Source organism: Suillus paluster (assembly GCF_016628075.1).
Source record: "Suillus paluster strain FC165 chromosome Unknown EDB91scaffold_71, whole genome shotgun sequence".
Taxonomy (NCBI): domain Eukaryota; kingdom Fungi; phylum Basidiomycota; class Agaricomycetes; order Boletales; family Suillaceae; genus Suillus; species Suillus paluster.
In genome coordinates this window covers 1-132019 of record NW_024537631.1, presented here as the reverse complement: position 1 = coordinate 132019, position 132019 = coordinate 1, and the positions used below count along the sequence as shown (strand labels likewise).

Sequence of the window (132019 nt, the reverse complement as noted above, 5' to 3'; positions counted from 1 at the left end):
AGGGCAAGGTGGCTGTTTGACATGTACGATTCTCATGATTTGTCCTATTTATACTAAGTGTACATGATATCCATAGGTCTACAACGACCGCCTTCTTGGTCATGGCCATAGCTGCGTTCATGGACACTCTGTCAACCAGTCTATATGGGTCATCATCTGATTACAAACGCATACTCATACTATAAGGATTCAGACACTGGCAGAGGTTCGTCACTCGTCTACCATTGCCCTTATCCTTTTTGCGCATGCCACCATTCACACATTCACCCAACCTCACGCACCCCATGCTATATGGCACCTATGCCCTCATGAAACTTCACACCCACACCTGTTCACGCCATCACACTGTCGCCACGCAATCTGCACACACCTTCGAGCACCCTTGAACACCTGGCATTCAGCCCCAATCCATGCAGGCAAGTGCCAATGCGAAGGCAACTGAACATGAGGAGATTGAAGGATCGGGGAGTTAGGATGAGAGGAGGTCCATGGTTCGTCCCTCCTACATCTCCCTTTTGTTTGCATATTTCGTTCCTGCCTTGCATTTTGCGTTTACTTTTTCCTTTCAACCCTCCCCCTACACTTACACACTTCACACCCTAACACTTTCATTTTCGCATGCATACTACGTCCTTTTTACATCATCGTTTCATCACTTTGCGTGAGCCAAGAATCATCGCGCTAGTGATTCATTGACAGGGGACCCCTACCAGTTGAGAGTGTGCATTGGGATCACAATGGAATGCCCCAACACGGATCCAGATGCAGACAGGCAAAGGTGACGCAGACGGAGATGCAGAGTTGAGAGAAGCAGTTGATCTATGTGGCGAAAAGGTAAATGTTGATATTCCTCCCTTGTTAATGAGAACCTGATTGGACAACATTTCTCCAAGGCTACTGAGGTTCGGTGCTTCTACGGCTTCCAAATAATGATGGAGAACATTTACTCCAAGATGTGCTCACTTCTCATTGACACTTACATCAAGGATTGTCAGATCAGCTCAGATCTCCAATGAGCTCTGAATCATCAGCTGCGATAAGGGTATGCACACCAATTTTGCTTGCTTGCTCTTTAGCCATAACCTTAAGCATTACCTGTAATACCCTGAGACTATCAAGTGTATCACCTGATGCCTATGCTGTCATCATTGAGCAGGAATTCTTGACTGGGGAGGAAGAACTTTAAATTATTGTCCCTTAGACTTTTAAAATTAACTTACCCTTACCCCCGATTATTGTATGTCCTTGACAAGGTCCAGTTCGTGAACTGACATTCATTCTATTAGTTCTTCAATGACTCTCATTTAAATCAATTCAAATATTACAGTAATAATAACTGCAACAGTGAGCATGACGGTTACAGCATTATGTGATAAGCTGACATCGTATTTTCGGCCAAGTCCGTTGGTTCCAACATCCATCGCCGATTCAGAACCTTGATTCAAATGTTTAACCTTCACTGTAACTGTTACATCGAGTCCTCAGCAAGACTCTGAATTGATTCAACATTGCCTCTAGGATGAACCTGAATCATGGACTGATGGTAGCTATTATTCAACCTTGATTCAGATTCAGACTCCACGTAAATGTGATGCATTGACGGCCTCAATGCTTAATAGCCTGCCTAATATCACAGCACCACATCAAAATTTTGTCATCGCTTGTTACTTTCGAAACGGTGCGCTCAAATTATGTTGCGCCTTGTGACCTTTTTACTCATCTTTCATGATTTAGGGTCTTTGCATTGCTGGATATTGATATGGTCCAGGCGCCACACTGGTAAACTACCTCATGTCTGATTCGTATTGCTTTCTGATATATTACATGTTATCAAGTCCATTATGCACATAATTTGCCGCATGGACTATCTTCCCTTTGTGCTGATTCTGAATCAGACGCTGCTCGGTTGTCGACGCACAGCAAATTTCGACTACAAATTCTCCATCACCCATCGCACTTCATTGTGGCCACCAGTCTCCCAATTTACTGCGCAAATCCCTCCTATCATGCCCCAGCAGGCTCCTTGTCAAGTTAACATGCCTGATAGCTCTGACTCGTCCGAATATGAATCGGACTCTGGTCCGTCTGCAGGGGTCTCATCAATTAGCAATCAGCCATTGGTCTTGAATGGTTGAATGCCGCAACACGAGGACATGGAGGTATGTTTCATTCCTGCAACTATTATGATATGCTCTCCTAATTGTGTTCCTTGAAGATCATTCGGCGCTTACAACTCAAAAACCAAACACTCAAGAACAAAAATCGTACTTTAGGCGAGACAAATAAAACATTATCAGCCAATCAATGGCGATCATCTTCGAGTACCCAAATTCCAGATGAGCTGAAGGCTTTTGACGCTGAACTTGCAACTTTTTCCCGCAAGTACGGTATCATTGCAGAGATGTTCCCACCCACACACTGCATCCTCAAACTTCCTGTGCCAAATCCTCCACCTGCCATCCTATCTGGGAGTCACTATGCAACCAAGAGCGCAGAAGAACTCTGTCTCGTAACAGAGCTATACTCACTTCTCCCGGATCATCTCCATCGCTTTGTACCGACTACTCATTTCCAATCATTGGTACGTGGCCTTAAGTTCAATGTTGTGTGATCTTAGCAAATTGATTATTGGTATATAACACCACAGCTGGGACACCATCTTCAAGGCGGTCGCTCAAGCGAGATTGGCAAGTTGCGAGTGATGGCAGGGCATATTTTTGGTCTTGATTCTTCCTACTTCAACACCAGCTTTACAAAGCGAGATACAATTCTCGAAATCCAGAAGCTGCTTGGTCAATCATCTTCGAAGTTTCCACCTGTCCTTTTTACAAGGCAAGAAATGGACCCAACGATGTCAATGGTTTTTGGTAACTGGGAACCGCTCGCAAAGGTATTTTTGTTATGGCTGCCTGAAGAAACTGTGCTTGTACTAATGTGTATAACAGGCGATTAGAATTGTAATGTTTGGAAAAAATTCGCTGGACATTGTTGGGTGGCCACGTGCCAAATGTAACGCTCGAAAGTGGGGCATAACATTGTACACCCCTGGCCTTCTTGCCTGGGGTTGGGTTGTGGTAAGTCGTCCCTTGTTTACTATCATCAGTTCTCAGTGTCTAATGATTGTTTAGTTGATATTTATTCTGTCCCCGGACACTTTGTTCACTAAAGATGAAGTTGGTGCAAGGTCTCGACTACTGTATGCAGCCATGTTCACGGCCTACAAGCAACTATGGGTCACACTTTGGGAAGAACCTAACCCCTACTTCACCAACAATTGACACTCCGGCTGTCATTGCACCACCTGTCCCTCCCACTGTACCAGCTATCACCCCTGGCATGTCGCCTCAGGCCACTGAAACTATCATTAACCCAGTTCCCAGATCCGCTGTTCAACTTCTGGTCTCGCTCACAGGCAATACTGTCAATGTGCCTATAGTTGCTGTTACCATGGCCACCGACGAATTCCCGCCCATTGTGCCTGCCGCTGTTACTGCCGTCGTTGCTGCCGTCGTTACTGATGGACCAGATGTCACTGCAGTTTCTGACATACCTGGCAATGGGGAGACCCTGTCACAAGCTGTAGCCTCTGGGTCATCATCTGCTCGACGGGGCTGAGGCAAAAAGGCTGGGGTACTTGCACTGGTTTCATTGTCGGGTAATACAGCAGAGCAGCAATGTGGTCGGCCAGTGAGAACCCGCAAGAAGTAGTAGTAGTAGTAGTAGTAGTAGTAGAGTATTATATATATTAGATCAGAATATCATTTGTTGATATTTGAATGGTTACATTGTTACAATGAAATTTATTCAGTCTCAAGGATGTCCGAATTGACTTGAAACCTAAGCATGTTTATTCTAACATTATTGAAACAGGCCTTGAGATCTGGATCTCAAAGTATAATGAAATCAGTTTCGACGGTTGCTATTATTGCCCAACTTGGTTGAAATTTTGGTTGAAAGGCTCGATTGTGACCCAATTGGAACATAATTGGAACATAATTGGAACATGAGACTCTTTTATTGCAACACAGTTGAAACCTAGGCTTGTCATTGGGTCATTGCAACACGTTGCAAGGTCATGTAACCCAAATAGGAAATTTCCGACATAATTCCCACACTGGGGCTGGAAAATGCGAAAATATCATGTGTGGGTATAATGTGGACCAAAACACTCTAGAGCTTGATGCTTCATGGTCAAAGGGATTAGTAGGGTGGGCAGTGTCTCTGACTTGATGCTTCACTCTCACAAGTTTAGAGTCATTTTTGCATCAAGGCTTGTGTCTAATCTGACACTTTGAAGCTTCAATACTACAGGTACAGGTGTTTGGCACGTTATCGAACGTTCCCTCACGGCAACCTTTTTCAATTGGGATCATGCCCCGCAAAGAGGCAGAGGCAACCGCGTCAGCAAGGCGGAGAGATGTGGGACGAAAAGCGCTGTCAGACTCACGGGCGTTTGTTAAACCTATTCGGAGGAGCGAGAAGAATCCGCCACCATATGGTGCACAGGACCGCCAGGATGCACTTTGGGAAGGTGAGCAACCGCATTGTTATGCTTGCTGACTTACTCAACACAAGCAGGCGGGAATGAAGTGCTCCCTCCTGAATGGTGCCAGTTTCGGATACTGGATAATATAACGCGGTATCAAGACGATTCACTTGTAATGAGTTCATGGAACCGACCTTTACCAGGGGTACGACTAGGTGAAAGAACAATGTAGCACTATGAGCGAGGAACTCATGGTTGAGCATAGATTATCCCGGGTATCTTGTTGTTTCCGGATGCGAATGGCATATATCACCACTCGGTCGGTCCTACTTCGTCAATCACAACACTCGGACCACGTCGTGGAAGAAACCAACACCAGAACGTCCACCAGGGAGCTTGACGCCGGAGTGCATTATTGAGGGTCACTCCAAACTCATATGGAGTCTTGCTTGCTTGGGCGCCAATTGCAATATCATGAGCATTTCGGAAGATGGTTCCATTCGGCAGTGGACGAGAGACGGAGAGCCTGTAGGGAAGCCTTGGGGTGGTGACGGAGGAGGGGTAGGCTCAATGGCAAGATCTCCGGATGAAACGATGGTCGTATGCGGAAGCGCAGACGGCAGGCTACGGTTGTGGAACATCAAAGAGGGCAGCATGGTCCGCAACCCGTGGGAGGGGCATATTGCTCCAGTGATAGGCCTTGATTGGTCTCCCAATGCCCTGGAGATAGTAAGTGGATCGGAAGACGGCACCATACGACGCTGGAACCCAGATACTGGCCGAGAAATAGCACCACCAATAGAGACCAGTCACGGTCGGGTATATGCTGTCAAATACTCTCCACAAGGCGACAAATTCGCGAGCGGCGGCGAGGACAAGATGATCTGCGTGTGTTCAAAGGACGGCAAGCTGCTCATCGAGATCAAAGGACATGAATACACGGTAGAGTCGTTGTGTTGGTCCAAGGACGGCGCACACATCTTCTCCTCGTCAGCCGATTACACCATCCGAAAATGGCGGTTGATTGATGGGCAGGAGCTTGTTGTTTTTTCGAGGTCATACCAGCAGCGTCGTATCCATCAGTCTGACCCCGGATGAATGTCATCTTGTTAGCGCATCAATGGATTACTCAGTTCGCATCTGGGACCTGAAGACCAATCAGCCAGTTGGAGACCCACTCTTGCACGATGACGAACTCCGCACTCTTGTTATATCCCCTGATGGCAAACACATCGTCAGTGCTGGATTAGACGGAAAAATCTATGTATGGAACCTGGAGGCAGCGCTCAAACAGCAGGATCATGATAATGTGAGTGTGCTTTTATGTTGTCAGTCTATTTCTAAGTGGGCTTGCTTGTCATTCAGAGCCATTATCGCAATGCAAAACCCGACGCAAAGCTCAAGGCAAGTTAACTCTGCTTCTCTTTCACACGGCATCTCACTTTTTATCAGGGACGTGCAACCCGACCGAGAGATGTGCGCCAATCAATTGTTAACTAATTCTTCAAACGCTCATTCATCTCGTTAGAACTTTGACCCTCTTCTGGTCTCCAGACATCGGGCGAACACCAGAGGGTCGGGGAAATATGTCAGTATCACTTTTCGTTCCTGAGCTCTTGCAAGGTTGACCCTGATACAGGGCAATGACTTCTGGAGCATTGATAGGAACGACACACCTCATCGTGCAGCTCCGCCTCCCACGAGCCCATCATCCCCCACTCATTGGCGTAATCTATTCGGTTCACTGGGTTTCAGCACTTCATCTGCAAATGTACCCCGAGCAATACCGCTCCAGCCCAGGCGTTGGAATTTCAGATCTCCCATGAGAATGTCGAAGCAGCCTGTCGACTCGGTTGTTGCTCCTTGTCGCGAGGATGACGTAAGTCGCTCGTCACCACTAATATTCGCCTGTTTTCTTACTATTCAAATAAATTTGCAGAGATATGGCATTGCTCCCGAGACTGACGAAGAAGCGGCGGCAGCTATGCAACGCTTAAATGACAACAATGCTGACAGTTCAACGACACCCGGACAACCTACAGTGGACGCACAAGGGTCTCAAGGACGACTAACACAACAAGGCTCAACTGGTGGAGCGGGGGACATTGTCTATGAAGGAGTGAGCTGCTGTGGGTTTTTCTTTGGTCGTCGTCGTCCCGCCTCGCATCAGGCATGAGTTTACATCTGCTGAAACCCTGTCTGTCATCCAATGATAGTTGTCTCTTTTCCCTTTCGTGTCTTTACAGGGTGATCTCACACTGGCTCGTGCCATCCTATGTACATTGAACATGATATTCGTCTAGATGACCCTATGGAACAATACTATCATCTCATTTCCGCATTATCCCTAATCACTGTCGTGTCACTGACTACTCCATCCCGGTGGGGCCATTTAGATTATACTGCCGATTTCTCTAGTCTGGCTCGAATCCGCATCATGTCTCATGTTCATGACCAAACTTTCTTCACCCTGCTCAGACCCTTAGGTAAAATGTCAGCGACACCCATGTAGATGATTGACTTGGTATTATATTACGTATCCCGCACGCTACTCCTGGCACCAATGAGTACACGTAGCAGCTTTGACCCCAGTCAATTAGTAGCACCTTCCCATGATGCATCGCGGCGATCCTATGCGTCATCGGGCGGTGGAGATCACATCTCCATCCAGCCCATCCATACTAAGCGAGTTCCCTGATTCTGGACTGTGGAAAAGCAGATGACGCATATGCTGCGTTCGTAGTTAGTTCAATAGTTAGTAGGCGTCCATGTCATTCAATTAGTGCGCTTGAATTGTTAATCGTGTGCCTAGGACTGACGAGTCGGCGGTACATCTGAATTACATCAAAGAAAAGGAAGTTTACCAGCCTCTCGTTTGCAATTATGTTCAATATAGCTGTTGTGATCCTCTTCATTGCCACCTAATCAAACGCGGATCTGTTTTCGAGTGAGTAGTGACGTTCGAGGGAGACTGAACGAGAGACGCAGGATCTCGGAGATGTCCTCGGCGGGAGGTAAAATAGCAGTCGATATTCCACCCTGTAATATAGAGACCGGTCACAACTGGCCTCACTGAACGGCAAATAGCTCGAGTCGATGGCTGACACACTACTTCGGCGATGTAGGTACATGAACTGTGTATGTTTGACCTTTGGATCGGAGACATTCCCCCAACAATTGGCGACAGCTGAGCCTGGACTGACTATAAACTAAGGATTATGCGTAGGCTGTCATATCTTGAGTTTATAGTCAGTGCAGACTCCGACATCTTTCCCAGACTTGAAACTGGGTGTCTTGAGAGTGAAACTACTCACGATGTCCTACGACATTAAATCAGCGCATTCATGAAAGAATTACATCAGGTCTGAGCCTTCACCTGCAATTCCATTTATGCCTCCTCTTGAGGTGTACCCAGTTCCACGTGCTTCCCGCACCATCCTTCGCAACATCACAATTGTTCTTTATAACTTCCTTGTTTCTTTCAACCGTCCTTCAAGCTTGCAGGAGCTCGGCCGTGCAGTAGCGACAATCTGCGATATGAAGATGTTGAATGCGACGGAGACCCACAGAAGGATATGCTGTAGGGCATTTTGAACCAAGTAGAACTGATAGCTTGCAGGGTCAGGCTGGCGCGCAGTTGTAAGGTGAGGTCAGTGGGGAATGGAATGACGATGAGGAATATGTGAGTCACCACTGAAGTACTGACTATAGAACGAGAGTTTCAGATTCGTAGGCACCAAATGAGTTGTTTGGTCATCAACTAAACAACACATAGCGTGTATGATCATATGTGGCCTTGTGAAGCTTACATCAGCGTGCACGTCTGTGATCAATCTAATTGGTCTCACTTAGCCTCGCGGAAGCGCAGGCGGCGAGGATTAGCCAGCAAGAGGGTCCTTCGTGCGAGGGCAGCGAAGGACCCTATGAAAAATTGAACAACGTAAATAAGTACAAAGCAGCAACCGACGGGAAACTCGGAATATGAGAAAAAACGAGACTTGAATCTCAGACGTGCAGAATTTGTGCATGGAGAGTGCTATAAGGTGTTACTTTTGGGTGGGAGGGAGGGAAATTAATGGGGAAGTGATGTAGACGGAAAGTGACTGGAAGTAGATGTAGTTGGGTAGATAAGTAAAAAGGTAAAGCTTGAGTGTAAACGATGGGAAACACGTACATAGAACGGAGCAAGTTCTGAATAAAATTAAGGGATGGATGCTGAATGGATCACGTCCATCGTGTGCAGACCGACCATTGAAGATAAGACTGTGAAGAAGAGTAGGGTTTTTTCGGATATACACCCAAAAGGTCTCTGAGGACCAGCGGCCAATGGCTTGAATATGGGACTGCTGGAACTCCACTGGCTGCAAGTGAAGTAGCTCCCCCGGCTCTCATTGAATGCCCCGTGATAGTTGCAGGGAAGAACTGACACAACTTCCAAATAAACCAACTGCAAGTCGGTACCGAACCATCCGCTCAAAGCCATAGAGTTGAATGAAAAGGAAATGATGAGTCGTGCGACTTTAAGTATTCCTTGAAGACCTAATGAGGGTCCGGCAAGGAATCAGTGTGACTGAACAATGACAGTCGCACCCTCAAACTGTACATCCATTTTGTAGGATGGGAGAACGTAGGGATGATGATGGTCTTCTAATACAACTGAGGTGTGCTGTGTCAATTTTCTCCTATTTTGCAACTTTTTGTCATCAGGCCAGACCAACTCCCCAAGATGAAGGAGCACATAAAAGCCATCAAATAATTGAGCGAGGAATAATTTGTCGTCATGAGAGAAGGGATGAGGCAGGTCGCTATGAACCTGCTGTAAGTTCGCTCGCGTGAGAGGAAGTTTTCATTTAACTGGTACCCCATATCGACGTTTTGTGCCCTTCAGAGTTCGCGAAATTAGGCACGAGTGACGAATTGAGCAAACGGATGGATAGAACTCCTCGAGTTGACTACAAATTCCCAACAGATAGTTATCAACCAAGCATGGGCTGATATGGGCGGACATGTAGGAAACAAAGTAGGAGAGAGTATCAGGTGTAGGTTCAACCGAAAATTGAGGAAGGTCACAAAAAGTGATGTAAGAGTTAAGGGCCGAGGAGTATGTGCAATTGGTAGAGTGTTTGAGGGTCATTCTGAGATTGATCGAACGCTCATGATTGAGTCATTCAAGAGACCAGGCTTCCTTAATGGGTTGCCTGGCATTGTGGGAAAGTGCCATCATTTTTTCCCTGCCCCCAGCACATTCCGAGGGGGCTCAAAAGGGAAGATTCGAAGGTGAGAATTACACTTCAGGGCCTCCCGGAACCTGCTACATGAAAGATGATCTGCAATGATGTTATGTTCTCCCGAAATGTGAAAAATGCGAAAGTCAATTGAGGCTGCGATAACAACGTCAATTGAGATGAGGAGGAGCGAATTGAATCCCGGCGAAGCCTTCAATGAGTTGAACATTGCAACTGAATCCAGGCTGTCAGTAAAGACAGCCAATCTTCCTCCTGAAGGTAGGCGAGAGGCGGCATCTTGAATAGCCGAACAGATACAGAGCGCTTCAAAGAAGTATATTGAACAGGAGCTTGCGATGGGAGTGAGGACTGGAAGCCAAGATTCAAAGATGGATACCAGAATCCCATCCCAGTTCCTGAGGCGTCACAATATACTTTGACTACTTGATCTGTGATACATGAAAAATCCCATGAGATAGACTTGAGGAGATAGACTCCATCCGATTGTTGAAGGTGATCCGCTACCCAAAGCACCTCTTTAACCACGTCTCGGTTTAACCAAATGAGCCCCTGCGAGTTAACCTTTCCTTTCATCTTCTTGTAAAGGGCCGAAAGCCCTGGTCGCAGCAATGGACAGATGTTGAGGGCCCAGTTAAGCGACCCTGCAATCTGCTCACATTCCCGCAAGGTGTGTCGACTTTTGTGACAGGCGAATTCCCATAATTCTGAAATGAGGTGAGCTTTTGATTCCTCCCACAAAGTTATCCGCATTCAATTTGGATCAACGTTGAATCCAATGACTGGAAGGGGTGATCTGTAAATTTGTTTTCGCTCATCATGGGGAATTCCGAGCTCGTCCCATAGCGTGAGCAACCTGACCATGTCGCGAGGGAGCATCTTTTGATATTTGTGATAGAACACGAAATCTTCAGCTTCTGCATAGGAGAAGGAGTTGTCAACGTAAATATATGTGAGAATGAACTGCACGAAAACCGCGAGCCAAATGACTAAGGACATGAAGGCGTGAAATATTCGCTGGGATGCTCTCGTGCCAAAGATGTTTGCTCGGTCGACCCGTCTTTGCCCATTGAATGATACAATTTGTTTTATTTGCCACAATGGATGCATAGGCATATGACGATATGCCTCTGATACATCGGCCTTCCAAATTGTGAGAGGATGATCAGGATTAGTGCTCCGATAACATCAGAGAGTGTTTCCGAGGTCTTGAACATTGTCAAGAGTAACACCAGCAATGTCTTCCTTTGCGATCATGGAGTTAAGCGAGTATTCTCTAGCGCTGTGGTTCATAACTAAGCGAAACTTTCCTCCCTCCTTCGGTACAGCGTGGATGGGCATTGAATACATCCCCGGCAAGAGATTGTGACTGAAATCGCGCAAATATCTCCCAACTGCTTCCTCCTTCAAGATCTGATCACGAAGGAAGCAGAACTCTTCCTCCGTCTTCGGCTCTGGTGTGTGAACATCCAGAGTCGTTGGGTAAGTCCCATAATGTGTATCTGCCCAGGGCCAGAAGCCCTCACGTAATCCTGTACAAACCGACTGATAAAAAGGGACATTGGGATGACCTGAAGAGATAAGTAAAGATTCAAAGATATCGATATGAATCGGAGTTGAAACTTGAAAGAAATCAGAATGAGTAGCGATTGTATGCAAAGCTTGTTTGTTTTGAAACTCCTTTTGAGGAGGACAAGGAAGGGGTTGCGCAATTTCAGTCCAGACTGCAGCATGACTGAAAACGGGTGAGTTCTCTCCCCACACCATCCTCCGTCTAAATCGCTGCCCCTTAGCGATCCACTCATTGAGTTCCCTTTGCCAAAGGATACTCCACTCACCTGTGCGCTCCTTTGCAATTTCCTCTATCGCAGATGTGGTAGTAGAGACACTCTCGCCTCCTTTTCGCACTACCCCTGTTCCATTTATGACATGGTTCTCCAAACCTAGAACTTCCAGTGGGTCGTTTAGGCCCACCTTGAGATCTACTGCCTCGTTTGGATGTGCCTGAGCCTGACTTAGAAAGCTGGTTGATGGCAACCATTCCAAAGGATGAGAGATGACTAGCTCGGAGCCCCTCGAAGCACCCAAAACTGTTGAACCGCAAATACTTCTGTTGTTCGATGAGGAGCCAAATTGCTCGATCAAAGTCGAGAACTCATTTGTGGGCTGAGTAATGTATGGTCCCAAAGATGTCAGACATAAACTTGCAAAATTCTCTGAGTTCTCTCTCTCTCCAGGGCATGATGAAGACAAGGGCTTCGTTCCAGAGATCCGTGGCGATGCTCCAATCTCCAAAGGTTTTGACCCTTTGAGTAGCTGTAGGTTGGGATAGAGTGAGTTTGAACCTGCTTCCAAGCACTTGGGTTTGTTTGGAATCAATGGCGGTTGAGTAATGGCCCGAGAAGACTTTGTCCAGGTCAAGGGCTCGTCCTTCGAGGAGAAGGAGCCATCGGGAGGATGGTAAGCTTGGACACCCGGGAGTAGTTGTGATTTTGGTGTGGAAGAACTTAGGGTCCTCCGACCATTCCTCATAACACTCAAGGGTAAGTTTGAGACTTTCATCGGGTGTACAGTGTTGGAACCTGTCAGGATTGAGCCATGGGAAGAAGTTGGTTTGGTCCCTGGAGATCTTTCTTCTTTTCCTCCACTGCACGAACTCCTCTCCGGATTTGACGTCTGAGTTTTCGTCAATCTCTGTTTCTTTTGACCCAACAAATCCTCTATGAATTCGTTGTTGAGAGCTTGACCCCTTTTCAGAGATTTCGTCGTCATGTTCCGAATGTGTCTGTCCATGTTGTCGGTCATTCTCCTCGATTTCATCATCCTTCTGTGCATCGTCGAGGAGTTCAAGATAGTGATTGAATCTGGATTTGAAGGTTGTGCTATCTTCATTCTTGGTCATGATTGTGAGTTCTCAATGAATGCAGAATATTGCTTCACCTTTTGATATTCTATGCTTTCGGTAGTTGACGACGGATTTAATACATTGTTCGATGACTTCTGAATTAAAGGATTCAGATCTGTCGGAATGGTGGTCACTTCCTGGAGAGGAGTGACGAGATTGCGACGATGCTTCAGCATTATCAGTCATTGATGAGAAATTGAATTTCGATGATAATATTTAGTAGCCGAAAATTTAAGCACTGACACAATGACAAGCAGATGAGAAGAGACGCTAACTAGAGACTGATACCAGTGACATACCTGACACGACAACGAGCAGATGAGAAGGGGGGCTGCCTCCTAATTGCTCAGTCATGTCAGGTAGAGGTCGAGATCATTGAGATTGCTCGGCATGATCGACAAGCCGAGAGCGCGTGCCATAAAGGCAAAGGGAACTGGCCCTAAGGTAAGCCCGCACGCGAAAGCTTAGTTGTACAGTGGCTCAAAAAACTGTCCACATGTTTTCACATTTTTCACTATCTATGATATTGTGTGAGAATATACAAACACCTCAAGGACATGCTGGTATCATATTGTAGCACCACTTCAGGGCTTTCAATTGAGCACTATGGCGTGGGAATTGGTTGAGATATGGTTGAGATATGAGGCTTCCAAAATGATGACTCATGCGGACAGTTTTTTGACTCAAGTATTTTACAGTGATAATCAGGTATTCTAGTACTCTGTGTGACCTCCCTTGGCTTTAATTACTGCTTCTATCCTTCTAGGCATACTCTTGAAACTATATCTAACTATATAAACCAGAATGTTTCATGTGTCATGATCATAATCACCATTAAAGCTATCTCCTCTGCTCAAAAGAGGGCTATTATTCAACATATCACTACAGGAAAGGCTGATAATGCTGTCCAAGCCACCCATTATATCAATTCCACCATCACCACCACTGTCTCTTCACAAACTGTGAGGGATGTTCTCAAGGCAGCTCATCTCAAGGCAGTAACAAAGAAGAAATGCCTCTTCTCTCTATCAAACATAGGCAGAGAAGACTACCTTTGGCTTGGGCCATTAAAACTGGACTGTAGAGCACTGGAAGCATGTTATATGGTCAGATGAGACCAAAATCAATAGGATTGGGTCAGATGGGAAGGTATATGTATGGAAAAAGAAGGGAGATTCTCTAACAGACAGAGAGGTTGGTGAGACTGTCAAATTTGGAGGAGGTTCTCTAATGGTACAGGGCTGCATTGGATGGAATGGTGTGGGTATGCTTGCTGAAGTTGAGGGGAGGATGGATGCTGAGCAGTATGTGGACATTCTAAATGACCACTTGCTGCCTAGCATAGCTGAATCAGGGATTGATGAAGAAGACATCATTTTCCAACAGGCTAATGATCCCAAGCACACATCTAGGAGAGCCAGAAAATGGTTTGAAGAACATAATATCAATGTTCTTGACTGACCAGAACAGTCCCCTGATGTCAATGTCATTGAACATCTCTGGGGAACACTCAAGAAGAAGCTTCAAGCCTCTGAAACCCCCCTAAAGGAGTATGGGAGCTATGGGAGAGAGTAGCAGTGGAATGGGGAAGGATTGCAACAGAATATTGCCAGAAATTAATTGAGAGTATGCCTAGAAGGATAGAGGCAGTAATTAAAGCCAAGGGAGGTCACACAGAGTACTAGAATACCTGATTATCACTGTAAAATACTTGAGTCAAAAACTGTCCGCATGAGTCATCATTTTGGAAGCCTCATATCTCAACCATATCTCAACCACTTCCCACGCCATAGTGCTAAATTGAAAGCCCTGAAGTGGTGCTACAATATGATACCAGCATGTCCTTGAGGTATTTGTATATTCTCACACAATATCATAGATAGTGAAAAATGTGAAAACATGTGGACAGTTTTTTGAGCCACTGTAAGTATCAACCAATTAGACTTGTGTAAAAAAGATCAAACTCGACTTATCTGGTCTTGCAGCGATCTGGTATGGATGCAGCAGAAAGGTGGTTACTTGCATGGAGGTAGCAAAGACTGGTAGCGACTCGCATGACCAGCGACAGGCTGGTGTCATGTTTGTATGATAATTAATAGAGTGCTACTCACGATAGGGTCATACAAGACAATTGTTGCTAGAGCTCTGCATTCCCTTCATACTCATACATAGCATCAACTTCACCATCCTCCGGTCCAACCTCATCATTAGCCTCCTCAAGACCATCCACTTGTTCTTCATCTCCTTCTTCATCGGTCACCTTTTCTTCCTTGTCAAGGCCCCCATACCCATACTCATCCATCTCAGACCTGATATCAGTCTTTGTCTTCATCACTGGTGGCTTGATTTCGACTACTAGTGGACCCACTGAGCTGTGCTCCCTGATTGATGCCATCTTCAAAGTCTTCTTCGCTATTGTCTCGAGTGATTTCATCTAGAGGGTCACGGTCCTCCAAGAAAACTGCAGTTGACTCACAAGTAGACTTGTGGCCAACCCCACCACCATGGAACCTCATCATCATGTCTCTGTCAATGAATCTGAATAATGAAAATCAGTGACAGACATCAGGAGTATAAAAATAGCAGTACATGTTAACATAGAAGAATTTCCAGTCTTTGTTGTTGTCATGTAGCAGACAAGCAATTGAGGGTGGCAGCAGTAGATCAGCCTACTAACATTAAACTTTCCAGCTTCTCGTTCAATAAGATCAAGATCATGGAAGATCTTGCATGCCTCAAAATCATGTCCCAGAGTCCTGGGTAAGTTTTCTCCTATTTGCTTGATCATTACACTAACAAAAATCAATCTACAGAAATAACTCTGTCCAGGTGAAGCCAGTGCACTTGGTGGGAATCTGCAAAAATCCACCGCCACTCAAACCCAAATTCAACAGTAGCATAGCCTGGCCGCCCCACCACCATCACCATTTCAGGGATGTGGAGAATAATGAATCCATTGCCAGCCTACAAGTTTTGCACACCTTGCCTGCTCCTGTTGTGGCAGCTACATTGACATAGAATGTTTTCTCTTTGCAGCTTTCCTGTTACTACTGTATCACTCATGCACATTGTAATGTTATTGTGTTTCTTGTTGCACATATATTCAAGTTTTCTCAGTTTTGCACTTGTAATCAATTACTAGCATGCTTAATAATGTAACAAGTCAACAGAACCAAACAAATAACACATCAACAAGAATCCTGAATCGTGTTTACCCCTTAACCCTGAACCACATCATCATGCCTGAAAGTGCAGACCAGAACAACCGATCTGAGGAATGTTTTGAAGCTCTTCTCCAGAGCTTAGATGACACCTCATCAACTGGGTGCAAGCAGAAGAAAATGTAGGGTCACCTGTAAGTGAAATTGAAAGACCGTGGCTTACTTATCATTACAGCAACCCACTTGATCATTATCTAACTGCTGCCCTGATTCTTCTGTTTGAACCACAACCTTTTTGCTAACATTTCTGTTGTTCTGCGAGATGGAATACTTGCTGAATTTGAGCCTGAGGAAACTGATCGTGATGAAGAGCTGAATGAAGAGTTTGTTTTTATTCCAACTAGCAGTCATTAGCTAATCGTCTGTTGCAGAACATGAGCCAATATCCAGTTATTTACCACATTTTCAAAATCAATCCCCAATTTCAGCGACCTCATTGCAAAACTTGAATGAGAACCAGAATCACTGATGAGTTTCCTCAAATCAGTAGGTACATATATGTGCTTTTTAAAGGCATATATGTGCTTTTTTAGCATATATTTTGTATACTGACATCTTTTAGATGGAAAGTGCAGCAAATGCAGCTCATTGTGACAATACGGGATCTCTGAAGCATACCGGACTTCAGTACATGCTCAGCGACCCCATCAAGGATCATTTTGACCCCCCAATACTCAAGTCTCACAGCAAGGCCTTGCAAGGGTGGAACCACCCACAGACTGCACGACTCTTATCTCCCACACAGGATATTACTGAATTTGATATGGACCCACAGTATGTACTTGTACGTGATCAAGACTGACACTAACATTCAACTTCAGAGCTTATATGGACAAGGTCAACACAGGGGAGAAGAAGATCAGTGCGAAGCAGTGGCCATTAATGTTCTATGACATGAGCCTGTACGACCCAAAGAACAAGAAGAAGGGATTCCTCCAAAGTCATGTCATGATACAGGTATTGTTTTTGAGCTACCAGCACTATTTTTTTAACCTCCTTTGTACTAGGCATGGCACCATATCTTTACAGGTCCAATGTCTGCTCTATCAAAAGAGCACATTAGCCACTTGTCAAAGCCTGGGAAGGGGAAAATGCATCATCTTACGGAACCAGGAATCAGAAATATTATGTATGCTGCCTGTCAGGTAAGTGATTCTATTCTGATAGTATCTACTACATCTGAATCATGTGCATCAGATGGATTTCACAGCTAGGAATGTGGAGTCATAGACACCTGTCATTGGGGCCATAGACCTTGGTGATCTATACTACAGAGCCGTGGACGCCATCCAGGATAGCACTGACCAACAGTGGGTCAAAGATTTGATGAAATTTTGGAAGGAGTAAGTGTGCTGTTTTTAAAAAATTATTGCCTGAGATAATGATGATGGATGCAGTGCAGGCCATAGTGTCAGATTGAAGCATAAAGGTGTGTGATTAGACAGAGACCTTGATGCAAAATGTGTCTAGTTCTCTGACATGTGTAGGTTGATGCTTCAAAGTTTCTCATGATGCATAAGATGTTTGAGTTGGGATGTGCCAAGGATGCACTGGCTCCTCCCATTTCTAATATATGCTTACATACTTCTCCCACAGCTTCTCTTCAAATTCCGGACCTCTTGGAGCTCCGTGGGAATTACCCCACAACACCAAAAACATCGCCCATTTTGGGAATCTCCACAATATCAATTATTCCCACACCCTTCCCACCTCACTGCAGCTTCACCACCACACCACAACAGGTCCCCCTTCATATATAAGTAGTAGTTTAGTATATATATGCATAATATAATATAATAGACCGCTTTTTTGTTTATTTGTGTGACAGCTCCCCCTCCAGGGCCCTTTCAAAATAGGGTGGGGTACAGAACACTTTCGCATTTTTGCCCCTTTAATAGGGAAGTTTTCTATAATATTCAGAACATGTTTATGAAGAGATTCCCATCTTTATTTGACCCCCTGAAGTGTCCTACATCAATAGATATAGCACATATACAGGAAAACACAAAATATGTTCCCATTTGATTATTTCTAGATGGATGAACTTGGAAAAATTATACCCAGCATCTATTCAACATGAGGAACAATGTATAAGGAGCCCAGGACCACAGGACAAGACCTTGTTGTATAGTGTACCCCCCTCTCCTGGTGGTTTACCCCCTGTGAAATTTTTTCCTGTAGGACCAGACCTCAAGGATGGTAGGGGGTCTACTTCTATGTATATTTGTAGTGAATACATCACATAGCTAGCCCAGGAAACCTACAGGAACAAAATTTGATAAATCACATTTTTCATGTTTCTGACTACTCTATCCTTGCATGAATAATCAAATCTGTTCATATATCATTAGAATAGCATATATATGTGCTTTTTATGACCAGGATCAGCTCAAAATAGGCTGTAGTTTTGAGATAGTGTATATACTTGCTATTTCTACTGATAAAAGGCCCATACCTTCAAATTATCGAATTTTGATGATCAGACACCTAGAGTACATTTCACATATATTCAGTATCATGTACCTAAAAGTACAGAAAGATCTGCGCAGAATTGAGAGCTGGGGAAATGAAATAGATAAGAAATTGAGTGTAGGAAACTTCAAATGACCTGAAGTTCGAAACATTGAAAATAGTCAGTTGGTGTATACATTGCTATGAGCCACCCATTCAAACACTTCTACACTACATCCCTCCCACTACCACTCTACCCTCAGGGCAGTATGTAGTATAGGTTCCTTATGTAGTCTATCATGTATCCTACACATTTTTTAATGAAATCTTCGACCTGTATCATATATAAATGTGACTTTGTGTGACCAGATGTCAATTGTCACTTTTCACATATATGTTATTTTACTCATCATTCACTCAATCCTTGAGGGATCTTTCTAAATCTTTGAGGCTATAATCAGGGATATATATAAGAGGTATCCCAGGTGTCTTATCACTGATAACACCCTTTATTACCATGTGGGCTTCTGATCAGTAGAAATACCCCCTTTACATCAGATCTCAAATTTTCGCCCTAGATCTCACTAATCCTTAGCATAACAAACATGTAAACATGTATTAATGATAGTCTCTGAGTAGCTTGGATAATCTATGTAAGGGTGGGGTGGTAAAACACATCAAAAATGTCACAATTGTGATTTGTCAAGTTTTGTTCTTGTAGAAGGATCCTGTAGGTGTCATGGGCTAGCTATGTGATGTATTTACTACAAATATACATAGAAATAGACCCCCTACCCTCCTTGAGGTCCGGTCCTACAGGAAATTTTTTCACAGGGGGTAAACCACCAGGAGAGGGGGGGTACACTCAGGCTACCTTGTCATTATAATGCATTAATTGATGATAATTACAAGACTGATGTAATGCATTAACTATTGTAACTATCAGTATAGTGCAAAACAGGAAAAACTGACCTCTGCCACAGCATCAACACAGATCCCTTTCTACATCGCCCCATTCCATCTGATTTCCACCAAAACTAGTGGAAACACCTCTGTTCGAGCCTAGTGACAAACCTATCTGATTACTTTCTTGAAATTCCTAGATTTAAAAAAATGACGGTCTCAAATTGAGACTTCCCATGCCACCAGCACTGCCACCTTCCTTATTTGGTAGTCACTCCTCCTCCCCATTGCTTGCAGTGAAGAAAAAACATGTTTGTGGCCTCTGCTGGACCATCGTAAATGTACAAAATACATGTACTTATTCAGCGTAGTTCAATGTATCCATTTCAGCCATGATTCCCGCACCAACTTTGCAATGCAAGCAGTATTTCTTCACAGCATATTCAGCTTGCTTAGCATCAAGACCCTTCCTGCATGAATGCGGGTGCTGAGAGACTGGAGGCAAACTATAGCATTGAAATGCTCACCTACAGGTGTCCATATAGCGCCATGTTTTGCGGTAAAAGGCCCAGATAACTTTGGTAGGGCATGCACCCAGTATCTCAGGAACAAGTCTCCTCGCAGTTGGAAAAGTGCCATCTGCAAGCACTCGTAAGCCTTCCGGACTCGTCAGAATATCACTAGATGGCACAGGACTGTTCAACTCACGGATTTTAACCCATCCCCAATACATCTCAATTGGATTTAGCTCACAACGGAACTTTGGCAGAAAATAGCACTTGTGCCCAGCAGCCTCGATGACAAGCTGCAACTGAGGCTTCTCTGCAAGAAAATTGGCCTGGAGTGAGAGCACCTTGTGCATGCAGCATGTTGTCGACTCGTTCAGATGAAGATTGTCTTCAGGAGCTGCATTTTCATCCTCGGCATCATCAAATAGTGACTGCGCAGCAGCACTTCGAGCGAGCGTGGTGCGGGCCTTTTGTGACATCTTGCATGATGCGCAGTCATCAATAAGGGCTTTCCCATTGTTTCCAGCACACAACCTGTCCCAAAGGCCACATTCTTCAAGCACGACCTTCATCCCTTTCGGTTGGCCACAGAATTCGTGGAATGGATGGTCGGATGGTAAATTCTCCACAAAACACATATCCTGAGCCACTCCACGAAGAGCAGGGTTTGGATTGTCAGCAGGAATAGTGGTGGAATGCATGTGACGCTGCTTGCCACCAGGTTTGACATTCATCTTGTTTGCATTTAATGCGTTCACCGCAAAAGCACCGTGAGCAGCAGATTGATCAAAGAAAAACTCAGCGACGGCATCGGGATAAGTCCGCTCGAAGAGCAGAATAACTTGTTCAACCTAACATTAATTAGCACACATCATTGTGACAGTGTAATGCAAATATTGCTTCGTACTTGTTGAACAAGCATCTCAGCTGTCCACCAACCATCTGCATTCTTTCCTGGAAAAATTATCTTGCGAGAATCATAACATTTAAGGTGTTTGTTCACGGGCAATGTGGTGTCCTCAGCTATCTAAGTGACAACATTAGTCAAAGAACCACAAACGTGAGAGCTGGAAAAACCTGTTCTTCCGACAGACTCAATCGACCTGTCTCTTCTGTTATGAAGTCCGACACGTGAATTGCTTTCCCTTGACCCTTCTTTCGCAGTGGCATTTTCCCCTCCTTTGTCCAAACCCTTTGCTGCAGTTCATTGGACCTGAATATGCTCTCGTCATGATGCACCGGAACATGTTTTCGCTCGCCAGGAAGCAAGGTTGGCTCTATGACATCTAAGGTTTTGTCATTATACATGTTCCGTAGGTGTTCATTCTCAGCCACTTGGGCTAAAAATGCTTTTCAGTATTCCACAACATCAGCACGCTCGTGGCCATCAACATATATCCCCTTCTTTACACTGGTGAGCTCATAGCCTAATTTCTTCAACCAACGTCTCACACAATTTTCGGAGATTGTGTTTTTCCCCAGGTCAAGACCCAGAGCAGGAATGATTGTTTCATTGACTTCGTGCTGAAGTTTGCATGGCATGATCTAGTAAGTGACATCAATTTTCTATCATTCTTTAGGATTGGGTGCACTACTAACTTGTCCAGCCTCTTGTACAGTCAAGAAACAACGAACGGATTGGTGCACTTGCTCATTATTCAACAGTGACAGGTGCGCATGGTGTTTTCCAGCTTGAGATGGTGGGAGGGTTCAGAATCTACAGATGTAGATGATGAGGCAATGAATCATGCGAGCAAGGTAAGGCCCCTTACCCACAGACTTCACAATAGCAAGGCTGGCTCATGTTGCAGGATTTTTGATGTTGGGGATTCGCCGATAGCGCTCAAGCAACTCCAGATAATTTGTGACAGCATGGAGCTTGAATTGTGCACTGAAGGACTTGTGCTTTGTAGCATCTTTGATTAATCCTTCAATGACCTTGCCTATTGGAACATCGAGAGGATCCAGCTCGTCGTCTGCAGTAGGATTGAGGAATGAGGCAGCCTCCGGCACTGGCTCTGTGTTATTGTTAGACGTAGCAGTGTCTGACAGCAGCTCAGGGGCTGTGTCATGAGATTGTGTTGGTGGTGCGGGTGGCTCCAAGAAATTGACCCATTGGTCTGAGTCTTCCATGTCAGAAGGTGTGTCCGAGTCTGACTCGGAGGATATGCTATCTGACTGCCGGACCTCGATAATAGGCTGGGAAGTATGTGGTACTACTGAAGTGGAGCACCGAAAGTAATTGCTGAGTTTTGCTGTCCCAACTGCTGCTTTGCAAAGTTTGCTTTGCTTTTGGTAGAAACTGCTTTGGCTCGTACCAGTGTAGCTGCCTGTTAAGGTCGTGCTCAAGGGAGAGGTTATTCAAAGGGCTTCGGCTTCAGCTCGTGCGCTGCGCCCCTTACCTGAGTATGTGCCCTTTAATTTCCGGGGGACAGAGGGGAAGTCCAACGGAAGTCCGGGGAGTTCCGGAGGACTTAGTGTCGGTGGAGTTTGGTGGAACTCCGGAAGGTTTATATGGGGGACGAAGTAAGGCTACTATGGAAGTCCGGAGTAGAAACTGAATAGGGGTTAGACTACCCTAAGGTAGAGCCGGAGAAGTAGTCCTAAGGTTTAACCCCTAAGACTCGGAGGTGGACAAGAGGTGAGACTCAAGTCCAGAGATTGCAGGAATGAGCAGAACTAAGATGATATTCGAACTGAGGAGTTCTGGAGTATTACAGGGGTTTATATACTGTAGGTATCATGTAGGTAAATCAGTCAGCAAAGGCAAGGGCTATGTACGAAGCATGTGGAAAGTCTATTACTAAGTATAACAGATCAAAGCAGTGAAGTCAGAAATGAAGTAAGAATGGATGGATCAGTAAGCATAGTGGAATAGGACATAACCGGTAACCGGAGCAATAGCTAATCTAAAAGGAGTTAGGGGTGAGTGTGGAGATGAAGGCGGAGCGCCGGGCGGAATAGTAAGACGGAGGACCAGACTTTAATGGAGTAGATCCGGAATTCCGGATCCAGAGGTACGGGATATGACACTGCCCTTGGCTTTAAGAGGGGCAGCATTGAGATGGTTGACAGGTTTGGTAAATATTTTCTGCCAGAATTCTTCAGCAGCGGCTAGTATCTGGTGAGCTTTGAATTCTTCGGTACCCTCCTCATCAGATGCCTTGCAACTTTGGGTATCACCAGCAGCCTTTCATTTCTTGCCACCATCACCATGATCCAAGTTGTCATTGACAATAGGACCATGCCATTCTCTATCATCCTCGAAGTCAGAGATGGCACCAAGGTCTGTGATGTCATGCTCTAGTAAGCTGACAATCCAGCCTTCACCATCCAAGTCTGAACCTGAATCTTCTTTGTTGATATAGTCCATGTCATCTGGGTCCTCGACATTGTCAATATAATCTTTACTAAAGAATTTGCTGCCAGGAGCTCACTGAGCCTGGGCCCGCCGAGCCTTCTTGTTTTTCCAGGGCATGTTTAGATGGGAGATTGGCGCACGAACATATTGTTTTTTTTGTGAAAAATTGGGACTGCTTACATAATCTACACCAATTTTTTTATTGCAGATTCATGATCTTTTGACCCAGTTGCACGCCAAAAATGTCAAAAATTTCCTTATCACACCACAATTGAGTTTGCAACAGAGAGGCCTATGCTATCTGTTTTGCACTGTACACCAAACCTGTAACCTAGGTTACCTTTCATTAAATTCTCCAAGACAGAATATAATCCTAGCTAATCCTAACTAACCACTAACTACTAACCACTAACTCTCTAACCTCTAACTCACTAACAAACCTACTAACCTTCTAACCCTCTAACATCTAACCTCCAATCCTCTAACCAAAATTAATAATGATCACAAAGTATTAAAAGTAAATTAAAAGTAATGCATCATTGGCATTACAATTGTTAATGCATTATTCCCACAGGGTGAGGTGGTACACTATACAACAAGGTCTTGTCCTATGGTCCTGGGCTCCTGATACATTGTTCCTAATGTTGAATAGATGCTGGGGATCATTTTCCAAAGTCTGTCTACCTAGAAAATGAGCATATGAAACATATTTTGTATTTTCCTGTATATATGCTATATCTATTGACGCAGGGCGCTTCAGGGGGTCAAATAAAGATGGGAATCTCTTCATATATACTCCTAAACATGTTCTTAATGCCCTGGAACACTTCCCTATCAAAGGGGAAAATGTGCGAAAATGTTTTGTACCCTACATCATTTTGAAAGGGCCCTGGAGGGAGATCTATCACACAAATGAATAAAAAAAGTGGTTCATTATATTATATTATACATATATATACAAAAATACTACTCAGATACAAGGGGACCTATTGGTGAAGCTGCAGACAGTAGGGAGGGTGTGATATTGTGGAGATTCCCAAAATGGGCGATGTTTTTGGTGTTGTGGGGTAATTCCCACACTGTGCCTGGAAAATGCGAAAATATCATGTGTGGGAATATTGTGGACCAAACACTCCAGCTTGACGCTTCATGGTCAAAGGGATTAGTCGGGTGGGCAGTGTCTCTGACTTGATGCTTCACTCTCACAAGTTTAGAGTCATTTTTACATCAAGGCTTGTGTCTAATCTGACACTTTGAAGCTTCAATACTACAGGTACAGATGGTATCGGTAGTCAGTTCTTGCAACGCTTCCCCTGCTTGTCATCTCAGTCGCTTTATGTGTCTCCTGTGTCGTTGTGCAGTGCTAAAGGGTCTTTTTCTATTGCACTTTATAACTAATTCATCAGCGCCTTCTGTCTTCACTTGGTGTGCATTTGTGATCTGATGATAAATCTCAGGGATCCCTTGAAGATCGCTATCATATAGTTACAGATGCAACCATCCGCCCTCCGTGCACCGACACACGGCCTTTTTTTTTACCTTCCTTGGCATTCACTTTTGTCATGGAATCCACCCTCGAGCACCTCCGGAGTCCCGGCTTCTGACATGCACGTCGTCACTGCATTGCGTTGAAGTAGAGCCGTTGCAACGAGCTGTGGAATGACTACACTTAAGGATGATCTCCTGGTCTCCGGCCAGAAGTCAAGATTCAGTATTGGAACCATGTGCTGGAGGGGGTTGATTAAATAAGCTTGTCCCGGGTTTGAATTTCAACACGTTTCTATTAATCATCATATTACCATCCAGGATATCCTGAGTCCACCTCGGTGCCATTCTTAAAAGCTTAAGATATTCGGCGGAGTTTCATAACTAGTAGTGCATGCTGGCAGATCTATGGCCGGCGGCCTTCCTGTTGGGCGGCTATTATAAAGTTGCGAGATCTTGTTCAGTTTCAAATGGCACTGATTCCGGTGAGCTGTCGTGGGCTAGCACGACCCCGCCCACAATTTGAATTTGCATCATCAACTAGTACCTGGTACTACGGGGTACTACTTAGTTCCCGCAAGCTATCGCACCAGCAAAACCGACGACAACGGTGACTTCCCGTAAGAATTTACAGAAACAAGCTTGTCTGTATAAGTTTGACCGCTCGACATCGGCTAATTTACGCACAGAATCTGTAAACCGTAAGAACTCTGCAAGACGCTGCAAGACGATGGACTGGGAACAACACCAATGATCCGGACGACAATTCCGTGAGCGAACTTGGAGCGAACCATCTAAAAAGAGTAAGAAAATTACCCGAATCAGACATTTAGTGCGCTCCGACAATTTACAGACATCTATGGAGGAGTAGCAAACCTCTCCTTATACATTAACAGATTTACAGACGAGTGCGAGAGTAACCGTTTGACAGGCGTTGACAGCTGCCTTCCAAGTCCAGCGCGGCTATTAGGCTAAGGCATGAGGATCTACAGGAATTCGTCTGCAAAACCTTACGGGAAGTGACTCTCAACGAATATGTGTCTGGTCTCACGAATTATTGTAAGTAGGTCAGACTGCCGCACGCGCATAACCGTTACACCAAAAGGTAGAATACTGAAAGCTTAGCTTTCAGTATCAACGACAGTATATATACTGAGTATGGGAACTCAGGTAAGCCAGCGTGCTTACAATTATCGGCTGTTCGGCGCGTTACCCCCCCCCTCTTGGTACCTCCGAAGCCAGTCACTACCAGTCCTGGCGTAGAGGAAAAATCAAATGTTCACTCGGACTGATTCCTCGTCTGCTTGCAGACTTCAATTACTCCATGGACGAGCGAATCATCTCGGGCCAGCATGAGCACCAGGTTTGGGTTACCAGCGTGTCATAGTTGGTATAACTTGAACACCCGATCAATGAGTTCCCTCCAACCATTGTTTACTCTTCCCGCATCAGTCATGCTGCAGCTGCCTGACCTACTCACTTCTGATAACGCGCAGCCCCTCCTCGCTGCGTCTTGTCTTGCGGTAGCACTCATCGTTCGCGCTTACCTTGCTAAATCAGATACCAGCCTTCCTCTCCCACCGTCCCCTCCCAATTGGAGACTTCGGGGTCACTTAGTACCCTTACCGCAAGTAAGTTGTTACATTTGACTTCTTGGGTTTTGATGTTAACCGTGACCCATCGCCAATCAGGTCTTTCATCACTGTGGCAAGATGGATCGACGAGTTTGGTCCTCTCGTCACCATTCGTCAAGGAACCGAGAAAATTGTTATTATCGGTCGCCATAAAGTCAGTCCTTCCACGCTGAGTTTGTCACATCAAGCTCAACATTCTATTGCAGGCCGTGGTGGATATCATGGAGAAGCAGGGCGGAGCGTCAGCTGATCGTCCTCCCATGATTTCTGCTGGAGAAATGCTTAGCGGCGGACAGTCTATCGCCTTTTCACATGCTGGCGACAGGTTGCGTCTGATGCGTAGGTTCGTAGTTCATGATTTTGCGCAAACAGCATATATCTTACGCGCAACGTAATGTAGAGCACTTCATTCCCATCTCCAGCCTAGAACGGCTGAGGCGTATGAACCCCTGCAGTTTGCTTACGCAAAGAACGCGGTCATCGACATTCTTGAGGATCCACACAACTTCCAGAACCATGCGTTGACGTAAGTTCTCTCTTTTCAGACCATGATAGTACACTACTTACGGGGACTTCTGAAGTTTCACTGCGTCGACGATTATGAAAATTGCGTATGGAAAGACCACCCGCACGTATGCGACTGATCCCGAGGTCAAGGATGTTCGCCGGCGCTTCATGGCATTGAGTGTATCTATGCGCCCTGGCGCTTACCTGGTAGACTCGATCCCGTGGCTCAAATATACTCCTTGGTATGGTCGCGATTTAACACGGGAGTTTGAGAGGGGCAAAAAACTCTACTTCTCCCAGCTGAACCGCGTCAAAGACCAATTGGTATCCATTTCCCTCCCAATTTTCACTTGTACGTGTCATCTGAATCCTTCCGCAGCAGAGCAATGAGGACGTCGGCCCTTCGTTTGCGAAATACATGCTGGAGAATCAGGCAATCCTATGGTTTCACTGAGACCGAAGTGGCTTTCCTTGCTGGCGGCTTGCTTTTAGCTGGTTCTCATTCGGTGAGATGTCTTGTTTTGTCGTTTCCGACGAAACGTGGCTGAACCCAGGTGTCAGGCTGCTGTGGCAATTTGCACAATACTAATGGCAGCGGCAATTTTCCCCGAGGAGCAGGCTAAAGTCCATGCTGAGCTTGATGCGGTGATCGGCAGGAACAGAGGTAAATTTGGTTCCATTGCAGTTTAGACTTTTTTTGATTCCATAATGTCTCCGGTAAAGTTCCGACCTTCGCTGACGAGGAGTCCCTTCCTCGTATGCGCGCTTTCATTATGGAGTGTTATAGATGGAGGCCGACTGCTCCTGAAGGTGGGTATCTTCATTGTCAGTTGTGTGCCCGACGTTTATAATGTTCGCTTTGTAGGAATCGCTCACCGAACAACTAAAGACGTGATTTGGGCAAGTAGTCTTTGAACACTTCGTTGTGCAAACGATAATCTAGCGTCACCGGACAGGAAAACTATTGCATTCCTGCTGGCACCACGGTCGTCGGCAACCATTGGTAGGCATCGTCGTTGAGGATACGAAAAGATACGAAAGTTCTAACATCTACTGTCTCAGGGCCATCTCTCGTGACCCAGATGTCTTCCCCGACCCCCACGCGTTCAACCCTGAGCGTTGGCTCAACGACCAAGGTAACCTCAGGGATGACCTTAAATTCTATGTCTTTGGGTTTGGTCGGCGGTAAGTCCATGTTTCAAAATACTCTTTCATTCGACTAACCGAGTTTCTAGCGTATGCCCCGGTCAACACCTTGCGTCCAGGTAAAAAGACCTTTCTACGCACATGATCGTCCGAGCTCATTTGATTCGTACAGGGCGGTGACCATACACTCCGTGCTGGTCCTTTGGGCCTACCAGCTCGCTCTGGATAAGTCGAAGCCGGTCGATGACACTGGGTATATGAGCGGGGTGGTGCCAGATATACAGCCATGTACTGTCGGGTTTCAGGCGAGGATTTCGGAGTCGGATCTGAGGCGCCTGATGCAAAGTGATTCTGAGGTACTTTGATTCTAGGCATATGTATTCCTCCTAACTCGTACGCGTCTTCATCGCCGCCATGCCCTTCGCGAGGTCTGATATAAAAAGATGTACATATGCTCTGTACGTCTCTGGGTCAGAATATATGCAAAACCAGATGGGCTTTGGCGCTGGAAGGTTGGCGGCTGGTCTAGGATGGAACGGGGTTGGTGTATCTGGTGTCTGAATGCTCATGTTCACGTTACCGTTGGAGTTGAAGGATCAGACTGGCATAGACGGTAGTTTGTTGTTTGCTGAGCTTGCGACACGGTACGTGTCGCCATCACTTGCTTGTCACTCAGAAGCCTCTAGCATTGGGTCAGATTTCGGTGGCGATCGTCTGCAGTTGAGATAACTATACATGGTAATGTGTTTAGACTTGAAGCCTGAGGGTATCGAGGGGAGGAGTGCAACGAAGCGGACCATAATATAGAAGAAACGACATATAGATGACCATATTTCAAGCAGCATTGTCCGCTCGGGGGACATCACCGGTGCGCTCCGCCCGTTCGCCATCATTGCTGTAATTTCTCGGTGGATCCACTCGACGATACCATGACCAGTCAAGCAGCACTGTCTCCTTGATAATACGAGGGATGCGAAGGTACAGGAATGGTGGAACAGGAATGAGGATCGATGTGCGCGCAAGGTATTCCTGGTATGCCACTCAAGGGCTTGATACAGGAGGCAATTCTGAAAGGGACTCGAAACCGTGGGAAGTTGGGTTCACCGCATCGACAGGCGAGGTATTGTGGGGAGGGGAAGCGTTTACTGTTGGAGCGGTTCCAGGATTGTGTTGTGCGCCATTCGCAGGCGGTATATCGTCTTGAGAGAGCATCTGAAACTTTCGTGCCATAGAACGTTCTGCGGGAGGGATACCTGACGCAAAGAGGAGTAAACTGTGGACTTTTTTTAGTCGGCATGAAGATAGCAGACATAATTTTTACATCATTGTCAAGATCGGGGACACGGGCCATGCCCCCCTCAACAAACACCTTCATAGAATCAATAGCGCCGATTTACCAACCTGTCCCGCGTGCAACGACCATGATGAAACTATCCACTATTACATCATGCTCTTCCTCGCATGTCGAGTTCAAGGGGATAGGCTTCGTTCGTTGTGAGTACGAATTCATTGGTTTTAGGGGTAACGCACCTTTATGTTCCACGAAGGCGACAACTCTTTCGCTAGGCCCTCCGAGAAACCCTTCAGTGCTGTATATCAAATCAGTCATAAAAACTTTCAATGCATCGAGATTCCTACCATTTTTACTGCAGGAAAGTCAGCAACGTCTCTATCATGGACAAACGTTCACTCACGTCGCAGCATAATAACCCAATCCAGGAAGCGGATTAAAGCCAGCAGCCGAACTGACTTGGAGAAGTATTCCCCCCTTCCCAGGTTCATTCACCTCCCTAAAAAACTTGACCGCAGCACGACTAACATTCGTCGAGCCCCCAAAATTCGTCTCGAACATCTCACGCGCTTTATTAACAGGCATGCCTTCCACCTCAGTGACAAGCTGGTAGCCCGCATTATTGAAAACCACATCCAACCGTCCGAACACCTCGTCGATGTCTTCTTGCTTCGCGACGTCGACTTTGAGCACGAGGAGTTTTTCTGCGGGATATCGAGTTGCGAGATCGGATAAGGCTTCTGGCTTGCGGAGGGTCGCTACCACGATGTCTCCTTGGCTGAGTGCGCACTCTGTCATGCATCTTCCGAATCCTGACGACGTCCCCGTTACTGCGCGTGATGCTTAGTGTCGGCCACACTCCTAGTAAGTAGAGGAATGACTTACTGAACCAGACTTTGGGAGAGGCCATTGCTAGTAGCTCGTTCAGGAATTGATAGTTCCTCCTGCCTTGGGCATGGCTTTTATACCATTATCTCGTGCGCCAGTGTCATATTCCCAAACAGACTGGAGACGCTGCATCAAAGAGCTGACAGACCAACAGTTCGTGACATATGTTTGTTTTGCCTACGGGAGACTAGCTGAGACTAGGTTAGAGAAGGCAATTTTCTGAGGTAATGCTCAGGAGCCGAACAACCGCCATTAGAACCGAAGGGTTGTCCTGTCTTCCGAATCACGATGGGCAAGCAGGGCCAAGCCTGGTATGTATTACCCGCGAACCATCACAGCCAGCAAACCGGTGACACCGCGCTTATATCAAGATAGATCAAGACCCGACACATCGGTGCAGAGTCCAGACTGCAGGTCTGAACTGTGGGTGAACTGACGCTTTTTCGGTCTTAACCCGTGGCGGTTCTTTGACAAATTTAACGCGAGAGCATCACATTCGACGCGTCTGTTCACGTATCCACTGCCGTGCGCAAGTGTTTTTACTCATCAGAGAGCGACTGTCGTGGAGTTACAGGAATGCCCCAGACCGACCCGCACATGTTATTATTACATTTGAGCAACTATAACATATGCTCTGAAGAGCTGGGATGATCCTTAATGCATCCTCAGCACTTTCATGTCTTTCGAGCTTTTGTGTAATGTAAGTACTGTAATACGTGGAGGGATAAGGTTGTGCAGGGTTGTGCTGGGTTTGAATATGCACGTGATATATATAGGTCCCGAGTCTGTTTATGTTGCCATCAGAGACCGCCCTCGAACCCTCTCCAGCTGCGGTGGGTACGAGCCCTGTACACTGACGTGACTACCTAGCTGAATTCATTTCAGGTGCCAGGCTTGCAATGTCGAGAAGTGCGTTTCTGATCTCACGATTATCGGTTTCCATTACTCAATCCTTGTGCAAGAGAAATCACTGAATTCAGATGTCCGCCTATGTCCACTCATTTGTATCTATCTCAGACTTGTCCGACATCTCGTCTGACATTAGCTGATATTTGAGCCCAACACAAATTGCCAGCTCATTCCTAAGAATGATCAATCAATCCTTGGTGGCGCTCCCTAATATCATATTAGGTGAAACCTTAACTGAAGCGTATCATGTTCTTGGAAGTCAGCTGCCACGTTAATCACTCCCGGGACAAATCATATCAGGCCAGCAAGAGCCCCAGAGCCGGGGCACTGTATGGTACTGTCATATTCAGGGTAGTTGGCGCGCAGTATTTTATTTTAAAAGATCATTCATAACTTGAATACCCAGTCATTGAGTTCCCTCCAATCATCGTTTACTCTTCCTGCATCAGTCATGCTGCAGCTGCCTGACCTACTCACTTCTGATAACGCGCAGCCCCTCCTCGCTGCGTCTTGTCTTGCGGTAGCACTCATCGTTCGCGCTTACCTTGCTAAATCAGATACCAGCCTTCCTCTCCCACCGTCCCCTCCCAATTGGAGACTTCGGGGTCACTTAGTACCCTACCGCAAGTAAGTTGTCACATTTAACCTCTTGTTTTTTAGTGCTAACCGTGACCCATCGACAATCAGGTCTTTCATCACTGTGGCAAGATGGATCGACGAGTTTGGTCCTCTCGTCACCATTCGTCAAGGAACCGAGAAAATTGTTATTATCGGTCGCCATAAAGTCAGTCCTTCCACGCTGAATTTGTAATATCAAGCTCAACATTCTATTGCAGGCCGTGGTGGATATCATGGAGAAGCAGGGCGGAGCGTCAGCTGATCGTCCTCCCATGATTTCTGCTGGAGAAATGCTTAGCGGCGGACAGTCCATCGCCTTTTCACACGCTGGTGACAGGTTGCGTCTGATGCGCAGGTTCGTAGTTCATGATTCTGCGTAAATGGCCATCTTATCTGGCGACGCGATGCAGAGCACTTCATTCCCATCTCCAGCCTAGAACGGCTGAGGCGTATGAACCCTTGCAGTTTGCTTACGCAAAGAACGCGGTCATCGACATTCTTGAGGATCCACACAACTTCCAGAACCATGCATTGACGTAAGTTCTTTCTCTTCAGACCATGATGGTGCACTACTTACGGGGATTTCTGAAGTTTTACTGCGTCAACGATTATGAAAATTGCATATGGAAAGACCACCCGCACGTATGCGACTGATCCCGAGGTCAAGGATGTTCGCCAGCGCTTCACGTCGTTGAGTGCATCTCTGCGCCCTGGCGCTTACCTGGTAGACTCGATCCCGTGGCTCAAATACATTCCTTGGTATGGTCGCGATTTAACACGGGAGTTTGAGAGGGGCAAAAAACTCTACTTCTCCCAGCTGAACCGCGTCAAAGACCAATTGGTATCTATTTCCCTCTCGATTTTCACATGTACGTTGTATCTGAATCCTTCCGCAGCAGAGCAATGAGGACGTCGGCCCTTCGTTTGCGAAATACATGCTGGAGAATCGGCAATCCTATGGTTTCACTGAGACCGAAGTGGCTTTCCTTGCTGGCGGCTTGCTTTTAGCTGGTTCTCATTCGGTGAGATGCCTTGTTTTGTCGTTTCCGACGAAACGTGGCTGAATTCAGGTGTCAGGCTGCTGTGGCAATTTGCACGGTACTGATGGCAGCGGCAATTTTCCCCGAGGAGCAAGCTAAAGTCCAGGCTGAGCTTGATGCGGTGATCGGCAGGAACCGAGGTAAATTTGGTTCCATTGCATTTTAAACTTTTTTGATTCCATAATGTCTCCGGTAAAGTTCCGACCTTCGCTGACGAGGAGTCCCTTCCTCGTATGCGCGCTTTCATTATGGAGTGTTATAGATGGAGGCCGACTGCTCCTGAAGGTGTGTATCTTCATTGTCGGCTGCTTACATCAAGTTGACAGTGTTTGCACCGTAGGAATCGCTCACCGAACCACTAAGGATGTGATTTGGGCAAGTAGCTTTTTGAACACTTCGTCGTGCAAATGATAATTTAGCATCCGCGGACAGGAAAACTATTGCATTCCCGCTGGCACCACGGTCATCGGCAACCATTGGTAAGCATTATCGTTGAGGATACGAAAAGATACGAAAGTTCTTACGGTTACTGTCTCAGGGCCATCTCTCGTGACCCAGATGTCTTCCCTGACCCCCACGCGTTCATGCCTGAGCGTTGGCTCAACGACCAAGGTAACATGAGGGACGATCTCAAATTCTATGTCTTTGGGTTTGGTCGGCGGTAAGTTCCATCTTTCGAGATACTCTTTCATTGACTGACCGAGTTTCTAGTGTATGCCCCGGTCAACACCTTGCGCCCAGGTAAACATTTCATTCCACGCACATGATCGTCCGAGCTCATTTTGATTCGTACAGGGCGGTGACCATTCACTCCATGCTTGTCCTTTGGGCCTACCAGCTCAGTCTGGATAAGTCGAAGCCGGTCGATGACACTGGGTATATGAGCGGGGTGGTGCCAGATATACAGCCATGTACTGTCGGGTTCCAGTCCAGGGTCTCGGAGTCCGAGCTCAGGCGCCTGATGCAAAATGATTCCGAGCTTTGAATCTAGAAGCCATCAAAAAATTGCCTTCTATCTTTCTCTGTTGCCGGCTCTGTATTATTACGATCAACCGTTGTATGCGATCTCTTAAATCTTTTCTTTAGATGGCGCCTTACTTTGTTTGTACTCGTCTTACTTTACATAACCAACTTAGAAATCGTTTAGAGTGTCCGTTCCTCACTTCGATTGAATAGATTATGTTCACACCGCGATCACATCTTCTGCATTTTGCGTAGGACGGTGTTCTCTAAACTATGTGACATGGGTGATATTCAATCTTAAATGCATAAGAGAATGAGAACGCAGTGACAAGAGTCGCGAGTGAACCCTGATGTACGCGCCAACTTGAATATTCATAATAGCACGCTTACATCTCTCACTTTCTCCTCATCTCAAACGTGGTGCCCGCGAGCATGACGTCGGATCTCAGAGACTCTGGAAGTGACCTAAAGACTAAGTACGGGTCTTCATCGTCGCCATGCCCTTCGCGAGGACTGGTAGACAATAGAGCGGGCTGAACACAAAGATAGTGCAAATGAGGGCGAGACGAGTCGAACTACCTTCACACGAGCGCTAGGGTAGTAACTCTATCCAATGAGCAGAGGAGCCAGCTCGTGCTCGAAATGTCGTGTGTGACTACTGCAAACGCTACAGGCAGTGTTGTTATTGACCCGGGTTATAACCAAATAGGTTATAGCTGGTGCATCTTAACCGCGAAATAACTGCGGTTAGTGGGGTTGATTGACTGAGTAGCTGCTAGTAGCTAGTTGTTGATAATAATATTCGAGCCAAATTCGAGCTCGACGGACATGCTCGCATGATTCCTGCATTAATTTTAAGTGCGACACAATCGTGGCTCTTCGTCGATGCATCCTCGGGTGGGCGTGACATTAGCTAGCTCAGCATTAGCTCATAGAAACTCCATGTCCTGGAACCAATTGAACGTATACTGGATGTGGAACATCCGCTTCTGACTGAAAATAAGTAGTAGCGCATTATCTATCTATTCTACACTAGTCAGAGTCGAGGATTCAGATCAGGCTGGAGGCCCAGCTGTTGCCAGTACACTTGGATATAAGCATTATCCAACTTCGAGCAGAGATATGCAGCAGTCAGAACGAGATGATATGGTCGCGTCTGCACATTGATTGTCGGGTGTTGCCGAAACTTTGCTTAGTGCCGACAAGCACCTTGCGAAGAAAGGCCATCTTAAACAACACGGATTCAACTATCACTGAAAGGTTCTTTGATAAAGAGCTCACCTCTGGGAAATTTAATGATTCAAAGTTTACCACTGAACCCTCAACCAACCCGATATAACGCCAAATAACTCCTGGTGTATTAACCCTACTAATCCCTACCAAAACAGCATCTAACTAACCTTTTAACCAGTTAGTAACAGCAATGGCCACGGGTATCATCTAGATTCTCCGCAGTGGAACTTGCGGCCACCGTTGAGTCAGCACAAGCCCTAGAATAACCTCGCGAGTGCGCTCGGTGAAGGGTATTCGATATATGACCTATTGCAGGGAATGTCAATATGATCCAGTCGCGGGTAGATATCAGGCCTACATGCAGCGTACGCCCTGACGCGATCGTGTGAGAGGTATACTACATAATCGACTACTTACAATCAAGGAAAAAGAATCGAGGAAGGAGGGTAGTACTCGGAAGGAGCTCCACATGCATGAGTGCGTGATTTTCGTGATTGGGGTATAGGGAATCCATTAATGTGACATCAATCAGGCGCGCGCTTAGTAGATGAATTGGGCGTTGTGACTACGATTTGATGAATATTACGATGGGCGCCATTCTTCTTGACGTCTTCGAGTTCTATCTCCCAAATATGAGCACAGCCTTTCATGCTGTCGCCGTGGACATAGGACATACCAGGAAAGGGTCCTCAGCAACCAGCATGTACGTACACCTTAAACAACGAGTTTTTAATTGTACACCGGCATTCCAAGACCATAGAGAATGGTGATCGCAGCAACAAAAAGGTATGAAAGAAGTTCTGTTGGCAGAGGTGAGGCTGACCTCGCGGTGAGTGTAACTGTGAAAGACTATTTTCGAATCAATTGAAGATATTCTTGCGATAATAAAGGGATGCTTGATAGTGCAGTGAAGGCCAACCGCCAATGACTTGATCCTCGTGCATCGGGGACGATCAGTAATGTATTTGAGCAACTGGGTCAAGGGATGGCTGGGATTGAATGGTCGAGCACGTTCAAACGAGGAGTGGGCGATCACTGAAATTGGCTTGGCTGTAGTACAAGTTTCAACGTGTTTGACACTTTTGATAAGGTCTTCGGTTAGCCGGGTAAAACCGGAAGAAGTTATTCAGTCTTCTTCTAGGATACACAGCAACTCGAGTTGTATAAAAATCAAGCAGGGGATGCGAGCTTGAGCTCCACGTCGTTTCATCTGGCTCATTTTCATTGTAATTTACACTGCATTGTTATCCAATCTCGTACACCTGAATATGTCATCACACGACGCCCCGCACAAGCTGTCTTCCTCTCCGAAGAAAAACAAAATCCAACGCAAAAATATAACCGCTTCCCCATACAAAGCCAATCCTACTACCTCCCCCTCCCGTCCACGAAAACTCCCACTAAGTTCGCTTCGCCTTCGCCCGATCCCCAATTCTTACTGGGCAACTCCCCTCCTCATCGCATGCGAGTACCCCTGGTCCCCTTTTGAAACTTCCATCCAAAAACTCGACAAGCTTCCTCGCCGCCGGCGTCCGCACCTTCATCGACCTCACAGAGCCCCAGGAGCTCATGCCCTACAAGCCCCACCTCCCCATGCATATCAGTGCCTGCTGGCCTCGACGCGACTACCATCACATACCACCAGTTCCCCATCCCTGATCGTTCGCTACCTCACAAGCCAACATATTTCATGCGTCTAGTGCTGGATGTGCTCAGGGAAAATGCAGAGCAGGGGCGCGTATGTGCCGTGCATTGCCGTGGTGGGATTGGGAGGACCGGTTTGGTTATAGGTTGTTGGCTTGTGGAGTCAGGAATCGCCAGGGACGGTGAAGAAGCGCTGAAGATCATTGAACGGGAGTGGCGGACCGTCGAAAAGTGCAAGCGCTTCCCACACTCGCCAGAGACTGGCCCACAGTTCGAGTTTGTGAGGAATTTCACCAGTCCGAAGATGGTACCGGTGCTTGTCTAGATGACAATACGTGTGTTCTACTTGTCTGCTTTCTTTTCGTATGCACGTCCCTTTTCCTCCTCGTGCCCTTCTCATAGACATATTTTCAGCATACCTTGTATCAACATTGCCAGTTCCCACATCCCTTTAGATCCGCCCTCAAGTTCTTCACGTGCATTCATGTAGCCACTATATCCCTATTCATATTTCCGCTGTACCCACCTCGAGCTTTATATACGTGCCTGGGCACCTTCACTCACCTTGTGCCGGCCACCATCCCTTTCGCTGGTCACTGTGCATAATGCCAGATAGTGCCACGTATAGTTATCATGTCACACTTACCAGCTTGCAATTTGAACACGCATTTTTGTTTTGAGGTAGAAGAATGATTAAGAGACCAATATGCATATGCAACCTGAAAGGCTGCAGGAGGCTGATACGAATGGGAAAGATACCTATGGTGAGTTTGAGTACCTGTGCCAACGCGTCAACAACGCTTCGTCCACGTGTCAAAAGTTGATACGTGGGTGTCGGGGATAATAGAACTATCCAACTCACCAGTAGGGCTGCTCAATTCTTGGGCTTCACTCGTCTGAGTTCACTTCATTTTAAACGGTCCGCGCCACTGCCGAGAGTTTGCCGACACGGCAGCCACAGCAGCGGCATGATGGGGGACATGCAAATGAGTTGCAAGTGAATTTGAAGATTGTATGGTGCAACCAACACTGGCTGAACTTCAAGCACATCTCGCCGACCCAGCCCAACTCCTCATGGGACTTGCGGCTGTGCTGGACGACGACGATACCGATGACCTCACCAATAAATCTATCTCAGTTCGGTGCTTGCGAAGCTTGCAGGAAGCACTGACTGTTAAGAACTATCGCTAGCCGGTAGAAGATATATCAAAACCTTGGGAAAACCCCTAATACGAAGGAACGACTATCTTCCTTCGATTGGTCTGGCTAGGGGAGACTAAACTACACCATGATCTGAGATTAGTGTGTTATTTCTCACCCTCACGTGAGTACCGTGCACTGAGGCTTAGGCGGATGCGCAATGTGCATCCATTGATTGAAACCAACTGGAATCCACCACACAGATCCAGGCGATGAATATTTGTATCATTCAAAAGGCCGAATTGATAAGAAGTATGACTGTCTTCCTTCATTCAAGGTCTGACTGCGGAGACTGATCGCGAGCGTCTTTTCTACTGCTCGCGTCGCTCTTTCTATCGTGAATCGATCCTTAAGTCTGTACAGTCAGTTACCAAGAACGAGTCTGATTTCTTGGCCATAGTCGACAAGTCAGGTCACCTGAACCAATCTTTAGGTCTGTACAGTCAACAAGTGCCGGACCATCGGGATAATTCTTACAAGGACGACTAAGGACGCTACCGTAAACAATCTGCGGTACTCTTTGGGGGGTGCTTTATCGCAGCTTAACATGTGAGCAGAACGATTTGTCGCCTCTATTCTGTGATCAGTCAGTACGTGTTCTGATAAAGCATGTCATCGCCGACATACCTCACTTAGTTTCCAACTTTGCAACAGTACTGAGTCCCTGTGCCACCGGCCGCTGTCCTGCATGGTCTGGTTTTCACGATGACCGCTCCCGCGCACGGAATCCCCCCACACACTGGCTCCCATGTGCACTTGGTGGCCTTGTTGGCCTCGGAGCTGGGCATGGCTCGTGCACTAAGAGGACTGACAGCCGTCAATGCCAGAAGAATGATCGTTGAGAGATTCATCTAGACTATGTGAATCAGTATTATAAGTCGGATTTACAGGTTGGCGAGTCGATCCTTACCGTCGAAAAATACGAGTATATGCCTGGTTTCAAGCTAAGCGCGGGTTTGTTTCTTTTGTTTGTTGTTCGTCAGTTCTATGCTCACGCATTTTATAGCTGCTGCTCGTTAAAATATAAATCCGTAAGGTCGAAAACAGCGATCACGCCAGCATCATCAGAATGCAGAATCGCTTGATCTTGAAATGCGCAATGGTGGAGGCTAAACCAAGATCCAGCCAAGCGTGGAGTAAGTCAATGACAACAACGTGCGCTACCCCTCTGCGGGCAGATGAAGTTGGAAAAACCCACTGCCTGAAGTACTGTCGTTGGCAGCAAAGAGTCGATATTCCAAGCAGTTTGGTTCAAGCGAATTAGACCCACACTGGTTCAGAATCCGGTATCAGTAAAGTCATTCGTACTATACAATTCACTTGTGGTATAGTGTCAAGTGAAGGTCGCGTTTCCAATGCCTGCGGTAGAACTCCGTGGCTTCTGGTCGCGGCCCGCGGGGTTCGTAAAGCCAATCTAGAGTTCGAGGGCAGTAAAACAACCGGCTGAGCCCGTGTCACTGGTGTCATCTGCTCGCATGGTGGAATATCGATTATCAGCGAGAGCGAACTCTGCCGCAACACTTTTTCTCTAGCGTCACATGTTACCCTGGTAACTCAGTCACTGAATGTGCTCACCCTGGTGGACAATAAACAAAGATCGTGGATCTTAGCTAGCCGCATAAAATTAACGGATAAGAGGAGGCGGAGAGGAAGATAGAGATAGAGGTAGAAATGCAGGGTGACTTACATGAAGGAGAACGCCGTGCGCCTTCCGCACCATCAAATCGGAGATGCCATCTATGATGATGACCACGTTTCTTTGTAGGCGTACGCGGAACACGCACTGTGCGGATCTAGAACCGCATGACGCGCAAGACGGTGGAGTGCACGACAGGGTTGTCCCAATGTAGCCTAGATATCAACAGGTGACGGTAGTACTCCCTAACCGCAAGCCATAGCAAAATCAGCGAATTCTGGACTTGAAAAGGATGGACGAGAAAACAGTCTGGAGTTGAGGTTGGATGGTGGCGCCAGAGATGCGGTCGCTGTCCTCTGAAAGAGGTCTGAATCAAGAACACTCACCCTGAAACACGCAGTTGTTCAGCCCCGTTGCTAACTTTACCTGGACGCCAAATGTACCATCTTGACGGAAAGGCTCAGCTGAATAGCCAGATAGCAGGCTGCCAGGGGCCCGAATTGCCAAGCACACATGCGAGTTTCTTCTGTCGTGCGTCCCCAGTTCCGAGCGCCCAGATGCCGTAGTGTCGTCTTCATGCTCCGAGCTGCTATCATCACAGCTATCTTCATATCGATACACCAGGTCTTGGAAAATTCGTCTAAGCGTCTCTGTTTACTTGTGGAGCTAGACGATCAAATGGGATGACCCTGTTCGATCACGAAAACTCTCAGAAAGGCAACCATGTGTGCGCCCTAATGGACAGATGCCTGTCCCCACCACTAGGTTCCTGACCGTGGTCTCTTGGTGATCTCAGTTCAAAAAACCAAGTCGGCAACTGTGATTCTCGACACTGCAATGTCTCTGAAAGTTGGGCTCAGCTGCCTGATCATAGTTGCGGGACCCGAAGCAGTTCGATGACTTGATTCTGTCGCTGATGCTATTGTCTTCAAGCTCGTTCGTGCACACTATAAGGTGACCCGTTGCTGTTTAATAGCCTCTGAGTCGAATTTCCGGGCATAAGTTGGGCGCTGTATTTCCGAAGTGAGTGGTGGGAGGCGCACCTCTGTTTGGTACTGCTCCAAGGACAAATAAAGGTGCTTAAGCGAAAAATCTGAGTCATGATCCATCAATTTGAAGATAGCTGTAAGGCATCAAGTACCAAAATGAAGAAGCAATTGAATTGAATCTCACAGGCCATACAAATCAAGGGCCTGCGGTAGACCGGGCTGAGCCAATGATGACGTGTGCACCAGGATTCTTCAGGTAGTCAAGATTTGGGGTCGCCGGTGTTATCACCGCTGGCGACGAGAGAGGTAGTCGACCGCGGTGGCGGCGGATCTCCATCGATATCAGGCCCTGGGGGTGTGGGGCGTGGATTTTTTCAAGAGTGATGTACGAGCTGGAACGTAATAAGTACGTTTAGATCTTGTTGAAAGTCACGAAGACGAATTGGAGATTGTTGAAGTTTCCTGACCCTTCCTGACAAATATTTCATAGGCTGGGTGTTAACAGCGGTATATGCCAGCCTCGCCAGGTCTAGGGTGAGGGAACGAGACTGACCTGACTGTTGTAAGCGCCGGTCTCCCCCAGCTAAACTAGAAAGACTAGAAGGAAGATAGTCGTTCCTTCTGTCGCGCGGTCCGTGGGAGTGCCGGTGGTTGACTGGTGGCTTGGCTCGCAAGTTTACAACACTGATGTGCACGTCGACAGCCGACCGAAACCATTCGAATACTCTTTCGAGCCTCGTTCTGCCAACGGAGAGAGCTTGATTCAAGCAAGTAGGCCGGCACCTCCATAAAAACTGCATTACATATTACATACCTCTTGAGTGCCAACCGCCATCATTGCACAGCAGCCCAGGCCTCGTTACCTGGGAATATCAGCAATATGAACATCATAAACGAGTGAGTCGAGACCCGAGGCCCTGGATAATACTTATGTAAATCACTGACAATGCACTGTAGGTTATTGAGTTACGGCAGGTCGCGAAATGATGTTGTGGACTCGTACCACATAGTCGAGCCTCTACTGACCATCGACTGTGACTGACATTTTGTTGTGACAAGGTACCTACAACTCGCGAGAAAGAGACGTGACCGACACGATTGACAGTGACACGCGTGTACTGAACATGCCGGGTGCACAAAGGATAAACGAAGGTGTGCGTCCCATTCATATTCTCTGTTTTGCTTTTCATCCGTGATCTACCAAAGTCAACAGCTTCAGCTGTGACGTCTCAGACGGCGAGAACTACACCGTCCTCTTAAACCAGTTCAAGTCTGATACATGCTCCCTAGCACCTCTCCAAACTAATGATGTCAGGCAACGTGTAGAACAAGTCCTCCAGAACGCCGAAGCCATTGGTTGTCGCAACTTGACTCGTAAGTACCTCACGCCTTCGTCCCTCGTCCGCCCCATCTCCCTCATCGTCCCACACATCCTCCAGTTCTCAGCTAGGAGTCAAGTCTCAGCCGAAGCACAGCTTCAATATCCCATCCTCCCACCGAGCAGCAAATGTCTCACCACCATGCTCTGCTCTCAGAGAGTCGGAGAGCACTAGCAGAATTCTCGCAGATGTCGACCCGATAAATAGTCTATTCGATGCCCGAAGGTACGTCTTTCTGTCCCTTCTTTGGTGTTCCGGCATGGCGGACGGTTTTTTCTTTTTTTCACTCGGATGATTTTGACGCCCTTTGCCTGCCGCCGTCTCCCGACCTGCCGCCTCCACCACCTCTCGCCGCGACCCCTGATTGAAATACTAACAATAATAGTAATCAACTGCAGTCTTTCCGAGACATTTTAGGTGAATGTCTTGCCTTATGTTAAATAACAGCTCAGAGCCGTTTACACAAGTGCCATTAAATCTGTTTCATTTGCGTGTATATGCGAGCTCGCTGTTGCAGGCAGCGAGCGCACCATGCGGACATCGGGATGACAACACCAAACAACAACTGACCATTAGACCAGCTGCTGGTGGTATCAATTTTCTTTTACTCAAAGCCGTGAATAAGCCCAGGCTATACCGGGTCGGCAAAAGGCGTACATGTGAGCAGCCTGCCAGCGGGGTATCGTTACAACACTCGTAAACGTCCCTGAATATTGGATCTTAAAGGTTTTGACGCCACGGATTTTCGGATTTGTACCACGATCGTCGGTCAGATTGATTAGTACGGTACTTAACAATCATAAGTTGAAAGCACTGTTGATAAGTTCCATCCATTGCACTTCGTCTTCTCCCAATTGGCAATCCGTCATGCTTCAGCTGCTTGACCTGCCCATTTCTCACCACACGCAGCTCGTCCTCGGTGCTGCGGTTTGTCTTGGGACAGTCGGAGTGGTTGTTTGGGCTTGCCTTCCTAGATCAGAGTATGGCCTTTCTCTTCCACCTTCTCCACCCACTTGGAGTCTTCGGGGGCACTTCCTACCCGTTTGCAAGTAAATTTTCACATTCTAATAATTGTCTTTTTAATGCTAATTGTGTCCAATCGCTGATCAGCTCATTTCTCACTGTAGCGGGATGGATTGACGAGTACGGTCCTCTGGTCACCATTCGTTCAGGAACTGAGACCATCGTTATTATCGGCCGTCACAAAGTCAGTCCCTCCATGCTGTTATAGTATGTAGGCTCAACATTCTACTATAGGCCGTGGTGGATATCATGGAGAAGCAGGGCGGATCACTGGCTGATCGTCCTCGCATGATTGCTGCTGGAGAAATTCTTAGTGGCGGACAGGCAATTGGTTTTATGCACGCTGGACACAGGTTTCGTCGGATGCGTAGGTCCGTAGTCGGTGGGAAAGCACAAATAGCCCTTATCTTGCTTGTGACGCAGGGCACTTCATTCGCATCTCCAGCCTAAAGCGGCTGAGGCTTATCAGTCTCTGCAGATGGCCCACGCGAAAAACACGGTCCTGGACATTCTCGATGATCCGTACAACTTCCAGAACCATGCCACAACGTAAGCGCTTTCCTAGGTTCACGTTATGAAAGCAGACCACTTACGAGTGTTTTGAAGTTATGCTGCGGCGACGATTATGAAAGTTACATATGGGAAAACTACGCCCACGTCTGCAACTGATCCAGAAGTCAAAGAGATTAACCGGCTTTTTGAGACCTTTGGTGCAGTCCTACGCCCTGGTGCTTACCTGGTAGACTCGATACCGTGGCTCAAATACCTTCCTTGGTATGGCCAAGAATTGAAACGGGAGTTTGAGAGGACCAGGCAACTCTACACCAAGCAGCTGAACCGCGTTAAACAGCAATTAGTATGCGTTACCTTTTCAACGTTCAAGTCATATCTCAATCGTCCCACAGCAGAGTAATGTGGACGTTGGCCCTTCGTTCATGAAATATATGTTAGAAAATGAGCACTCTTACGGTTTGACTGAGACCGAGATGGCCTTTCTTGGTGGCGCCTTGTTTGGAGCTGGGTCCGATTCGGTGAGGTGTCTTGATTTGTCATTTCCGAAGATATGTGACTGATATCAAAGTGTCAGACTGCTGTGGCAATATGCACGGTACTAATGGCAGCCGCATGTTTCCCCGAGGAACAAGCTAAAGTTCAGGCCGAGCTCGACGCGGTCATCGGAAGGCAACGAGGTAGCTTAATCTCCCCTTGTACTTCTATTGATTCAATGATTTCTCTATCAAAGTGCCGACCTTCGCCGACCAACCAAGCCTTCCTCGTCTGGAGGCTTTCATCGCCGAGGCTTTAAGATGGAGACCGCTGGCTCCTAATGGTGGGTATCTTCATTGTCGGTCTGTACCCCAGGTTTACGCAGTTCATCCCGTAGGATTTCCTCACCGAACGACTCAAGACGTGATTTGGGCAAGTGCTCTCTGAACTATTTGTAGTCCGAAGGATAACCCGACATCTACTGACAGGAAAACTATTGCATTCCCGCCGGGACTACGGTACTGGGTAACCATTGGTGAGTATCGTTCTTCAAGATACGAAACATCTGACGGTCACTACCAGGGCCATCTCTCGAGATGCAGAAGTCTACCCTGACCCCTATGTGTTCAAGCCTCAGCGCTGGCTTAACGATCAAGGTCGCATGAGAGACGATCTTAAATTCTTCGTCTACGGGTTTGGTCGGCGGTAAGCATCGTCTTTCCACGTATCCTCTCTCTAACTGTCCTTCCATTAAGCATGTGTCCCGGTCTACACGTTGCGAACAGGTAAAGGTATCTTTCTACGCACATGATACTCCAAGCTCACCTCGATTGGTATAGATCAGTCTTCATAAACTCGCTCCTTATTCTTTGGTCCTTCCAGCTCAGTTTGGATCCTACGAAGCCGCTGAATGACATGGGGTTTATGACCGGGGCGATGCCACGCGATCGGCCGTGCGCTATCGACTTTAAGATGAGGATTCCGGAAGTGGAACTCAGGCGTATGATGCAGAGTTATCCTGAGGTCGCGTGAGATGCGTCGATGCCTGGATTGGGACGCCACTAGGCAGGGAACAAAGAGCCAGTTCGGAATGAATCGCCATCTTGTTCATCTTTCCAGGACTCGCTGTATCACATCACATTTTTGGCCTTGTTACCATAACAATACCTTTCAGTTGTGTATTTTTCAAACAGAAGCAGATACCAATGTTTTAACAAATGCGTGAACTTACCCGACCATGAGGAAATAGTTACTAGCTTCACGCATAATGGAATAACCCGAAACTTGTGTGACACCCTGCTATGCAGCTTGCACAACCCACTCCGTCGTGCAAATCATTTATCATCGCGGGAGAATGTATGGATGACCGCCACAACAATCATGCATACATGATACACAATTTAAATCATGGTATTACCCGCCTAATTGTAGTGTGATATGGAAAACGATAAACAAATCAATAGGTTCGTTCCCTCCCCACCTGGATAGCCCATTTGGTAAGCCTTATAAGGCTTAGTGATCATGTGCCTCGCCAACTATACTTAGGCTTGAATGCAGTAATCCCAACACCAGCATTATATCATGCCCCAAATATTCCAATATCTCTAAGTCATCGCTGTTATATATGTCGGAAAATTCCTAAGTCGGTTGCAACAGCGTGCCTGTGAGACTCGGTTTCAACCGTATTGATACCGAGTTACGATATTGGCACGTGAGTTCTGTTCTTAATACCCAGTAGGAATATCTATACTAAAGTTGCGTCATTGATACTGATTCGTAATATCGATACCGACTTGCACTATCGATACCGACTTGCACTATCGATACCGACTTGTACTATTGATACCGGGCCTCGAACCTTAGTACGTCAATTACAACGCTGCAGCGCTGCCAACCGATTCAGATGCCACACCATCCTCTCAACACCCCTTCACCATCAACTTCAGTGCTTCAGCCCTCGTTAGTATCTTCTACTCTACTTGTTACAGTTCCGATTCAGATAAATTCATTGACAGATCTGCGCCTTTTAAATGTTAGTCCACCCTTCACTGATTCACTGACATAATATTTGACAGATTCTGCAAGCCCAACTTCACCCTCCAGCGCTTCTCCATCAAAGTGCACCATTTCCGTTCCACCTGCTGTCTTGAAAGAGGTGATTTTACACCCATCTTCACTAACAATTTAAATTAAACATTGTTATTCTCAGAATCAGCCAATATTCAAACTGTAAGTCTTGTTACAGTCTCTGATCTGAATCTGACAGCGAGGTTTATATCAATATGGACCCTCCAGTACTTCTCCCTCAACGTGCGCCATCCCTCTGCCAGAAGAAAGATCAAGAGGCGGATTTACCCCCATCTTCACTATCGGTTCCTGGACCACTGTATGTCAGAGGCTGTGCCCAAAATTTTATCTAAGACTTAATAGACTGGACTTTATTAATTGTCCCTGTTTCAATATAGATGCCTGCTGATTTGAAACGATCCTGTGATTATTGTGGCCAATCCTTCCATTGCCAAGGATTCCGAACACATGAAAAAGCTTGCCAGAAGCGCTCTGAACAAAGGCGAGAGGATATAGAGCTTGCTAAAAACATTCGTTGAGGTATCTCTATGCTAACATTATTATGACTTTATGCTAATGATCATTGATTAATTGTGGAGCAAGAACAGGCACAACAGGGTAGTGTGTTTGCTGGCAAACGTCCATCCATCAGTAGCTCAACTCTTTGTAAGCCATCACTGTCGTTTGTCCTTGATCGCTAATACTGACTTGTTGGACGCTGATGCAAGCTATCATCAATCACTTAGAGGATGTTGATTTTGATTTCAATAATCAGATAGACTATCCGGATGATGCCAATTCAGATGGTATGTCTTTATCATTTCTTTTTATCATTGCATCTGCAACTTATGTCAATACAGGTCATCCGCCATGATCTGGAACAGCATCGCCTGCACCCCAGCACAACATAGACAATATAAAAGTGGAATACCACCCCAGTAGTGGTCGCCCTACCGAAGTGTACCACGTCGAGGACTATGGATGTGGTCCTGGTGCCCCAACAGCGGTTCCGAAAGCAGATCCTACGCCCTGGCAGCCGTTTCACACTCATATTGACTTTGAGGTTGCAGAACTCGCCCACGAAACTGGACTCTCTCATGAGCAGCTGGACCGGCTCATCCAACTCATTCATCGCAGCAGGAGTGAATTATTTACCCTCCGGAATCGCAAAGATGTGAGAGACACGTGGGATGCAGTGTCATTCAAGATGACACCTGTGTGTACTATTCAATAACTTCATATATAAAATCTATGCTTATTTTGCTTCTTTCATGTAATAGTTTACGAAGGAGGAAGTGGTTGTGCCCTTCCAAGGTATTGATCAGACATTCCTGCTATTTCATTGTTCACTGTGGGACTGGGCTGCAGATCTACTTCAAGATCTGCAAGTAGGTCCATATTTTGTCTTTGATGCCCAAAGGCTTTCAAAGTTCAATGGCGAGAAGTTTGTTCGGTTCATTCACGAGCCATGGACCGCTAATGCATTCTGGGAATATCAAGTAGGTCATGCTCTTATTAATATCATGTTAAGTGTCTGCGTCGTATATACCAACCGAATATTATCATAGTCAAAAATCCCACCAGACGCAAAACCTCTTGCATTTATTTTATATGCTGACAAAGCAAAATTATCGTCATTTGGTCGTGCAAAAGGCTATCCTGTAGTTGCTCGCTGTGCTAATCTTCCTACTGTGGTTCGAAATGGAAAAGGCTTGGGTGGGGGGCGTGTTGTTGGTTGGCTGCCTATCGTTCGCTCTACTCTTTGTTGCTACTGATGATTTCATTATTAACACAGAGCTTTCACAGGTAAAGGAAGATAAGAAGCATTCTGGAAAGCCCGCTTTTGTCAACTTCAAGAACACGGTATGGCACACCTCTTTTCTGAAGATTCTTGCCTGTCTCGCACCACTATCGAAGTTTGGTTCTGCCATCAAATGCTGGGATGATGTTATTCGCATTTTCTATCCAATTGTACTCATACTCTCTGCAGACTATGAAGAACAGTACATGTATTTCTAGCTCCTTAGGTACTGTTAGATATCTCTGACGTTCACTGTTGTAATAGGATTGTAATGGCATTGATTCGTGGTTTGATGGGCAAATTTCCTTGTCCTATCTGTCTAGTGCCTCGTGATGAGCTTTCTAATACACTCAATGTGTATCCTCTCCGCACATCCACAGATACCAAGGCATTACTTACTTGAGCCCGAGAATCTACTACATTGGGGGTGAGAGAGCAGATCTTGAGTTCCCAGAGCCTCTGTGATGTCGACATAAGTCTCTCTCTTATCTTTATCTTACTTAGTCTACCATTATTGTTATCAGAGTTCATTTGGTGTCCTGGAGCACACTGACATTCACAGGGCTCTATCACATGATAAACTCCACTTCAACGACGAGGGATTGTTCAGTGATCACAAGTGGCCTGAACTGCAGAAATGGGCTGAACGTTTGGGTCGACAGGCTGCTGTGCAGATTGACAGCTTGTGAGTCATTTTTTCCGCTGTATTTTTGTAGGTATTAATTTAGATTGTCAGCTTTCAATCGATTCCGCGTTGGCGAAACCTGAATCATTTTCTGATGGAACAAAATATGAAGACATATCTAAGGCGAGCCTAGATCATTCACTTTTTAACATATTATTCACATCGATTTAGCTTATTATATTTGCAGTGCATAATCTATTTGACCATGATATGGATCCAGAGGCATATCTCCTGCTCTGCTGTATCCGAAGCTATGTCGAGTTTAATATGTACACTTCGTTAGAGGTCCATACTGAAGATACCATCAAAAATGGCTGAGAAACCTTGTCAAAGCTCACTGAATTGATGGATGTACATATCCCTAGTATAATTTTAATTCATTGTATTGATTCAAACTGTACGATCAGAAATACATCGAGGATACAGCAGAGATTTCCGAGAAGTCCTGGAATTTCCCTAAGAAACATCTTTCTGCCCATCTCTTTGATGATATTGAGGTGAAAGGTGTTTCTCAAAACTACAGCACCAAGCCTAACGAGAAAATGCACGGCCCATTGAAAGATGCCTATCAAGATCGTACAAATTTCAAGAACTTCGCTGAACAGGTAAGTGACTTCTGAATCCAAGTCTGCATATATGTGAAGTGAGCACTGACGTATGGGTAACAATTAAAATTTTCAAGATCCTCTGATACAACCATGACAGCCTGGTTGCAGAATACATTCGCAACAAGTTGGATCACCTTGACACTCAGAATTTCAGCATGTCCAATTCAGAAGATCAACCTGATACTGCACTCCAGGAGACTGATGAAGTTGAATCGACAGAACCAACTGATGCACAGCATTTTAGTCTTGGTTCAAAGCAGGCAGCAATATCATTCGCAGACATCAAGGCAGGTAGTGCGGGTAATCCGGCGTTTGATAGATTTTGGATCAAGCTAAATGACTTTCTGAACCACACATTTGCTGCCAACAGCATACCATTTCCAGGTGGACAATGCATCCAACTCATTGCAAGCAACATGGTGAGTTGATGATGTTTGCAGCTCCAAAATAATATAATCTGTGTCTTACTGAGTCCTGCTGAATCAGATTGTGGAATATCGATTCCTTAAAGTCAATTTTGAGTTGCTTGTTGACTGGTGAGTGTCCACAGACTACCTTCAATGCGCTCCAATGTTTCATGGCTCACCGCAATACGATTGCATCATCTTGCAGACCGACACCGGCGTCATCTTTGGCAAATTAATGTTGATCTTCACCTGCACAGTAGGGGATGTTCAATATCCTGTCATGCTCGTTCTCCCATATGATCGACTGGTTGGCGTTCGTTCATGAAAGGACAAAGACTTTCAGTTTTGGTGCGTTAAGAGAAAGCCTAGGGCTTCTGCAGAGTTTTTCTCAGTTCACTCAATTGTTTGGGGTTGTGTGATAGTAGAGGATGCCAGCAGACCTGACGAGTTTTTAGTTGTTGACACTGTTGATACAGATATGTTCCTTCGAATGCAGGACATCCGCAGCCAGTGATTAAATTGGACTCTTACTTCTGACTCCCTTATTTCCCTGGACCTGCCTTCGACTATTAGCAACTTCGGGCCTCATTATTAGGGCAACTTGATTCATTTCTTATTACTATTACAGTTTTCTTCTATCTCATGATGCACAGTCTAAGCGCCTGTTACTAACTCATTGATTCAGATTCAGAGGGTCCATACCCACCTCATGTCAGGTAATACCCAATATCCGTGCTCGAGATTCAGTCAAGGACCTGATGAACATTACCAGATCTTTAATTGTGCACTTCGAGCATCGAGAAGCGCTGTCGGCCCTTAGCAAATCGCTGAGTGCAAGGCAGAGACCGTCAGCAAGTTGAATGCAGACTTTGCAAAGCCTAGACCATGGTTCAGTTGGAAGAAGGATGGTCTGAGTGTTACCCTCAATTTGGGTGACATGATTCAGACATATGAGGAACTTGACAGGCAATTGGTTGAGGCGCATGGAGGAGAGGTTTGCAGGTGTGGGTATTCCGGTATTCAACACCAAATATGGTGCACATATAGTCACTTTAAAATGTGTTTCTGGCTGACCTGATGGTTGTAGACTCTGATATGCATACTTTGGAGACATCTATCATGCGTTCATTATGTGACCAGATCTTTATGTCACCCATTCACTGGACGCTTGCCACTGGTTTCCCTGAGACCACAACACACGTCATTGACTTTGGTCCTGGTGGCCTGAATGGCATTGGGCCTCTCATAGCTCGTAATCTTGAAGGTTGCGGTGTGCGTGTTGTCACACTAGGTGATACTGTCTGCATTCCCAGCACTGAGAAAGCAGCAGAGATCATTGATTCAGATGGATTGAGGAAGGCTGGTCTCCGGTAGCGTTGTTCAAGCCGGGCTCGGTAGATGGTATCAGGCAGGTCATCAATATTGCAAAGTCCAACCCTGATTTCCCTATCATTCTTCAATGGACAGGGGAATGGTTGCAGGCCCAGGCACTGGAAATTCGGCTCAGGGTTGAGCTGGCTCAAGGGGTATTCTAATTTTATGTATTTTGAATTATGCACGGTCCCTACGCTAATATAAATACCTCTAATTTTCTGAAACTGACGTTCAGATGTGTTTCAATGGATTGTCAATGTAATTATGTCAGCATTTAATCGCGTTTCTCGCTAAGTTCGTTGATTGAGTTTACTGTTGCAACCAAGTTGCAACTTCTGAATCTTAGTCTGAAGCCAATTGGGACCACGACTCAAGCACAATTTGATGGATGTCAAGCAAGTGCAGGTGAGTCTGGATTGCCACTTATTAGACTGCCTACTGTTAATAACTGTAACATGTTCATTGTTTAAATTGGACGCCTGGCCGACGCTGTGTGATCTCCCTTATTACGTCGAGAGCAGCTCCTGCCAATAATTTTACCCAACACCTTTCCTCTGAGAAGGAAATTTCAGGTGATTTACATTCCTCGCATGCTTTGAAACACCTTTTTATTCACTCTACGACATGATCTAAGGTCTTTGAATTTAAATTTCAATGCCAGCTCTTCAATACTTCTTGGCCATCAACACTAGACAGTGCCACACAGGTAAGTTGCCTCATGTTGTATTGTCATTCACCTGCATGCTGATTTCAATTAAATGTCAAGGCTATTATTCATGATGTAATTTCCCTCGTGTTTTCTTTCATCGTGTTCGGTCCAAGTTGCACGGCCAAGATTGACTATAAATTTATGGTGGGTCCATCATTATTTTTCGCACCATGTTTTACTTGACCATACAAGTTGTTGTGATGCCTCAGCGTCCCATTGTGCACCATGATTCGGAGTCCGAGTTAGAGTATGATGATGCATCGGAATCAGACATACTGTCATCGTTTGTGGTGGGGATCTCATCAACCACCACTCAGTCATCGGCTTCTGTGCAGGATGGAGACATGGAGGTAACAATGCTTTACTTCGCTCACTCTGATTTAGTAACTCTAACTTCGTGCATCTCAAGATCATTCAGTGCCTGCAACTTGAAAACCAGTCTCTCAAGAATAACAATTGGACTCTGGGAAAGAAGAACAAAGTCTTAGCATCCAATCAATGTAGACATTCGAGTGCGCAAGTTCCTGACAAGCTGAAGGCCTTTGACATTGAAATCTCGACCTTTGCTCGCAAATATGGTGTTATTGCTGAGATGTTCCCACCTGAGCACCGCGTTCTCAGATTGCCCGTGCCAAACCCTTCGCCCATCATCACATCTGCTAGTCGCTATGCAAGCAAGGGTGCCGAAGAACTTTGTCTTGTGACAGAGGTATATTCACTTCTACCAGATCATCTCCATCGTTTCATACCTACTTCTCATTTTCAATCATTGGTATGTTAGTTTATATATTTCATTATCCGACCAAACACTGATTGATATGTAATTTAAATATTGCAGCTAGAGCAGCATCTTCAAGGTGGACGCTCCAGTGAGATTGGCAAACTACGCTTTATGGCAGGGCGTATCTTTGGTCTGGATTCATCATACTTTGACCTGAGTTTCATGAAGCGGGATACCATTCCTGAGATCCAGAAGATGCTTGGATCAGGTACTGCTGGTGGTCGCTCCTCACCGTTGAAGTTTCCGCCCGTCCTTTTCACAAATCAAGAGATGGACCCCACAATGTCCACAGTTTTTGGTAACTGGGAACCACTTGTGAAGGTAATTTTATAAGCTTCACTCTGTTCTCATGCTAATGGATCTACATAGGCGATTAGGATTGTGATGTTTGGAAAGAATTCACTAGACATTTCTGGCTGGCCATGCGCTAAGTGCAATGCTCGAAAATGGGGCACAATGTCCTGTACTCCCGGTCTTCTTGCATGGGGTTGGGTCACAGTGAGTTCTATTTCTGCTATGATTGGTCCTCTGGATCAGCATCTAACTATTATTCTTTAGTTGATCTTCATCCTTTCTCCTGACACTTCATTCATGAAAGCTGGAGTTGGCGCAAAGTCTCGGCTACCATATGCTGCCATGTTTATGGCCTACAAGCAGCTGTGGGTCACCCTTTGGGATCAGCCTCGTATTTGTGCAATCCGCAAAAGGATCGACGCCCACGTCTGGCAATCATCCTCAACTTCCAATGTCACAATGTCCGACACCGAAGGTGAAGATTTTACCTCTGATCTGATGTGTTTGGCCATTGCAAATGCAGGGCAGAAGGAATCCAATGACTTTCCTGGACCAACGACTACCAATGACAATCCCATCAATGACATTTCTGGATTGGTCACCCCCATTACACCCACAATCACTCCTTTAGCACTGGTCGTTGTTCCTTCAGCACCGGTCGTTGTTCCTTCAACACCAGTTGTTATTCCCTCAGCACCAGCCATCCTGGTGCTTGCCCCTGCAAATACTACCACTGCTCTCAATTCTGCAACCCTCTTGCTGGCTATTCCAGCCCCTGGGCCACCTGTGGTGTCTGCAGGTGCAGCTGCTGCCACTGCAGCCTCTGAAGTCCCTGGACCTCCAGTGACCACTGTTGATTCAGAAGTTCCTGGAGTACCCAATGATGTACCGGTGGTAGCGACAGCCCCATCTTCTGGTTGTCAGGGCTGAGGAAGGAAGGTGGGGATGCTGGCGCCTGTATCTAGTGGACCAGCAGGTGAGCGGACCAGCCGACTAAGACGAACCCAGAAGAAGTAGTATTAAGGACCGCCACCTACAGACTGCTAATTTACTTGGTCTCAATGATATTTGAATTAAATTGAAACCTGCCTGTATGTATTCCAACATTGTTGAGACCCAGTTAGGTTATTTGGATAAACCTTGAGATCTAGATCTCAAGGTACCACAAAATCAGCTTGGACAGTTGCAGCCGACGGTCAATATTGCGAACTTGGTTGAAAACCTGATTGGAATCACCATTGTGACGCAAACTCAATATTGTAACGTGAATTGTAACATAAATGTAATGTCACACTCTTTTATTGCAACCTATTGGGACCTCGGCTTGTCATTGGATCATTGCAACACGTTACAAGGCAATGAAACCCGATTAGGAAATTTCTGACATAAGCTATTTACATACAATATTATTTTATCGCCCAAAAGCGGTAATTGCATCACACTTAGTGTTGCCAACAGCTTGGCTCAGCTCAGCTCGGTTCTGATTAGTTCACAAGCCCTGTGGTTTATAAGTATGCAGCTTGAAGTAGGTTTTGATTGGTTTGGCTCAAGTTTGGTTTGATTCATGGGTCAACTGCAGCTCATCATCAGAAAAGAAAATTTCACATAGTACAACTAATTGACATTATGAAAGTGGTCTTCAATGAGCAGAGAATCAATAAAAGCTGAAATATCATCTGGAACAAGAAGTTCTTCATCAATCAGCTGCTTAATCTCCTGGATCTCTGTGTCCTTATCCATCCATGCTGTAAAATTGAGTTCATGTCCATGCCTGAATGAAAACTTCAAGATTTGCAGTGCTTCCATCATTTTGTGATTTATTTGGTTGTGATGCATCTTAATTGTCTCCTTGGCTGATGAAAACACACACTCACAGGGTACTGCTGAGCCTTGTATGGGAAGAACATCCATGGCAAGAGAAAATAATGCCAGGTAGTGAGACTCATTCTCCTGATACTTGAAATTAAATGATGACACAATAGAAGCCAAAACTCAAACCTACCTGCCAGTAACTCAAGCTACTTGTGCCAATTTCAGAGTCAAGCAAGTATGCATCAACTTTGGCTTCTACACTGTGACATTTCACTACTGGCTGACAGAAAATTGACATACCAAGGACAGTATCAGCCCAAAATGCATCCAAGTTAGTAGTTAATTTGTCAGTGACAGCATTGTGTTCTGATGTTGTCATACAGTAGGCTCAAAGCTAATATGAGAATCAGTAACCTCAAATATTAAATCAAAAAATATGTGCCTTGGTGAGCAGGAGATTCTTCACCCACTGCATCTGGTGTGGGGCATGAGTCAAGAACCAGTTCAACTTCATGGCAGGGTTGATAACTGTTGACAATATGTTAAATTTTGCATCTAGGTAGTATCATCAAGGACTTACTCATTGCTAGAACATAGGCTGGTACTATGGTAGATGTATGAGTACGGTATATTTCAAGCTTCTCAAGTCCAGGTTTGATGATAGCTGCACGGTCAGGATATTTTTCTACTTGTTGTCACCAGACTCAACTCATGGCTTCAAATGATGGAATAGCATCACATAATGTTGGTGTCTTCTCAGACCAGAGCTTCTGCTGAAAAGCATGTGGAACCTACATGGCAGTGGCACTTTCAATAACATTACAAGAACTTAAAACCACAACATACACTGAGAATATCCTTGAAAACATTCAGGGCCTACCATTCCACCTCATTGAGCTTATATTTCTTGAGCTCTGGGAAGTCATGGCTGTTGAGGAACCGATCAATGGCCTGGAAATTCAACTTTAGCTCAGAAATGTCCAATACACAGATAACATACTACATGTAATAGTATAGCATGCTTGATCATCAATAATGTTGATGACCACCAAATGTCGACATCATGTAGCAGTTGAAGTTTCATCTGCTCAGTAGCCTTGATGATGTCAGAAAAGCACTCTTGTCAAAGTCCTGATGCCCTTGTCTATAAACCATCAGATGCATGATTCTGAAACATGTAAGCTAAGCAGTGACTCACAACACGAACAATTATGCAAACTGTCACAATGGGATCACACTTGATTGCACTCGTAAAGTCTCATGATGATGGCATATTGGGTACATATTCAGCTGCATCACTCTGTGCATGATCCATGTTTGTAATTTCCTGTAACACTGCCTTGCACACATGGTTAACAATATGGAGAAAGCACCTAGTAGAACAGTAAGGATCAAATTAGTACATATTTGGAACACAGTATACCAGATATGATGTGAGTTCTTGTTGAAGTTGACACCCCAATGATGAAGCTCATTTTTGAGGATACTAAGAAATGTGTCATTATTTGAAGCATTATCAACTGTCACCCAACCAAGCTAGATCAAAGTGTCAGTTGTTCGCAACTCTGAGTCAGGTACAGACACATATTAGCCTACCATCTCAGTAATCTCAAGCTGTTTCAATACATGCAAGAATGTCTGTGCAAGATGCTTGCCATCATGATGGCCTGGAATTTGATGGAATCCAATAAGGTTAGCTTGAGGTTCGAGTTCACTTTTTGGACCTGATAATGCAGATTTGATGATTCATTGTATCCAGTGTGCAATCACAGCCATGAATGGTGCCAAATTAATATTGGACCATATATTGGTTGTGCACAAGATTTTTCCTGATGAGTCCTGCAATGACAGGTTATGAGACTTAGCATTCACTAGTAGAGAGCAGAATACCTTCATTTCATCATGAAGCTTGTCCAGATAATCTTCAAAGACCTCTGATAACTGATTTCATAATGTCGTTTGGTGAGGAATGTCAGACTCAGACAGCTTGTAAGCATGGGCTCTTGATGAGATTGAATGACTATATGATAGATGTTAAAAAAATTGGAAAACTTCACTTGTAAACTTACAAGGTCATCCCCAACAAAGTTTGATGAGTGCATTAACAAATGCTTCATGGGAGAATGAGCGAGCAGCAGTGGAATGTCCTACAGTTGGACTTATGGCATCAGCATGACAAGCTTGATACTGCATTACCACTCCTTGAGCTCCTCTTGCATTGATAGGGATCTAAAATTGATCACAAGCCACAATCTACATGTCAGCATGCACATCATAAAGACGCCTCTGCAGGACTCCAGTTCCTGTGTTGAGACCATACTTGACTGGTTATTTTCATTGATTCAGAGCCACTTAGTGTCTAATAACAAATCAGAACAAAATCATGCATATGTTAGGTACCATGCTTGGACGGAGAAGCAGAGGGGTTGGGGCTTGGCTTCAGCTCTTGTGCTGTGCCCTTAGCCAAGTATATGCCCCAAATTTGGAGCAGGACCAATGTTGTCCAATGATAGGATGAGAGGACCACTTTGGTCTGCTTGAGGGTCAGGAAAGTAAAGGCTTCTAGTGGTGGTCCAACTAGTAAGCGGGCAGATGAGGTGAAGGAAGTAAGTCAGAGGTGGAAGGAATTAGAGGGGTTTGGAGGTAGGGTTTATTGGACAGAGGGGAATAGAGGTAGAGATTTAGAGCATGGCTCTAAGTTGGAGCAGATGAGTGGAGGTGATAACAAGGTGAAACTTGTGTCCAGAGTTGAGCAAAGTCCTACTGTTAAGACTGTGCTCAGGGGTAAGGCTGAGTCTGAGGGGCTTGGCTTCAGCTCGTATGCTGTGCCCCTTACCCGAGTACGTGCCCCTAATTTCGGATTGTAGTCCGACTCAAGTTCTATGAGCTCCAACAGTATATCAAAGTGGAGGTCCTCCGAAGGAGGGCTGACGGACTACTAGATAAGCATGGGAACATTGGGTGGAGGTTGGTCCGCCCAACAGGGGAGAGTTGGGGGGCTACTGCAGACGGAGTTAACAGTAGGAGCGGAGCGGAGGAGACTGCTTGGATGAAGTCTGAAGCAGAATGGAAACACAGAGGACAGAGGTATGAGAGTACTAGTCACACGTCCAATGTGTGGGAAGGGCGGCAGAGGCATGGGAAGTTGGATGAGCGGAGGAGGTGGCCGACCTAGGGAGTCAATCCCCTAGGCTGGCAAACAGGAGTTGTCAAGGGGTTTGCCCAAGAACAAGGATGAGAGCAGGGCTTAGAAAAGGTAATATTCAGACTGAGTATCTACAGACAGATGTACATATGTTTATATACTCTAAGTAAGTAGCATAGCATAGCAGAAGGCTATGTGCTGAGTGTACAGGATTACAAGAGAGATGACTGAGACATACAAGAAAAGGCTCGGAGAACAGTATGTACACGATGGATCAGTAATCACTCCGGTATAGGAATGACCGATGATCTGAAAGGAGGAACTATGATACTAAATGGAGATAGGACCAGTTGAGTGGTACCTAGTCTAGGAGTGGACCGGTGAGGTGGTGTGGGGAACGTCCCCACTGTAGGCCCGTATCCCATATAATTCCCAAGCCTTACCACCATCTTCCCATGCATTCCACTACCATTCCACTACCCATCTGCGTCTTACCCGACCCGTCCGCTACACGGAACCAAGCAGAACCCAGCAGAACAATTGTGTACCACGTGCATCATATCCCTTTAGCCTTCAGAACATCCTCCTCTGTCCTGTCCCTGTCCTTCCATCCTCACTGGTGAGTACTAGCTACGTTCCCTGTGTTACTAACATGTTCCTATCTCATTTCATATGTGTTACGATACTTATATGGATCCTTCCACTACTTGGGACCAGTTGCTTATCTCACAGCCTCACCCAGTTGTAGCATAGCACATTTCGGAACCCCTTCCTATATAGGTAGCAATAGATGGGATCTTAGTTTTTTACCTTCTGATAGACTCGACTCCACTTCCACTTACAGAGTACTTCCCAGCACTCCACTCACTGTTTAAAATATCTTCCCAAATCTATTCCTGATCTCATCACAACATTCCTGCCTCTGTGAGTTCTGCTCGAAACGATCGACATCGGATCCAACGACTTGGAGCAAGTACCAGACACAAGCCTGGTCCAACTTTGCCCAATCATCCTCCTGCAGGCTCGTAGTTTCCTTTCCCTCCATTAGTTCTGTTTGTTCCCCATTTGTTCTGTTTGTTCCCCATTTGTTCTGTTTGTTCTGCATTAGTCCCGTTAGTTCCGCATAGTTCCACTTGTTGCGTGTTAGTTCCGCTCGTCATGTGCTGTGTTCCGCTCGTCACGTACCTTCCGCATCTTTGTGTTCCCAGTCCTAGTAAGGACCGGAACCCTTCGGGTCACTAGACAGAGTCTAGTCTTTGCTTTCCTCACACTTACTTGAGGACCCACTACCCAGTAGCAATCCCCTCGGGATGAGTATTAGTCTTGCACCCTTGTTAGACATCTGAATCACCCCAGAGTCTATTTTCCTCACCCACAGTGGTCGGGCGGACTAATAGTGAGGTGATACGAGAGAAACTGCAGGAACCGAATGGGTCGGAAAGCAGAGATGGTGGAGGGAGTAGGATCAGTCAGACCAATGGAGCGGAGGAGCGGAGCTCCAGATAGGGTCGGAGGGTAGGGATATGGTGTCAGAGGAAATAGGGGTACTGTCAGAGGAGCGGAGCGGAGTTGGGCAGAGGTAGCAGGGCTAGTCCTGCTGAGATGCACTTCGTGCATTGTTGGAGAAGGGGGGATGGAGCAGACAGGGAAACAGGGGGTTGGACCAATAGTAGGGACATCTATGAATGGTATTGGGAGTGGCTGAATCAGGTATATGACACCTACAGAGAATTCCCACAGTAGAAACTGGAGAAGACAAGTAATATTAAGACTGAGGAAATACAAGCTAAGTAAAGAATATGTTATATACTCTAGGTAAAGAGGAAGTGATCAGTAATACATAACATAAGGCCATGTGATAAGTGTACAGTTAGTAAGTATGATTACAGAGGAAAACATAAGAGTTGGAGTGGATATCAATATATATGCAATGGATCAGTAATTGGATGGCTATAGGAATAACTGGTAATCTGAGAAGGAGAGCTATGTACTGAAAGGGGAAGTATGTACCTAAATGGGGAAGGGGATCCAGTTGAATGGAATATATGTGGAAGGTAAGCAAATGAGGTAGTCGATCAGACATGCTGGGGCGGGGAACAAGCAGAGTGGAAGAAAAGGGAAAGGGGAATATTAGGGTCAGGTGGAGTGGATGTGAATGATATCAGAAGTGGTCGGATCTGGTATATGAGAGCACAGCTCAAAAACTTACTGGCAAAAGATGCAACAATGTTTATTGTCACACTTTTCAAAAAATGCCCAGACAGGGTGGCATTGGCAACTTTGCCCTGGAGACCGGATGCTGAAGCGGCATCAAAAGGTAGGTTATGGTCAAGAAAAACTTGATTGTGATAATGTACCACAAGGTGATGTTTATGATTGGGGAGGATAGGAATGGTGCGATGTAGTGGGGTGCACACTGCAGGGGTCATGCAGAGAGGAGATAGCGGGAGGAGAACACAGGGACTAGAGCAAGGAAGGCATAGAGGTTAGGAAAGCAGTGCAGAGAGTAACAGGAGGTAGAGTTCAGGCGTCTCAAGGGTTTGGGGTCCTGGGAAACACCATCCCTATATCGGCCTTACCCACTATGACCTGGAACAGCAGTACTCAGCTTGGGAGAATGTTACATCTGTGGGATAGTTGCAGAGCCAACTCACCTCAGCTCTCAATGTACGACAATGAATCCTTTGCGGCCACAGGAGACTAGGTGGCGCCAACAGATGGCCGGATTACTGCAACGCGCAGCACCACAACAAGCAGCATGCTTCCCATATCCTACCCCTGTACAATATGTCATGCCAATGAACTATCCATACCACCAAGCATACGGGAATCCCCAGCCAACGCCAGTATATGCCATCGCTTCACAGGATGAGCACAACTGGGGAGACCAGAATGATGCATGGGGAACTGTCATATACCAGATCCGAGCACCTCCAACACCACCTGTGAGCATCCCTATTGCTGGTCCGACCCTCTGTTTCCCCGTCCGCTTCATTCCTCCTTCCCCAACAATGCACAAAGTGCATCTCAGCAGGAATAGCCCTGCTACCTCCACCTGACTCCAATCTGCTCCTCTGACACTACCCCTATTCCCTTTCCATCTGACCATATCTGGGGTTCTGCTCCTCCGCCCTATCGGTCTGCCCGATCCTACTCCCTCCGCTTTTCCGACCCACTCGGTTCCTTTAGTTCCGCTCGTATTGCCCTGCCTGACTATTAGTCCGCCTGACCACCTCACCGGTGTGGGTACAACAAGTGCAGCAGTGAGAAATTGATCTACTACACAGTTGGGTCTTTGCTGCCTGCTGCCTCACTTGAGAACAAGCATGTTCGACCCTAAAGGGGATTGCTACTGGGGAGTGCTAATCTCTGTCTAAGTGACCCTAATCAACCCTACCGCAGGTAGGATGAGAATCCGCAAAAATGCGGAACAAGCAGAACAAGCAGAACTCAAGTGGAACAAGCAGAACTCAAGCAGAATGAAGCAGAATGAAGCGGGACTCAAACAGATAAATTGCAGAATGTACAGATTCGTCAGAACTTGCTGATCAAGTCAACAGAAGTATATCACAAGGTTAGATTGACAGTGGGCATAAGTCAAAGCAGTCCTCTAGTAAGGTGAAGGAAAAGTCGGAGAAAAGTTGGAAGGTAAAAGATGGGATTTGATAAAAACACCCAAGCCCTGAGTACCACTACTTATAGGGAACATTATTTTCAAGGAACACTGAGGTACAGGTAGTAAACTTCTCAGGAAGCGGAAGTGAAGGCAGGCAGTGCACATGGGTGCAATACTCCAGAATAGGGGTCTGTGCCATAAGGGCATGTGTCAGTGTGATCTGGATAACGTTAGAAGCAACGGGAAGAGAGATACAGCGTACCAATGGACCTGGAAGGATGGGGACAGGACATGTGAAGGTTGTCTGATGATGCATGGGAATATCAGATAGTGTGGGTGGGTTCCGAAGGATGCACGGGAAAGTGGAACCCATCGGACAATGCGCGGGAAATGCGGAATGTGCGGAATACGCAGAACTGATGTGAGACAATCCAGAAAGGATGGGGTTTTATGCCTACAGTGGGGGAATTCCCTATGCTGGTCCACTCCTAGACTAGGAACCACTCAACTGGTCCTATCTCCATTTAGTATCATAGTTCCTCCTTTCGGATCACCGGTAATCCCATACCCAAGTGATTATTGATCTGTCGCGTACATACTATTCTCTGAGCCTGTTAGGTACCATGCTGGCTCAAGAGGCAGAGGGGTCAGGGCTTGGCTTCAGCTCTTGCGCTGCGCCCTTAGCCGAGTATGTGCCCCGAATTTGGAGTGGGTCTGATGTTGTCTGATGGTAGGACAAGTGGACTGCTTGGGTCCACTTTGAGGGTCGGGGAGTAAGAGCTGCTAGCAGCGGACTGACTAGGAGCAGAGCGGAGAAGGTGGGGAACAATGCAGAGGGTGGATGGGAACCAGGGAGATATTTTGATAGAAGCGAAGATGGCGGAGGATAATGCAGAGGATAGGAAAAGGGGTGATAGGAGGATATTGATAGGGGCAGGGGTAATAAGGGAAAGACTTAGAGCACAGCTCTAAGTCGGAGCGGAGGGTTGGAGGTGACAACAAGTTGAGACTTGTGTCCAGAGGAGGCAAGGTCCTACTGAGAATTCTCACAAGATGTAACTGCGAGAAGACAAGTAATATTAAGACTAAGGAAAAATATCTAAGTACATGATATGTTATATACTACTATGTATGAGGCAGTGATCAGGATAACTATGCAGTAAGGCTATATACCAAGGATATAGTTTGTAAGTATTTTACATAGGCGAAGACATAAGTTGGGGCGGATATCAATATGTACACGTCGGATCAGCGATCGAGTGGTAATAGGAATTACCGGTGATCCAGAAGTAAGGGTCTATGTACCAATAGGGAAGGCAATATCTAAAAGGGGAAAGAACTCCAGTTGAATGGAGAGGTTATGGAAGGGGACCGGTTGAGTGGTTGAGTGGAAGTGTAGGGCGGAATGCAGACTTGTGATAGGATGGAGTGGAGGATGAATGGGGCGGAGGGGTTGGAAAGTGGAGCGGACATTAGTATCAGAGCGGTTGGATCAGGTATATGACAGAGCCTCTTTCTTGTATGTCTCAGTCATCTCTCTTGTAATCCTGTACACTCAGCACATAGCCTTCTGCTATGCTATGCTACTTACTTAGAGTATATAAACATATGTACATCTGTTTGTAGATACTCAGTCTGAATATTACCTTTCCTAAGCCCTGCTCTTCTGTCCTTTAACTTAGGCTCAACCCAAGTCAACTCCTGTTTGCCGGCCTAGGGGATTGACTCCCTAGGTCGGCTGCCTTCTCTGCTCGTCCAACTTCCTGTGCCTCCGCCCCCTTTCCTGCGCATCGGACGTGTGGCTAATACTCCTGTACCTCTCTCCTCTGTATTTCCATCCTGTGTCGGACTTTGTCTGAGCAGTCTCCTCCGCTCTGTTCCTACTGTTAGCTCCAACTGCAGTAGCCCTCTGACTCTCCCCTGTAGGGCGGGCCAATCTCCGCCCGATGTTCCCATGCTTATCTAGTAGTCCGTTGGTCCTCCTTCAGAGGACCTCTGCTCCGATGTCCTGTCGGAGCTTGTAGAACTTGAGTTGGACTACAATCCGAAATTAGGGGCATGTACTTGGGTAAAGGGCGCAGCATACGAGCTGAAGCCAAGCCCCTCAGACTCCATCTTACCCCTGAGCATGGTCTTAACAGGAACTCTTGAACCAGGATACAAATAGGTGTTGGAAAATTATGGGGGACCACTGCCAGCACCAGACCAGCAGTAGTCCCACAAGTATTGAGTCCGCCAACCAACCTTCCATCCACATTGTTATCAAACCCTTCCTTGCTTCATACATCTCAAGCGGCATCACAAGTGCCCAGTACTGTACATAATACAAACATCCATCCTATGCTTTCCAAACCCTCTTCTGTTACCTCACAAACTGACGCGCTGTCAGCCAGCATGCTCTTATCTATAGACTCTCTTCTTTCTCCAACTACGGACATAGTGACATCATCCAAAAACCTGCTGTCAAATATGGTACCAGTTGTACATTCCTCTATATCTAGTAATCCCATCACTGATGTCTATGTGGTAGATGCATCGGGCAAGTCAATCCAAACACAAACCAGCAACCCTTTTTTAACAGTACCACATCTACATGGACCTCGAGGAGAGAAAATACGGATTCTAGCTATTGTTGATAATGGCACCATGATTAATGCCATCAATACTGCAGCCTACCAATGAGTTGCACGAAGGCTATCCCTGCTAAGTCCATTATTTAGAACACTTCACATGGCTGACAGCTCCTTAGTACAGTCAACAGGTGTATAGTCAGGGATGATTTCCTAGGGACCAATCAATATACACACGTCCTTCGAGGTCTTCCCCAGTGGAGGATTGTGGTGCATGCTAGTCGGGAAACCACTATTGGAGCAGGTACAGGCAATCCACAATTACAGTAGCAACTGCATAATGCTACTGCACAGTAGCACATTCCATCAAATTCTGAACTTTACTACTTATTGCCCCTTACCACTCCCGTGTTTACCATCTGCCATTTGATTTCCATCAGCCACCATTTTCAATCACCCCTTACCACCATCAGTACATATTGATTCAATAAATGCCAGTAGTAGTAATATCCCACACGTACAAACTGTACCACCCTCATTGAATGTACATAATATCTCATCTCACACTAATACCCCATCTAATCAGTTACCTGTACCTAATAGTGACACAGATGCACTGACCACTACACCTGCCCAGTCATTACAACCAGATTCACTGGTAGAAGAAGAACCCTACCCAATCCTTGAAGTCAGAGACACAGAACGACCAACCATCATAGGTGAAGTGCTGGATCTCTCTTCCACAATGCTACCAAATGACACATTCACCAGACTAATGAAGCATGGGCCCTTCTGGCCAGCATGTGTAGAAGCAATTGTGAACACGGTTCACTATGGAGACTACCTCATGGGAGAACAACGGAACCAAGCACAAGCATTCATAGCTGAGTTCACAGATGTCTTTTCACTATCAGTACGAGAAGTGAAGCCCATAGACTTCATCAGCTTTCACCTACAGATTCCGCCAGGCACAACATTTGCCAAAAAGGTGCATCAACAGCCGTTAATGAAACCACAATGTGAATACCTATTCCCAGTATTGGATGATATGTGAGAAGCACGTTTATCAAGTCAGATGAAGTCAAAGCAGTCGCATCAACAGTGCTAGTGCAGAAAACACACTCAGGTACAAGCCTCTTGATGGAGGACATATGGCAGATCGTGAATAGGCAATGTGTTACACTCAGTGAGCCACTGGATCCAGATATTGACTTAGACTCAACACCAGCAGTAATGCTGGAACCCGTGGATATATCAAAGGTCAAATGGTGCATTTTTCAGAACTTTAATGAGGTCAACAAAGTATCAGAAGTTGCACTGACACCTCAGAGAGATATTGCAGCAAAACAACAGTGCCTAGTGGGACACAAGTACATCTGTGTACTTGACTTTGCAGCTGGATTTTACACAATTCCAGTGGAAGAAGAGAGCCAACCCTACCTATGCTTCTACACAGAAGGTCAAGGATATGAAGCCTACTGCCAAATGCCAATGAGCATCCAAGGTGCACCATTGTGCTTTAGTGACCTTACAGCACAAGCCCTATATGACATCCTCATCAAGTTACTCATGGAATTATACATAGATGATGGTGTGATAGCGGGAAATGATTTTGATGAACTACTAAACCACCTACACATGTTTTTCACCAGGTGTAGAGAATGAAATCTCTCAATATCCCCGACAAAGATGCAGTTGTTCATGAGAGATGTTATCTTTGGAGGAGCACAAGTGGCGCAGGAAGGCATCCGCCCAGACCTGGCAAAGATTGCTGTAGTCACTGAGTGGCATACCCCTCAAAACCTCTTAGAACTGATGCACTTTTTAGGCCTCACAGGGTATTTCAGGCCCCTCATCAATGATTATGCTCATATTGCAGCCCCACTCACTGATATGCTGCACAACCTGGACATGCCGCCACCTAGTGCAAAAGGAGGAAAATGCAAGTATAGACAATTCTTGCAAGATTGCAAACTCAAGACCTTCTGAGAGCAACATCACACGTGCGCCTTTTTAAAACTCAAGCAGATCCTCATAGCAGAGCCAGTACTTCATGCCCCTAGGTTTGACAGATCACCATTCATCATCATTAGTGATGGCTGCAAAGATGGGTTTGGCGCCGTCCTCACACAACAATTCTCCACACAACACCCATCAGGTGAGACAACCGAGAAAGTGCACCCAATCGCATACACATCAAAATGAACCTCACCAGCAGAAGAGCAATACAAACCATACTTGCTGGAGTTTGTGGCTCTGAAGTATGTGTTCAACCAGTTTGGAACAACCATCTGGGGCTTCCCTGTTGAAATTGAGACAGATTGCATTGCGCTATGAGACACTCTGCTGAGCAACAAATTATCAGTAGTACATGCTCATTGGAGAGATGGAATCATCGCATATCAGATCACAGACATCCGACATCATTTGGGCACAAGCAATATGGCAGCAGATGCCCTCAGTTGTCAAATGTCAGGTCATCTGCGCATAGAGGGAGATGGTAATGTATGGTTAGTAAGTGAGGATTGGGAGTCATCACATGGCCTGGTGAATGATCTATTCCTCATCCAATCAGCTAACACTATATCCCAATTGTTAGCAGCAGAACTACACAGTCAGTTCAGTGAAGAACTGCTCTTCTTAGAAGTTGTTGAGGCATTGTTCAACCTTGACAATGACAAACCAGAGTGCAAACGAATATGAGCACAGCATCATGCCCTTGGATATGTAATCGAAGAAGGCAGATTATGGCATATTGCAGATGACAAGTCTACACGCACACAAATGCAGGTAGAATTCATAACATAGAAGGAAGCGATAGCATTAGAAAAGGACACACATGCCAATAACAGGCACTGGGGAAGAAATCACACAAAACTACAGCTCATGGACAAGACCATGAGTCCATGTCTGGATCGCTCCATCATGACGGCACTACTTGATTGCCCACAATGCAAGAACTTCAGCTCAACACAACTCCACGCCCTAATGCACCCAATCACTCGACACCACCCATTTGAGTTATTAGTCACAGACTACCTATCACTTCCTAAGGGCAAGGGTGGATACCACAATGTCCTACTCATCCTTGACACATACTCCCAATATGTATGGGGCTTCAAACTGAAAGTTTATGGCACTGCAAAAACCACAACAAATGGGTTAGATGCAATCGCTCACACCTTCCACACCCCAGAAACATTCATGACGGACAGTGGATCACATTTCAATAATGGAGATGTATAGGCATGGTGTACAGCACACAATACGATGCACCACATCATAGCAGCGTATTCTCCATAGATCAATGGACTAGTCGAGAATGCCAATGGGAAGCTGTTAGGCCGCTTGAAGTGACTTTGCAGCCCAGGGCTAGGGGAAGACAAGTATGAAGACATGAAAGCAGAAGATATCGCTCAGGCATGGCTGGACCATTTTGACACCATGATCCACCAGCTGAATGAACACATCATACCAGCATTCAAGTTTTCACCAAAAGAACTCCTTCTTGGACTGGTAATCAACACCATCCCCACAGCCATTGCAGATGCAAGCACATCCCCAAGCATATCAGATTTCAACATCCACATAGCATATGCAGACCAACAATGACTAGATGGCGCAGACCATGCTGCAGCACACACAATGAGTGGAAAGCCACCTTTGACAAAAAGGTCCTACAGTCACATGTAGGCAAGGTTGTATTTGAACCAGGATAGTTAGTCCAAGTCTATGTGAATGCCATGGATATGACCATGGCAAGCTTGAGGAAACTTGCACCAAGATGGTCCATGCCCAGGTGACTTATCTCTAAAGTTGGCAACTCTTATACTCTCACTTCTCTAGAAAGATTCCCCCTTAATAGACTGTTCCATGCATGGCACCTTCGTCACTTCATCTCATGCGACAGCACCACGCTAGCCACACTTCAAGCTGCACTGCGAGGAGATAATGATAAAGAAACTGAGCTGAATGAGATGTGGTCAACCATTCAGGAGGAACTAGAGGACATGTCGGGGGATGAAGACATCAGAAATGACGATGAGGACATAGACAACGACTGAGCATAAGATGCGCCCCTGGAGGAACACATTTGGAGGGGGGCAAATGTAGTGGGGTGCACACTGCAGGGGTCACGGAGAGGAGATAGCAGAAGGAGAACACAGGGACTAGAGCGAGGAAGGCATAGAGGTTAGGAAAGTAGTGCAGAGAGTAACAGGAGGCAGAGTTCAGGCGTCTCAAGGATTTGGGGTCCTGGAAGTACATGCAACCAGATGCATGTTCTACAGTAGAGACAGAACTACAACACATCTGCGATCCTTCCCTTCTCTAGAGAGCAAGGCTGGTGGGTACAGCAATAGGCACCTTTGATGTTAAGGGAGGCAGCTTGAGTGCCAGGAGGAGCAATAGCCACCTAGAGGGTGGGGGGGGGGGGGGGGGGGGGTGAGTGAGGAGACTTGGAGAAGGAAGAAGGATGTTCAACAGAATTTGCATGGAGGCAAGGAGAAAGGAGAGCCTTTGAGGCTTATAGAGTGCATTGGCTTCCCCTAGCATGTGAACTCCTCAGTGGTTGGTGGCCATGAGGTCATAGGCGAGATAGGGTAGCATATAGGGAAATGTGGGGATGAAGGAAATTCAGAAGGCATGAGGGAGACTTATGAAATTGGTGACTAGCTGGGGTGTGCCCCCCAGCAAGTGGGGAAGTCCTTGGTGTCAATTTCATCATTGATAGAGTGGCCAGAAGGGCCTTTAAAGGAGAGATTGCAACAAACTCAGAATTTTTTGGGATGCCCAGGGGCCTCTTCTTTGACAGCTACTTGCAGTGGGGAGGAATGGAAGGGGCCAATTTTGGCTTCTAAGACAACTAAGGTTTCTGTAACAGAGGCAGATGGGGGGAAGACGGTCACCTTCTGGCTTTGAGGAGCCCTGAAAGAACTTATTAGCAGTGGGAGGTTTGTGTGCAGAGTCATGAGGGTAAGGTTCATAGTGATGAGACTTCAAAGCCACTTTGTGAACCTCTTTGAGGCATGCTTCTCTAAGGACACAAGTTTTAATGCTCTCAAATTGGCAATGGTACTTAGCTTCATTGAGAGGTTGTGGATCCACAGTGTATGAGGCTCATTGGGCCATGTTGAAAGCCAGGATGGTTGGCCAGTGTTCTTCAAAATCGTGGTGTTTGCATAAGTCCTTGTGGTGATGTGTTCATCAGTCGTGAATCTCAGGAGAGGCATAATCTGCAAGTAGTTTGAGAAAACATGCCCAGGCTTTGTGCCATTCTCCAATGGAGATGGAGGATTCTATGAGAAACCAGGAAATGTCAAGGAAATGGAATTTTGTAGGTGCGGAGTTGTGATGGGAGGTATAGTGCATAACAATTTTAAGTGCTGATGGTTCTAAAAATAAGTGAGTTGTGACTTTCATGGTTAGGATTGAGAAAGGGATGTGCTGATGGCACCTGGCCAATTCTACAATGTAAGTATGTGTGCTGTATGTGTCTGAAATGGAGGTTGAGGAGATACATTCATTATTGATATCAAATTGGAGGGTCGGGGCATTGTTGAAAGTATGTACAGTGGTAGATGGGACAGCTGGAGCAGTGATGGATAATGAAAGGGGAGTGGTGGCAGAAGAAGTGGAAGCAGCAGTAGTAGACAAAGAAGAAGCAACACTAAAAATAGTTGCATGTATCTTGGTGAGCTTGGTGATATTTGTATTAGTGGGGTTAGGGGTTAGGGGAGGAATCATTGGTTGCGTAGCAGAGGAGGCAGGAGTAGAGGAAGATGACAACAAGGCATTAGTGTGAGTAGTATTAGAATTAGAGAATATAACAGGGGAAATGGGAGGAACTGTTATGACCAACATTCACCAAATAGCAAAGGTTCAACACACACTAGGACTCAGTCATAGATGATGATCAAAGGAGTATAGGATTGAATGGGAACATCTAGGTTCTACAAGTGTAGGAATGAAGAGGTTAAGTCTAAGGAGTACTGACTATGACTACCCTAACTATATACATAACATCAAGTTGGAGATATCTGAGTATGTGTTAGAGACTGTGCTTGGACGGAGAGGCAGAGGGGTCGGGGCTTGGCTTCAGCTCTTGTGCTGCGCCCTTAACCAAGTACATGCCCTGAATTTGGAGTGGGTCTGTTAGGTACTGTGCTGGCTCAAGAGGCAGAGGGGTTGGGGCTTGGCTTCAGCTCTTGCACTGCACCCTTAGCCGAGTATGTGCCCCAAATTTGGAGCAGGTCTGACGATAGGACGAGTGGACCGCTTTGGTCCACTTTGAGGGTCAGGAAGTAAGAGCTACTAGCGGCGGGCCGACTAGGAGCAGAGCGGAGAAGGCAGGGAGTGATGCGGAGGGTGGATAAGAATAGGGGGAAGGTTTGGTAGGAGCAGAGAATTAAGGGGAGCACTTAGAGCACAGCTCTAAGTCAGAGCGGAGGGTCGGAGGGTCGGAGGTGACAACAAGTTGAGACTTGTGTCCAGAGGAGGCAAGGTCCTACTGAGAATTCTCACAAGAGGTAACTACAAGAAGACAAGTAATATTAAGACTGAGGAAAATATCTAAGTACATGATATGTTATATACTTCTATGTATGAGGCAGTGACCAGGATAACTATGTTGTAAAGCTATGTACCAAGGATATAATTTGTAAGTACTTACACAGGTGAAGACATAAGTCGGAGTGGATACCAATATGTACGCGTCGGATCAGTGATTGAGCGGTAATAGGAATTACCAGTGATCCGGAAGTAAGGGTCTATGTACCGAAGGGGAAAGTATATATCTGAAAGGGGAAAGAGGTCCAGTTGAATGGAGATGTTATGGAAGGGGACCGGTTGAGCGGTTGAGTGGAAGCATAGGAGCGGGTATGGATGATGATTGGACAGAGCAGAGGATGGATGGATGGAGTGGAGGTGATTGGAAAGCAGAGCGGATATTGATATTAGAGCGGTCGGATCAGGTATATGACAGGGTCTGACAATGTCCGATGATAGGATGGGCAGACCACTTTGGTCCACTTGGTGGGTCGGGAGGTAAATGCTACTAGTGGTGACCTGACTAGAAGCGGAGTGGGGGAAGTGGAGGTAGTGTGTTGGGATGGAGGGGGGCAGGGGGATTGGGTTTGGTTGGGTTGGAGAAGTAAGAGCGAATACTTAGAGTGTGGCTCTAAGTTGGAGTGGAAGGTTGGAGGTGATGACAAGGTAAACTTGTGTCCGGAGAGGGAGCAAGGTCCTATGGAGAATTCCCACTAGTAGAGACTGCAGGAAGACAAGTAATATTAAGACTGGGGAGTAGCTAAGTACAGGATATGTTTTTATATACTTCTATGTAGGAGGCAGTGACTAGTTAGTCCTTGGTATGAGGCTATGTACCAAGCATAATTTGTAAGTAGACACAGGTGAAAAACATAAGTCGGGGTGGATATCAATATGTACGCGTCAGATCAGTTAGTCGAGCGGTTATAGAAAGTACCGGTGATCCGGGAAGTAAGTGTTATGTGCAAATGGGGAAAGTATATACCTAACCGGGGAAGGAGTTTACAGTAGAGTGGAAACAATGCAGAAGGTAACCGATGAGGTGGTCGAAGCGGAACTGTAGGAGCGGATGCGAGAGCCGACTGAGTCGAGCAGAGGATGGTTGGAGCGGAGGTGGTAGGAAAGTGGAGAAAGTGTAAGGTCAGGCAGAGCGGATATTAGTAATGTCGGAGCGGTCGGATCAGGTATATGACAGTATGAAACAAATCAGCCAATGAGAAAAGAGTCGTATGATAACTGCAGATGACATAGTGATATATAAGCAATAATGTCCCTTCAGAATGGCTCTCATGTGGTTGTTTGTTTCCCCAGGCATGTCCCCTGAAACTGTGCAGCACAAGGAGGCTCGGCAACTCAGATTTGAATTTTGTTACTCCAACACTGACACATATTGGTCCAATTGTGACTTGATGTGTAGCTATGTTTCGGACATCTTGGTGCCCTACTGAACACGCCAAAAGGAAGTCCATTGCTTTTCGGACTTGGTTGAATGAGACATACCCATGGATCAAGTATCAGTTTGTCCCTGGAAACTGCACAGGCATTGCACAACCATGCAATGTCGGAGTTCAACATCCCTTCAAGCTGGCGGTGAAGCACTCCCAACATGCTGATATTGTAAATGAAGCATTAGCTTTATTGCGAAAGACCCAAGACACTCCATCTGCATTGCAGCTCAATATGACATTGCCCACCCTGCGCCACCGTTCCGTGCAGTGGCTACTGAATGGGTACCATGCCATCAACAAACCTGAAATTATTAAGCAGGCTTGTTTCTACCTTTAACTAAATATCACGGTGTCCTAACGGCTGCACATTCTAGGCTTTTGCATCCTGCCATGCAGGTCCATTGTTCAACCTCTCATTTGACAGCCTTACGAGTCATGAGGCCTTGCAACGACTTCGGGATGTGCAGAAGAATGAGCCAGACCTCTGGACAAAGATTTTGACTCGCCAATATAAAATTTCCCAGCAGAATGACATCGCAGATCAAGAGCCAGCATTCACAGATGATGCCGACACCTTGTACAGAAGTGATGTGGCAGTTGAGGCTGTCTTACAACATATTGTAGATGGTGGCCAGGACCCACCAGCTGGTTACAGTGTTGATCCCAATGGCTTACTTGTCCCACACAATGAGTCAGAGGTGTACAAGTCAGAGGTTGCAGGAAATAATCAGGCTGCTGAGGCCTTGAACACAGGTGAGGGAGAGGAAAGCAAGGAGATGCCTCATTTTGGGAGAGGACAGCGCAGATGCATAGCCAATACCCTATATAATGATTTTTGGTCACACTGCTAACTTGTCTGTAGTGATTTTGTTGGTGATTTTTCCTGTTTCACCGCTTGTCACAAAATAGCTTCACTCCCCAAAATTTAGTGTGACTGTCACATCAAATAGGTTCAATTCGCTGTGGGGTGGGACACATGATGAAGTTACGGTCATAACTCTACAGTACTACAGTTATCAATGGGTACTTGAGACACAAAATTGAAAATTTATGTACCACACCTATACAACACATGATAACAACTCTGTCATATTTTTTCCTGACAAGTAGTCTACCTCAACACTCCAGATCTGAATTTTTAGAGAAAAATATACAACCACTCGAGCACAATGTCCAAAACAGTGAGGGGACCTCTTTTTTGCCCATTATTGTTCCTTGAGACACGTGACTGCTTAGCTAATCTTAGCTTATATCCAAATATAGCAAAATGGTTCACACTCGTCTAAGCTCACAACACTAGCCAACACTGTTTTCTACACCACACATGTAATTCATGATGTTTTCCAGCTATTTTACATGTTCTGGAGAGCTTAGATACTTGTTTTGATTGTTTTATGCATGATAAAGCAGTTTAGTGTTGAATAATGTTGAATAAGATGGATTATAAATTTCAGAATGAGGCTTTGGGGCGTGAAAACACACATCTCAAAAGCAATTTCCCTGATTAAGTTCATAAAAATTTTGAGACCATGTGAGAGGCAAGGTCAATTATCCTTGTGGAAGTATTTTTGAGACTATGAAGTGTGTTGTGAATGCAGGAGATGTGTTTGTATCAAGGAGTGATAGTGTCTCAAGGTGTTAAGGTCATGCTCAAGGGAGAGGTTACTCAAAGGGCTTCGGCTTCAGCTCGTGTGCTGCGCCCCTTACCCGAGTATGTGCCCTTAATTTCCAGGGGACAGAGGGGAAGTTCGACGGAAGTCCAGGGAATTCCAGAGGACAGAAGTCAGTGGAGTTTGGCGGAACTCTGGAAGACTATGTGGGGACGGAGTAAGGCTACTACAGAACAGAGGTTAGACTACCCTAAGGTAGAGCCGGAGAAGTAGTCCTAAGGTTTAACCCCTAAGACTCGGAGGTGGACAAGAGATGAGACTCAAGTCCGGAGATTGCAGGAATGAGCAGAACTAAGATGATATTCGAACTAAGGAGTTCTGGAGTATTACAGGGGTTTATATACTGTAGGTATCATGTAAGTAAATCAGTCAGCAAAGGTAAGGGCTATGTACAAAGCATGTGGAAAGTCTATTACTAAGTGTAACGGATCAAAGCAGTGAAGTCGGAAATGAAGTAAGAATGGACGAATAAGTAAGCATAGCAGAATAGGACATAACCGGTAACTGGAGCAATAGCTAATCTAAAAGGAGTTAGGGGTGAGTGCAGAGATGAAGGCGGAGCGCCGGGTGGAATAGCAAGACAGAGGACCGGACTTTAATGGAGTAGATCTGGAATTCCGGATCCGGAGGTACGGGATATGACACAAGGACCCATTGATAACTGTATCATTTTTCTCTTAAACTTGACAAGTCCTAGTGGTTGTGTGAAACCTTTGCCATTTGGTGAACGTTGATCATAACACTATCTTATCTTTGCTACTGAGGGTTTTGATGTAGTCAGTAGGGAGCTGTTCTTGTATCAGTGAGTGAGCAAATGAATCTAGTCCTTCCAGTGATGCTTCCCACACAGCTTGGATGATCAAGTTCATGTCCATTGGAGTTGTACATACATTAACAACACGACCACATTAAACATTTGCAAATTTCAATATCTCAAATATTCTCGATGAAATTTCAGTTTTCTGATTGGCCACAGGTCACGTGACTGCTCCAAAGCCCGCACTATCCAAATTCAAACCCAGATTTACCAGTCCATCTATCGACGGCTTGCCTCATTAGACGGGCTGGTCACCAGTCTAGCTTCCACGAGGCTAAGTGAGACCAATTAGAGGTGAATATAAGACTTGAGGCAAAATTTGAATTTCAGTGATGCTAGTGGTGGGGACAGGCATCTGTCCATGAGGGCGCACACATGGTTGCCTTTCTGAGAGTTTTCGTGACCGAACAGGGTCGTCCCTTTTAATCGTCTAGCTCCACAAGTAAACAGAGGCAGCGCTTAGACGAATTTTCCAAGACCTAGCCCACCGATATGAAGATAGCTGTAATGATAGCAGCTCGGAGCATGAAGACGACACTACGACATCTGGGCCCTCGGAACTGGGGACGCACAGAAACTCGCATGTATGCTTGGAAATTCGGGCCCCTGGCAGCCTGCTATCTGGCTATTCAGCTGAGCCTTTTCGTCAAGATGGCGTCCAGGTAAAGTTGGTAAAGGGGCTGAACAACTGCGTGTTTCAGGGTGAGTGTTCTTGTTTTTCTTTTTTTGGATTCAGACCTCTTTCAGAGGACAGTGACCACATCTCTGGCGCCACCATCCGACCTCAATTACAGACTGTTTTCTCGTTCATCCTTTTCAAGCCAAGAATTCGCTGAATTTGCTATAGCTTGCGATCAAGGAGTACTACCGTCACCTGTTGATATCTAGGCTACAAAGAAACTCGGTCATCATCGAAGATAGTATCTCCGATTTGATGGTGCGGAAGGCGCACGGCGTTCTCCTGCATGTAATTCACCCTCTATTTCCACCTCCATCTCTATCTTCCTCTCCGCCTCCTTTTATCCGTTAATTTTGTGCGGCTAGCCAAGATCCGCGATCATTATCTATTGTCTGCCAGGGCGGAGCCCTATGTTAAGACATTACATGATGTATGTACATGAACAGGGGCATCGATAATCATACATCAATGAGCACATCCAGTGACTGAGGTTCCAGGGGGAAATGTGACGCTAGAGAAAATGTGTTGCAGCAGAGTTCGCTCTCGCTGACACTCGATATTCCACTGTGCGAGCAGATGACACCGGTGACACCAGCTCAGCTGGTTGTTTTACTGCCCGTGAACTCTAGATTGGCTCTACGAACCCCGCGACTAGAAGCCACGGAATTCTGCCGCAGGCATTGGAAACGCGACCTTCACTTGACACTATAGTGCAAGTGAATTGTATAGTACGAATGGCTTTACTGATGCCGGATTCTGAACCAATATGGATCTAATTCGCTTGAACCAAACTGCTTGGAATATCGACTCTTTGCTGCCAACGACAGTACTTCAGGCAGTGGGTTTTTCCAACTTCATCTGCCCGCAGAGGGGTAGCGTACGTTGTCGTCGTTGACTTACTCCACACTTGGCTGGCTCTTGGTTTAGCCTCCACCATTGCGCATTTCAAGATCAAGCGATTCTGCATTCTGACGATGCTGGCGTGATCGCCGTTTTCGACCTTGCGGATTAATATTTTAACGAGCAGCAGCTATAAGATGCGTGAGCATAGAACTGACGAACAACGAACAAAAGAAACAAACCCGCACTTAGCTTGAAACCAGGCATACACTCGTATTTTTCGACGGTAAGGATCGACTCGCCAACCTGTAAATCCGACTTATGATTCTGATTCACATGGTCTAGATGAATCTCTTGACGATCATTCTCCTGGCATTGACGGCTGTCAGTCCTCTTATTGCACGAGCCATGCCCGCCTCCGAGGACACCGAGGCCTGCGCATGGCAGCTGGTGTGTGGGGGGACGGTGGGGCGGGGACTCAGTTCTGTTGCAAAGTAGGAAAATAAGTGAGGTATGTCGGCAATGACACGCTTTATCAGAACACGTACTTACTGATCACAGAATAGAGGCGACAAATCGTTCTGCTCACATGTTAAGCTGTGATAACTTGAAGGCATCCCCCAAAGATTATCGCAGATTGTTTACGGTAGCATCCTTAGTCGTCCTTGTAAGAATTATCCTGATGGTCCGGCACTTGTCGACTATGGCCAATAAATCAGACTCGTTCTTGGTAACTGACTGTACAGACCTAAGGATCGATTCACGATCGAAAGGGCGACCTGAGTAATAGAAAAGATGTTCGCGATCAGTCTCTGCAGTCAGACTTTGAGGGAAGGAAGACAGTCATAGTTCTTATCAATTCGGCCTTTTGAATAATACAAATATTCATCGCCTAGATCTGTGCGGTGGATTCCAGTTGGTTTCAATCAATGGATGGCGCATCCGCCTAAGCCTCAGTACACGGTACTCACGTGAGGGTGAGAAATCACTTCAGATCACAGCGTAGCTACCTCTTGCACTGAAGTTGCGTCATTATGCGGTAAAGTACTCAGAATATTTATTGATGCAGAGTTCTACGTACCTCAAGCTTCAAGGCTGGATTACATTCCGCTTGCTTGAAGGCTTGTAGACAGGACCCATTTGGTTGTCAGCCGGGACTCAAATCCAGATATCTGCTATGTTCGGACAGACACGTGGGGATCCCTTCGGGGGTCTGTTCGTGGCTGCACTATTGCCCAGTGCTGCGTAATATCATGGCGAGTCACCGTCCCTCCATTACTTTCTGAGAACCAGTTTCACTGCGCAGTTCTATCACATTCCGCTGGTATCATGTTTTAAATACATTTTTTGAGGAATATTATCATCACTCTATGTCTATTTCGAATAGGTAATGTTCACATAGATCTGGCTCGCAGTGCAAAGAACCTGAAATTCTATCATCAGTAATGACTTCGATGAACGATACTCAATGCACTACCTCGCCAGGATATGTGTTAGTGCAGATGGTGTTAACGTTGGGGTTGTTCGCAAGCAACGTGTTGATCGAGATACCAGCGGCATTGGCGACGCTGTAGCACGTGTCGCCGGTCTGCATGAGGTGGGTGACGCTGCAATCTTGGCCGGTAATTCCAAGGCATATATTCTATGACCATGAGTCCAAGCGTTCTTCAAACGTAAAAAAAAAAAGGATTACCTCTCCGATATATAGATTGTCACACGCGGTGTCAATGATGCCGCTGTTGACTGCCGCCAGCTGGTATCTGTGGCATGCATTCGATGAACAAGTGAATGTCCGCGATAAGATGGCACATACGTGGAAACGTTGTAGGCGGCGGAGATTCCGTCACATGTGTCTCCAGCTTGAACTGTAATGTTGCGGTCGCAACCAGCGGGGAGTGCTAGACGTTACCCAGTGATAAACATCAGCATAACCGAGCGTCGAAGAAGACTATTACTGACCCTGGCCAGCAACGACTGAGGCAATGGCGGCAAGCACAACGAGTCTGGCGGTGAAGAATGAGGCGTGCATGTTGGTCAGGTAAGGAAGAAAATAGGTGGGTGATATTTGATGCCTTTTGAACGACTCTTCTGGTTGATTTTATGCTCTTGAATGAAGCACCGGTCTTCAAACATTCATCAAATGGCCAGTGTTTGCCGTTTGCCGACTCATTGTGAGTAAATGGACGTAATGGCAGGCACAATGTTATGGAGAGCTCATCTGCAAAACCACTGAAATGAACGCTTACGACCTCAGTAACGCACTCATGCGATTGGTGGAGATGCTGAACACATAACCAAAAATGTGTGCTCACGAACGCAAACCTGAACTAAACCAAAAGCGAACTGCTCAAAAGCACTTTGTGAGTGCTTTCCAACAAAGTCGCATTTGCTGATGGCTGAGTCTGATCGGTATCATAACAAGATGACGCCCAGAGTCATCTTGCGGGCGGTGCAACTCGGGAATGATGCAGCGTGGGATTGGTAGTTGATATTGAGCTTTGATAGCGTGATCGGTAGTTTAGTTTCATAGTATGGTTTTATTTAGTTTTTGGAACGGGAATTCATAGAACATCGAGCACCTGAGTATTCACTGTCATTTGCTAGTAGGGACCTGCGACAGATGGTTGAACCCACCCTGCCACGTACCGTTGCGCGAGTTACGCACCCTACGTGATGAGAGATCATGGCTGAAACGAAGAAGTGACTCGGAACTGCGGAGTTAAGCTAGGTGCCCATATGGCGTTGTAGCTATGCAGTTCAAAGCGAGTTCAAAGAGTTGATCACGCCGGAATCTCCGGGAAACATTCTTGTCGAAATATGATCTAGGGTGAGAACAAAAGGTACGCGGGTGTCACATTGCACGTGATTGAAGTTACATCGCGTTGGTGTCACAAAGGGAAGCATACGTTTGTTTGAGCCACTACTAATCATGCCAGAAGCGTATTAATATCGTTGGTCTCTGCGCTCGACCTTTTGTATCAACATGGCTCCGAAGTACCCTAAAATCGAAGGTATGTACTCTATCCTGTCAGACCAGGCTATCAAATGACATGATGGCAGGTTATGAGCTCGTTCAACAAATTGGTGGAGGTGGCTTCTCGAGCGTGTTCAGAGCCGTTAATATAGAGAGCCACCAGGTGGCAGCATGCAAGCTGGTCCTCATCAGGGAGCAGACCACTCAGGCGGAACGCAAGCTTATCGACAAAGAGATGAAAGTTCATGCGCGCCTCAAGCACAAGCATGTCCTGGAGTTTCTGCACGCTGCGGTGGTTGAACCCAAATTTAAGCAGCACTATGTTCCTGGAATATACATGCTACTAGAGCTTGCCGCAGGAGGAGACCTCTTCGATAAGATCGGTGTGCTTCGTTGACTGATTGCATATTCCATCACTGACCTATAGCTCAACAGCTCCAGACGTTGGACTTGGAGAGGATGTGGCAAACTACTACTTCCTCCAGCTTCTGGAAGGGATGGTGAGATACCAACGCTGATCATCCATATCCAAGCAAGACCAACATTCCATCACAGGACTTTATTCATCGCGAAGGGGTTTGCCATCGTGACCTGAAGCCGGAAAATCTCTTGCTTGATGTGGCTGGTACTCTCAAGATAACAGACTTTGGTCTCGCATCGGTCTATAAGCTCAAGGAAACCGGCAAGACTAAGGCTATTAGACGGATTGTGCGGCAGCTTCCCGTACATGGCCCCAGAAGTATGTCATAAATACACGTCCTCGGATCGCATTCACAATCAGATTCCAGGTTCACTACGGAACACCGTATGAGGCAGAGCCCATTGATGCTTGGGGGATCGGTGTCATTCTTTTCACACTTCTCGCAGGAAGTCAGTCGATCTCCAGCCATTAACCCGAGTTCTTGCAATTAACGTTCTTCCCAGATACTCCTTGGGATCGACCCACAGTTGACTCAGGAAGATTTCTGTAAATATATCTCGGGTGAGATATTCAATGAAGCCCCTTGGAATCGTCTAGGAGAAAAAGCTCTGTGTAAGCCTGATCAAGGCCCCTTTCTGTCAATGCACAGCTGATATGCCCACCAGCACTCATCTGTGGTCTCTTAACCGTCGAGCCGGAGAAGCGTATGACGCTCCCCGAAGTGTTCAATGACCCGTGGTGCACAAGACCAAGTCAAATCGCGAAGCAAGGCCCTGCCTGCGCTGGCAGACCACTTGACCGAGTCTTTGAGGGCAAACGGTGACATGAATTATGCGATGCCGGACATAACAAGCTCTGCGTACGCTCCCTGGATTATCATCATGAGGCCAATATTCACTTTCATCTGCAGTGGAACTCGCAAAGATGCAGACGGAGACGAAATCATGCATTCCGCAACTCATCAGTCTCAGTTCACTCAGTCACTTCTGTTATTCGTATGTCTTATAGACATACATTTTGATTCCATATTGAATACTATTTTTCTTCAGTCACAAACACAGTCAGGTCGCAGATACACACCTAACCTCACACGCTTCTATACTTCTCTTGGGCCAGGTATTATGATGCAACTCATAAAGGAATCCTTGAGTGCCCTCGGCGTCAAACACAAAGACGGACCCACAGGCGAGGACGAAGGAGGGGAAGTCCTTCGGTTGCGTGTAGGCGGGTATGATAAACGCAGAATCACGTTCAAAGGCTGGGTTGAACTCGAGAACTTCCGTTACGCAGAAACTGACGGAAGCTTCTGCTTGATGACTCGGGATGTCGTAGGTTTTGTTTCATCCTCCATTTTTGATTTCGAGCTCACGGAGCCGTAGGGAAATCCTATTTCGTGGCGCCAGTTGTGGAAAGCACTGATTCAATCACCAGCCGTCGATCCTCATGTGCTCCGCAGGTGATCGCAACTCACGTTTCAGGAAAACTGCATTAGCGCTATGACGCTCAATACTATACTATGTTAGCCTATATGTTATTCACATGACCTTATGCTCTTCAGATACATTCGCGAATTTGTTGTTTATTGCCTTGTACATGATCTGATTGAACGCTTCCGTATGCAGACACCTGTTGCACCAAGAGACGATGCGTAAAAGAACCGAGTGATCCTAGAGGGCTGCCTTATAATCTTGTGCAGTATTTACCGTGACCATGCGGCCTGAAGTTCAAACCGATGAACAGTACATACTATATATTTGCACAGCGACCTGAACCTCTAAGACGGATGACTTGTGGTGGACCACGCGCAGTGCTACTTGCGCTCCGCGAATGGGTGAGTTTGTTCATTACTGCTCCTGGCCCTTACCTCACAAGTCCGTGCATCCAAAACTTTGCAGGGAGTGGACACAGTCACGTCGCAAATATGGGTCTCATCTCCTGCAATTGCATACTTCTCTTCGCCCGGGGATTATGAAGTGCCTCGGTGTCAAACACAAATATTCGGGTCAGGACGAACGAGCGTAGGTGGGTATGTTAAACACATAATCGGAGCTTTCGCTTAATGACTCAAGATATTATAGGGTTCGTTCCGATTACCATTTCTGAATCGGAGCTCACAGTCGTATGAAAATGGGGTCAGATGTCCCCCGCAGATGACCGCACCTCAGTTCTTATGGGTATAAGAAAACTACATTAGCGACAGACACGCGTGTCATTAGTGCTGACGCTCAACACACTGATGTCAGACAGTATTATTCACATGACCTCATGCTCCTTGGACATCTTCGCGAGTTCGTCTCTTGCTGCCTTGTACATGATCTGATTGAACGCTTCCGCATTCCGGACACTGTAAGACCAAGAGTTGATGAGTGAAAGTCAACACCAAGACAACAGAAGAAGACTTACTCGTCGAAGTCAGCTTCCACAGATGATCCAGGGGCAGCCTGGGCCACCCTCTCATACTCTTGCCCGTATTCCAAGGCCCACTAGAGGTGTAATTAGATATCTGACAACGAGAGAACCGCACGCAGCACACCTTGGCAAACAGCCTCAATTTCCATGCGCTCCGTTCAGTGATTACCTTGCGGCCAGGAGTAGTAAAGAGTATATATTCGTAGAGCGTCTGCACCTTCATCCAAGACCATGCAGCCTGCGGAACCCCAAGCTCCTCCGTCCGACACGCACGACACGCCGCTAGGTTGGAAAAGATCCTCGTAAACGCCTTGGCTAGAGAAGTGATTTGCACGGTGTCGAAGTTACACTCCAGCCACGAAGGACCGAACTCGAGCATCTGGATCGATGGAAGATGGGAAGCTGAGGTTCCCTTCTGAACCGTTCTGCTCGCACGCATCCACAGCGTGCATGCACGCATCGACACTGGCCTTTGACGATGCGTCGAGGCACAACCCAAGCGCTTTCAAATTGTGACAATATCGCGAATAAGTGCACCAAGGACGCAATGCTGGCTGGAGGTCTGTGGGCCCTGATGACACGCTGGACAATGGACGACAGGTACAGCAGCTGCGCGGAGCGCCATGCCTGTGCGACGCGCAGATGGTCTTCATCTGTGAGATACAGTGGGACACCGAGACAGGCCGAGAAGATCTCGAGATTTGGGAACTGCAGGGCAGGCTCGATAGCGTGAATGTCTAGCAGGAATTGGTGGGTGTCGATCGAATTGGAATCCCATTGGGCAAGGTCGTTTCTTGAGAGCACACAGAAGTCATAATGATCTTCTGTAATGACTCCTTGGATGCAGCGGCAACGATTCCAGATAGCACTAATGCTACATTGGCATTGGTATAAAGACCGTGCATCCGCAGGATCGCAGACTGGATAGTACGATTAGCTGGAAATACAGAGCATATGCGGCTGATAACATCAGGAGAACCACCAAACGTGACGTTCTTCAGTGATCTGAATGTCTCTGGCGTGCATGGGGATGGACGGGGAATTTCTTCGAAAGGTTTCTCGCAAACCTGGATGGTCAAGTCCTCCAGCTTGTGAAGCTGTGAGGTTAGATCGAGGACTTGTGGTAAAGAAACGGCGGTTATGTAGAATGCGGCATGTGTTAGGCTTTGAAGACACGCTATATTCAGATGATCTTGACCCGGGGCTTTAGTAAGTGACAATGACGGCAGTGCTTCGTGCAAGTCAACTGCAGAGAAGCGCACAAGGTTTGGCGCACGCTGGAAAATGGACATGTACGCCGACTCGATGAGATCATCAAGGTCTTTGGGGCGATCGAAAATATATAGATCTTCGTCAAGAGAGAGCGAGATGTCGGTTGTTTCCGACGTGAGAAGGGCAGGGAGAAGACGAAGGCCAGCCTCGGACGATATACGAAGGCGCAAGACATCTACGCGAGGAGTTAAGAAGATATTGTACTCGACGATGTCGTTTATTAGACTGCGATGGATAGGCTCGCGTGGTTCCGAAAAGGAGAGCGTGCGTACGCGGCTGGATATTGAGATATAACGCTGGCGCTCTGGTGACTGCATGTCCCAAAGAGCCTGCGGTGAAAATCAGTAAACTAACGGGAGCTAGTAATAGAGCAACGAGATGACCTTTGAAAGTCGAGCTGTATCACTGTGCTCTTCGCGAATATCAAGAGGAAGGAGTCGAAGAAGCGGGAGCAAGCTGTTGATATTTCTCCATAGGAAATCCAATGCAGGGTCTCGGAAAGTCTTGCAGACCTGAGAAACCCTAGCTATGTCCTTGACGCCCTGGCGAAGGTTGGGTCCCTCGTCATTATACACCTCGCGAAGAATGTGAGTGAGCAGCTCGATAATTGCGAGGGCGCGATGCATTTGGGCACATGATTATCACGAGTCTGAATATTTGAATGCTCCGTGACAAAGTGCACTTCCGAGTCGTTATCAGGGTTAATATGATGTTCCATCGATCGATTGACAGCCTTGGAGACCACATTGACAGGACTCCGTAGTAACAGCTTGTTCGTCCCTATCAAACGTGTCGAGGTAAGTGAAACAATCTGAAACAATTTGATCCTATGTACTAAAAGTACTGTTATGGCGCCAGCCGGTCATGGTATGCATATGACGTCGGAGACCATTGCGGAGATTGGTAATCCTCTGGCATCCTATACAACAACCACACCAAGAATGTGGTCTATGAAGGAATCGCATTAAACAGCAGTTCGTAACCTTATCAAAATTTTGTAGGTCCTCGCGATCAAATTCGCTGAAGCAAAACATGCATGGTTCCACTCTCATGACCACGTTATCGTGACGATAATGATTCGTCACCAGAGACGCCGAAATGGTCAAACTGACGCATTATGGACTATCACTGCTACGGCCCATCCACATAAAAGAAGTTAGCTGCTACTAACTTGAGATCATAGCTCGCAGCAAAAGTGGTAGCGTTCCAATTTTTCCTGCTGTTGAAATCGTTTCCGTTCTCGACTGCATCCGCAGGAATTGCGAAATTGATGCTCGGCTCTCGATATAGCAGCAGCACTACGGGAGATCGTTGGCATTGAAGAGAATCGATGACCACACTCTTACCGTATCTGTGAGAACCGCTGCCCGCAGGAGGGTTGGGAGAAAGGTACGCAGTTGTATCTGGTCGCGTAAACTCTGCAGAGGCATTGACGGCTTGGGGAGGCCCTACGCCCGTAGCCTAGCGGCGTAAATAAGTCCATACGCAAACATCATAATATTATCGAAGTGCGCATGAACGCACCAACCAATGTCTGTATTGCCCATATTCCTGATTCTCCCTTGTGGGTGCATCGGGGTCCGTCATGACGATGGTGTAGAGAGCTTCGCCATGCATTGGCGTGAAGCTAACTAAAGGTGGAGTAACACTGCTCGTGGAGTCAAGGGTGTTGCCGAGCAGTGCAGGCCCTGTTGGAAATGTGACGGAGAGAAGCGCTTGAGGATGGAATGGCGGATTGGCCGGAATAACATCTGGAATGATGCCATCCTGTTTCATCGGTATTGTCACGAAGTCATAAGGATGCAATGATAATACTGGGCAAACTGAAAGTAGTGCGACGGCAAAGCGCAGCGAGTACAGCATGTTTACTGAGACTGAGAGATCGCCATTTCACTTCACAATTTTAAGCGGCTGCATACAGAGTCCGAGCCCAATAAGTCAGGATCCCGTTACTTAGTGACGTTGATCGACTAAACTCCGAGGCTGGCACATCAGGAAATGCAAAATTCACGTACATAGGCAGACCTTGCATAGACAGTGCCACAAAAGGGTAATGGATGGCTGCACGTATCAACTTCGATTTTCTCCTGCTGAGTCCTGACGGTGATACGCGCCGAGTTTTGAACTGAAAGAATGGCGTATAACTTACTTATGATGATGGTTCTATACGCGCTAGCGAAGTGAGAGCTCAGTAATGTTAGAGAACAATACTGAGGTGTCAACAAGAGGCTCGACGATGTAAGTACCAACGAAGGTAACGTAACACCGGAGGATCGACGAGCGGAAGTGCCATAAGGTGCAGAAGTCAAGAAGTACCGGACAGTATGGTGATCAACATAACGAGATAATGTAAGAAAGGAAACGAAGCTAACAGCTTCTTGTAGGCAGACCCGCTAAGTCCCTTCTGTATCATGTTAAGGTTTACGCTGCACACGATACGACAGAAAACGATAACGTTTCGAGATGCTGGCAGAACGGTCCCGGGGTGCCTGCCAGCAGCCAGTAGCTGGTGAACCGGTGAAATTAATATCATGCGCCCGAGAAGCCTTTGCAAAACAAATCACAACAAACACTTCTGGAGTGGCGCGCCGCGTTTGTATCAGACGGACAGTCACGGACTCCAACCTGTTTCGGTAGCATTGGCTCGTAGTACAATTTCGCATGACTTCAACCACTTGTTGCGCTTCGGACCTCCTATTCCCCGACATAGAAATAATTCACCCCAACTAGCTTCAGCCCGTACTGTTCAGCGAACTTCGCTGCATTCCATTTCATTCGGTTCTTGGACTCGTTGTCGCGTTCCGGGGCATCGGCAGGGATCGAAAAGCCCGCATTGGGCTCCTGATATAACAATACGACTGGTGTAGCAACAATTATTATCGTGTGGCAACTTAAGAAGTTGTTATTTACCATAACGATGCTTGCCAGACCCCGCAGGAGGAGTGGGAGGATAATACGGCGTCACAGCGGGTGTGGTGAGCTGTGCAGCAGGGGTCACCTGCCTCGACCGGCTGACGCCGAAGGGACTTTCACGCCAGTGACCTACGCATGAATTTAGCTAAAATGTCTGTTGTCTATGAAGTCACTGACAACCCAGTGCCGAAATTGTGCGTATCTTGGGTCCGCCTTGGATGGCGCGTCTGGATCTGTCATGACGAGCGTATAGGTAGATTCACCATTCACAGCCGGAACCTGCACTGGTATGAATGCGACAGTTGGTTCATCAGCAGTATCCGTTTCTGTGAGTGTATTCCCAAGAAGGGCCTCTTGGCCGGTGGGGAAGGTCACGACAAGCAGATCCTTGGGATCGAAAGAAGGGTCAGCGGGAATAACGTCTGGAATGAGGTCCTTGTCCTCGATATCTTGTCTAACAGCACTGAGTGGATCAAGGAGCATTGTGGGCTCCAGTCGAAGGTGTCAACAGAGGAGCTAAAGTCAAGTGGGCTGATAAATACGGTCCCGCACAGATTGCTTAAACAGTGCCAAAGCGAGTTGACAGGGGAGTCTGGGGCAAGGTGAAAGTCTGTGCAAGTCTTATCTGCGTCATCGGAGAAAGGGGTGTTTATGTAATATGTCTTGCTGGCTGTACCATTTCGGAGAGCCTAGGAAGATGCTTTTATAGTGCCGAGGATCTACAGAACATTCCATGCAAGAGTGTCATTAATATCGTATCACTCGCACGTCGAATTCAAGAACTGCAACAAGCTCTGCCTATTCGCGTCCATCTCAAGATCTCTGGCGTCTTTATGAACTTTCAACTTGATCTGAAGCAATTATCATCAGATAGTCTGAAGGCCATAGGGACAGAGAAAACAGACCTTCTTGCCTGTTAAGACGCTGCGCCTTTCCTCCTTGTCCTTCGCCTTATCCCGGTCCCTGTGCTTCTTGTGCTTCCTGTCTCGGTCTTTGTCTCTGTGCTTCGACTTGGACTTGCGAATATCGCGACTGCTTGAACGAGAACGAGAGCGGTGTGTTGGAGACTTCCCACGCGACCTATGATGACTACTGCCACCACGGAGTTCATTTTCCTCAGATGACGTCGATACAGCAGAGTCTGTTGAAGGCGAAGGCGATCGGCGTCGATGTTCAGCAGTCTACGCATTTATGTACACATCTTCAAAGGTCAAAGGCAACTCGGTGAAAAATTAGGGCGTAACGTACGACGCTGCGACTTCTGATTCGCCCACGCCTTTCGGAAGACTCGTGGTATTTGTCTCGATCCTACAGCAGCGTTAAAACACTATGGGGAAGAGAATACAAGTATCTCACATTACGACTGTCCTTCCCTCTGTCTCTCGTATCGTCATGATACTTGTGACTGCGTGAGCGGTGTGGACTTCGGGACCTTGAACGCCTAGCATGGCGAGACCTTCTGTCTCCTTCGTCGTCGTGGTGGCTGCGCCTATCAGGAGATTTAGAACGGCTCCATCCTCGATCTCCCCCTGTTCAACGAATGCATATCATGACATGTTATGAATATGAGCATAAGTGAATGTGTTGTCGCCCCATTACCAGCACAGCCGACGTAGTGCGTGGTAATCAGCATGGACACAGAAGGTCAGTCAAGAATCTCTAAAGAGTCACGAACAACATTTACCACTTCGTCTATGATGATCTCTTGAGTGGTGTTCTCTTTCTCTGCGTCTTCTCTCGCTCATGAGAGTTGTTGCGGAAGGGTGACAGCGGAATCAATTTATTTAAACAAAATCAAATTGGGTTGTTTGGCATCAAGTCTCTGGACCAAACAACACAGGGACAAACAGGGGCAAAGGTGTCCCTTGAGTGTGAATTAAAAGTGACGGAGGAAAATTGTATGTCCGATAGGTAAAAAAACATATGGCGGATGATATGGATGGTACAATTCAACATGAAGGTAATCCGCTAAGACTACTAGTACTTAGACGCACTCCCCTACTATCGGTTACGGTCTATTCGTGATGAGCCTCCATTTCGTGAGTCACACTTTTGGGCATGGAAACGTGATGGCTTGTCACATGGTGTAACGGTATGTCACGAAATTCACCGCGAAAAAGTGTGACTCACGAAATGACGGTCCATCACAAATAGATCGTAAGGGATAGTATTTCATTTATGGCTGTCAAGGTCGGGATTGTCTTCGCTCGAAACAAATTCATCTCCGAACTCAGCAGTGACAACGCGGGATCATTGCTAGTGCAGGTGATATCTTGGTTGGTATTGCAAACAAACAACCCAATTGTCCACACCATTCGCACGAACCTCTACCCTGTGCGAGGTTTGATAATGATAGGACCGTAGGCCATCAGGTCGTTGTCGCGATCTATGGGACATCCTGCATTAGAAGTGAGGTGAATGGATAGAAGTGTTCCTTCAGAAATTAAGTGTTTGGAACTAGGCTACCAATGGAACGGAAGGACTAATCGTCTGGAAGTAATCGATTATCAAGCTCGAGAGACTCATATGGAGTACTCAGCAGATCAGGCGATGCTCACACAAGCTGGTTAAAACGCGCGACCACGTTAAGCATTTAATCTGCGCGCTGCCAGATCCCAACTAAGCTGATATTATAAAACTGCACAGTAGGGCCGACGACGACGTTGATCATCGTGTACGAGTATCAGCGGCGCCAAGTAAATTTACAGCAACAGTATTGCTCTCTTGAATACGTTTGAGGAGCTCATAAAGCACTTCTACCTCGCGAGCCGTGCCATCGATGAGTTCCTGTTCTGTAGGAAGTCTCGATGATGCGCTCTGAGACTCGGGAGCGGGTGGCAGGGGATATGCGCCTATACCAGTTTGTCGAAGAAATTCAGCCAGTGAGCGAAGTGACTGCATGAGTGCGGCCAGTTCAGCTGGAAGGCGGCAGCGTAAAGTCACAATCGCAATATAACATGGATCGTACTTGCCTGCTGTGTGCGCTGGACTATTTCCTGCCTGGTATGCGTTTTGTCTAATTATAACAATTAAACGTCGTAGAAGCATGATGTGGAGCAGAGAGCCTTACATGTCATGTAAGCAGCTACGCGCTAGTGACTGAATTCTCGCGGCATGGTCAAGCGCAATTTGCACGTTCTGCTTTAGCGCGTCTGGTGAATTTGGATCGGTGTGGACGGTGTTGTGCAGCGATGATTGCGACATGAAGACGGGGCCATTTGGAAAGCCAGATGATGATATTGATAGCGCAGTAGAAGATTGACTAGAAGTATTCATCTCACTGCCTACGAATATCGTGACACTGATTCTGAGTGACTTAGCATTTGATTGTTTGGTTATGTTGTGTTATATTATGTATATACCTGTAAATATATCATTATTACATAATGGTGTTTGTTGACGCCTGTTAGGATTAAAAACCTCTCCAGAGTCAAGCTTCATTCTCACTAGTCAGTATGATTCTGAATGTGTGTTAGCATTTCGTCTTAGTTTCCCCTCCTTGATTTTCAACGTCTCCAAATGTCCACTCTCTGTCCCCCGACAGTATATCTTCCACCAATCGCCAAGATCGCGTTTTTCTCTGTCACCCAGCTTCTCGATGCCTTGACCTATTTGCAATCACTTTACCATCCAGAAGTCCGTGGTTCGCGTCGCAAACGTGCGCAGGCATCTACATTCGATGGAACGCAAAAATTGCACCTTCGTCATGACGATGATAGCGAAGGTTCAAGATATCCGATTCGACGCATTTGAGCGCTCGTATTCCATTCGGTGGCTCACCGTTCTTATCGCCAAGCTCGAAATCTGGCAAGATTCATTGCACTCTGGGGAGGTCTCATTGGATGATCTAGGGAAACCAGAGCCCAGCTTTGCTCACGTGGAAATGCTCGTCGAACGAGCAGCGTCGCTACTGGCGATCTGTGCCGGGGTCGCTGCTGCGGGAACGATAACTCGTAATTTCATTTTTGGCTCTATGGATGGGCAGAGGAGAGTGGAAGCCCAGCTGACGGATATTCCGCTGGAAAATGATGACTATGGAAGTGTGGGAGCGCAAACATGGGGCGGGGCATGTGTCTTGGCGGAAATGATTGTGGAAGATCCTAAGCGGTTTGGATTGGATTTGTCCTCTGGTGGTGCTGAATCACGCAGGTTCAATGTCCTCGAACTTGGAGCAGGAACAGGGTTGGTTAGCTTAGGTGGTTGCAAAACTACTAGGATAGGTTATCATCTTTCGAAAATTGCGAGGTTTCTGTGGTTGCGACCGATTTCCTACCCTTCGGTGTTAGCCAACCTCAAGTCCAACATCAATGCGAATTTTCCCTCCACGCACGATCCAATTATCTCGACCCATTCCATTACTACTCACTTCCTCGACTGGTCATCATTCTCTACTACTCCTCGACCGGATTGTCTTTCATGCCCATTTGATGTGGTCTTTGGTGCGGACATCATTTACGAAGCCCAACACGCGGTCTGGATCAGAGACTGCCTAAAAGGGCTCATGCGTTGTCCTTCTGATGGTATCGTATCTCCTGCCACTTTTCATCTTGTGATACCACTTCGCCCAACACACGCATTCGAGTCGAGCACGGTTGAGTCCGTGTTCCTCGAGGCATGTGATATCGATCCGAACGGCGATGCCGATCTCGTTATACTATCAAAGGAATCTATTACATGTGATGCACATTGCGATTATACACGAAGAGGGGGTCTCGGTGAAGATGTGGAGTACGTTTATTATAAAATTGGCTGGTCTAATGTACGATTGTAGAGTCATAGAATCTAGATCATAGTCATACGTAGAGTTTACTAGATAACATAGAGTTAACGTTTCAGTGCGGCGCTTATGCTAGTGTCTTAGAGTTTATGTAAACGTTGACAGGCCCCCGAGTCATACTGAAACCTGAAGTAACCGTTTTTTATCGCCCTCAGGACCTCAGGCTCCATGATATGATGTGCATGGAGGTGTCGGCGAACATCTCATCGCTCAGTCATGAGCGATCATGCCACTGTGTTTGAGGATAACAAAATGTTTTACTGACACGAATATTACGAGGAAAATTAATTGATGCGGAACCGGTCAACGTTGCAATTTTGCAATGTTCAACTTTTGAAAAATTTGAAGTTTGAACACCCTACAAAACGCTACACTGAAATAGCCTCTTCTTGGTTCCTTCTACCTAAGTAAATATGTGCCGCTAAGTGCTAGCCATACGATGCCTCTGATCATCTACATTTGCAGCGGCTCCCAGGCTAGCTCCAGTATCACACTCGGGCCTTCATTGTGATCTCCTTCTCCAGAAACTTCCTTTGCACATGTGGTCCTTACCTCAACTCCCTACTAGGTTGATAGAACTCCGTGGTCGTGTCCAACGGTTCTGGACGTCGTTCAAGTCGCAGCAGACGGTGCTAGACTGCGGACAACTTGTCGAGCTATGGCCACTAGCAGGCATCGATAGATCTTCAATCTCGCCTCATGCACAGCAGACAGGTACCGTGGGGGTCCAGCCAGTCATCGGAACAGAAAGTGATGTTCCGAGATCCGACTGGATGCCTTGTGGAAGACTGAATCAAAATGCCGTGGTCAAGGCGTGACTTGGGCGGCTTGCCCTAATCGTTGATTGACGTTGATTGATATTGGGCCTTGGCTGACTAGGCTTTAGTAACTCAGGCACATATAGTAAGAACATCGCCAGCTCATGATATCGGTGGAAGCAAGAAAACTGGTATTGAACACCACTGCTAAGCGCTGGTGATTACGAGATGCTTACGACGACCTCGACCCTCATTTTTTTAAACTCTCGGTAAGTACGCTGGTAGCTGTGTTAAGGCCCAAGGTCTCTGATCTGGGCCTCAATCGAAGCTCTGAGTGTAAAACATAAACTTTGACGTGCTGAATACTTCCAGCTGAATTCAACCCTCAATGGCTCAGTGTCCACTCTCATCAGAATTCGATATCATTTTTGCTGGAGGTGAGCCCTGCTAACGATATCTTGCGATAGCTTATCCTGCTGACAAAATGCTCTGTGCGCAGGCGGTGCTACAGCTTGTGTTGTAGCAGGTCGCCTAGCTGCATGCGATTCCTCTCTCAAGATCTTGATTTTGGAAGCGGGCGAACACACCCTCAATGAACCTGCTCATGTTCAACCCTATCAATATATCACCCATCACGCGCCTACGAGTACAACTCTGACATCCAATGTTGGAAATCCTACTCCGCGTCTCAATGGTCGTGCACCAATCGTTCACTGCGGTCATTGCGTTGGTGGAGGCTCAAGTGTGAATTGTTCGTGGCTTATTTGCAGCGGCGAACACGGCTCTGATGTTTATACAGTCATGGTATACACTCGTGCGCCTGCCTCAGATTTCGATGATTGGGAAGTCGATGGTTGGGGATCTGAGAATTTAATTCCTCTCATGAAGAAGGTTGTCGAATGCGTTGTCACTATATTTGTCGAGCTGAACTATTGCATTTTATGCAGCTGGAGACATACGAGGTGCAGCCCGATCGTCCAACTCACGGGTACAATGGACCTATCAAGGTGTCCTCTGGTGGGCGCAAACTAGGTATCAGTGAAGAGTTCGTCCATGTCGGCACGACCTATCACAAGAGGTCATACGCCGATGACACGGATGATCTAGAAACATGCAACACATACAGCGTGAGCTACTACTAGAATGTTCCTTCCCTGTCTGAGATCACTAACTAGATTATATCAGCCGTGGGCGAAGTGAGCCTGCACTTATAGCATACTGTGGATCAGGCTCATATTCAAGAAGGTATATTGACGGGACAACTGGAAGGCGTTCTGACGCGGCACACTTGTACATCTACAACCAAGCTCACAACCCGAATTTACAACTCTGGGTGGGCAAGCGCGTGAAGCGTATCATATTCGAGTGAGTGACCCGCTTGGGATCGCAACCATAGCCGACTGTTGACGACCTTTTCCGAATCAAAGGGGAAAACGTGCTGTAGGCGTCGAGTTCACCAGCGACACAGTGTCTTGCCCAGGCGCGGACCAGTTGTCGAACATTGCGAGAGCATCGAAGCTTGTTGTTGTCTCTGCTGGCGCATTCGGTTCTCCGGCCATTCTCGAGAGGTCTGGGATCGGTGCCGATGCGGTCCTCAAGCGGTGTGGCATCAAGCAACTGGTGAACTTGCCTGGCGTTGGAGAAAATTATCGAGGTCTGTGAACGTCCATTGATTTCATCGTCTTGGCTTAGGTCATCAGATCACAATGGTGCTATCGTTCCATATTTCGCTGGTGACGGGGTTGTTACCATGGACTCCCTCTGGCGTGGGGAGGAGAGTGTTGTACAGGGTAAGCATCTTCTTGCTATATTTCCAAGCACTCTTCACCTATCCGAAATTAGAAAGCGTTGCGCGATGGAAAAGTGATGGCAAGTCACTCATTGCCCAAAAGTCGGTACAAGCTATTGCTGCTGCTGAATGTACTGATTAGGTAGTTGCAGTGGAATTGATGTCAAAATCAAGTGGCGTCCTGATGATGACGAGCTGAAAGCCATGGGTTCAACTTTTCAAACACGATGGAAGGAGTTCTTCCAGGACCGTCCCAGACAAGGCTGTTGCCATATTCGCCCCCATGGCCGGGTGTGTGCATACCGCTTCATTTTGACGACCTGCGAATGCTCACGATAGCTAGATATGCTCCACTCTCGAGTGACTTTCCTCCTCGCAATTACCTGGGTGCTGGCTATTTTACAGTAGTGCACCCCATCTACCCCGTCATTTTGGCTCTGAATCTTTCGATAGCTTTACCCCACGTCTGTTGGCAGCGTTCATATCAAGTTGGGAGACAACGGCAAGGAAGAGCTCGACTTCACTACGGGCTACCTCGACGAGTGAGTCAGTACATTTTATTTTAGGCGCCTGTGTGACGACGGTAATTGGCTCAGTCCATCCGATATCGTACCTCTTAACTTTGGGTACAAAAAGATGCGCGAAATCTTTCGACGCATGCCTTCCTACCGAGGCGAAGTCCACACCGGTCATCCTCGTTTCCCAAAGGGAAGCGCTGCAGTGTGCAGAGAAGCGTCTGGGCCAGTGGACTTGAATGGTCCTGACATCATCTACACTGCTGAAGATGACGAGGCGATCGATAGATTTCATCGTGATAACAGTACGTCCTGACTTGACACCCCCATTGTTACGATAAAATATTGAACTGAATCTCAGTGCAAACGTCGTGGCACTCGGTGCGTGCAGCTGACACTTTGACAATTCTACACCAGGTGACTGACCCTTGTGTTCGTAGCTCGGGACTTGCGCAATGAAGCCGGAGGCGGATCAAGGAGTCGTCGACGCTCGGTTGAACGTGTACGGCGTGACGAATCTCAAGGTTGCAGATATGTCTATCGCACCTAAAAATGTCGGCACGGTGGGTAGTGTATGGGGAATTAGTATCGACATGTGGTCTAACCGTCTCCCCAGAATACGTATTCGACGGCTCTCCTCATTGGAGAGAAGGCTGCAATAATTATTGCTGAAGACTTGGGTATGCATTGTAGACTATGTACGTGGTGATGGGCAAGTACTCAGGCACGCTCATCTGGGTTGTCCGTGTATCAAGAATATGGTCCCAGAGAAATGTATTCTAGGATCATGTAGAATTATTATGTTGCGTTTTAGAATTTTCCGTGGCGATTTGACTGTTAGAACGAGGATTGTGTGTGCGAAAATAGCTTCCAACATTATAAACTTTAACGTGGCACAAGAACTACGTGATTTTCGAAAATAATAACAATACGGACGTGTATGATATGCTGGGTGATCCCATATGCAACATAGTTAACGATTCCGTGAAAAATTCCGTCTACTAGAGTGGAAACGCATACTCTTGGGAGTAGTAAATGTGGCTCGCAGTGCAGAGAACCTAAAATTTCACCATTAGTGATGTATCCATAAACCACATGCCATATGTACCTCGTCAGGATATAGGTTAGTGCAGTTGGCGTTTATTTTTGGATTGTTCGTATACAATGTTTTGAGAGGGATATCAGTCTCATAGATAATTTTGTAGCATATGTCGCCGTATTGCACGACATAGGTAGCATCACAATCTTGGCCGGCAATTCCAAGACATAAAACCTATGACCATGAGTCCAAGCGTTCAAACGTAAACATGTCTTACTTGTCCGGGATACAGATTACTGCAAGTGGGGTCAATGTCGGGGTTGACTGTCATCAGCTGGTATCTGTGGCATACGTTCAATGTTAAGTGAATGTCAGGGATGACGATGGCACATACGATTGGAACTTTGTGTTCAGCGGAGATTTTGTTACATGTATCTCCAGCTTGAACTATTAAGGTGCGGTCACAACCAGGGGGAAGCGCTAGACATTAACCAGGAATAAACATAAGTATAATACAGCGTCGCAGAAGACAATTACTGACCAATAGCAAGTGAGGCAATGGCGGCAATCGCAACGAGTCTGGTGAAGAATGAGGTGTTCATGCTGGTCAGGTAAGGAAGCTCAGAAACAGGTGAGTGATGTTTAATGCCTTGGAAATGACTCTTCGAGGACGAGTACTTGTACTAGAATCGAAACGGAGCTTGAAACGATGTGGTTTGTCTGAATCAACAACTTTGAGAAACCGGGGGTAGCAAGACACATAAGATGAGTATGTATCAACTGGTGCAAAGGACCGCCACGTCATTATTGCCCGTTCGCAAAGCCATCCGTTCTGTCGCGTAATTTCAGATCCGTTTCTACGGGATGAAGTTAGTCGGAGGATCGCGGATATACGGGGCTATGAATCGTGGCTTCACGTCCAACTTGCCTGGTTGCCACAAACATTTCTTTCTGTAACAATCTACGGAAGCGAAATTATCGCGTTACACAAGGATTTTACAAAGGGTGCTCTCACAGGGTGTGTGACGAGCACTCCACGATGCTGGCAATTTCTTCGGACGCAAGGAATGAAATGCCTCGCAATTCAAATAGAAAAAGCAGGCTCGGGCTAGGAGAGGAATGCTGGCATTATTTGGTATGGCCACCAGTATGAATAGAACGGCCTCGTAGATTTATGCTGGTAAATATTGGGCCAGATCTAGTACGATCAATAAGGGCTACCAATGGAATGGGAGCAGTGAACACACCCGAGAGCAACTCAGTTTGTCACTAAATACGAGTACGCGGAGGATCTGTTTTCGCTGGGTAAGTGCTGGCACCCGTTCTGAAACTGCTGACTGATCCAAGGTAGAAAAGAACGCCGCTCGTTAGGTAGAGTCCAAGCCTTGGGCTGGTACAAACTTCAAGTTCCCTGTCGTTCTGTAAGGAAAAGTTGCTCGTATGTCCTCATTGGACGACTCAAGTAGATCCTATGGAGCGGGTTGGCAAGTAGCGGACTGTATCTGGTACGAAGAATGATGAGATAAGGACAAACGGAGGAAGGCATTGCGCAGAAGCGACGTCGCTCAATGCGTTTGGAAGTCCTGTGGACCTCTGCGCCTAAGGAAGCAGCCATGCTCAAAACTCTGTGGTAGTGGTGATCAGTAATCACAGTGTTCTGCAAAATATGTAGATATCAATCAATGCATGATGCACAGGCAGAAGGTGCCCGGTTTGGCTTTGTTGGGCAACAGCTTCTAATCCTAACAGGCGTCAGCAAACATAATCATCACATACATCGTTTTGTTAGTTTCGCTCAGACTCAGGAATCAGGAAGTACTGATAAGTACATAAGGTTGTTGCACAAACAAATACATCGATCTATCCGGGTATGTACTTTCTATAAGATTGAATACTTAGCACCAACGCGAATGCGCCGAACGAACGAACAAACTGTATCGCATACGGTGTGTGCGCGCAGTTTTCATGGTCTGCTTTACTGGTAAGCAAGTTCATGATACGGGTACGAATGGTACGTATTTTCTATACAGGTATCATCCAGGTGCACATGAGGACTCCTCATGACAATGCATATACCTACAGCATCTCCAGTGTCCTTACATCCATCATGTAGATGAACCCCGCGGCAAGCCATTTACGTGCAAAGAAGTGAACTGGACCAACATCTCGTCCTTGATGATGTCTAGTGATCATTTCAACAGCATGTCACATTTTACCTTGCTCCCTTACGTTTATATACTGAAGAGCGTCGCCAATAGGTGCTATCGTATTCGTCTATTTTGCTCGTCTCTGGCAATCTATGGAATCCGTATATATAATGGATCCCTCGACACCGATGTGGCGCCACGGAAGTACATGTCAAATAAACGCGCACGATCACTCCTGCAAAGCTGCATGTTAAAGGCGTACCCGAGTACTTGCCCATCACCACGTACATAGTCTACAATGCATACCCAAGTCTTCAGTAATAATTATTGCAGCCTTCTCTCCAATGAGGAGAGCCGTCGAATACGTATTCTGGGGAAACGGTTAGACCACATGTCGATACTAATTCCCCATGCACTACCCACCGTGCCGACATTTTTAGGTGCGATAGACATATCTGCAACCTTGAGATTCGTCACGCCGTACACGTTCAACCGAGCGTCGACGACTCCTTGATCCGCCTCCGGCTTCATTGCGCAAGTCCCGAGCTATGAACACAAGGGTCGGTCACCTGATGTAGAATTATAAATGTGTCAGCTGCACGCACCGAGTGCCACGCCGTGTTCACTGAGATTCAGTTCAATATTTCACCGTAACAATGGGGGTGTCAAGTCAGGACGTACTGTTGTCACGATGAAAGTTGTCGATCGCCTCGTCATCTTCAGCAGTGTAGATGATGTCAGGATCATGCAAGTCCACTGGCCCAGACGCTTCTCTGCACACTGCAGCGCTTCCCTTTGGGAAACGAGGATGACCGGTGTGGACTTCGCCTCGGTAGGAAGGCATGCGTCGAAAGATTTCGCGCATCTTTTTGTACCCAAAGTTAAGAGGTACGATATCGGATGGACTGAGCCAATTACCGTCGTCACACAAGTGCCTAAAATAAGATGTGCTGACTCACTCGTCTAGGTAGCCCGTAGTGAAGTCGAGCTCTTCCTTTCCGTTGTCTCCCAATTTGATATGAACGCTGCCAACGGACATGGGGTAAAGCTATCGAAAGATTCAGAGCCAGAATGACGGGGTAGATGGGGTGCACTACTGTATAATAGCCAGCACCCAGGTAATTGCGAGGAGGAAAGTCACTCGAGAGTCGAAAGTATCTAGTTATCGTGAGCATTCGCAGGTCGTCAAAGTTAAGCGGTATGCACACACCCGGCCATGGGGGCGAATATGGCAACAGCCTTGTCTGGGCGGTCCTGGAAGAACTCCTTCCATCGTGTTTGAAAAGTTGAACCCATGGCTTTCAGCTCGTCATCATCAGGACGCCACTTGATTTTGACATCAATTCCACTGCAACACCGATCAGTACATTATCAGCAGCAATAGCTTGTACCGACTTTTGGGCAATGAGTGACTTGCCATCACTTTTCCATCGCGCAACGCTTTCTAATTTCGGATAGTTGAAGAGTGCTGGAAATATAGCAAGAACATGCTTACCCTGTACAACACTCTCCTCCCCACGCCAGAGGGAGTCCATGGTAACAACCCCGTCACCAGCGAAATATGGAACGATCGCACCATTGTGATCTGATGACTTAAGCCAAGACTATGAAATCAATGGACGGTCACAGACCTCGATAATTTTCTCCAACGCCAGGCAAGTTGACCAGTTGCTTGATGCCACACCGGTTGAGGACCGCATCGGCACCGATCCCAGACCTCTCGAGAATGGCCGGAGAACCGAATGCGCCAGCAGAGACAACAACAAGCTTCGATGCTCTCACAATGTTCGACAACTGGTCCGCGCCTGGGCAAGACACTGTGTCGCTGGTGAACTCGACGCCTACAGCACGTTTTCCCCTTTGATTCGGAAAAGGTCGTCAACAGTCGGCTATGGTTGCGATCCCAAGCGGGTCCACTCACTCGAATATGATACGCTTCACGCGCTTGCCCACCCAGAGTTGTAAATTCGGGTTGTGAGCTTGGTTGTAGACGTACAAGTGTGCCGCATCGGAACGCCTTCCAGTTGTCCCGTCAATATACCTTCTTGAATATGAGCCTGATCTACATTATGCTATAAGTACAGGCTCACTTCGCCCACGGCTGATATAATCTAGTTAGTGATCTCAGACAGGGAAGGAGCATTCTAGTAGTAGCTCACACTGTATGTGTTGCATGTTTCTAGATCATCTGTGTCATCGGCATATAACCTCTTGTGATAGGTCGTGCCGACATGGACGAACTCTTCGCAGATACCTGGTTTACGCCCACCAGAGGACACCTTGATAGGTCCATTGTACCCGTGAGTTGGACGATCGGGCTGCACCTCGTATGTCTCCAGCTGCACAAAATGCAATAGTTCAGCTCGACAAATATAGTGACAACGCATTCGACAACCTTCTTCATGAGGGGAATTAAATTCTCAGATTCCCAACCATCGACTTCCCAATCATCGAAATCTGAGGCAGGCGCACGAGTGTATCCCATGACTACATAAACATCAGAGACGTGTTCGTCGCTGGAAGTAAGCCACGAACAATTCACACTTGAGCCTCCACCAACGCAATGGCCGCAGTGAACGATTGGTGCACGGCCGTTGAGACGCGGAGTAGGATTTCCAACATTGAATATCATCGTTGTACTCGTAGGCGCGTGATGGGTGACATATTGATAAGGTTGAACATGAGCAGCTTCATTAAGGGTGTGTTCGCCCGCTTCCAAAATCAAGATCTTGAGAGAGGAATCGCATGCAGCTAGGCGACCTGCGACAACACAAGCTGTAGCACCGCCTGCGCACAGGGGGTTGTGTCAGCAGGGTAAGCTATCGCAAGGTATCATTAGCAGGACTCACCTCCAGCAACAATGATATCGAATTCTGATGAGAGTGAACACTGAGCCATTGAGAGTTGAGTTCAGCTGGAAGTTCGCTGTGCACTTGACCTTACGGTCATCCTTTCGCAAGTTACCTGCATAGACGTCGACCCTGAACCTTCCCTAATTTGTTCACCACCGCTCGGCTAAACCTTCGCATGGGAGAAGTACTAAATGTCCTGATCCTCACTGTACAGTAGCTACCTGAACCTTTCCATGTAGCAGTATCCTTAACGACATTTTGGAATTGAGCATCCCGGATGCCATACGTGACGCTAGTAAGCACTATGATGTGGGAAAAAGTCTGCTATTCTGCCACGTGGCAGGGCATAACTGGCACTGGCAGGCAGCAACTAGATTTCTGACAATTTCTGCCCATGCGCGTCCCTTGACTGCCACAAGTACTGGCAGATTCCAGAACATAGTTCTTCCAGGTTTTGCCAGTTCTGCCGGCGGAACTCCTTCCAAACAGTTCTGCCCACAACACTATCATGATCCGTCCAACTCGGACATCCCCTTCAACAGATTTGGCAGTTTGTTTCAAGTGGTGAATGTAGTAACTGATAGATCTAACACGTAATTTTCAACTAGCTATCGTCACCAACTCACCACCGGTTTAGCAGGTGAATCGAACAATTCCCCAGCTAAACCGGTGATTCTAACCTCCCTCCAGTTATATAGACGAGAGTACTAGAGTCGAGAGAGCATTATTACTCATGTTGGTTGTGTATGAGCCCTATCTTACCATTTTTACGGGTGATCACTGATCACTGCTATTACAGAGTCTTGGCCATGGCTGCTTCTACAGGCCTACTATCCACAGAACTTCCACACATATCAAGCGACGTCGCTTTTGACCAATGTCTTCTATTTCTCTTCATCTCATCCTTCTTCGTACCACATACAGTCCGCTACTTGCCAACCCGCTTCATAAGATCTAACGACTTTGGGCCTGAGTTGTCCCACGACGACCTAGAAGCTCCTAGAGGCAACCTTTCTTTGCAGACAAACAGAACCACCCTACATAACGAGCGGTGTTCTTTTCCAGCTTGAATCGATCAGCAGTTGCGGAGCAGGTACCAGTATGCTTATATCACATACCCAGCGAAAATAAATATCCTGTATACTCTCATTCAGTGGCGAACTGAGTTGCTCTCGGTGTGTATCCTGCTTCCATGCTATTGACCAACTTCTTACCTCGGTTCGAGCCCTTTTTGATTGTACTAGATCTGGCTCAATCTTTGACAGCATGAATTCACGAGACCATGCCATTCGTGTTTTTGACCACCATATAATGTCAAATTCCTCTCCTAATCCGAGCATACCTTGACCGTTTGAATTGCGAGGCATTTTATTCCTTGCGTCCGAAGAAACGGTCTTGGAAATTGGTATCGCGGAGTGCTCGCGATACACTCTATGAGCATCCTTCGTACAGTCCTTGTGTAACGCGATCATTTCGCTCGCATAAATTGTTGTAGAAGAGAGGGAAATGTTTGTGGTAATCAGGCAAGTTATACGTGAAGCCACGATTCATAGTTCCGCATATCCGAAACTTAGTTCTTCCGACTAACATCATCCCTTAGAAATTGATGCGAAAGTATGCAACAGAATGGAATCCTTGCAATCGGCAATAATGATGTGGCGGTCCTTCTTTGCACATGCTCATCTTGTGCGTATGCCTGCTACCAGTTTCTCAAAGACATTTCTTCAGACAACCCACATCGTTTCAAGCTCCGTTTCTATTCTAGTACAAGTACTCGGCCTCGAAGAGTCATTCCAAAGGCATTTAACTTCACTGATCTGTTTCTGAGCTTCCTTGCCTGACCAGCATGCACACCTCATTCTTCACCGCACTCGCTGCGCTTGCCACAGTTGCCACTGTTGTTGTTGGTGGTCAGTAATCCTCTTCTTCGATGCTCCATTATGCTTATGTTTATTACTGGGTAACGTTTAGCAATCCCTTATGATTGTACCCGCAAGACAACAGTTAAAGCTGGAGATACATGTGCCAAAATCTCCGTTGCACAGAAAGTCTCAACGTATGTGCCATCGTTATCCCTGACATTCATTTAACATTGAACGTATGCCACAGATACCAGCTGATGACAGTTAACAAAGGCATCATTGACACCGCTTGTCATCTGCATGTCGGAGAAGTAAGACATGTTTACGTTTGAAGGACACTTGGACTCATTGGTCATAGGAAATATGCCTTGGAATTAGATACCAAGACTGCACTGACGTCCATGTAGTGAAGAACGGCGAGAATTGCGTCGGAATTTGCAAAGCAGCTGGTATCTCGCTGTCCACATTGTATACGAACAACCAAAACTTATTTAGGGACTGCAGTTTTGTATTACCCGGCGATGTATGTATAGCATGTGGTTTATGGGTGTCATTGCTGATGATGAAAATTTAGGTTCTCTGCGTTTCGAAGCACCTTTACTACTCACCAGATGGTATTCCCCCAGTGTAAGGAATGTCACTCCGCTAGCTACGGAATTCCCTTTGTACTCCCGGCTATGGACTTTCCCTTGTACCGGTTCGAAGTGTCACTCCGCTGACTACTTGTACTGCCACTCACTTAGATATAAAAGCCTCTCCTTACCTTCTGTATCTTCAGTGAATAAACTCCCCCTCACTTATCTCTCATCACTCGTGATCCATCAATCCCTGTCGAACTAATATGCAGCATTACACAAGAGTTCGTGTTTTAATTGCAGTACACACAATTCTACACGGAATCCTCAAGTATGTTGCATATGTCCTCCCAACATATCACACATGAAGTAGTTCTCGTGCCATGACCAAATTTATAGAAGTATTCGACACTAGTTTTGCAATACAATCCTTGTTCCAACAGTCAATTTACCACGGAAATTCTGCAATGCACCATAATGATTCTACCCTCAGGATGTACTGGACTTCTGTGTCATATCCTGAGGCATGAGGACTGCATGTTACAACACTCCTCTAATTTTGACATTGTTGTGTAGGGCACATGTGTCTGGACTACCAGCCACAATCTTGATACCTCTGACTCCTCTCATATTTCCATTGTGTGTTTGTTTCCGAATCTTGTGTAGCTTATTGGCACATATACATGGCCTTTGCGACTCTCTTGATTCTACCCTAATCACTTGACCTACCTTGTGGGACATTGTCATAGTGCTTATCAATATAATATCAGAGCATGCAGTCATCACAGTAAATGGTATGGATTGATCCTGTTTATTTCCAGGTGATGTATGCTGCAGCCATATTACAAACCCTCTCCGGCTGCATCAGCACCTTACAGCACTGTCCCATCTTACAATGACCCTACCTTCTTGAGTTCAATCAGCATGGCTGTACATCCAGCTTTCTAGCAACATCATCATATCTGATATGGTCTTGACTTCAGCAGTACATGCGCACCCTATTAGGCAAGATGTGGCAGTGAGCAATGAAGTAACAACTGCAACTGCAGCATAAATTAGACCCATGTGAGAGGCCCCAGAAAGGCAAGCTGTTGAGCAAGGCTGATATCAGAATGTGGAGGCAGCCTTTCAAACCATGGAGGTCTGAGAGTGAGCTGCCTCATGCCTTTGGTGTCTAACAAGGTATGTGAATGTTGTGAAGCAGCATACTCACCTCTGTAGCTTACAGCAATTTGTAGATATAATTAAATTTGATGGTCAATCATGTAGAGCCCCAAAGTGCGAAGCTCTGGGCTGAACAAGTTTGAAGGGGAAGAGAGATGATAGTAGACAGAGTCAAGTATTGGGAGAATCATAGAGTCAAAGCATTGATGCGAAACTTAGGTCGGATGGAACATTGGATCAGAATTGTGGGTCAATTTGATAGGTTAAAAGTAAGGGTACATGTGCATCTAAATACAAGTTTGAGTGGCTCAAGTGGCTCACATCATTGTACAAGTGGTTTGCAAGAAGATGAAAGAACAGCTAAAGGATAAAGTCATTAGGGCTGTTCACTGTACCATATATGGTGTGCTGCCATATGAAGTTAAACAATAACCATCTATTATGGTTGAAAAAAATATGTTGACAGTGTGGGTACAACAAGTGCAGCAGTGAGAAATTGATTTACTACAAAGTTGGGTCTTTGCTACCTGCTGCCTCACTTGAGAACAAGTATGTTCGACCCTAAAGGGGATTGCTACTGGGGAGTGCTAGTCTCTGCATAAACGACCCTAATCAACCCTACCGCAGGTAGGATGAGGATCCACAAAAATACGGAACAAGCAGAACAAGCAGAACTTGTGCAGAATGAAACAGAATGAAGTGGAACTCAAACAGATACAATGCAGAATGTACAGATTCGTCGGAACTTGCAGATCATGTCGAAGGAAGTATATCACAAGGTTAGATTGATAGTGGGCATAAGTCAAAGTGGTCCTCTAGTAAGGTGAAGGAAAAGTTGGAGAAAAGTCAGAAGGTAAAAAATGGGATTTGATAAAAAAACACCCAAGCCCTGAGTACCACTACTTATAGGGAACATTATTTTCAAGGAACACTGAGGTACAGGTAGTAAGTTCTCAGGAAGTGGAAGTGAAGGCAGGCAGTGCACATGGGCACAATACTCTGAAATAGGGGTCCATGCCATAAGGGCATGTGTCAATGCGATCTGGATAATGTTAGAAGCAATGGGAAGAGAGATACTGTTAGGTACTGTGCTGGGCTCAAGAAGCTGAGAGGTCGGGGCTTGGCTTCAGCTCTTGCACTGCACTCTTAGCCGAGTATATGCCCTGAATTTGGAGCAGGTCCAACGTTGTCCGATGGTAGGATGAGTGGACCGCTTTGGTCGGCTTTGAGGGTTGGGAGGTAAGTGCTAATAGTGGTGGGCCGACTAGGAGCGGGGTGGAGAAGGCGGAGGAAAGTGCAGAGGGTGGATAGGAGCAAAGGGGGATTATTGGTAGAAGAGGAGAAGTAAGGGGGGAGACTTAGAGCACGGCTCTAAGTCGGAGTGGAAAGTTGGAGGTGACAACAAGATGAAACTTGTGTCCAGAGGAGGCAAGGTCCTACTGAGAATTCTCACAAGTAGAAACTGCAAGAAGACAAGTAATATTAAGACTGGGGAAAATATCTAAGTACAGGATATTTTATATACTTCTAAGTGTGAGGCAGTGATTAGGAGACTTATGTTGTAAAGCTATGTACCAAGGATATAGTTTGTAAGTACTTACACAGGTGAAGACATAAGTTGGAGTGGATATCAATATGTACGCATCAGATCAGCGATTGAGCGGTAAGAGGAGTTACCGGTGATCTGGAAGTAAGGGTCTATGTACCGAAGGGGAAGGTATATATCTAAAAGGGGAAAGAGGTTCCAGTTGAGTGGAGATGTTCTAGAAGGTGACTGGTCGGGCGGTTAAGCGGAAGCGTAGGAGTGGATGCAGACTGTGATTGGATGGAGTGGAGGTGGTCAGAAGGCAGAGCGGATATTGATATCGGAGCAGTCGGATCAGGTATATGACAGATACAGTGTACCAATGAACCTGGAAGGATGGGGACAGGACATGCGAAGGTTGTCCGATGATGCACGGGAATGTGGAACACATCAGATAGTGCGGGCATGTTCCAAAGGATGCGTGGGAATGCGGAACCCATTGGACGATGTGCAGGAAACACGGAACATGCAGAATATGCAGAACTGATGTGAGATGATGTGGAAAGGATGGGGTTTTATGCCTACAGTGGGAGTATTCCCCACAATGGTATGGTATGGGGTACTCTATGGCTGTATATGGTAGCATACGGTACATACAGAACATTAAATGAGGTCTTTGACCGCAGCACAAGCCAAATGAAGCTTCATCTTCACCAGCATTAGCATCCTGATGGTCTCAGGCTTGAGGCTTGCATGCCACATAGAGACTGTCCTGACTGTGGTGATCACAGACGAGCAAGAACATGGAAAGAGTTGATAAGAGAATGTATTATCTCAGTATCTGTTAGAAACTTGTAGCACAGCTATACTACCTGATAAGAGAATGTATTCTACGTCTTGTTAGCACTCTGTATAGTAAGGGAAAATATAATGGCTTACATCTCAGTATCTGTTGGAAACTGAGATGCTCAAATTCCAGACTTGTAGCTTTATATGTAGTTAGTATGGATACACTAAATAACGAATGTCATAGAAATAAAGTAGTCCAATATTGACGAACCTTGGCTGACATCACTGCATTGCCTTGTTGTACAGTTTGGTTGTGCTTGAGATGTTTCACTCTGACATCATTAACTGCCTCTTCAGTTCAGTCCTCTGATCCTCCTGATGTGTCAGAGCTTAACACTGATCCCCAGAAAAAATCCATTCAACAGCAACAGCAGACCCTGCAAACAGTGCAAAGACAATAATTAAATATGATTTAAAATAGGCTATACTACACTCACCAGGGATTGAAAGAATATCATGCACAAGATGAGAAAGGTTGGGAAATTGTGCATGGCGGCCTGCCCACCACTGAATGGGGTCACAGGTATTGAAATCCTCCTGCAGGAGCTTCAAGTACTGCTTGAATTCATCTATTGAAATATTCAATCACTTCTTGTACCTTGCTGTGAAGTTGACATTTGTTGGAGACTACCCAGTGTTCTCTGAAGGGCGTGTCTCAGTGGGAGATGATGAAGGGACTGATTGTGCCACCACCATAGCATACTGCTGTTTATAAAGAGCATGTAGATTGCTCTTCTGCATCTCAATGTGCATTTGTGCAGTGATATCATCCCCACGGTCGCTGTGGAGTCCATAGTACAAGATGCAGGGGTCAAGAACTTCAGAAAACACAGAATAGAATTGATAATTAGCTAGCCAAACTGACTTGCAATGAAATGTAATGTACTTGAAGCCCAGACATAGAAAGGTGACTCATCAACCTTGAAGTAATAATCACTAAGCTTATGATGAGTGCTTGTCAGCACAGACTGCAGCTTCACTGGGGCTGAATCTGGAAGCTTTGCCAAGTCGTCTCGAAGTGACTCCTGAAGTCCACAGAATATTGCATGAGCAGAAGATAGCATGGGGTGCTTTGTTGTGGACATTTGAGTGGTAGTGGAGCGAAAAGGCCTTTAACCAGTGTATGACTAGCTCAATCCCTGCCCAATCAGCATCAGAGGGTTTGTATTGCCTGAGGTCATGAGTCTTCACAACAAAGTTGTCAATAGCATGATGAAAATCAAGTGCCCGACATAGTATCTGATGTGTGGATGACCAATGAGTCTTGACATCCAAGATGAGTATGAGGGTGACTTGACTCGTTCCATTCTCAGCCTTCTTAAGAGACATCATGACTTCTGCAAGTCATGCTTTCTGTCGCTGTGGGCTTGAACAGACAGAATGAACAAATTTTTGAAGCTAATTTTGTCTTAGCAGTAGAATATGTAGCATGTAGCATACATACCTTTGCAACCACAGACAATACCTGCTGCAATGACTCAAAGTTATCCCTGGCTGGCTGTTCATCGGTATCATCTTCAGCCTTGTCAAGAAGAGCCACATAGTCATCATGCTCATGATTGAGTGGTGCTATGACTGAATTTTGATATACAACTTGTTGATTTTGCTTCACATCTGGCTTGATAGCTCCAATACCTTCAAGCAGCTGCATGGCAGCCAAGTGGACAATGTGCAGCAAGCAGTGGATGCACAAGTACTTATCGGAGAAGTCAATTCCTTCATCAGCACACTTCTCTCCGAGTGCTTGGAGTAGGGTGTCATTATTTGAGGTGTTATCGCATACAACAGCCATAATGCAATTTTTCAGTCCATATAGCTCTAAGGTATTCCAAACCGCTTCAGCAAGATTAAATCTGCTATGTTCCCCAATGATCTCATGGAAATCAATCAAAAATTCTTCTATAAATGCACAGTTCATAATTCAGTACAATAAGATATAGCAGTCAGTGACATACACAAACTCCAGTCATTTGTGATATAATGCATGACAATGGCCAGGAAAGTGAATTGGTTACTTGAAGTCCATGTGTCAAGAGAGAGGCTGACTTTAGACTTGAGTTTCTGTCATACAATTAGTTATTCCTTGGCTTGACTCGACTTACCTCAACCATGTCCTTAACACCTTCAATAGTATCTTCTCCCATCTTCATAACACAGCACTTGATGGCAAGTCTTCCAGGGACGTGGAGTGGAGAGCCTCCATAGCGTGTAGTCTAGGAGTGCTTTGAACTCTGGTTGTTCTCCCTCCTCAAACAGTTGGTCACATGCCATGAGCCACTGTGCGAAGCAGCTCTTCAAACTTTGCTTGGTTCCAGTTGCCAAAAGCTTTGGTGACCTGCTTGTTGAATGCATCGACAATGTTTACTGATGCTTGCTTGAGCTGGACCAAATATTGCATAGCAGCCATAACATTGAGCACCTTCTCTCCCCATGCAATTCTGAGTTCATCATCGGTAGGTGGGGTTCCACAGGACTTTAAGAGTAGATATAGTTGCTACATTGGTGGAAAATGAGTCTTCAGATGACCGATCAAACCTGAGACTAGTAAGCAACAAGACATGCCTTAAAAATGTAACATACCATTCAGATTGCTTTTCATTGTATGTGTGATAGTAAAGACCTTGTGGTTGCCCAGATAGCATTTGTAGTGCTTGTGTTAGGTACCTGTGCCAGCTCAAGAGGCAGAGGGGTTGGGGCTTGGCTTCAGCTCTTGTGCTGTGCCCTTAGCCGAGTACGTGCCCCGAATTTGGAGCAGGTCCAATGTTGTCCAATGATAGGACGAGTGGACCGCTTTGGTCCACTTTGAGGGTCGGGAAGTAAGAGCTACTAGCGGCAGGCCAACTAGGAGCGGAGCAGAGAAGGCAGGGAGTGATGCGGAGGGTGGATAGGAGTAGGGGGAAGGTGGAGGATGGAAAAGGGTCAGAGGGAATATTGTAAGGGGCAGAGAATTAAGGAGAAGACTTAGAGCATGGCTCTAAGTTGGAGCGGAGGGTCAGAGGGTCAGAGGGTCGGAGGTGACAACAAGTTGAGACTTGTGTCCAGAGGAGGCAAGGTCCTACTGAGAATTCTCACAAGAGATAACTGCAAGAAGACAAGTAATATTAAGACTGAGGAAAATATCTAAGTACATGATATGTTATATACTTCTATGTATGAGGCAGTGACCAGGATAACTATGTTGTAAAGCTATGTACCAAGGATATAATTTGTAAGTACTTACACAGGTGAAGACACAAGTTGGAGCAGATATCAATATGTACGCGTTGGATCAGTGATCGAGCGGTAATAGGAATTACCAGTGTTCCAGAAGTAAGGGTTTATGTACCGAAGGGGAAAGTATATATCTAAAAGGGGAAAGAGGTCCAGTTGATTGGAGATGTTATGGAAGGGGACCGGTTGAGCGGTTGAGCGGAAACGTAAGAGCGGGTGTGGATGATGAATGGACAGAGCAGAGGTGATTGGAAAGCGGAGCAGATATTGATATTAGAGCGGTCGGATCAGGTATATGACACTACTGTGGCCTACCAGGACATCATAAGCCAGGCACTCCAACTTATTATCCAGCAATGCACCAACCCCACGGTACCACAGATCACCCTGACATTCCAATCAATCAACTGCCCCCTGCCAGATCACTCAACTATGAGGATAATGTGCAATGCATTGTCTGCTGTCGAAACGCAGCAGAATACGAACAGGCATGACTCGAGACAGGTATCACCAAGCCTAGTATATTCTGTGGCTTTGATACTAACCGGATTCTATTGGTTCCCCTCGCTTTCAGCTCTGACATCATGCATGTTGCTGCTATCAATGCTGGAGACTTGCTTATCCCTCTATGGCGAGGTGCCTTTCGATCTGACCCCACAGACGATAAGGCCACATGGGACTGGGCCATTCTAACTAAGGAAACCTAGAAGAAACACGGGTCAACTATATCTGACGTGACTCCATTCCTCCTGGGATCTTTTGATCGCCCTCCTCGTAACCCTGCAGAGAAGATTCACAGCAGTTACAAGGCCTGGGAGTGGCTACTCTATCTCTATGGCATGGGACCAGCAACACTCTACGGAATCCTTCCAGATCCTTATTGGACTAACTTTTGTCACCTTGCTCGAGGTTTGCGCATCATACAACAATATCATATATCCCAATCCAAACTTCTTGATGGCCATCAGCACCTTCTCAACTTTGCTGATGAATTCGAAGAAATCTATTATCAGTCTTGGATCAATCACCTTCATTTTGTTCACCCGTGGATTCATTCTCTCACACATATAGGGCCCGAGACAGTGAACAAAGGACAACCAATCTGTTCCTCTCAATGGACTATGGAATGCACAATCGGAAATCTCAGGCAAGAAATCTGCCTTCACAACTCATCTGTCTATGCTAATCTTTCTCAACATGCCATCTGATGCTGTCAAGTTAACGCCATCAAGGCCATCATTCCCTCTATTGAACCTTCTGGAATCACTTCCCCAAAAGGTTCAGAAGATGTTGGTCAGGGCTACGTCTTGCTTCACTGAAGAGAAAGAAATGCTCATGTGGTACATCCTTGTGAAGCCGCCGCCATACTTAGATATCTAGCCAGCAATGGCATTGAGATCCCTTCTGCACCTCCAGTGACTAAGTGGGCACGTCTTCGCCTTCTAAACGGTCAGGTTGCATGCTCGGCTTGGAAGGAACATGCAATGTCAAAACAGCCGAGGATGGCTCGCAATGTTAAGGTATGTTTAGTTCATTTACATTGTTCAATACACTTAAATTTTACAGTTACTACTTGATGGAGGGACAACAATTGTGGAAGTCTATTTCTACTTTAATATGACCATACACAGTCAATGCAAAACCTTTGCCATGGTCTCGGAGTATAGCGATCCACATCAAGAACTTTTACAGTGCTCATTTCACGCAGTATTCACATGTCACTACCACGGTGACACTTCATTAAAACTCACTGAAGCTTCCACAATTCAATCAGTGGTAGCCATGGTTCCGCACCAATTTCTGGGTATCAACAGTATACTTTTCTATCTTATAGAGTGACCGGGTTTGGATATCATAACAATAAGTGGTATCAATGAGGAGGACATACCTGACAAGGATTAAAGTTGGTATTAGAATGCCCGTCCTGACACTATTAAACTCTGCCATGAATCCTTATGAAAAACTGTATTTGTTTTCATGTGTGTGACTATGATCTATACTATTTCTAACTAATGTCTTTGAGTTCTTGCTTGATTCAATGTACTTTAAGAAAGCTGTTGTCTGTTTGCGAACGATCATACCATTTTTCATCCTCTTCATGCGACACATACTTCCAATAAAGTGAATCCGGCCCTGGGGGACTTGGAGTGTCAAAGAAGGTTTTCTTTTTTGGCGTGCTGAATTCAGGCTGGGGTAGGTTTTCAGGTTCACTCTCCAGCTCTGTCACACTTCTTGGATTGTCTTTGGGGAGGGGAGGAGTAGGTATAGTCGGTGTAGCTATCTCAGGTTCACTCTCCGGCTCTGTCACGCTGCTTGGATCGTCTTTTGGGAGGGGGGGAGTAGGCATAGTTGGTGTAGCTATCTCGGGTTCACTCTCCGGCTCTGTCATGCTGCTTGGATCGTCTTTGGGGAGGGGGGGAGCAGGTATGGTCGGTGTAGCTCTACTGAACTTGTTTAGTTAAAATGTAATAGAAATAAATAAAAACTAGCTCTGGTTGTAAGTCTCTTAGTGTCACCAGACGCACCCTGAGATGATCTGAAGTCCAATTGGTGGGATCCAAAAGGAAATCGTCAGATAAAGTCATGATGGGGGTACTAGAGCGGGTGTTGTTAGAGTCGTCAGTATTGATACTAGATAAAACTGTTAGGTCTCGAACTAAAAAAACAGGTCCGACTCACCTGGTATCAGCCTGATAACCATCAAAATCTGGATCAGATGATAAGTCCAGAAAGTCCTGTATGGCTAGGGGTAACATAATGTGGGGTGGCAATATGCGGACTTGGTAAGTTTCCTTTCTTGACTTCAAGTCAGCGTGTACCTTAACTCATACCATCATGTCCCTCGACGACACAACCTCATCTGCCAGATACCTCAACCTCTTATCTCAACTTAATCCACAGTCATTATCAGACCCTCTGCTATTTCAAGATAGCCTATATTCTCTTCTCAAACAAGATCAGTTGGCATGCAAGGACTCCAATAATAATCTGGTTTCCCAACTCAAACAGCAACTCACGGAATCACAGCACGCTGTCGCTAGTCTGCAAGCTGATAGACTTAGGTTGATCAACAAGAATGCTGGCCTTAATTCTGCTTGCCAAGCGTTATAGTAAGTGAATCCGCTGAGTATATGCGCATATATATGCTATAAACATCAAATATAGGAATGTTATTGTTAATATCTGTGGTTCTGCAAGTTCTGTAGCCTCGACATCATCATCTTTATCCCAATGGGACACCTCGAACATCATTGCCAATGAGCAAAAACCTTTGTTAGTGGGTGAGATAGTCGCTGAAGAATCCGATCGAGAACTTGACTGGAAGGACTATCCATTAATTCAATCGTGGACGAAGAAGGAATGGCAGGTACAATATCCGAAAAGCACATCAGCGGAACCTGAAAGTTCTGGAAGCACCTCTCGAGGATCTGGGTACATGGCACAAGGCATTAATGTGTCATGCACTTACTTGCAGGACGAGAAAGGCATGCCTGTCTCGGCTGATTGCACCAAGAGCATCCACAACCACATGCTCTCTAGCTTCCGGCAACTTCATGCCCAAGGCCTCGCACCAGTGTCTATCGGCCAAGCCTCATTGCTAGTCTTGCATTGGCTCACTCACACACTATGCAAAGCATACATTGAATTTCATTTATGCGCTGACAACTGGAAGGCAATGAAGCTTATGACTGACAATTACTCTCAATGGTCCACCTATCATGTCAAGGGAAAGAAAACTAGCAAGCGCATTAAGGCCGAGCCTGGTGAACATACAAGCACATTGGCAATCCCTCAAAAGCACACCTGCGACACTGACAACGAACTCGAAGCAGAACATACCAAGAAGCGAGCACAAATCGATTCAGATACTACAGAGGTAGTATCCCAGCCTATCACCGAGCCTCCTACTAGTGGCACCAATGAAGTGGTGAGTTTTTTTTTAATACTTAACGCTCGCTAACCAACCCATCTACAGATACCTGACATACTGCGACACCCCTCACTCGAGTGTGAACTAACACCACCACCCAGCACCAATAAAGGAAAAGACAAAGAGGTACCTATTGTAGAGGTGAGTTGGATGTAAGCGCGCCAACCAGACACTAACTTCACTTGTTTACCAGGTCAAGAACCCACTGTAAGTTTTGATCTATTGAGTAGTTCTAATCTTGTTTTGAAACCTTGGCCCAAAGCGATCCCTAGGAAAGCTCCTACCACTTCCATTGACTCTTCAACTTCATCTTCGACTTCTTCGACTTCTGGAGACATTCACACTGCTATTACACCACCATCCAATGGCTCTACATCTGTTTCTATACCAGATGGACCTTCAAGTACCGATACTGCCTCTCTCGCTGTGAAGGTGGAACTCCTGGCCACCAATAAGAAGTCAACACCCATCACGGCTGATTCGAAACCTAGGCCCGAAGCCATCAAGAAGCGCCAGCCAAGCACAAAGCCTATGCGTGTGAGCGCCAAGATAACAGCACAGTGAGTTCTAGAACTTCTACTATTTGTTATTGTGATACAAAGTAAGGCTAGGAACCTTTGCGCTCTCGACTGGCAAATGAACAGACATCAGAGGGATCCTGCAAGTGTCTTTGCGATGTACTGGAACAGTTTGTCGAACACCGACAAAGAGGTACGTCATTTTCATATTGATATCATCTCTACTACTAATGGAGTCTGCTATTACTATATTACCGTGACAGGTATACAAGCACAAAGTGGTCCTACAGGTGCGTGGTACTACTATGTATTGCACTACTTTTTATACTAACAACCTGTTTATAGTTCAACTCATCTGGAGCCGTTCAAGAGGGTGGTACCGGCGATGATGCGGACGAGGAGTAGTGGAATGGGCAGGATGGCAGACAGGGCGGGATGGCGGGCAGGATGCGATACCTACAGTTACCACCATAATGATAGTGATACCCTACAATAATCTCATTTTCTCCCATTAGACGCATATCAATATGTTTTTTCAAGCTAAATGAATGGATTTGCAGGCCAGAGATATATCTAAACACAGCGAGAGTCACATCTAAACGTCTAAATTTTCTCTCGAGGTCTTTCTTTTTCTGTCTCAAAAAGTCTCATCTGGCTAAACACATCAAAACTCTTCGATGTTTTTCATAGGGCTGATATTTTTCGACTTGTATCTACACCTATCTACCTCTTTCTGGTCGATGTTCACTGAGGCTCAGGCCCTGATCCACGACCATCCACGGTTAACTTGTGCTTTTTGGTCCCTGTGCATCCAAGGGTGCCCTGGAAAAACTCATTTTTATTTTCATGTTTTAGTACCATGAGGCTGGTACGCACTTAGCAGCGCTAGCACCTTTGTGCCCTCCACTTCTCCATGTATTTTTGGTGAGTGTCTTTTATTTTTTGGTTTGCTTAAAGCAACTGCTGATCTTTCTTCTTGTACCCATCTCTCTTTTTAGTTTTATGACACTCATTGGTATCAGTTTGAGTTGGTGCTTTCGAGTGTTTGAGGCTCTATCCTTGACGGTCCTGAGAATATCCATGTTAAAGATACTACAGTGTGAACGCTCAGGCAAATCTGCAATCTACTAATAGTAATGATCAAGCCTGACGTGCATTTCCATCCTTTTGCATTGGCCCTCATCAACGGTCTCATTGATCGCCCGTGTATCATCACCAATTGCTGTTGGCATGTTCATCACGGCAGCTTTCATATACTCTTGCACATACTGTACGCACCAGAATTATATCTATTTCTATATAACCGGTGTTGCAGTGTGACTTGAGACTCACCCTATGGCAGATCACCAAATGCTTCTGTTCCAAGTCTGCCAGCATCATGAAACAATCAGCATGCTACAATGCTGATAAAAAGTGAGCAGTTCCTGTTCTGGAGTCTACATCGTTGTCATCTGTCGTCAGCCTACATCTACCATCTTTGTGCTATGGATGGCACACTCAATTGTATTGGCTGTGGTCGGGCCTTAAAGTTGCAGAGACAGCTCTCCTGTCATATACCTGATCTGACCGGCTCTAATATCAATATCCGCTCCGCTTTCCGATCACCTCCGCTCTGTCCATTCATCATCCACACCCGCTCTTACGTTTCCGCTCAACCGCTCAACCAGTCCCCTTCCATAACATCTCCAATCAACTGGACCTCTTTCCCCTTTTAGATATATACTTTCCCCTTCGGTACATAAACCCTTACTTCTGGAACACTGGTAATTCCTATTACCGCTCGATCACTGATCCAACGCATACATATTGATATCTGCTCCAACTTGTGTCTTCACCTGTGTAAGTACCTACAAATTATATCCTTGGTACATAGCTTTACAACATAGTTATCCTGGTCACTGCCTCATACATAGAAGTATATAACATATCATGTACTTAGATATTTTCCTCAGTCTTAATATTACTTGTCTTCTTGCAGTTATCTCTTGTGAGAATTCTCAGTAGGACCTTGCCTCCTCTGGACACAAGTCTCAACTTGTTGTCACCTCCGACCCTCTGACCCTCTGACCCTCCGCTCCAACTTAGAGCCATGCTCTAAGTCTTCTCCTTAATTCTCTGCCCCTTACAATATTCCCTCTGACCCTTTTCCATCCTCCACCTTCCCCCTACTCCTATCCACCCTCCGCATCACTCCCTGCCTTCTCTGCTCTGCTCCTAGTTGGCCTGCCACTAGTAGCTCTTACTTCCCGACCCTCAAAGTGGACCAAAGCGGTCCACTCGTCCTATCATTGGACAACATTGGACCTGCTCCAAATTCGGGGCACGTACTCAGCTAAGGGCGCAGCGCAAGAGCTGAAGCCAAGCCCCGACCCCTCTGCCTCTTGAGCCGGCACAGTACCTAACAAGTAGAGTCTACAGCCCATTTTACCATGATGGCTGACCAGGCTGGTTAAAAATGCCATACCGGGTCCATCAGCAGTTGCAACAATGAGGAAAGGGTTTGATGTGAATAATCGGTCAAGTGCAGTGTCCCAAATGGCAAGACCCTCGGTCTGGATTGCGTGTAAGTGATGAAGGCCAGGAAACATAAATGAATCGAGATTTTTTGGTTTCTTCAGACCAGGAATGATGCCGCCAGGGAGAACATATTTCTTTTGATAGCGTTCTTCGGGTGTGTGATTGAACAGAACCAAAATATAGATCCAACAATCTGATTGTTTGGATTCATATAGCTGGGCACCATCAATGGAAAGCATCAGGACAGCGTCGCCTTCCTTGATCTGACCGGAGAGGCAAGCATCCAGGTATTGCTTGCCATGAAGGACATCTTCATAGACTTCGGGTACCCCACCAGTAATTCCCAGCTCCTCTAGAATTTGATCTGTGCACTCTTCTCGCCAACACATCTTTGCTGCATGATCAGGATGCTGCCATGGAGCCTGTAACTGCGGACCAATAGGAAAGGTGTCGAATTTCTGCTGAGGGACCTTCTTTTGCGTGGTACTCCTCTTCTCGTCCCAATGATCTTCCCGCACATTGGACATCAATCAAAATCTGCAAAGGGGCCTGTAAAGGCAAGACATGTGTTGATGCACATGTCATGCATGAGTGGGACAACTCCACTGAGTTCAGAGATGAGCTGCTTGACACAGGTAGTGGCTATACACATCATCGTCAGGGTGTTGTTCAGTAATGGCTGCACGAATGAGATCATATGCCTTGATTGTCATGTCAGGCAAAAAAAAGCTTGAGAGACAGGAGGAGATCGGGGTCTGTGATGTCTGGGAGTGCATGTGGTGGGTTTTGAAGACGATTGAGTGCTTCTGGAGGCAGACGGGCAAAAGTGTCATTGAGCAATGCTTTCCGAAGGGCTGTAATGAAAGCCATGGCATCTTGAGCATCCTGAAGGCAGTGCCATGTGGTGAAGTTCATCCAAGTCTTCATCCGTCTAGCCCATTGTTCATGGATGACCTCCAGTTGCCCTCTGGATTGATCTGCTGCTGGATCACAAACTTCTGGCTGAGAGTCTGGTTCATATGGAGCCTTGCCGTGTTGATCGTGGTCACTGACATAAGGCTCCATTCAATCAAGATCATCTCGACTCAGAGGAAGTGCATCATTTAGCTGTGTAGCGGGGGACTGTACCACAGGCTCCAGAGGGTTGTCGACCCCATCAAAAGTTGGGACATCTGAGTTGTCAATGCTGTGACCGTGCTGAAATGGATCTAATTGAAATAGTAAGAATTACAATCATGATCAAGTAGATAGTACATACCTTCAACTTCGGGGTCAATATCATCATTGACCATCCCATGCGCGTCATAGTCTGGTATATGAGCGGGTGACTCAGGGCTGGGGTATGATAGGCTATAAATCTGGTGCGATGCACAGTACAGTAACAGGTGGATGCGGGAGATGCGGGGGATCTGGTGCGATGTCAAGGGGGAGTGGTGGTAGAAAAATTGTCAGCAAGTTTGATGGGCTTGTGTCTGAAGTAAGTAGCTTGTGATACCTGTGTATTCTGCCCTCCCGTCTTATGAAGACAGGTACTACAGTCGCAGACATAGATAGTGGTGCCGTCGTCGAGTCTGTGTGCGCCAGCTTTGATGGAGTCCATAGCAGATTTGGACTTAGCAATATTTCGAATGTCGATGCAATCTGATCTAAGCAGCATGCACGAATTGCAATCAAAGTTTCCAAATTGCACAAACTTTGATTGTAATTTGTACAGCATTTGTTGCAAAATGAATCGCATGTTTGGACTTTGCATGCTTTTTTTTGGACTTTGCATTGTTTTTAAAACTTTGCATAACTTTGTATATTTCTCATCTCGGATTGTTTAGATGACTATCTATATCATTTGCTATTTCGACATCTATTCCTACCTATCTACCTCTTTCTGGTTGATGTTCACTGGGCCTGAGCGCCTGAAATTGACTTTTTGAAGTCAGCCGGCAAATACCGGTAATGCAAAGAGCTGCGAGTACCCATTTTTCATATTCATCCTTATCAAATACTACTAATGTCCACCCCTGAACCCATCAACCTGTTGGAAAACTCCACTTTTTTTCGATGACAATACCATTGTTGTCGAAATTGATAACCTTCTCATTGGATGGCCTGACATACACAATCAATTTCATACCTGAGTGTCCAGGACCAGTGGTAAGTACTTTTATTATATCAGAATTGTTGATTGCTAAGGCTCAATACTGATATCTATGTTATAGAAGTTGATATTGCGCTTGAAGGATGCATCAAAGTTTAGATGGGTTGAGGATGAGGATAGTGAAGATGAGGCAGAGGGGACGGTAAAACCAACAAGGTAAGTACTTTTCACTTCTTGTTAGTGTACTGACATGTTCTGACTTTCCAGTCACTTGCCACAAGTTACTGAAGAGGACCCAGACATTACTATGGTCTGTGAGGCAACTCCCAAGTAAGTGTTAGCCTATTCATTAATTCTGATGTTCTCATTATTTATTCTGTCAGGAATACTACAGCTCAACACTTCAGTGCAAAACCTGTGGAGTTGCATGGCGTCCACAGAGACCCTCATTCTGTATGTCTCACACGGGAGAAGTTTGAGGAGGAGCATGGTTATACATGGCCCCCCGCTGTGGCTTCAGGGTGGTCTCTTCTGAAGTACCAACCACTCAACTTGATGCGATAATGACATTGCCTGCTGCTGTCTGCTCTGAGTAATTTTCTTTGCACTTTACCATTTTCATCTCATTGCACCATTGTTGTCCCATTGCACCATTGTCATCTCATTACACTTTACCGTTGTCATCTTGTTGCACTTTACTGTATCGCTCTGCACATACATTGTCTCTGTAATTGTAGAATCACATTAATTGCATTTCTTGTCACGCATACAGTCACCAAATGGGAACATGCAATATTAATAAATGGTCTGATAAATACAAACAAACAACTAATATCAGATATCAGCCTGTTGTTGTGTCAGGTTTAACCCTATTCCCACTATCACCATGGCCCGTCCGAGTCATCATCATGTTGTGTCCAATTCTTCAAGTTCATCCAATTCAGACTCTGAATATGACACCTCTTCAGCATTGTCGCATAAAACCTCACTCACTCCTCCAGTGGAGAAACCTTCTCACAGTACCGAGCCCCTTAAGGGCGGGAAACATAAATGTGGCAAGTCATTAGATACCAATGATGACTGTGACGACAACAAACCAAAGGTTTCAAAATGTCCACGATTGTAAGTTATCTTGTTATATAGCGTATATATGGACTTGATTGTGTGTTTTCAGGCAAAAAAAGGATGTCAGCAAGGACAAGTAAGTATATACAGCCCTTATGATCTGGATGTTGACAAGATTCACATTTTTTATGTATATAGGAAGGATATTACACCACAGGAGCAATGCATCCAGTTCACTCGATGGATCCCACACAGTATCAACATGTTTTGTATCCTCAAAGACATTTTTCGCATGGGGCCATGGGTTGAGATCACGCGCAACAGCAATTCAGATGATTTGGATGTGGGTGATGATCACATTGCTTGCAGTTCACTTGCCAATGTGTAAGTCTCATTTTTATTTGATGGATTATATGCTGTTGAAGACCACACTAGATCCAAAGACGCGCAAGACCAATTACTGCGTACCTACAAGATGATACTTGCAGGAGCCCCTTACCTTCACGAGCTCATCAAAGGAGGTGCCAAGAAATCAAGAGAACTTAGGGAGATTCTGGAGGATGTAAGTCTACACATATATACAGGTTTTCACTCAACCAAACCTCACTGCAGATGCAGTATATGATTGGTCAGGTCCGATCTGAAGATTCAACACACTTGAAGAAAAGCATTGCAGTGTTATGCCACATATGACTCTGTCAATAAGCCATTTGACCCCACCATCTACCCTGATAGCAAAGAGTCACTGTGCGAAGATGGGTCTCAATCACCCTGGTCTCGCACTTTTGCTGTGTCCTGTTAGACACCTCAAGGATTATCAGAATTTGCCATCAAGGTAAGCTCGTTGTTTTTATTTAAATTCACGAATAATACATCATCTTTGTAGGACTAAAGCCAAACTCAAATCTGGCGATATCAACATGGATGCTTGCGCATGGCCTTCGCTTCTGTACAAGGGTGAAGTGGCTGGTGAACACTTCGATCTGAACAACAGGCAGGATGGTCTTTTTGAAGGTTACCTTGTCGAAACACGTGATTTTGTTTTATTTTCAATTGAACATTGATGCCAATCACTAACTTTGCTTGCAGGTGATGAAACATATACTTACTGGACCTTCATCTGCACTCACCGGTGATAATTTTCACATCTCGAACACTTGTAATGCCTCGATCCATGGTATGATGTCTGTTGAAGCAGAACATATTGCCTATGCAGCTGTACAGGTGAGTTGAATCCCAACAAGCCAACTATGAGCTGACATCACACACAGGCACAATCATCCATATCTTCTCATGGTAAATGGTCCAAGAATGATGGACCCTTCTTGTATCGCAAATTTTTCTATTGCATTGTAGATGTCATTTGAAATCCTCCAGATGAAGCATGGGCTACAGCTGTTTTGCAACACTACAATCTGTACATACCAAGGTTGCCATCACACAGTCACTAATTTATTCTCTTTGTTTAGGAAATTGTTCAAAGATAAGGCAGGGTGTGCAGGTGCACTGCTGAGCACTATGTCTTCTGATTCCAGAGAAGCAGATGATGAAGATGATGATGTTGCAGTGATGCGAAAGCAATCTGTGCTTTGTTCTACTAATGCTACAGGTTCATCCCAGTCCATTGCACCCCCTCCAGCTCCACCTAACTTGCATCCATCGCTTCTTGCTGCACCTCAGACTCCCACTCAGTCCCCAACACCAGCCTCCAAGCCTCCCTCTCCAAGTCCGCCTCCCATCCCATGCCCAGTTCCATGCTCAGTTCCATGCTCAGTTCCATGCTCAGTGCCCATCCCACTCCAAGTTGTACCGTCTTCTGATTCACCACTTCGAAAGGGACAGAATGTAGTGACATTTGAAAGTCCACTAACCCAACACAGGTCCAACAGCAGAGCTCGAACCTCAGCTTCGAAGATCGCTACACAAAGGTCGTGATGAACACCACCATTAGTGCTAGAGCCCCTAAGGCGAAGGCTCCTGCATCGAAAGAAGCTGAGGTTCAAAAGCCCAGTGCCACAAGACGAGTCTGAGGAGGAGCATGAACCTGATGTTCGGAGGTCACCACACAAAAGTCACAAGGACACCGTCAATGCAACTACTGCGTCCAAGCCAAAGGCCACTGCACAGAAGAAGAAGAGGAAGGGTAAATAATGAATGTAATGGTCAGTTTCATGCTTGGCTCTAGTTTTTTTGATCTGACACATATCTTCAGCTGTATTCCACATTCTGACAATACCACTCTCATGCTCTCACTTGCTGTTTCACTCCCTTATGTCATGACACTGCCGCTTATGATTCAACTCACTCGTAATTCCAATCACCAATGCAACTGACGCCTAGACCACACTTATATGTAACAATACAACTGCTCATACCATGTAATACCTTACTGGAATGACAATGGGTTATCAGTTCTTATCATCGGATCAGGATAGATCAGTACTCCTAAGGTCGAAAAATCTGCCAAGTCTCAAATGTAGTTGGCATACTGAGCAGAAATCCTGCTTCTAATTCTGGTCTGATAGGCCTCTCCTTCGATCTGCTGCTTGCTGATGTATATGGTGCACCTTGTGTGACCTTTCATGTCTTGATCTGACCTTACCTGTGCATATCTGTTTTCAGGAATTTTGGTGATGGGGATGGGGACAAGAGTGCCGCCATCTGGACGATTGCATTGCGATGTTGATGCCTGGGGATCCATCACCCTCGAGCACACTTGAGGGTTACTTCAAAGTTGCACAGAATGGCAGACATGTTGGTAAACAGCAGGCATGGTGCTTCAAACTCCGCTGTACGATGCTGGCCTGACTTGCAAATTCGTTGACCATGCGCAGTGTTCTGCCGGTCAGTGTATGTTCATCAAAGTTAATGTACATTCAGCTGCAAACTTTCCCATGGATGCAAGTGAACTGAACCTGTGCAGTGCCAGATGTCCTGCTTGGATATTAGATAATCATGTCTGATTGGACGATGAAGCAGGAGTGAATGTTCAAAGTGCAGTACACGGTGCGTCAACGATCGCAGAATGGATAGTACTCGACTACTACTACTAAGGTAGCACTAATTTTCTGAATCTACTCATCAAGAACATTGTCAGCTTCTTGAGGAAAGTCTGGATTGTCAATTCCCTCTGCATCTAAGTCAAGAAGCTCATACAACTCAAGCTCAGCATCTAAACCTCAAATGGCAACTTTATAAAAAGATCCCAGCCATTCCTCTGCATGAGAATAGTCAAGTAAGTCATTGATAGCAATGCGGGAGAATGAACCACCGACAGCACCGATGGGGACTGAGTGCATTGATTCTGTGGTGGAAATCTCCTCCTCCTCCTGAACAGCTCGGATAAGGTCTGCAGCAACATTGCTTATCCCTCACCTCTCAAAAGCAAGGCTGCATGGCTCCCATTTGCTGCTTTCTCCTGATAGATCATCACCAACTGCATGAACTACTTGAGCAGGCTCTGCTTTGTCAGTGTCCTCGGTGTCACAGTACCGGTGCTGAAGCCGCTTCTTGACCACGTCATTGCGTACATGCTCCTCATGAACATACATCTTGAGTTCTGCCAGAAGGGTGAGCAGTCTCAGTTGAGAGCCAATTGCACCATTTCATGAGAATTGCGCCAAACATGCTAAATAGGTGTTCGCAAGAGGCAGAATTCGGGCAAATTGAGAGAAGACGTTGAGCGATAGTATGAAGTAGGTCGACGTGCTGAACCAGGATGTGACAGTCCTGTCCATATATTGATTGGATTGACCGAAACACCCTGAGGACTGTTAGCAATGTCTTCTGAACTTGAAAGTATCAGTTTGATGAAGCATACCTCCTTTTCTGCGCGATATAACAGTGAAAGCTTGTAGTTGTCCATGTATGCGAAGTCATGGGAGCTATTCAAATAGTCGTCCAAGTCCGTATAAAGATCGAGTGGTATATCATTAGTGTTGTAAAAACGGCGCCAAAGACATGCAAAAAGTGTCGCAAGCCCCGCACATGTTGTGAGGGGTACATTCCGGAATGGAGAAACCTTATAGAAAGGATTCACAATGATGGCAGCAATAAAGACTTCCTGGTCGCACTGTTCCCAGCGGCACTCAATGCTTGCAAGAACAGCTGTATGAGCTGCCAGATCAGTGCTGTTGTCGATCTTGGAGTAGCTGAAAGTGCAGAAAACCAAATGATATTGCAACATTTTCAGGGTCTTGCCTGGGCTGCTTGATGAACATTCATCATGAGGGAAATTGGCTCCAGCAATGTTTTCCATCTACAGAGAGCATTGGTTCCGATTTTTACATTTATTTTTGAACCGTACCGTGCCAATGCATGCCAAAATGTTGCGTTTTTGATTGTTGCAATGGCTGTTTGAGTCTTTCTGCGTGAGCATGCATCTCCACCTGATATCAAATGAGCTTCATGCTTCGTTACGAGCAATTTGATGGCAGGACAAAGCTCAAGGAGGCGGCGATAGGCAAGATAATGAGACATCCAACACGTCAGCACTGCCCTGAGAACTGCGAGCATCTTTCCGATTGTCGCCATCTGTATTTCGCAGAGGATGGCGAGCACACGTGTCTTGCTGCATAGCCACATAATTAGTTCTTGCACCATGTCTTCATAGATCCCATAGTCGTCTTTGACCTTGAAAAGGTCACCAACGATGAGATTCCACTGTTGTTGTGTCATTCATAATCAGCAAGTGTGACGAATCACGAAAATCACCATACCTGATGAGCCAAGCAATTAGGAACAACAATGTGGATTAGGAACAACAATGTGGGGTAGCTGCTCTTGAAGCAGACACTGAGCTTTTTGTGATTCACCGGATGCGTCCATGGTGCAAGCGATAACACTTGCCCCCCACTCAGACTCAATCCTGCTGATTGCATCTAACATTTGCTTGAGAAGTTCTTTGGCAGTGTGAGGGTCCATCGAAGCATTGTGAACTTTAATTGTGTGCAGCTAAATAGACAATTAGTAAAATGATTGATGGTCTCCACAGTTATATTTACCTTTCGGTGAGCAGTCATCATAAACCCCAGGAGGTGATGGTGATTTTCACCAGTCCAACCGTCACATTGCAATGTTGCATCAGCACCTTGACATTCTTCTTTAGCGGTACCTTTGAGTATATTGAGGGCATGGGGTAGGACACGCTGCGTCAAGACTTTTGCAGAGGGAATTTTCGCTCTTGGGAGAAAACAGTCACATAATACTTTCCATTTGTGGTTCTCAACCCACCGCAGCGGCAAACCAGCGCTTGCGGTGAGTCTTGCAAGCCTGATTTCCCAATCAGCTTGATCTGAAGTCGCCCAAGCTTGGTCACCAAAGCCGTTAAGTTGGTTGCCCAGTGCTATGGGGGAGAGAGGTGGAAGTGAGCCAGAAGCAGAGTGATATTGACTGGATTGGATTAGATGTTGGTGCTTTGGATGGGATGGTAATGAGACTTCCAAGAGGGCAGGACTTGGACTGACTGACAGAGAGTCGCGGTAAAGGCTACTGGAAGAACTCAAGGCTGTGTCAGCCTCAGGAATTAGCAATGCGGGAAAACTCAGACGTGCAGACTGCATAGTCGATGACGTATTGAGATTTGGTGTGCATGGTGGGCTGGCAGTGAGAATGATTGGAGGTATAGCACTGAGATGTGCTGGAGTTAGGACCCGAGCACCTTTTCGTGGTGAATATGATTGGTGGTATTCAAGCCGTGCTTGCGAACGGATATCCTCAGAGTGCAATGTGCAATCATGCAAGTGACATAATAGTGTCGTCGGCCGACTGATTAACCAGGTGTGTTGGGGATCATTCTGGCCACTGGCCCAAACTAGTACTCCAAGTTAGTAAAAGAAAGCTATAAAATAGGCTTGCGTATGAGTGCCTGCGATCGCCACTTCATCCCTCGGTGCATCTCACTGGCCTGCGTGAACCTGCTGCTCGTCTATTGCCTGCTCATGTGCAACACGTTGCTCATAGAGCCTTGCACACACCACCTTTGCCTTTCTGCTGACCATCTAAGCTGGGTCTTTGACAGCATAACCTGGGTGCTCCACGAAATGATCCCACCACCATCCTCGGTTTGACTTTGATCTCTTGCTGATCTTCGCCATCGAGTTAGCGTGTCGAAAGTGGGGAGTCCATCTTCGAGTTATAAGCCTTGAAGCGTGCCCTTGAACCGAACACACGAAAACCATGCGTTTATGTGAGTAATGATATGTGAAGCCGCACAAGGATAATGTCTAATCAAAGATTCTAGCATTGACCAGATATAGTATAGTTCATTATAGTAGGACCAGGAAACTCCTCAAAATCGTGTTCAGATGAACATCGATAAACTTCGCCAGCTTTCCCACGAAATCCGGTCAGTGACCGGCAGAACACTGACCATGCGGCTGTGTTTAGCAGGCTTAAGCGAGTTTGTTGAAGTTTTAGCCGACGTTCAAAATCTAACCTGAGTCCCACTAATGTGTGGAGCAGAATGTGGCAGAATTCAAGGTGTGTAAACCTCACGGCGGGGTTAACAACTGATTTCTGACAATTTCTGCCTATGCGCGTCCCTTGCCACAAGTACTGGCAGATTCCAGAACATAGTTCTTCCAGGTTTTGCCAGTTCTGCCGGCGGAACTTCTTCCAAACAGTCCTGTCCACAACACCATCATGATCCGTCCAACTTGGACATCCCCTTCAACAGATTTGGCAGTTTGTTTCAAGTGGTGAATGTAGTAACTGACAGATCTAACAGGTAAATTTCAACTAGTTATCGTCACCACCTCACCACCGGTTTAGCAGGTGAATCGGACAATTCCCCAGCTCGACTAGTGATTCTAACCTCCTTCCAGTTATATAGACGAGAGTACAAGAGTCAAGAGAGCATCATTACTCCTGTTGGTTGTGTATGAACCCTATCTTACTATTTTTACGGGTGATCACTGATCACTGCTATTACAGAGTCTTGGTCATCGCTGCTTCTACAGGCCTACTAGCCACAGAACTTCCGCACACATCGAGCGACGTCGTTTCTAACCAATTCCTTCTATTTGTCTTCATCTCATCCTTCTTCGTACCATATACAGTCCGCTACTTGCCAACCCGCTTCATAAGATCTACCGAACTTGGGGCCTGAGTTATTCCACGAGGACGCCACCTTTCTTTGCAGACAAACAGAACCACCCTACATAACGAGCGGTGTTCTTTTCTAGCTTGAATCGATCAGCAGTTGCGGAACAGGTACCAGTATGCTTATATCACATACCCAGCGAAAATAAATATTCCCCGTACTCGCATTCAGTGGCGAACTGAGTTGCTCTCGGTGTGTATCCTGCTTCCATGCTATTGACCAACTTCTTACCTCTGTTCGAGCCCTTTTTGATTGTACTAAATCTGGCTCAATCTTTGACAGCACGAATTCACAAGACCATACCATTCGTGTTGTTGACCACCAAATAATGTGAAATTCCTCTCCTAACCCGAGCATGCCTTTACCATTTGAATTGCAAGACATTTCATAGTTCTGTATATCAGGAACTCAGTTTTTCCGACCAACTTCACCCCTTAGAAATTGATTCGAAATTGCAACCGGCAATAATGATGTGGCGGTCCTTCTTCGCACATGCTCATCTTATGCGTGTTCCTGCTACCAGTTTCTCAAAGATATTGATTCAGACAATCCACATCGTTTCAAGCTCCGTTGCTATTCTAGTATAAGCACTCGTCCTCGAGGAGTCATTCCTAAGGCATTAACATCACTCACCTGTTTCTGAGCTTCCCTGACCACTATGCACACCTCATTCTTCACCAGACTCGCTGCGCTTGCTGCACTTGCCTCTGTTGTTGTTGGTCAGTAATCCTCTTCCTCGATGCTCTATTATGCTCATGTTTATTACTGGGTAACGTCTAGCACTCCCTTCTGATTGTACCCGCAAGATAACAATTAAAGCTGGAGAGACATGTGCCACAATCTCCGCTACACACGAAGTCTCGACGTATGTGCAATCATTACTATCCCTAACATTCATTTGACATTGAACGTATGCACAGATACCAGCTGATGAAAGTGAACACCGGCATCATTAACACCGCTTGTGATCTGCATGTCGGAGAAGTAAGATATGTTTACGTTTGAAGGACACTTGGACTCATTGGTCATAGGAATTATGCCTTGGAATTAAAGACAAAGACTGCGTTGACATCCACGTCGTGAAGACCCACGAGGATTGCACCGAAATTGCCAAAGAAGCTGGTATCCCGCTGTCCACATTGTATGCGAACAACCCAAACGTAAAGAAGGGCTGCAGTAATCTATATGCCAACGAGGTACGTATAGCATGTGGTTTATGGATGTCATTGCTGATGATGAAAATTTAGGTTCTCTGCACTTCGAAGCAAATTTACTCCTACTAGGTGGTGTGTACCAAGAGTTCGTGTTTTAATTGCAGTACGCGCAATTCTACACGGAATCCTCAAGTATGTTGCATATGTCCTCCCCGACATATCGCACATGAATTAGTTCTCGTGCCATGACCGAATTTGTAGTAGTATTCAACACTTGTTTTGCAATGCAATCCTTGTTCCAACAGTCAAATCACCACGGAAAATTCTACAATGCACCATAATGATTCTACCCTCAGGATGTACTGGACTTCTGTGTCGCGTGCATATCCTGAGGCATGAGGACTGTATGTCACAACATTCCTCTAATTTTGACATTGTCGCGTAGGGCACGTGTGTCTGGACTACCAGCCACTATCTTGATACCTCCGACTCCTCTCATATTTCCATCTTTACTGGGCGTGTGATTCTTTCCGAATCTTGTGTGGCTTATTGGCACATATACATGGCCTTTGCGACTCTCTTGATTCTACCCTAATCACTTGACTTACCCTGTGGGACATTGTCGAAGTGCTTATCAATATAATATCGGAGCGCGCAGTCATCGTGGTAAACGCTCAGAAGCATTACATTGGCTTCGCCCAGACTGAAATGGTATGGTTTAATCCTGTTTGCTTCCGGGTGATGTATGCCGCAGCCATTTTACAAACCCTCTCCGGCTGCATCAGCACCTTACAGCACTGTCCCATCTTACAATGACCACACCTTCTCGAGTTCGATCAGCATGGCTGTACATCCAGTTTTCTAGCAACATCATCGTATCTGATATGGTCTTGACTTCGGCAGTACATGCGCGCCCTATTAGGCAGGACGTAGCGGTAAGCAATGAAGTAACGACTGCAGCTGCGGTAGAAATTAGACCCATGTGAGAGGCCCCAGAAAGGCAAGCCGTCGAGCAAGGCTGATATCAGAACGTGGATGCAGCCTTTCAAACCATGGAGGTCTGAGAGTGAACTGCCTCGTGCCTTTGGCGTCTAACGAGGTATGTGAATGTTATGAAGCAGCACAAAACCGAGCAGCACACACTCACCTCTGTACCTTACAGCAAATTGTAGATATAATCAAATTTGACGGTCGATCATGTAGAGCCGCAAAGTACGAAGCTCTAGGCTGAACGAGTTCGAAGGGGAAGAGAGATGATAGTAGACAGAGTCGAGTAGTGCGAGAATCGTAGAGTCAAAGCGTTGATGCGAAACTTGGGTCGGACAGAACGTTGGATCAGAACTGAGGGTCAATTCGATAGGTTAAAAGTAAGCGTACATGCGCACCTAAATACAAGTTTGAGTGGCTCGAGTGGCTCGCGTCATCGTACGAGTGGTTTGCGAGACGATGAAAGAAAAGCTAAAGGATAAAGGGAAGAGACGTCATGCAACGAGGCGTGATGATAGTGAAAGCGTGAAAGAAAATGTGAAACGTTATGAGTATCGTAAGGGAATGTATCCGATGTCATACCGGATGCGAGAAGTGAAAGCTTCCCGCACCACGTGTATGCGATGCGGACTCTTTGCTCTGCGAGGAGATCGATGGGCTGGGCGTAGAGGAATGGGGACCCTTACAATCAAATCAAAAATACGCCATAGCAGAGGTAGTTGTGCTCTTCTTGGATGGACGTCGAGAAGTTTGAAGGGGATCAGGATTCAGCCAGCCTCATGGCTATGCATTTAGTGATACAGCTGAGCGTTGTGAAGAACATCAAGCACACACACTTCTGTACTTGAGCGAGACACGCAGTCTCTACAAGCACACCTCAACGGCGCGCAATTGAACTTTATGATCAAGATCAGGATGACGGAAAAGGCAGAGCAGCCCGCCATTCCAAGCACCCCTCCTGTTCGGGTTTTTGAAGTTCATGAAGATGCCATATTTGCAGTCGCAGTCTTCCCTGGTAAGTAACCGGGGTATGGTGATGGTCTTACGAATGTTTGTTGACACCTGTTAGGATTGGAAGCTGTTGATCAACACAGCCAAACACCTTCTTACGGAACACTGTGATCACTTCTATTACAGTCTCGGCCATGGCTGCTACCATAGCCTGCCCACACACACCGAACGACATTGGTTCTAAGTAATGCTTTCTATGTGTCTCCATATCATCGTTCCCTGTACCAGATACAGTCCGGACTCCGCTACTTGCAAATCCGCGTCATAAGATCACACTTACTTGGGCTTCAGTTGTCCCACGAGGACCTAGAAGTAACCCATCTTTGCAGACAAACAGGGAACTTGAACCACCCTACATAACGAGCGTTGTTCTTTTCTAGCTGGAATCGGTCGGCAGTTTCAGAACGGGTGCCAGCACGCTTATATCATATACTTACCCGGCGAACATAAATATCCCGCGTGCTCTCATTCAGTGGCGAACTGAGTTGCTCTCGGTGCGTCCCCAGCTTCCGTACTATTGGCCGACTTCTTATCTCTGTTCTAGGTCCTTTTTATTGTACCAGATCTGGCTCAATCTTTGACAGCATGAATGCACGAGACTATACTATTCGTGCTGTTGACCACCAAAAAATGTCAAATTCCTCTCCTAATCCGAGCATGCCTTGACCATTTGAATTACGAGGTATTTTATTCCTCGCGTCCGAAGAAACGGTCTTCGAAGTCAGCATCGTGGAGTGCGTTGCAAACTCCGTGAGCATCCTTCATACAGTCCTTGTGTAACGCGATCATTCCGCTCGCATAAATTGTTGAAGCAAGAGAAGGAAATGTTTGAGGCAACCAGGCAAGTTGGACGTCGATTCATAGTTTCATATATCCGGAACTCAGTTCTTCCGACTAACTTCATCTTTTAGAAATCTATTCGAAATTGCAACCGGCGGTAATGAGGTGGTGGTCCTTCTTCGCACATACTCATCGTGTGCGTCTCCCTGCTCCCGTTTCTCAAAGATATTGATTCAGACAATCCACATCGTTTCAAGCTCCGTTTCTATTCTAGTACAAGTACTCGTCCTCGAAGAGTCATTCCTAAGGCATTAGCGTCATTCACCTGTTTCTGAGCTTCCCTGACCAGCATGCACACCTCATTCTTCACCAGACTCGCTGCGCTTTCTGCCATTGCCTCACTTGCTGTTGGTCAGCAATGGTCTTCTTCGACGCTCCATTATGCTTATGTTTATTACTGGGTAACGTCTAGCACTCCCCTCTGGTTGTGACCGCAAGGTAACGATTAAAGCTGGAGATACATGTGCCACAATCTCCGCTGCACACAAAGTCTCAACGTATGTGCCATCGTTATCCCTGACATTCATTCAACATTGCACGTATGCCACAGATACCAGCTGATGAAAGTTAACACCGGCGTCATTAACACCGCTTGTGATCTGCATGTCGGAGAAGTAAGAGATGTTTACGTCTGAAGGACGCTTGGACTCATTTGTCATAGGAAATATGCCTTGCAATTAAAGGCCAAGACTGCACTGCCGTCCACGTCGTGAAGTATGGCGACGTATGCAACGCGATCGTCAACGAGGCTGGTATCTCGCTCAGCACATTGTATGCGAACAACCCAAACATAAACGAGGGCTGCACTAACCTATATCCCGACGAGGTATATATAACATGTGGTTTATGGATGCCATTGCTGATGACGAAATTTTAGGTTCTCTGCACTTCGAGCCACATTTACTACTAGATCGTGTGTCCCAAGAATTCGTATTTTAATTGCAGTACACGCAATTCTACACGGAATCCTCAAGTATGTTGCATATAGCCTAAATATCACACATGACCGTTTTTTTTTTCAAAATCCAAGTAGTTCTCGTGCCAGACTGTGTTTGTAGTAGTGTTCGACACTAGTTTTGCAATACAACCCTCCAGAGACAGTCAAATCGCCACGGAAAATTCTGCAATGCATCATAATTATTCTGCCCTCAGGATGTACTGGATTTCTGGGTCAAGTGCATACCCCGAGGCATGAGAACTGTGTGTCATAACACTCCTCTAATTTAACATTGTCGCGTAGGGCACGTGGGTTTGGACTACCGGCCGTGATCTTGATACTAGCCCACACCCGTTGTGCCTTCGGCACATGTCTACATATTATTTATTTGTATTAAATCTTACATTTACAAAATACTATATACTTTTATTTTAGTTCTGAGGACAGAGACACGGGAGAATTTTTTGGGAAGGGCAAGAGTCAACAGCAAGACACAAACAGTGAGACTGAAGTTTACCTGGGACACTGGCTTGCAATCCCGTGGCCTCGTTGACTCTTGCCCTTCCCAAAAATTCTCCCGTGTCTCTGTCCTATTTTCTGCTTTCCTATCTCCCATTCTCCCATTCTCCTGTTCTCCTGTTCTCCTGTTCTCCCATCCTCCTGTCCTCCTCCTCCCATCTCCCCATTCACCCCATTTCTCCATTCTCCACCTTCCCATTCCCATGTTTACCCATTGCCCATTTTTCCTATCTTTATATTTTCGCATTTTTCGCATTTTTCACATTTTTCTATTTGCTTGGTGTTCCTCCCCTTGTTGTGGCTCAATTTTGACATATAACCAATTTTGGACAGTGAGGTCGTATAGTAAGGGAGAACGGTTTTTGGAAATTCAAACTCCGATTGACAGAACCACGTGAAATTTCTAAATCAAGGTTTAAGCGAGCTAAGCGTTCCCATGTGGCCTTAGCGAAATACGCGTCTCCCACACACAGCCACAAAACCAGTCTCCCTTTCTTCTTAGATTTTTGACTCCTCAGATTTCCATCTTTACTGGGTGTGATTTTTTCAGAATCTCATGGCCTCGTATGGCTTATTGGCACGTGCACGTGGCCTTTGTGACTCTCTTGACTCTGCCCTAATCACTTGACCTCTCTTATGGGACATGGTCATAACGCCTTTCAATATAATATTGGAGTGCTGTAATCACTCAGAATTATTACATTGGCTTTGCCCAGACTGAAATGGTATTCATTAATCCTTGCATCAGGTTTATTTCCAGGTAATGCACGCTGCA

At 46.1% G+C, this 132019-nt stretch overlaps 44 protein-coding genes across 44 annotated transcripts in view; 25 read left to right on the top strand and 19 right to left on the bottom strand.

The window, feature by feature from the left end:
* The window catches only part of EDB91DRAFT_1085462 (uncharacterized protein), a gene marked incomplete at both ends in the record, with an annotated part of 2594 nt that extends 2434 nt beyond the window's left edge, over nucleotides 1-160 (top strand). Inside the window, 2 exons of the mRNA XM_041315902.1 lie at nucleotides 1-8; nucleotides 77-160. The exon at nucleotides 1-8 is cut by the window's left edge and continues 81 nt beyond it. Coding sequence (XP_041173014.1) covers nucleotides 1-8; nucleotides 77-160 — 92 coding nt within the window. The remainder of the gene's footprint in view (nucleotides 9-76) is intronic.
* A 1975-nt stretch (nucleotides 161-2135) lies between these two features.
* EDB91DRAFT_1252670 (uncharacterized protein) lies at nucleotides 2136-3615 on the top strand (the record flags this gene model as incomplete). Its single annotated transcript, XM_041323537.1, has 6 exons — nucleotides 2136-2159; nucleotides 2216-2581; nucleotides 2648-2890; nucleotides 2946-3074; nucleotides 3129-3196; nucleotides 3225-3615. The coding sequence occupies 6 exons, from the start codon at nucleotides 2136-2138 to the stop codon at nucleotides 3613-3615; spliced, it is 1221 nt and encodes a 406-aa protein (XP_041173013.1).
* Nucleotides 3616-14771: 11156 nt separating this feature from the next.
* EDB91DRAFT_1085460 (uncharacterized protein) lies at nucleotides 14772-16206 on the bottom strand (the record flags this gene model as incomplete). Its single annotated transcript, XM_041315901.1, has 4 exons — nucleotides 14772-15068; nucleotides 15312-15426; nucleotides 15616-15638; nucleotides 16039-16206. The coding sequence occupies 4 exons, from the start codon at nucleotides 16204-16206 to the stop codon at nucleotides 14772-14774; spliced, it is 603 nt and encodes a 200-aa protein (XP_041173012.1).
* A 211-nt stretch (nucleotides 16207-16417) lies between these two features.
* EDB91DRAFT_1252666 (uncharacterized protein) lies at nucleotides 16418-17085 on the top strand (the record flags this gene model as incomplete). Its single annotated transcript, XM_041323536.1, has 4 exons — nucleotides 16418-16629; nucleotides 16677-16812; nucleotides 16863-17000; nucleotides 17053-17085. 4 exons carry the CDS (start codon nucleotides 16418-16420, stop codon nucleotides 17083-17085), a joined length of 519 nt encoding a protein of 172 aa, XP_041173011.1.
* A 5616-nt stretch (nucleotides 17086-22701) lies between these two features.
* EDB91DRAFT_1252663 (uncharacterized protein) lies at nucleotides 22702-23091 on the bottom strand (the record flags this gene model as incomplete). The annotated part of the gene is made up of 2 exons (XM_041323535.1): nucleotides 22702-22832; nucleotides 22932-23091. The coding sequence occupies 2 exons, from the start codon at nucleotides 23089-23091 to the stop codon at nucleotides 22702-22704; spliced, it is 291 nt and encodes a 96-aa protein (XP_041173010.1).
* A 2927-nt stretch (nucleotides 23092-26018) lies between these two features.
* EDB91DRAFT_1310144 (cytochrome P450) lies at nucleotides 26019-28535 on the top strand (the record flags this gene model as incomplete). Its single annotated transcript, XM_041325089.1, has 13 exons — nucleotides 26019-26099; nucleotides 26182-26195; nucleotides 26256-26352; nucleotides 26405-26541; nucleotides 26599-26724; nucleotides 26780-27057; nucleotides 27301-27369; nucleotides 27493-27515; nucleotides 27571-27596; nucleotides 27649-27708; nucleotides 27768-27890; nucleotides 27941-27970; nucleotides 28024-28535. 13 exons carry the CDS (start codon nucleotides 26019-26021, stop codon nucleotides 28214-28216), a joined length of 1257 nt encoding a protein of 418 aa, XP_041173009.1. The 3' UTR covers nucleotides 28217-28535.
* An 831-nt stretch (nucleotides 28536-29366) lies between these two features.
* EDB91DRAFT_1059495 (uncharacterized protein) lies at nucleotides 29367-30052 on the bottom strand (the record flags this gene model as incomplete). Its single annotated transcript, XM_041314251.1, has 4 exons — nucleotides 29367-29440; nucleotides 29490-29497; nucleotides 29546-29972; nucleotides 30028-30052. 4 exons carry the CDS (start codon nucleotides 30050-30052, stop codon nucleotides 29367-29369), a joined length of 534 nt encoding a protein of 177 aa, XP_041173008.1.
* Nucleotides 30053-30988: 936 nt separating this feature from the next.
* Nucleotides 30989-33790, top strand: EDB91DRAFT_786279 (cytochrome P450). Its single transcript, XM_041328399.1, has 13 exons — nucleotides 30989-31566; nucleotides 31627-31723; nucleotides 31776-31912; nucleotides 31968-32093; nucleotides 32149-32398; nucleotides 32454-32579; nucleotides 32635-32737; nucleotides 32796-32882; nucleotides 32938-32972; nucleotides 33030-33076; nucleotides 33136-33258; nucleotides 33309-33338; nucleotides 33393-33790. Exons 1-13 carry the CDS (start codon nucleotides 31391-31393, stop codon nucleotides 33580-33582), a joined length of 1527 nt encoding a protein of 508 aa, XP_041173007.1. The 5' UTR covers nucleotides 30989-31390; the 3' UTR covers nucleotides 33583-33790.
* A 2271-nt stretch (nucleotides 33791-36061) lies between these two features.
* EDB91DRAFT_1310130 (protein-tyrosine phosphatase-like protein) lies at nucleotides 36062-36959 on the top strand (the record flags this gene model as incomplete). Its single annotated transcript, XM_041325088.1, has 3 exons — nucleotides 36062-36090; nucleotides 36199-36323; nucleotides 36398-36959. 3 exons carry the CDS (start codon nucleotides 36062-36064, stop codon nucleotides 36760-36762), a joined length of 519 nt encoding a protein of 172 aa, XP_041173006.1. The 3' UTR covers nucleotides 36763-36959.
* A 5168-nt stretch (nucleotides 36960-42127) lies between these two features.
* Nucleotides 42128-44883, top strand: EDB91DRAFT_1207094 (cytochrome P450). The gene is made up of 14 exons (XM_041320718.1): nucleotides 42128-42300; nucleotides 42368-42690; nucleotides 42752-42848; nucleotides 42899-43035; nucleotides 43088-43213; nucleotides 43271-43520; nucleotides 43570-43695; nucleotides 43752-43854; nucleotides 43908-43994; nucleotides 44049-44083; nucleotides 44140-44186; nucleotides 44234-44356; nucleotides 44407-44436; nucleotides 44491-44883. The coding sequence occupies exons 2-14, from the start codon at nucleotides 42509-42511 to the stop codon at nucleotides 44681-44683; spliced, it is 1536 nt and encodes a 511-aa protein (XP_041173005.1). The 5' UTR covers nucleotides 42128-42300; nucleotides 42368-42508; the 3' UTR covers nucleotides 44684-44883.
* A 1709-nt stretch (nucleotides 44884-46592) lies between these two features.
* On the top strand, nucleotides 46593-47286 carry EDB91DRAFT_1059518 (uncharacterized protein; the record flags this gene model as incomplete). The annotated part of the gene is made up of 2 exons (XM_041314257.1): nucleotides 46593-46934; nucleotides 46999-47286. Coding segments are annotated over 2 exons (630 nt in total), but the record flags the coding sequence as incomplete, so codon positions are not given.
* A 1185-nt stretch (nucleotides 47287-48471) lies between these two features.
* EDB91DRAFT_1239095 (uncharacterized protein) lies at nucleotides 48472-49352 on the top strand (the record flags this gene model as incomplete). Its single annotated transcript, XM_041321809.1, has 5 exons — nucleotides 48472-48489; nucleotides 48538-48555; nucleotides 48612-48813; nucleotides 48921-49231; nucleotides 49299-49352. The coding sequence occupies 5 exons, from the start codon at nucleotides 48472-48474 to the stop codon at nucleotides 49350-49352; spliced, it is 603 nt and encodes a 200-aa protein (XP_041173003.1).
* Nucleotides 49353-51472: 2120 nt separating this feature from the next.
* EDB91DRAFT_1252655 (uncharacterized protein) lies at nucleotides 51473-53307 on the top strand (the record flags this gene model as incomplete). Its single annotated transcript, XM_041323534.1, has 5 exons — nucleotides 51473-51652; nucleotides 51712-52074; nucleotides 52141-52404; nucleotides 52453-52581; nucleotides 52642-53307. The coding sequence occupies 5 exons, from the start codon at nucleotides 51473-51475 to the stop codon at nucleotides 53305-53307; spliced, it is 1602 nt and encodes a 533-aa protein (XP_041173002.1).
* Nucleotides 53308-60009: 6702 nt separating this feature from the next.
* Nucleotides 60010-60393, top strand: EDB91DRAFT_1252654 (uncharacterized protein; the record flags this gene model as incomplete). The annotated part of the gene is made up of 1 exon (XM_041323533.1): nucleotides 60010-60393. The coding sequence occupies one exon, from the start codon at nucleotides 60010-60012 to the stop codon at nucleotides 60391-60393; it is 384 nt and encodes a 127-aa protein (XP_041173001.1).
* A 3902-nt stretch (nucleotides 60394-64295) lies between these two features.
* On the top strand, nucleotides 64296-64574 carry EDB91DRAFT_1059462 (uncharacterized protein; the record flags this gene model as incomplete). Its single annotated transcript, XM_041314248.1, has 1 exon — nucleotides 64296-64574. One exon carries the CDS (start codon nucleotides 64296-64298, stop codon nucleotides 64572-64574), a length of 279 nt encoding a protein of 92 aa, XP_041173000.1.
* Nucleotides 64575-67275: 2701 nt separating this feature from the next.
* EDB91DRAFT_1252653 (uncharacterized protein) lies at nucleotides 67276-67584 on the top strand (the record flags this gene model as incomplete). Its single annotated transcript, XM_041323532.1, has 2 exons — nucleotides 67276-67319; nucleotides 67371-67584. The coding sequence occupies 2 exons, from the start codon at nucleotides 67276-67278 to the stop codon at nucleotides 67582-67584; spliced, it is 258 nt and encodes an 85-aa protein (XP_041172999.1).
* A 9214-nt stretch (nucleotides 67585-76798) lies between these two features.
* Nucleotides 76799-77666, bottom strand: EDB91DRAFT_785915 (uncharacterized protein). The gene is made up of 5 exons (XM_041328398.1): nucleotides 77480-77666; nucleotides 77334-77418; nucleotides 77214-77280; nucleotides 76998-77162; nucleotides 76799-76945 (listed from the first exon to the last, which is right to left on the bottom strand). Exons 1-5 carry the CDS (start codon nucleotides 77547-77549, stop codon nucleotides 76895-76897), a joined length of 438 nt encoding a protein of 145 aa, XP_041172998.1. The 5' UTR covers nucleotides 77550-77666; the 3' UTR covers nucleotides 76799-76894.
* Nucleotides 77667-78436: 770 nt separating this feature from the next.
* EDB91DRAFT_1157198 (kinase-like domain-containing protein) lies at nucleotides 78437-80551 on the top strand. The gene is made up of 11 exons (XM_041319664.1): nucleotides 78437-78531; nucleotides 78581-78877; nucleotides 78930-78994; nucleotides 79050-79217; nucleotides 79283-79364; nucleotides 79456-79527; nucleotides 79581-79667; nucleotides 79705-79774; nucleotides 79826-79910; nucleotides 79965-80243; nucleotides 80295-80551. Exons 1-11 carry the CDS (start codon nucleotides 78504-78506, stop codon nucleotides 80373-80375), a joined length of 1314 nt encoding a protein of 437 aa, XP_041172997.1. The 5' UTR covers nucleotides 78437-78503; the 3' UTR covers nucleotides 80376-80551.
* Nucleotides 80552-81922: 1371 nt separating this feature from the next.
* EDB91DRAFT_785859 (uncharacterized protein) lies at nucleotides 81923-83492 on the bottom strand. Its single transcript, XM_041328397.1, has 2 exons — nucleotides 82980-83492; nucleotides 81923-82925 (listed from the first exon to the last, which is right to left on the bottom strand). The coding sequence occupies exons 1-2, from the start codon at nucleotides 83220-83222 to the stop codon at nucleotides 82062-82064; spliced, it is 1107 nt and encodes a 368-aa protein (XP_041172996.1). The 5' UTR covers nucleotides 83223-83492; the 3' UTR covers nucleotides 81923-82061.
* EDB91DRAFT_785773 (PEBP-like protein) lies at nucleotides 83475-84824 on the bottom strand. The gene is made up of 4 exons (XM_041328396.1): nucleotides 84612-84824; nucleotides 84121-84548; nucleotides 83943-84057; nucleotides 83475-83894 (listed from the first exon to the last, which is right to left on the bottom strand). The coding sequence occupies exons 2-4, from the start codon at nucleotides 84457-84459 to the stop codon at nucleotides 83728-83730; spliced, it is 621 nt and encodes a 206-aa protein (XP_041172995.1). The 5' UTR covers nucleotides 84460-84548; nucleotides 84612-84824; the 3' UTR covers nucleotides 83475-83727.
* Nucleotides 84825-85290: 466 nt separating this feature from the next.
* EDB91DRAFT_1239091 (phosphatidylethanolamine-binding protein) lies at nucleotides 85291-85992 on the bottom strand (the record flags this gene model as incomplete). The annotated part of the gene is made up of 4 exons (XM_041321808.1): nucleotides 85291-85454; nucleotides 85507-85594; nucleotides 85624-85638; nucleotides 85687-85992. The coding sequence occupies 4 exons, from the start codon at nucleotides 85990-85992 to the stop codon at nucleotides 85291-85293; spliced, it is 573 nt and encodes a 190-aa protein (XP_041172994.1).
* A 275-nt stretch (nucleotides 85993-86267) lies between these two features.
* On the bottom strand, nucleotides 86268-86957 carry EDB91DRAFT_1085446 (uncharacterized protein; the record flags this gene model as incomplete). The annotated part of the gene is made up of 4 exons (XM_041315900.1): nucleotides 86268-86360; nucleotides 86415-86589; nucleotides 86758-86817; nucleotides 86866-86957. 4 exons carry the CDS (start codon nucleotides 86955-86957, stop codon nucleotides 86268-86270), a joined length of 420 nt encoding a protein of 139 aa, XP_041172993.1.
* A 1219-nt stretch (nucleotides 86958-88176) lies between these two features.
* On the bottom strand, nucleotides 88177-88713 carry EDB91DRAFT_1059525 (uncharacterized protein; the record flags this gene model as incomplete). The annotated part of the gene is made up of 2 exons (XM_041314258.1): nucleotides 88177-88525; nucleotides 88580-88713. The coding sequence occupies 2 exons, from the start codon at nucleotides 88711-88713 to the stop codon at nucleotides 88177-88179; spliced, it is 483 nt and encodes a 160-aa protein (XP_041172992.1).
* Nucleotides 88714-88956: 243 nt separating this feature from the next.
* Nucleotides 88957-90366, top strand: EDB91DRAFT_1157179 (uncharacterized protein). The gene is made up of 4 exons (XM_041319663.1): nucleotides 88957-89167; nucleotides 89229-89695; nucleotides 89725-89763; nucleotides 89807-90366. The coding sequence occupies exons 1-4, from the start codon at nucleotides 89029-89031 to the stop codon at nucleotides 90278-90280; spliced, it is 1119 nt and encodes a 372-aa protein (XP_041172991.1). The 5' UTR covers nucleotides 88957-89028; the 3' UTR covers nucleotides 90281-90366.
* Nucleotides 90367-91432: 1066 nt separating this feature from the next.
* EDB91DRAFT_1059467 (GMC oxidoreductase-domain-containing protein) lies at nucleotides 91433-94057 on the top strand (the record flags this gene model as incomplete). Its single annotated transcript, XM_041314249.1, has 16 exons — nucleotides 91433-91481; nucleotides 91544-91795; nucleotides 91844-91935; nucleotides 91992-92171; nucleotides 92230-92240; nucleotides 92290-92409; nucleotides 92472-92698; nucleotides 92745-92834; nucleotides 92887-92935; nucleotides 92986-93128; nucleotides 93173-93237; nucleotides 93287-93375; nucleotides 93430-93653; nucleotides 93710-93729; nucleotides 93789-93911; nucleotides 93965-94057. The coding sequence occupies 16 exons, from the start codon at nucleotides 91433-91435 to the stop codon at nucleotides 94055-94057; spliced, it is 1827 nt and encodes a 608-aa protein (XP_041172990.1).
* A 292-nt stretch (nucleotides 94058-94349) lies between these two features.
* EDB91DRAFT_1059443 (uncharacterized protein) lies at nucleotides 94350-94868 on the bottom strand (the record flags this gene model as incomplete). The annotated part of the gene is made up of 3 exons (XM_041314246.1): nucleotides 94350-94406; nucleotides 94457-94621; nucleotides 94665-94868. Coding segments are annotated over 3 exons (426 nt in total), but the record flags the coding sequence as incomplete, so codon positions are not given.
* Nucleotides 94869-96303: 1435 nt separating this feature from the next.
* EDB91DRAFT_1207081 (GMC oxidoreductase-domain-containing protein) lies at nucleotides 96304-99625 on the bottom strand. The gene is made up of 17 exons (XM_041320717.1): nucleotides 99384-99625; nucleotides 99070-99321; nucleotides 98930-99021; nucleotides 98694-98873; nucleotides 98625-98635; nucleotides 98456-98575; nucleotides 98166-98392; nucleotides 98030-98119; nucleotides 97930-97978; nucleotides 97745-97882; nucleotides 97632-97692; nucleotides 97494-97582; nucleotides 97216-97439; nucleotides 97140-97159; nucleotides 96958-97080; nucleotides 96823-96904; nucleotides 96304-96769 (listed from the first exon to the last, which is right to left on the bottom strand). Coding segments are annotated over exons 1-17 (1809 nt in total). The 5' UTR covers nucleotides 99433-99625; the 3' UTR covers nucleotides 96304-96767.
* A 68-nt stretch (nucleotides 99626-99693) lies between these two features.
* On the top strand, nucleotides 99694-100556 carry EDB91DRAFT_1157148 (uncharacterized protein; the record flags this gene model as incomplete). Its single annotated transcript, XM_041319662.1, has 5 exons — nucleotides 99694-99722; nucleotides 99806-99979; nucleotides 100077-100130; nucleotides 100186-100359; nucleotides 100417-100556. The coding sequence occupies 5 exons, from the start codon at nucleotides 99694-99696 to the stop codon at nucleotides 100454-100456; spliced, it is 471 nt and encodes a 156-aa protein (XP_041172987.1). The 3' UTR covers nucleotides 100457-100556.
* A 204-nt stretch (nucleotides 100557-100760) lies between these two features.
* On the top strand, nucleotides 100761-101959 carry EDB91DRAFT_1157129 (uncharacterized protein). Its single transcript, XM_041319661.1, has 6 exons — nucleotides 100761-101072; nucleotides 101135-101296; nucleotides 101358-101442; nucleotides 101496-101559; nucleotides 101607-101771; nucleotides 101823-101959. The coding sequence occupies exons 2-6, from the start codon at nucleotides 101233-101235 to the stop codon at nucleotides 101877-101879; spliced, it is 435 nt and encodes a 144-aa protein (XP_041172986.1). The 5' UTR covers nucleotides 100761-101072; nucleotides 101135-101232; the 3' UTR covers nucleotides 101880-101959.
* A 5056-nt stretch (nucleotides 101960-107015) lies between these two features.
* On the bottom strand, nucleotides 107016-107261 carry EDB91DRAFT_1006927 (uncharacterized protein; the record flags this gene model as incomplete). The annotated part of the gene is made up of 1 exon (XM_041312332.1): nucleotides 107016-107261. A coding segment is annotated over one exon (246 nt), but the record flags the coding sequence as incomplete, so codon positions are not given.
* Nucleotides 107262-110055: 2794 nt separating this feature from the next.
* On the top strand, nucleotides 110056-110410 carry EDB91DRAFT_1085440 (uncharacterized protein; the record flags this gene model as incomplete). Its single annotated transcript, XM_041315899.1, has 2 exons — nucleotides 110056-110091; nucleotides 110138-110410. 2 exons carry the CDS (start codon nucleotides 110056-110058, stop codon nucleotides 110408-110410), a joined length of 309 nt encoding a protein of 102 aa, XP_041172984.1.
* A 196-nt stretch (nucleotides 110411-110606) lies between these two features.
* EDB91DRAFT_1085439 (uncharacterized protein) lies at nucleotides 110607-111327 on the bottom strand (the record flags this gene model as incomplete). The annotated part of the gene is made up of 3 exons (XM_041315898.1): nucleotides 110607-111020; nucleotides 111097-111166; nucleotides 111251-111327. The coding sequence occupies 3 exons, from the start codon at nucleotides 111325-111327 to the stop codon at nucleotides 110607-110609; spliced, it is 561 nt and encodes a 186-aa protein (XP_041172983.1).
* A 79-nt stretch (nucleotides 111328-111406) lies between these two features.
* On the top strand, nucleotides 111407-113425 carry EDB91DRAFT_1252641 (uncharacterized protein; the record flags this gene model as incomplete). The annotated part of the gene is made up of 8 exons (XM_041323531.1): nucleotides 111407-111681; nucleotides 111770-112499; nucleotides 112548-112643; nucleotides 112696-112709; nucleotides 112775-113062; nucleotides 113114-113213; nucleotides 113284-113310; nucleotides 113366-113425. 8 exons carry the CDS (start codon nucleotides 111407-111409, stop codon nucleotides 113423-113425), a joined length of 1590 nt encoding a protein of 529 aa, XP_041172982.1.
* A 1880-nt stretch (nucleotides 113426-115305) lies between these two features.
* Nucleotides 115306-115608, bottom strand: EDB91DRAFT_1059497 (uncharacterized protein; the record flags this gene model as incomplete). The annotated part of the gene is made up of 1 exon (XM_041314253.1): nucleotides 115306-115608. One exon carries the CDS (start codon nucleotides 115606-115608, stop codon nucleotides 115306-115308), a length of 303 nt encoding a protein of 100 aa, XP_041172981.1.
* A 111-nt stretch (nucleotides 115609-115719) lies between these two features.
* Nucleotides 115720-115926, bottom strand: EDB91DRAFT_1004472 (uncharacterized protein; the record flags this gene model as incomplete). The annotated part of the gene is made up of 1 exon (XM_041312288.1): nucleotides 115720-115926. A coding segment is annotated over one exon (207 nt), but the record flags the coding sequence as incomplete, so codon positions are not given.
* A 325-nt stretch (nucleotides 115927-116251) lies between these two features.
* Nucleotides 116252-116829, bottom strand: EDB91DRAFT_1252639 (uncharacterized protein; the record flags this gene model as incomplete). Its single annotated transcript, XM_041323530.1, has 3 exons — nucleotides 116252-116596; nucleotides 116666-116745; nucleotides 116796-116829. 3 exons carry the CDS (start codon nucleotides 116827-116829, stop codon nucleotides 116252-116254), a joined length of 459 nt encoding a protein of 152 aa, XP_041172979.1.
* Nucleotides 116830-117592: 763 nt separating this feature from the next.
* EDB91DRAFT_1085435 (uncharacterized protein) lies at nucleotides 117593-118193 on the top strand (the record flags this gene model as incomplete). Its single annotated transcript, XM_041315897.1, has 4 exons — nucleotides 117593-117685; nucleotides 117751-117845; nucleotides 117897-117959; nucleotides 118013-118193. 4 exons carry the CDS (start codon nucleotides 117593-117595, stop codon nucleotides 118191-118193), a joined length of 432 nt encoding a protein of 143 aa, XP_041172978.1.
* Nucleotides 118194-119383: 1190 nt separating this feature from the next.
* On the top strand, nucleotides 119384-119927 carry EDB91DRAFT_1059505 (uncharacterized protein; the record flags this gene model as incomplete). Its single annotated transcript, XM_041314255.1, has 3 exons — nucleotides 119384-119529; nucleotides 119581-119716; nucleotides 119784-119927. The coding sequence occupies 3 exons, from the start codon at nucleotides 119384-119386 to the stop codon at nucleotides 119925-119927; spliced, it is 426 nt and encodes a 141-aa protein (XP_041172977.1).
* Nucleotides 119928-122279: 2352 nt separating this feature from the next.
* Nucleotides 122280-122811, bottom strand: EDB91DRAFT_1002670 (uncharacterized protein; the record flags this gene model as incomplete). The annotated part of the gene is made up of 2 exons (XM_041312257.1): nucleotides 122280-122480; nucleotides 122515-122811. Coding segments are annotated over 2 exons (498 nt in total), but the record flags the coding sequence as incomplete, so codon positions are not given.
* A 71-nt stretch (nucleotides 122812-122882) lies between these two features.
* Nucleotides 122883-123371, bottom strand: EDB91DRAFT_1059506 (uncharacterized protein; the record flags this gene model as incomplete). Its single annotated transcript, XM_041314256.1, has 1 exon — nucleotides 122883-123371. One exon carries the CDS (start codon nucleotides 123369-123371, stop codon nucleotides 122883-122885), a length of 489 nt encoding a protein of 162 aa, XP_041172975.1.
* A 75-nt stretch (nucleotides 123372-123446) lies between these two features.
* On the bottom strand, nucleotides 123447-124000 carry EDB91DRAFT_1004304 (uncharacterized protein; the record flags this gene model as incomplete). Its single annotated transcript, XM_041312285.1, has 2 exons — nucleotides 123447-123647; nucleotides 123698-124000. Coding segments are annotated over 2 exons (504 nt in total), but the record flags the coding sequence as incomplete, so codon positions are not given.
* Nucleotides 124001-125007: 1007 nt separating this feature from the next.
* Nucleotides 125008-125983, top strand: EDB91DRAFT_1157124 (uncharacterized protein). The gene is made up of 4 exons (XM_041319660.1): nucleotides 125008-125174; nucleotides 125248-125421; nucleotides 125516-125572; nucleotides 125628-125983. Exons 1-4 carry the CDS (start codon nucleotides 125158-125160, stop codon nucleotides 125800-125802), a joined length of 423 nt encoding a protein of 140 aa, XP_041172973.1. The 5' UTR covers nucleotides 125008-125157; the 3' UTR covers nucleotides 125803-125983.
* A 217-nt stretch (nucleotides 125984-126200) lies between these two features.
* On the top strand, nucleotides 126201-127254 carry EDB91DRAFT_1157120 (uncharacterized protein). Its single transcript, XM_041319659.1, has 5 exons — nucleotides 126201-126515; nucleotides 126577-126661; nucleotides 126717-126780; nucleotides 126828-126992; nucleotides 127044-127254. The coding sequence occupies exons 1-5, from the start codon at nucleotides 126455-126457 to the stop codon at nucleotides 127077-127079; spliced, it is 411 nt and encodes a 136-aa protein (XP_041172972.1). The 5' UTR covers nucleotides 126201-126454; the 3' UTR covers nucleotides 127080-127254.
* Nucleotides 127255-130078: 2824 nt separating this feature from the next.
* EDB91DRAFT_1349640 (uncharacterized protein) lies at nucleotides 130079-130885 on the top strand (the record flags this gene model as incomplete). Its single annotated transcript, XM_041326029.1, has 5 exons — nucleotides 130079-130139; nucleotides 130201-130285; nucleotides 130339-130402; nucleotides 130450-130614; nucleotides 130666-130885. 5 exons carry the CDS (start codon nucleotides 130079-130081, stop codon nucleotides 130696-130698), a joined length of 408 nt encoding a protein of 135 aa, XP_041172971.1. The 3' UTR covers nucleotides 130699-130885.
* Between the last annotated feature and the right edge of the window lie 1134 nt (nucleotides 130886-132019).

Bases quoted from the DNA above. Each gene is read 5' to 3' on its own strand.
- EDB91DRAFT_786279 (XM_041328399.1), top strand. From the start codon at position 31,391: ATGCTGCAGCTGCCTGACCTACTCACTTCTGATAACGCGCAGCCCCTC. The intron at 31,567-31,626 runs GTAAGTTGTCAC...ATCGACAATCAG, and splicing joins CACTTAGTACCCTACCGCAA to GTCTTTCATCACTGTGGCAA. The intron at 31,724-31,775 runs GTCAGTCCTTCC...ATTCTATTGCAG, and splicing joins TTATTATCGGTCGCCATAAA to GCCGTGGTGGATATCATGGA.
- EDB91DRAFT_1207094 (XM_041320718.1), top strand. From the start codon at position 42,509: ATGCTTCAGCTGCTTGACCTGCCCATTTCTCACCACACGCAGCTCGTC. The intron at 44,187-44,233 runs GTGAGTATCGTT...GGTCACTACCAG, and splicing joins ACGGTACTGGGTAACCATTG to GGCCATCTCTCGAGATGCAG. The intron at 44,357-44,406 runs GTAAGCATCGTC...CCTTCCATTAAG, and splicing joins GTCTACGGGTTTGGTCGGCG to CATGTGTCCCGGTCTACACG.
- EDB91DRAFT_785915 (XM_041328398.1), bottom strand. From the start codon at position 77,549: ATGCACGCCTCATTCTTCACCGCCAGACTCGTTGTGCTTGCCGCCATT. The intron at 77,281-77,333 runs GTATGTGCCATC...TGCATGCCACAG, and splicing joins GCCGCCTACAACGTTTCCAC to ATACCAGCTGGCGGCAGTCA. The intron at 76,946-76,997 runs GTAGTGCATTGA...ATAGAATTTCAG, and splicing joins CTAACACATATCCTGGCGAG to GTTCTTTGCACTGCGAGCCA.
- EDB91DRAFT_1157198 (XM_041319664.1), top strand. From the start codon at position 78,504: ATGGCTCCGAAGTACCCTAAAATCGAAG. The intron at 78,995-79,049 runs GTGAGATACCAA...ATTCCATCACAG, and splicing joins TCCAGCTTCTGGAAGGGATG to GACTTTATTCATCGCGAAGG. The intron at 79,668-79,704 runs GTCAAATCGCGA...CTGCGCTGGCAG, and splicing joins CCCGTGGTGCACAAGACCAA to ACCACTTGACCGAGTCTTTG.
- EDB91DRAFT_785859 (XM_041328397.1), bottom strand. From the start codon at position 83,222: ATGCATCGCGCCCTCGCAATTATCGAGCTGCTCACTCACATTCTTCGC. The intron at 82,926-82,979 runs GTCATCTCGTTG...TTTTCACCGCAG, and splicing joins ATACAGCTCGACTTTCAAAG to GCTCTTTGGGACATGCAGTC.
- EDB91DRAFT_785773 (XM_041328396.1), bottom strand. From the start codon at position 84,459: ATGCTGTACTCGCTGCGCTTTGCCGTCGCACTACTTTCAGTTTGCCCA. The intron at 84,058-84,120 runs GTGCGTTCATGC...TTACGCCGCTAG, and splicing joins GGCAATACAGACATTGGTTG to GCTACGGGCGTAGGGCCTCC. The intron at 83,895-83,942 runs GTAAGAGTGTGG...GATCTCCCGTAG, and splicing joins CAGCGGTTCTCACAGATACG to TGCTGCTGCTATATCGAGAG.
- EDB91DRAFT_1157179 (XM_041319663.1), top strand. From the start codon at position 89,029: ATGTCCACTCTCTGTCCCCCGACAGTATATCTTCCACCAATCGCCAAG. The intron at 89,168-89,228 runs GTGCGCAGGCAT...TGACGATGATAG, and splicing joins CCGTGGTTCGCGTCGCAAAC to CGAAGGTTCAAGATATCCGA. The intron at 89,764-89,806 runs GTTGCGACCGAT...GCCAACCTCAAG, and splicing joins AAAATTGCGAGGTTTCTGTG to TCCAACATCAATGCGAATTT.
- EDB91DRAFT_1207081 (XM_041320717.1), bottom strand. From the start codon at position 99,432: ATGGCTCAGTGTTCACTCTCATCAGAATTCGATATCATTGTTGCTGGA. The intron at 97,883-97,929 runs GTCGGTACAAGC...TCGGTGTTGCAG, and splicing joins AAGTCACTCATTGCCCAAAA to TGGAATTGATGTCAAAATCA. The intron at 97,081-97,139 runs GTGCGTGCAGCT...TTGTGTTCATAG, and splicing joins TGAACACGGCGTGGCACTCG to CTCGGGACTTGCGCAATGAA.
- EDB91DRAFT_1157129 (XM_041319661.1), top strand. From the start codon at position 101,233: ATGCACACCTCATTCTTCACCGCACTCGCTGCGCTTGCCACAGTTGCC. The intron at 101,297-101,357 runs GTCAGTAATCCT...GGTAACGTTTAG, and splicing joins TGCCACTGTTGTTGTTGGTG to CAATCCCTTATGATTGTACC. The intron at 101,560-101,606 runs GTAAGACATGTT...CATTGGTCATAG, and splicing joins GTCATCTGCATGTCGGAGAA to GAAATATGCCTTGGAATTAG.
- EDB91DRAFT_1157124 (XM_041319660.1), top strand. The intron at 125,422-125,515 runs GTAAATTTCAAC...CTAACCTCCTTC, and splicing joins GTAACTGACAGATCTAACAG to CAGTTATATAGACGAGAGTA. The intron at 125,573-125,627 runs GTATGAACCCTA...CTGCTATTACAG, and splicing joins TCATTACTCCTGTTGGTTGT to AGTCTTGGTCATCGCTGCTT.
- EDB91DRAFT_1157120 (XM_041319659.1), top strand. From the start codon at position 126,455: ATGCACACCTCATTCTTCACCAGACTCGCTGCGCTTGCTGCACTTGCC. The intron at 126,516-126,576 runs GTCAGTAATCCT...GGTAACGTCTAG, and splicing joins ACTTGCCTCTGTTGTTGTTG to CACTCCCTTCTGATTGTACC. The intron at 126,781-126,827 runs GTAAGATATGTT...CATTGGTCATAG, and splicing joins GTGATCTGCATGTCGGAGAA to GAATTATGCCTTGGAATTAA.